The sequence below is a fragment of the Jaculus jaculus genome, chromosome 1, assembly GCF_020740685.1.
Source record: "Jaculus jaculus isolate mJacJac1 chromosome 1, mJacJac1.mat.Y.cur, whole genome shotgun sequence".
In the NCBI taxonomy this organism is placed as follows: Eukaryota; Metazoa; Chordata; class Mammalia; order Rodentia; family Dipodidae; genus Jaculus; species Jaculus jaculus.
In genome coordinates this window covers 261,267,142-261,410,428 of record NC_059102.1, presented here as the reverse complement: position 1 = coordinate 261,410,428, position 143,287 = coordinate 261,267,142, and the positions used below count along the sequence as shown (strand labels likewise).

The 143,287-nt window shown below is 49.1% G+C and overlaps 1 protein-coding gene across 1 annotated transcript; it reads right to left on the bottom strand.

Annotated features, from left to right (window-relative positions):
• Positions 1–57,287: 57,287 nt before the first annotated feature.
• Positions 57,288–128,974, bottom strand: Lrrn2 (leucine rich repeat neuronal 2). Its single transcript, XM_004663560.2, has 3 exons — positions 128,763–128,974; positions 83,429–83,518; positions 57,288–60,267 (listed from the first exon to the last, which is right to left on the bottom strand). The coding sequence occupies exon 3, from the start codon at positions 60,036–60,038 to the stop codon at positions 57,900–57,902; it is 2,139 nt and encodes a 712-aa protein (XP_004663617.2). The 5' UTR covers positions 60,039–60,267; positions 83,429–83,518; positions 128,763–128,974; the 3' UTR covers positions 57,288–57,899.
• Between the last annotated feature and the right edge of the window lie 14,313 nt (positions 128,975–143,287).

Here is a 143,287-nt window from a genome sequence, read left to right as displayed (position 1 = left end):
TTTGGCCTGGCTGGCCAAACTTGAGGCTTCCAGGGTCCACTGTTTTCATCACTGATGGCTTCTGTCTCCCATGGGGCTGCATGCAGTGCAGCTTTTCCCAGCTTTCAGTCAGCTGGGCTACAGGGAGGAGGTGTTCAGCTCAGCCCCAGCTTGATTTCTCAGTGACCTTGCTGCCCATCTAGGAGATTCTCACAGCACACCTCTGGGTGGGTCTGCCAGGGCATTTGCAGACAATATTAACTAAGGAGGGAAGACCGTCTTGAATGTGGAAAGCACACAGGCTGGGTGCCCGGATAGAAGAAAAGGGAAAAGAGGCTTCCTGGCCACCACGACGGGAACTGCTGTGGTTTGCCAAGCCTTCCCTGCCGTCATAGGCGAAACCCTCTGAAACCATGTGCAAAATAAGGAAAGCTCCCTTTAAGTTGCTTTTTATCAAGCGCTTGTCACAAGAAAACAGCTAATTAACAAAGACCATCAGTAGCAGAGAAGTGGAGTCATCGCTGTGACTTTCTTTGAAACTGCCTTATGGAAGGGGTCTGGGAAAGTTTGGAGAATTTTTTTGGGCAATGGGAAACCTGCAACGCCATGAGCAGAGCTTAATGGCCAATTATGGTCAGAGTTTAGAAGACCAATGTGCTGAAAGGAATGAAGACAGTAATGACTATTATACTCAGGAGCTCAGTGGTTAAAGGCACTTGGTGGCAAAGCCTGTTGGCCCAGGCTCACTTCCCCGGTACATACCCACATAAAGCCAGATGTACAAAGTGGAACGTGGAGTTTATTTACAGTGGCAAGAGGCCACATTTTGCAACTGGTTTTATGCGGGTACTGGGAAATTGAACCTGGGCTGGAAGGTTTTGCAAGAAAACACCCTTATTTATTTATTTATTTTTAGTTTTTTGAGGTAGGGTCTCATTCTAGCTCAGGCTGACCTGGAATTCACTATGAAGTCTCAGGATGGCCTCGAATTCACAGTGCTCCTCCTACCTCTGCCTCCAGAGTGCTGGGACTAAAGGCGTGTGCCACCATACCCAGTTACATTTACATTTTTAAAATATTTTTCTGTTTATTTATTTGAGAGTGATAGACAGAGAGAGAAAGAGGTAGATAGGTAGAGAGAGAATGGGCATGCCAGGTCTTCCAGCTACTGCAAACGAATTCCAGATGCATGTACCACCTTGTGCATCAGGCTTACGTGGGTCCTGGGGAATCGAGCCTCGAACCAGGGTCCTTAGGCTTCACAGGCAAGTGCTTAACTGCTAAGCTATCTCTCCAGCCCCTACATTTAATTTTTTTAAACATAGGTTGTAGTATGTCCTCTCCCCTGGTCCCCATTTTCCTGAGGGCCCTCCTCAGTAGGGTTATTGGTGTTCACTATGGGGTAATTAGGACTCTGTTTCTGGGGGCAGCTGTGCCTCAAGTTGTTTCTACCTGTCTGGTGGCTCTTACAATCTACCTGCACTCTCTTCCTCAACAGTTCCTGAGCCTTGGCAGGTGTCTTATCAGTTGGTATTGACTTCTCTGCAGCCTCTGTATTTCTGTTACGACGTGTTTCAGTTCACCACCGTGTTTCTTGATTTTTTTCTCGAGGTGGATGTCCAGCTGGCACCGGGGCCATATTGGGGTCACTGCCACCTCTGCAATTTCTCATGGACCCTGGTAAATGTGGTAGAGGTGGCATATCTCATTGGGAGAATTTAGCTGTCCTTTCTTGCATTGATGGATCTTGGATCTCCCCAGTATTGTCTGCCATCTGTAAGATCCAAACAAATTCTCTGACCAATGGTGAGAGCAGCTTTGATTCAAGGGGAAATGCCTAGGAGCTTGAGAGACATTTTGATGAGGCCACCCACTCACCCACTGGACTTGTACAGGGAATATTGGAGGCTTCTCTCTGGGAATTGTAATTTTCCTGACTATGGGGTGCTGACTTGGTTCCCAGTACCAGTTCTGAGTTCTCTCCTACTGAGCAGCCTCATGTCCAATCAGAGGCAGTTGGTCACCCACAACTGCACAAGTGTGTACTTCTTGTCTAGCTGATAGCTTGTGTGGCTTGCAGGGTCTCCTACTTATTCATGCTGTTGGTGACCATTTTCCAGTGCCACGAGGGTTTGTCAGGCAAGTGCTGGCTTTTCTCAGTCCCCACTTTGTCCCTTGATGTTCTGAGATGTTAGCCTGTGGTGTTTTCAGCAATAGGGCTCTGCCTTTTAGCTTTGTCTGGTAGCCAAGTGCTTGACAAACACTTGCATTTTGGGGGGTGGGGGCTGAGAATGACATAGCTCACCCTGGCCAACTACTCACTGGGGGGTTCGCCCAGATCTGACTCTAGTATCCATAAGCCAGAGCCATGGATTAAGGTTTAAGCTCTATCTTCTACTGAGCCTTACAGTCTGGTCTGCCCACTTCCCGTACTTGGAGGGTCTGTCTCGTGTACTGGTTCTCAGGAGGAAGGTTCCTATTGTGCTTTCTGCTTTAGCCTGTGCTTTTGTGTAGTTCCCCTCCCCATCTTCCCTTTCCCTCCCCACCCCAATATTCTTACCTCTATTGGTTTGTCTGATCACCCCTCCTCTGTTCCCTCCTTGTTTCCTCTTTCTCTTTGTCTTGTTCTAGTTATACACCCATAGTCCTAATGCTCACTGCGCTCTATATGCCTCTTCTGCTATTCCAGGTTAGGAGCCGCATGTCAGAGAAAACATGTGACGTTTGTCTCCCTTAGTCTGTGTGACCTCAGAATGATATTTTCCAAGGCCATCCAATTTTCTGCAAATGTCATTATTTTATTTTTCCTTACTGCTTACTAGAATTCCATGTGTAAATGTACCATATCTTCATTGTCCATTCATCAGTTTATGGGCATCTGGGTTGATTCCAGTTCCTACCTATTGTGACTAGGGCAGAGATAAGCATGGTTGAGCAAGTATCTCTGAAGTAGAGGGTGGAGACTGTAGGGTAGATATTGAGGAGCAGAATGGCTGGGTCAGATGGTGTTGTAGTCAGATTCGCATTACTGGTAGAAATCATCCAACTAAGAGAAGCTTGTGGGGAAAAATGGCTTATTTTGGCTTACAGGCTCGAGAGGAAGCTACACAATGGCAGGGGAAAATGATGGCATGAGCAGAGGGGTGGACATCACCCCCTGGCCAACATAAGGTGGACCACAGCAACAGGAGAGTGTGCCCAACACTGTCATGGGGAAACTGGTTATAACACCCATAAGCCTGCCCCCAACAATACACTGCCTGCAGGAGGTATTAATTTCCAAATCTCCATCATCTGGGAACCTAGCATTCAGAACACCTAAGTTTGTGGGGGATACCTGAATCAAACACCACATTCTGCCCCTGGCCCCCATAAACTGCTATCCATACATGTTATAAAATATAAAAACATTCAGTACAACTTTAAGAGGCCTCATAATTTTTATCAATTCCAATGATGTTCATACATCCCCATAGACCAAGATCTTTTAACTGAGCCATAATACCAAAAAAAAAAAAAAAAAAAAAAAAAAAAACCAAAAACCAAAAACCAAAAAAACAAAAACCCATAATGGCACAGAATAAACATTCACACTGCAAAAGGTTGTATTGGACATAGCAAAGAAATACTCAAGCAATACAAGATTTAAACAGGGCAAATAACAAACTCTATAGCTCCAAGTTCAATAGCTCTAGCCAGTGACAAGTCTCCAAGTCTGATAATTCTAACCAGCAACAAGTCTTTGGAGTTTCAATCCTGTCCCTCCAGCTAGGCTACTCACAGTCCTGGAAAACTTCATTGGGGCCAGCAGCTCCTTAGCAGCCATCTCGTGGTCCTGGCATCTCTACTGGGTCTCCACTGCAATCCACGGTTCATCCTCATGGCTCCCTCAGGTCTCCATGCAGGCATTCAGCAAACCTGCTTCATGATGCCCATGGCCATTTCCAAAACACAAAACCATGTTGCAAACTCAATGACCCTCTCTTTCCTGCATTTCTTATACTCCACAATACCAGGGAGGGTGCCACTTTGTTAATCCAGGTGGGAATAAAGCAGACTTTGAAGAACAGGACACTCCTTGAGCACTCAGGCCCCTTTAAAAGAGTCTACATTCTTCTTATAGCCCCAGTGCAGGTTAGCTGGCCCAGTCTCAAACAACTTGCAGGTGAGTGGGCAGCAGTTTAGGCCCAAAGATTTCCTTTTTTTCTGTTCCATATCCCTCTGCTCACATCAGTTCATTTTTACCCAACTTCTCAGGACATGGGCACAAGAGCAAGCTTTGCACACAAACTGCTAGCCCAGTCCAGGCAAAGCTCTTTCTCACCCTCATAAGCCAAACCTCACAGTCCATAGTTCTTACTGCATTCAGGTCTTTCAATTCTGACCAGAATAGTCCATCAGGCTGTACTTACAGCACTGCAAGGCATCTCTTAGCCAAGGTTTCAAATCCTTCCACATTCCTCTTGAAAATCAGCTCCAAAAGGCCAAAGCCACATACACAGCAGCAATCCCACTCCTCGGTACCACTTTACTGTTGCAGTCAGGTTCGCATGGCTGGTAGAAATCACCCAACCAAGAGCAGCTTCTGGGAAAAAGAGCTTTATTTTGGCTTACAGGCTCGAGGGGAAGCTCCATGATGGCAGGGGAAAATGATGGCATGAGCAGAGGGTGGACATCACCCCCTGGCCAACATAAGGTGGACAACAGGAACAGAAGAGTGTGCCCAACACTGGCAAGGGGAAACTGGCTATAACACCCATAAGCCCGCCCCCAACAATACACTGCTTCCAGGAGGCATTAATTCCCAAATCTCCATCAGCTGAGAACCTAGCATTCAGAACACCTAAGTTTATGGGGACACCTGAATCCAACCACCACAGATGGTAAATCAATTTTCATCTTTTTCAGGAGTTCTCCTTATTGCTTTCCATAGTGGTTGTTCCAGTTTGCATTCCCATCAGCAGTGAATAAGGGACCCTCTTTCCCCACAGCCTCGCCAACATTTGTTGACACAGAAACCTGGGAAAGATTCTTCCATGTACCTCTAAAGTTTAGTGGTCTGGGTTTTACTAATCCACATCATTTCTCTGGAACCCTAGCAAAGCTCTGAAGTCCAGGATGAGGGCCATGAACTGGCTGAGTAGCATACCCATCAGTCCAGAATGTATCTACCCATGGCTGCATGGTGCTGCAAGTCTATGGATCCTAGAGGCAAACAGAGTTTACATTAGGGAGAGCTTTACAAAAATTTACCAGCTACTGGGGAGATGGCTCAATGGATAAAGTGCTTGCCATGCCACTCTGAGTGCCTGAGTTCAAATCCCCAGACACCATGTAAAAAGCCAGAAGTCGTGGCAGCTTCCGTAATTCCAGTGAAGCTACAGCAAGAAGGGGGTGGAGACAGGAGAATTTCCCAGAAGCTTGCTAGCAAAGCACTGGATAACAAGAGATCCTGCCTCAAAGTGAGGGGGAAGGTAAAAACCAACCTGCACTTGTCCTGTGACCCCCACATGTGCACCATGGCCACACTCACACACATAACCACGTGTGTGCAAATACACAATAAATAAGTCAAACCAGAAAACTGTCCGGTTTTCTGTATCTACTACATGTATTCCCTAGTAATTTTCCTTGGTCTCTACTCTGGAAAATAAAATAAACATGTCAGGGCTGGAGGAATGGCTTAGCAGTTAAGGAGTTTGCCTGCAGAGCCGAAGGACCCAGGTTCTATTCCCCAGGACCCATGTTAGCCAGCTGCACAAGGAAGTGCACGCATCTGGAGTTCATTTGCAGGGGCTGGATGCCCTTACATGCCCATTCTCCTCGTCTGTCTCTCTGTCTCAAATAAATAAATAAAAAATAAAACAAAAAAGGTAACCTCGGACTGGAGAGATGCCTTAGTGGTTAAGGTACTTGCCTGCAATGCCAAAGGACCCAGGTTCGATTCCTCAGGACCCACGTAAACCAGATGCACAAGGTGGTGCATGCTTCTGGAATTCATTTGCAGTGGCTGAAGGTTCTGGTGTGTCCATTCTCTCTCTTCCTCTGCCTTGTTCACTCTCCCAAATAAATAAATAAAAATATATTTTTAAAAAAGGTATTATTAAAAAAAAGTAGGGTTGGCTATACTTCTGGCTCCCTTCCTTCTACTGCCAGCATGGCCTCTTGGTCTTCATGGTGGGGAGGAGCATCCCTGTCTGTGGTCTTCTCTGGAGGAAGGCAGGCTCAGGAGCCCATGGCCAGCTACAAGGCACTCTGACTTCCTTCTGTTCTATAAGCTCCAGGCTTGAACCTCCAGCCTCAACACAGTTCTCTTTACTTGCTCCTCACTTTCTGGAACCTTTAAGAGACCCACCTCTGGGGAAAGGATGCTGTCCTACCTGGCTATAGCTGCCAGTATGCCAAAATGAGTCAGAGAACCCTTCTTTCTAAAACCAAATGGTTTTTGCTTTCCTCTCCTTCCTATAGGATACTGAGAGTTTATCTGGGACAGTGACTGTCCCTCTGCCTTGACCCCTTTCCTGCTGTACATAACCTAACCCTTGGCCTGCCTACCAGATGCCCAGTCTGTGGCCCCCTTACCTCCAGCCTGTATCTTTCCAGCTCCCTCTCTTCTGAAATCTCCCTAGGCGATCTCTGCTCTTTTGCCTGTATACCTGTATACCTGCCTGCAATGCTCACAGAGTCCTCTGCCAACCACACAGGAAGAGGAGTAGACAGGCGATGGTTCTGGAAGCCAACAGATCTGGATTAAGCCCCAGACTCTGTGCTCCAGTGATGTGACCTTGGCCAGGACTTACCACAGGGCTTCATGTGTAGAGCTCCATTCCATATCTCTTCCCTGACATGTCTGTGCAGCTTAGGCACCACCCCTATTTCCTCTCCCCCATTTCTTTTTAATTTAAATTTTATCTGTTTATTTGCAAGCAGAGAAATACAGAGAGAGAGAGAGAGAGAGAGAGAGAGAGAGAGAGAGAGAGAATGAGTATGGGCACACCAGGGCCTCAATCTACTCCAAATGAACCCCAGATGCAGGTGGTACTTTGTACCTCTGGTTTTATGTGGGTACTGGGGAGTTGAACCCAGGTCATTAGGCTTTTCAGGCAAGCATCTTAACTGTTGAGCCATCTCTCTAGTTCTGTTTTTTTGTTCTTTTTTTAAATATTTATTTGAGAGGGAGAAAGGAGAAAGACACACACACAGAGAATAGGCACTCAGGTCCTCCTGCTGCTGCAAATGAACTTCAGACATATGCACCACTTTGTGCATCTGGCTTTACATGGGTACTAGAGAATCTAACCCAGGCTGCCAGGCTTTGAAAGCGAGTGCCTTTAACCACTGAGCAATCTGTCCAGTCTCTTCTCCCCAATTTGTTGCTCTTATATTTCCTTCCACTTATCCCAATACTCAGATGCTGTTTCTCTGTAGTTTGAAGATTTGTGTTCCTGGAGGGCATGTGGACTTTCTTTGTTGGTCACTGTCTTATCTCAGTTCCAACACTGTGCCTTGAATACAGTGATAACTATTCACTTAAGAGTACAAACCATTTATAGTACAATGTGCCAGAAACTCATTTGCTCTGTGCAGCAACTGTATGAGAGAGAATTTGATTATTGCCAATTTACAGACAAGATACAAAAGGTTTAATTTGCCCAAGATTACCGAACTAGCAAATGAGAGAGCTGAGACTCAGCCCCAGAGGAGCTGGTTCCAGAGCCAGTGCTCTTTATAGTACTGAGTTTCCTTTCAAGTGCAGTTCATCTTTGCTGAATGAACGGCAGAGAGAGGTGGGGGAGGGAAGGAGGGAGGGAGGCAGAGGTAGGAAATGGTAGGAGGAAGCAGACAGTGCGAGAGCAGATGTAATCTGTATTTGCCTTTGAAGGGACCATGGTTCTGACTGACTGATGCACTCTGGAGCAAGGACGTCTGTCCTGCTCCAGCCCTTGCCTCCTCCTGGGAAGAGTGGGGTGAGGCAGAGCCTGAGTCCTTTTCTTGGGATGTGTTAGATGAACACCACAGGGCACATTAGTATTGAGATGCCTGGGGAAGAGATGTCCTGAGCTTCAGTCAGTGACTCTGAGATGCCTAGAACATTAATTAAAACGATTCAGTCAGCCATCCCTAGCAGCTTCAGCTCAGCTGCAGCATTTTTCTTTCTTTCTTTCTTTCTTTCTTTTTTTTTTTAGTGGAAGACACTGGGCTGTTCAGAGGCCCTGAGTCCCTGGTCTTTTTGCATGTCACCCAGCCCTAAGTCGTATCAAAGGTACCAGTTGTCGCATGGACTTCGGGAACTCCTGATCCCATGATAAGAAAACTTGGGATACAGGTGTAATATATAAAAATTATTTTTCTGGAGCTGTTAAGGTGGGTTGGCAGTTAAAGACGCTTGCAAAGCCTGTCAGCTGGGTTCAATTTCCGAATTGAACAAAACTGTCCGGTGTTCATTTTTAATGGCAAGAGGCCCTGGTGCTCAACACACACACACACACACACACACACACACCAATATTTTTTTTAAGTTATTTTCTCAGATGGTGAAAATATAACTGAAGACTCTTGCAGAATGTTGTTCTCCCTAGAGAGAACACCAGATATACTCAGGGTGGGCAGGGCTGCTTCTCTGAGTGAAAGTGTTCGTTTGGTGAATCAAAGAATCTTGGCTGTGGTTGCCAAAATGTGGATCAGGGAGATAGATATTTTTTTATCCAGGAAATAGTGATGTAGTGGACCTTCAGAGGAATGCTGGACAGAGTTTGGGCAGCAGCAAGGTGCTGATTTATATGGAAGCTAAAGCAAGAAGATCCTGGAAAAAATGGCATCCACCTTTTTTTTTTTTTTTTTTTTTTTTTTTTTTTTTTTTTTTGAGCCAGGGTCTTGCTCTAGTCCAGGCTGACCTGGAATTAACTATATAGTCTCAGGGTGGCCTTGAACTCACGGCGATCCTCCTACCTCTGCCTCCTGAGTGCTGGGATTAAAGGCGTGCGCCATCACACCTGGCGATGGCATCCACCTTTGAGACAGCCAACTTTCTAGAAAGCCCAGAGCAAGATGGCACGCAAGGCCTCGAAGAAGAGGGTGGGCATCTCTGAGCCAGTCAGAAGGTAGGGAGAGGAAAGTCCACACTAGTCAGATGAGAGGATCTTGAGCCTTTGGAGGCCCAGCTCCATAGGAGAGCAGATGGCTAACACAAGCCAGGTGTTCCCCTTACACCTTGAGAAGAGGTAAGGAGACAGGCTCCCGAAAGATGAGAGGTCTCCCAGATTGGGAATGCTGAGGGCCTGATCCCCAAGCATCTCAGGTCAACAGAGGGTTGGGGTGAGAAAAAGCAGCTAGGGATGTAGGTGGCCTGGGCAATGCCAACCTACCATCAGAAGTGAGCCAGAACATAGTGATCTGCCACTTTAGATTTCTGGGGGACTGTCCTTAACTTCGTACAAAAGTTCCCTTTTGAAAGCTTACCCTAGTTGTATAAAGGAAACGATGACGTTTATATATTAGGTCTGTTTCTGTATGTTTAAGAGCTGGTCAAACGAATCCATGGTGATACAAGTAAGCATAGTATGGATTCTGGTGGGAGCTTCTGGGGGGTGACGAGAATATTCTATGTTCTGCTCTTCTGAGGATGCGCATTTGCCTGAGCATATTAAACTGTGCCCTTAAAATTTATGCATTTTGCTGAATCAAATTATATATCAAATAAACAGTAGCATTTTTGTCACACTGTCCCAAGTGTGGAAGAGATTTTCTCCCTCTTCTTCGCTGTACAGAGGAAGGTAGGTGGATGGCCACCTCGCCCTCGCCGTCGAGTGAAGTTGAAAGCACCTTGGCTTTGGACTCAGTCTCTGGGCCCAATCTTATTTGTTCTGTCATTACTACTGTGACCTTAGGTGACTTGATATCCTAATGGTTAAAATGGGCTTGGGGATTGTGATAACCAAGTGAGCAAATATAGGAAGTTGCTAGTGCCCAAGCATCTCCTCTTATAGGAATCCTTCCCTGACTTCTTCAGACTTCGTCAGGCACCGTCCTCATCTGCACACACCAGCCTTGGCACATGTGAAATTCAGCTCTGTGTCTAAGCAGCAGTGTCAATCTCTGATAGTTACAGAACCTCATGGTGCTTATGGAATAGCCAAGCCACAAGTATGGAGTATGCACATGCCAAGAGCTTGCTGTCTTGCAGCATTTTGTCTTTGGCCATCCGCATTCCCCAAGGCCTCCAGGAAGAAGCCTCCTTGAACCAGTTTAGATTAAATTCCTCTCTCTGGAGGCACAGGCCTCTGAGATCTTCAACTTTACCCCCTCCTTGGCTTTCAGAACTTGAGGGTAAGGCCTGGGTCTGGCTAAGCTCTACATCTCCCCAGTTATAAAAAGTGCTTAATAAGTGCTTGACTAGTGAGTAACTAACAAGTGAATCAGAACACTCATGAGAAATTAACCAAACACACGAAAGCTGCATAACCTCATGAGTGAGTGTAGGAATGAGAGAGTCAATTAGTACATAATAGGGGAGGGAATAGGAAAATGGGGAATTGATGAATGAGTATGAACTGAAGGAGTGGGGATGAAGAATGGAAGGATTCTGACTTCCATCTTCCCAAAGGATTGTGTGATGATGGACATTCAAAATGGGCCAGTTCCAGAGTCTAGGGAAGAGTTGAGGCTGGGGCAGCCTGACAGGTAACCTTGAAGCATGGTCTACCTGCTCCACAAACACTCATTCCTTCCTTCCAGGCTTCCCTTTCTCCCTGCCACCATCCACTTTTCCAAGGAGATAGTACTATAAGGACTATGAAGTGGGAAATGCTTCTAGGGGTCAGGGGACTAAGCCAGTGAGTCTGTCCTCTCCTCCAATCTCTCTTCCGCAGGCCTTGAAGATCGCTGCCTCCCCTGACTCCATGTCCCCAAGCAGATGTTTCTCCTGTCTTGTCAGCCACGGAGCCCAGCAACTGTCAAGAGTCTGCATTATTTATCTGTTCTGTCACGTTTACTGGGATTTAGTGTTTAATAACTGTCACTCCAATATATCTTTTCTTAATCCCTTCAGATCTGCTGCTGTAGCAATTTAAAATATTTATCAACCCTGTTTGTGTGTTTGCTAGTTGGGTTGCAATTTTTGTGTAATTAAAGATTTACAAGACTGCTTGAGATTTATATAGGATTGCTAGAGATCAAAGGGGGAGGGGAGGAGAGACCTGGTCTTGGAATCTGTTGCTTGGAAATCAAAGCTAGAGTTGGCTCTCCTGGGAAGGTCTGACACTCACTCTGATTCCCACAGGCTTTCTCCTTTCCTTCTCTTTCATAGAGGTGTTTAGCAAGTGGGCCCCTTAAGGTAAGATGCAGGCCACACCATGCTCTGATCTCCTTTGGTAGGTAGTGGGGGCAAGACAGAAAAATGTCCCTGCTGACATGTGGCCGAGATAGTAAATTTGAAAAAAAAAATTTTCACTGGTGTGTATGTGTGTGTACATTTATGTATAGCACAGGTTGACATCAGACATTTATTTATTTATTTATGAGCAAGAGAGAGAATGGGTGCACCAGGGCCTGTAGCCACTGCAAATGAACTCCAGACACATGTGCCTCCATGTGCAACTGGCTTATGTGGCTATTGAGGAGTTGAACCTGGGTCCTTAGGCTTCTCAGGCAAGAGCCTTAACTGCTAAGCCATCTCTCCAGCCCCTTTTTTGAGATAGGATCTCTTTCTGAACCTGGAGCTCACCAGTTTGGCTAGACTAGTTAGCCAGTAGGCACTAGGGATTTTCTGTTTCTGCCTCCCCAGCGCTAGGATTACAGTCGTGCGCTGCCGCACGTGGCTCTTACTAGGAATCTGAACTCAGGTGTTTTGCACCCCATGCGGGAATCCACCACACTCCTGTTGGTGATCTGGTAATATGATGGCCCGCTTGGCGGGTGTGTCTTCTTCACCCAGTGGCCCAGGCTTTGCTTGCTGTGCCTGGGAGCCGAGTGGCGCTGGCGGCCCAGCTGAGGGTGTGGCATATGCTTAACCCACAGACTCCCCCAGACCCCGTCATTTGTGCATGGTCAACATTCCAGAGCAGAAACCAATTCTGAGTCCCGGGCCTTGGGAGACCAGCCCCCTGGTGATTTCAGATGCCAGCCATGAAAGAGTTATGACTTGTCCTTTTGGAATAGACATTCCTAGTGGAGTGATGACCTCCACAAACCAGGCACTTGTGCAATGATGGGGGTCTACAGCTTTCTCATACCCACCACCCCCTCCCTGAGGGAGAGATTCCTGGTGAACTAGGCTGTGGCAGGGAGCTCTTTTTATTTATTTATTTATTTGAGAGTGAAAGACACAGAGAGAAAAACAGATAGAGGGAGAGAGAGAGAATGGGCGCGCCGGGGCTTCCCGCCTCTGCAAACGAACTCCAGACGCGTGCGCCCCCTTGTGCATCTGGCTAATGTGAGACCTGGGGAACCGAGCCTCGAACTGGGGTCCTTAGGCTTCACAGGCAAGCGCTTAACCGCTAAGCCATCTCTCCAGCCCGGGGAGCTCTTTTTTTTTTTTTAAATATATTTTATTTATTTGACAGAGAAAGAGGGAGAGAGAGAATGGGCGTGCCAGGACCTCCAGCCACTGCAAACGAACTCCCGATGCATGTGAACCCTTGTGCATCTGGCAAACGTGGGTTCTGGGGAATCAAACCTGGGTCCCTAGGCTTTGTAGGCAAACACCTTAACCATTAAGCCATCCCTCCAGCCCGGCAGGGAGCTCTTGCTGCCCTATGTAGAACAGAAGTCCAGAGGCAGCTTGTGAGACGCCACGTGAGCCAGAAGCAGCAGCAGGAATGCATGGCTGGCCGAGTCTTGCCACACTTGTGCTCTGCGCAGGGCTCACTGTTTGCCGTGCTGGTTTGGGTGGCCGGGTGGCAGTGTGTGCGTGCTGCATGCCAGCGTCTCGTCTTTCGGATCAGCTGAGGAGGGTCGGGAGGCAAGGGATCAGTATGGACTCCGAGGGGAGTGAAGGCAGTGTAGGGCAGTCTCTGTTTGCTAATCTGTTCATGGTCTAGCGTGGTTTCTGGCATAGTGGTCTGTATGCGGAAGGATGCAAAGTCAAAGGAGTCAATGCAGCTGAGTGTCCTTTGAACTGGAAGGGATTACAGAGCATTAGCGGCGGGCGGGGCTCTTGTTGGCATCACACAACTAGAAGTCCCCTCCCTTTTGCTTTATTATTAATTAATTAATTTATTTATTCTTGGTTCTTTCTTTCTTTCTTTCTTCTTCTTCTTCTTTTTTTTTTTTGGTAGGGTTTCACTCTAGCCCAGGCTGACCTGGAATTCACTATGCAGTCTCAGGATGACCTCAGACTCACGGTAATCCTCCTATCTCTGCTTCCCAAGTGCTGGGATTAAAGGTGTGCACCACCTCACCCGACTATTTATTTTTTTTAAATAGTAGCTCTAACTAAAATTAGTCAGAGGATCACTATTATGAGATGAGATAACCACCTTCCTGTGCACTGCCTTTGGAGAAGCCCAAATAGGGAGTAAGCATTGTCATGCATGTGTACCAATGAGAAAGTTGAGTTTCAAGTGACTTCTTCAAGGTCACACAATTAGTAAAAGATAGACAGAGCCAGAAATTGAAGCCAGAAGTGTTTGACGCTATAGCTTAAGCCCTTAAATACTGTGCTGTACAGCTTGAATATTTATTATAACCGAGCTCTCACCACCTCATAAAATCCTATGGGCTATTGTTAGCCAGTTCAGGCTCTTAGAAAATGTTGTTAAGTATAAGCCCACCACCTTGTAATTCATACATGAAGTTCTTTTCTTTTTTTTTAAAGTGTTATTTTAAATTTTTATTTATTTATGATAGAGAGAGAATGGGCTGTGCCAGCACCTTCAGCCACTGCAAACAAACTCCAGATGCATGTACCACCTTGAGCAACTGGCTGGCTTACATGGATCCTGGGGAATCGAACCTGGGTTCTTTGGCTTTGAAGGAAGCTCCTTAACCACTAAGCTATCTCTCCAGCACCCCCCTTTTTTTTTGAGGTAGGATCTTGCTCTAGCCCAGGATAACCTGGAATTTACTGTGTAATTTCAGGGTGGCCTCAAACTCAAGGCAATCCTCCTACCTCTGCCTCCCAAGTGCTGGGATTAAAGGCGTGAACCACCATACACAGCCCTCACCCCACCCCACATACTTTTTTTTTGAGGCAAGGTCTTATTCTAGCCAGGATGATCTGGAACTTACTGTAGCCTCAGGCTGGCCTCTTATTTACAGTGAGGTAAGACCTCAGCCTCCTGAGTGTTGGGATGAATGGTGTGCAGCCTGGCTCACACAGGGCTCTAAGTGTCCTGTGCAACATCTGAGAATTCTCTTCCCTCTTCCACATGACCATCCCACAGCTGTCTGGAGATTGCTGTTACAGGTCACAGCGCATCCAGAGCCCTTCTAGCTCCACCCCGTGTTGAATGATCTACTGCGGGAGCTCAGGTTCTCTACATCCTTACACTGTGGCTCTCGGGCTGAGCAAGGTGAAGTCTAGCCAGGGCTCCTGCAGGACCATTCATTTCGCTGTCTAGACCCTATAGTTCTTAATGCCACTTCACCTCACACTGGTGGTTTTTGGCAAGAGAAATACTTCCACTACCCTGGCCTTGGCTGAATTACTGTGGAGCTTAGCTCAAAACAGGACATCCCATGAGAGGGCAAGAGCTGCAAGGCCCCCTAGGGCTGGCCGGAGTCACATGGATTCCTAGACTCTTCAGGTAATACCGGAGCAGGAAGGAAGGTGCTACAGACAGCTGGAGGGCCCACAATGGTATGTGGATATTCTTTTCTTTTTTTTTTTAAATTTTTATTAACATTTTCCATGATTATAAAATATATCCCATGGTAATTCCCTCCCTCCCCACCCCCACACTTTCCCGTTTGAAATTCCATTCTCGATCATATTACCTCCCCATTACAATCATTGTAATTACATATATACAATATCAACCTATTAAGTATCCTCCTCCCTTCCTTTCTCCACCCTTTATGTCTCCTTTTCAACTTACTGGCTTCTGCTACTAAGTATTTTCATTCTCACACAGAAGCCCAGTCATCTGTAGCTAGGATCCCCATATGAGGGAGAACATGTGGCGCTTGGCTTTCTGGGCCTGGGTTACCTGACTTAGTATAATACTTTCCAGGTCCATCCATTTTTCTGCAAATTTCATAACTTCATTTTTCTTTACCGCTGAGTAGAACTCCATTGTATAAATGTACCACATCTTCATTATCCACTCATCTGTTGAGGGACATCTAGGCTGGTTCCATTTCCCAGCTATTATAAATTGAGCAGCAATAAACATGGTTGAGCATGTACTTCTAAGGAAATGAGATGAGTCCTTTGGATATATGCCTAGGAGTGCTATAGCTGGGTCATATGGTAGATCAATCTCTAGCTGCTTTAGGAACCTCCACACTGTTTTCCACAATGGCTGGACCAGATTGCATTCCCACCAGCAGTGCAGAAGGGTTCCTTTTTTTCCACATCCCCGCCAACATTTATGATCATTTGTTTTCATGATGGTGGCCAATCTGACAGGAGTGAGATGGAATCTCAATGTAGTTTTAATCTGCATTTCCCTGATGACTAGTGACGTAGAACATTTTTTTAGGTGCTTATATGCCATTCGTATTTCTTCCTTTGAGAACTCTCTATTTAGCTCCTTAGCCCATTTTTTGATTGGCTTGTTTGATTCCTTATTAGTTAACTTTTTGAGTTCTTTGTATATCCTAGATATTAATCCTCTATCAGATATATAGCTGGCGAAGATTTTTTCCCATTCTGTAGGTTGCCTCTTTGCTTTTTTCACTGTGTCCTTTGCGGTGCAAAATCTTTGTAATTTCATTAGGTCCCAGTGGTTAATCTGTGGTTTTATTGCCTGAGCAATTGGGGTTGTATTCAGAAAGTCTTTGCCAAGACCAATATGTTGAAGGGTTTCCCCTACTTTTTCCTCTAGCAGTTTCAAAGTTTCCGGTCTGATGTTAAGGTCTTTAATCCATTTGGACTTAATTCTTGTGCATGGCGAGAGAGAAGAATCTATTTTCATCCTTCTGCAGATATTTATCCAGTTTTCAAAACACCATTTGCTGAAGAGGCTGTCTCTTCTCCAATGAGTATTTTTGGCATTTTTATCGAATATCAGGTGGCTATAGCTACTTGGGGGATGTTCTTTTCTTTTTAAAAATTAAAAAAAAATTATTTACTTGATAAAGAAGGAGAGAGACAGACAGATACAGAGAGAATGGGTGTGCCAGGGCCTCCAGCTGCTGCAAAAAAACTCCAGATGCATGCACCACCTTATGCATCTGGCTTATATGGGTCCTAGGGAATTGAACCTGGGTCCTTTGGTTTTGCAGACAAGTGCCTTAACTGCTATGCCATTCCTCCAGCCCCATTTTCTTTCTTTCTTCCCTTCCTCTCTTTCTTTCTTTCTGTTTTTTGAGGTAGGGTCTTGCTCTAGCCTAGGCCTCTTTCTTTTCTTATTTTTTAAATTAAATTTAATTTTTTTAATGTATAACTTTTTATTGAAAGCTTCTATACTTGCAGACAATAAACCATATTTCCCTCCCCTCTCCCACTTCCTCTTCACAACTTTGCTCTCCATCATATCCCCTCCCTCTCTCTGTTAGTCTCTCTTTTATTTTATTTTGTTCATTTACTTTTGGTTTTTCGAGGTAGGGTCTCACTCTAGCACAGGCTGACCTGGAACTCTGTATGCTCAGGGTGGCCTTGAACTCATGGTGATCCTCTTACCTCTAACTTCCAAGTGCTGGGATTAAAGGTGTGCGCCACCGTGCCTGGCTGTTAATATATTTTTTAAAATTAATTTCTTATTGACAACTTCCATCATTATAAATAATATCACATGGTACTTCCCTCCCTCTCCCCACTTTCCCCTTTGCAACTCCACTGTCCATCATAGCCCCTCCCCCCTCTCAATCAGTCTCTATTTTAATGTCATCATCTTTTCCTCTATTATGATGGTCTTATGCAGGTAGTGTCAGGCACTGTGAGGTCATGGATGTCCAGGCCATTTTGTGTCTGGAGGAACATGCTTCCTTTGGCTCTTACATTCTTTCCACCACTTCTTCTGCAATGGACCTTGAGCATTGGAAGGTGTGATAGAGATATTTCAGTGCTGAGCACTCCTCTGTCATTTCTTCTCAACTCTATGGTGCCTTCTGAGTTGTCCCAAGGTCACTGCCATCTGAAAAGAGAAGCTTTTCTAACCAAAAGTGAGAGTAGCATTAATATATGGGTATGAACATTAAGAGAAGTGCTCACCATAGTATGTACATTTAGCCAGAAACCTGCAGATGTTACACCCCTAGGGCTCATGACTATCCCTCTTGTAGGCTTTCAGTATCAGATATATATTCCCTCCCATAGAGCAGGCCTCCAATCAAATTAGAGGGTGGTTAGTTTCCTCCATAACAGACATGCCACTATTGTACCCACCCGTTGGCTCATTTGGCCTGACTAGTCAAATATAACTGTCTACTGTTGAGTATCTTCATTGGTGATTTCTCTCTCTCCCATTGAACTGCACGCAGCATGGCTTTTTCCAGCTTTCTGTCAATTGGTCTACATGGAGGAGGTTTTCAGCTCAGCTCCAGCCAGGTTTCTCAGTGACCTTGCAGCCCAAGTATGTGGAGTCTTTAGCAATATGATCTTACCATCTATTCCTGGTGGGAAACCAAGGGTGTTGGCAATGGCCTGTAATGTTTTGGGGATATCAGGGACCTCCCTGGCCAACAATTCACTGGAAGGTATCCCATCACTGGCACTGAAAATTTTCTAGTAACAATCTATGGCTCCTGAGTGTTCCATTGTCCAAAAGAGTAAGTTTCCATATGGCTTATTTATATCCTTTTAGATTTTGATTGCCCTCCCTCCACCTTTCCTTTACTCAGTCTCTTTCCCTGGCTCCACTTAGGCCTTTTCACCCCCCATTAATCTGTTCTTTTACTTACATATGTACAATACCATCCTAATAAGTACCCCCTCCCTCCCTTTCAGTTTCCCTTTATATCTCCTTTCTATCTTACTGGCCTCTTTCTTTTTTTTTAAAAAAGTAATTTCTATTTTAGTTTTATTTATTTATGAGAGAGAGAGAGAGCAACAGAAAGAGGCAGATAGAGAGAGAAAGAGGGGGAGAGAGAGAAAGAAAGAATGGGCATGTGAGGGTCTCTAGCCACTGCAAAAAACTCCAGACACAAGCCGGGCGTGGTGGCGCACGCCTTTAATCCCAGCACTTGGGAGGCAGAGGTAGGAGGATTGCCGTGAGTTCAAGGCCACCCTGAGACTACAGAGTTAATTCCAGGTCAGCCTGGACCACAGTGAGACCCTACCTCGAACCCCGCCCCCCAAAAAAACCAAAAAAACTCCAGACACATGCACCACTTTGTGCATCTGACTAACGTGGATCCTGGGGAATGGAACCTGGGTCCTTTGGCTTTTTAGGCAATCGTCTTAACCGCTAAGCCATCCCTCCAGCCCTGCAGGTGTCTTCAGTAGCTCGTGTGTATCTGTGTACATGATGGAACAGGGGATTCTAAAACAGCGGCTGAGCGTCATCTACCTGGGCCTTTCCATTGTCACTCTTGGGAACATGACTGACTCTCCTTTCACCAGAAAGCCAACGTCCAGACCTAACTGAGCTCTGTGCCTGTATTGCTTTTTATCACCGCCATCCCTGAAGGCCCAGGATAGAGATATAAAAAAAAAAAAAGGTTCTGCAGGGGCTGGGGAGATGGCTTAGTGAGTACAGCGCTTGTCACTCAAGCCTGAGGACACAGATTCTTCCCTAGACACCACATACCAAGCCAGAAGCCCGTGGGCTTCTGTAATCCCAGTAGGCTGGTGGTGAGGTGGAGGCAGGAGAATTTCTCTGCAAGCCACTGTGAGCACAGCGAACAGCAATAGCCGAGCGAGATCCAGAGAGAAACTCAGCCTCAAAGGAGGTGGCAGGTGAGGACAGACCTGACCTCCACACCTGTGCTGTGGCGCACACACACACACACACACACACACACACACACACACACACACGAAAGTTCTGCACACCTGTGCAGAAATTCAGGCACTTCAGAGGACAACCTGCTGCGGGTCTTGGAGGAGTTGCCAAGCCCTGGGTCCGGGCACCCTTGAACAGGTCTTTCCCAGCCTCTAATTGCCAGCTGCTGGCGACTGCTCTCCTGTAGCATGCTTCTGTCAAGGATCCCATGCTAACTTCCTCCAATTGCCTCTTAATTAAGATAATGCAGCTCCTGACAGACAGCAGAGGGGTGAGGATGAGAGAGGGCCTGGGATCCTCCATCTGACCTTCTTAAGTCCCCAAATGGGGAAGAGTTGGGGAGCCCCAATGGTGCAGCAGCCAGAGGAAGAAAAGGCAGGGTTTACCAACTCCTTATCCCTACCTTGCTCAGCCTTCTGCCCGGGATGCTGTCCAGCTCCCAGAGCGGCCACTGAGACAGGGAGTCCAAGGGACCACAGTGCTCAGAGAACTCTGTAGTCATCTCTCACAAGAGCAGGCCTTCCTTCCCTGGAGGGAGGGAGGGAGGAAGAATTGGGTTCTCTGTCTTCAGGCGTATTTGTGTTCCTAAGCATTAGGCTCTGCGGCCTGGGGCTTTGCCTGTAAGCAGAGAAATGCCTGCTGCTTTACCAATAGCAAAGCAATCTTACACACGGTAGTAGAAAGAGGTCTAGATTTGAGGGCTCAGCTTTGAGCCCGAGTAAATCATTCAATTTCTCTGAGTCTCCAAAAGGGACCATGGTGCTGAGAAGAAGTGACAAGAGTGCTCAGCACTGCAGCATCTCCATCACACCTTCCAAGGCTCAGGGTCTATTGTGGAAGAGGTGGCAGAAAGAATGTAAGAGCCAAAGGAAGGGTAGGACTCCTTGCAACGTGCTCCTCCAGACACAAAAGGGCCTGGATATCCATGACCTCACAGTGCCTGCCACTACCTACACAAGACCATCATAAGAGGAGGAAAAGATCGTGACATCGATTTCTCTGAGTCTCATGTTTCCTATCTAGCTGCCATCTTGGGGGACAAATGCAGCCTTGCCCACCGGACAGGATATGGTGGGGGACAAAGGTCTGTGACTGTGAGGAATTGGGGTGAGGATGACCAGGGTGGGGGTATTAACAGCTCTGGGCTGGTTCTGCCAGGGGCGTGTGGGCTGGTAGTTTCACTTTCTCACCCCAGCTTGCATGTCTGAGATGTGAGTTTTAAGCACGTTGGGGGGAGGTGGGGGGCAGAGCTGCTAGGAGATGCCCGATGGTGAGCCCGGTGCCTGGCAGGGAAGGTCGTGAGCTTGCGCTTGGGTACCTTCCTTTACAAAGTGCTGTGCAGGGTTTCCTTGATGTCAGGCATACTAGAGTCTTTTGGGGAGTCAGGCTGGGCCAAACTTCAGCCCTGGCCAGGCCACACAGGCAGGGTTGTGAAGTCAAAGGCTTCAAGTTGAGTCCTGTAGCATCGGACACACAGCTATATTAAGGCCTGGGACTATCTCCCAGCCTTTCCCCTCAATAGCACCGCTGTGTTCTGCTGGGCTTGGACTCAGCCTTGGGGCCCTAGAATCAGGATAAGGATAGATTTGAATTTCCAAACCTGGTCCAGTCTATGGAGACATCTCCTCCCATGATCCCAGATGATCTCTCCACTGGTGGACCATTGGAGCCTGGGGATTACAGACATGCATGGCTACATGTAGCTTTATTTATTTATTTATATTTTTTAAAAAATATTTTGAGCCAGGTGTGGTGGCACATGCCTTTAATCACAGCACTTGGGAGGCAGAGGTAGGAGGATTGCTGTGAGTTTGAGGCCACCCTGAAACTCCACAGTGAATTCCAGGTCAGCCTGGGCTAGAGTGAGACCCTACCTCAAAAAACCAAAAAAAAAAAAAATTATTTATGTATTTACTTGAGAGAGAGACAGAGGAAGAGGCAGAGAGAAAGAGAGAGAATGGGCATTCCAGGGCTTCCAGCTACTGCAGACGAACTCCAGCTGTGTGCGCCCCCTTGTGCATCTGGCTAACATGGGTCCTGGGGAATCGAGCCTGGGTCCTTAGGCTTCACAGGCAAACACCTTAACCGCTAAGCCATCTCTCCACCCCTACATGTAGCTTTTCCGGTGGGTTCTGGGTTCTGAGACTGAATTGGGCAGTCTCCTGCTGAGAGGCCCTCATGCTTAGGAGGTGAGTGCTCTTAACCGTGGATCCGTCTTCCCAGCTCCAGTTGGTCTATAGAATGAGGTAAGAGCTCCTTACTGCAGCACAGTGGATATTGTGGGCAGTGCGACCACTCTGGGTGACGCTGTAATTGACACACATCATCAAACATTTGCCCAAATCCACAGAACACCCGGCAGCAACAAGAATGAAGCTGAATATGAATTGTGGGCATTGAGTGGCACTGATGTCACCATGTTTGTCCATCAGTTAAAACAATGGATCACCCTGGTGCTGAGTGGTGGTGGGGAGAATATGCATCAGGGGTGTGGCCAGGAGAGACCTCTGTACCTTCTGCTCAGTTTTGCTGGAAGCCTAGAACTATTCTGAAAATAAAATAAAATAAAATAAAATAAAATAGGGCTGGAGAGATGGCTTAGTGGTTAAGTGCTTGCCTGTGAAGCCTAAGGACCCTGGTTCGAGGCTCAGTTCCCCAGGACCCATGTTAGCCAGATGCACAAGGGGGCGCACGCGTCTGGAGTTCGTTTGCAGTGGCTGGAGGACCTGGCGCACCCATTCTCTCTCTCTCTCTGTCACTCTCAAATAAATTAATAAAAAATGAACAAAAAAATTAAAAAAAAAATAAAGTCAAGAAACCAACAACAACAACAACAACAACACAAACCCCAAATCAAAATGTCATGAACTTAATGTTGACTAATAGTAATTATTAACTGTTTGGCTTGGGTAGTGCCTTGGAGGAAAAACACAAATCAGTCCCCTCCTCTAGGGATTGTTGGGAGGACCAAAGATGACATGCACAGACCCCTCAGGGGACCTGTGACAAACACCGCTGAGCAGTCATGAAGACCCCAGCCCTCCCAGCCTCTCAGGAATGGCAGTACAGCAAAAGGACCAATAGATACAGAAGCCCTTTGGGGACTCTGCATGCTGCTTTTGAGTTAAAATGACAAGGACAACCGTATTCACCCTAAGTTCCATAATACTTTATGCTCCCAGAATGTGCGGCCCCTGGGTGAGCTGGGGCGAGCACTGTCACTTGTGGAGGGATCTGAGCCTCCCCTCCTCTGCTCTTCCCCTCTCGTGCTTCCCGGTCCAGGGTAGAAGTCAGGACGCGTCGGGGGAGACTTCTGTCTTGCTTTGTCTCCAGACTCTTTGGGGAATGGCTAACTAGAGCCAAGCTTGGAGAGATCTGTCACTGCCGCCCTTGGCTCCTTGGGCCTCAGTGCCAGGCTGGCTCCCAGGGAGGATCCAGAGATAATAAGTCTTTGCTTGGCAAGGGGAGGAGGAGGGTGAAGCCCAGGGGCCAGGACGTGCGCGTTGGTCAGAAGCTGGGGAAAACATGAGCTCGTTTCTGGAGGGGAGGGAGTGACAAATGCATCAAGTATTCCTAGAGCCCAGAGCTCTAGGACAGTTTCCCTAAGGTGAGCAAAGATCTGTGTTTACTTGTGTAACCCCTGCCCCACTTTAATTTTATTTATTTCGTTATTTGTTTGTTTATTTATGAGAGAAAGAGAATAGGCCTCTGGTCACTGCAAACAAACTCTAGGCATATATGCCATTTTGTGCATTTGTCTTATGTGGGAACTGGGGAATTAAACATGGGCTATCAGGTTTTGTGAGCAAGTGCTTTTAACTGCTGAGTCATTTCCCCAGCCCTCTCCTGCCCCTCTTTTGCCTACTCTTTTTTTTTGAGGTAGGGTCTCACTCTAGCCCAGGCTGACCTGGAATTCACTATGGAGTCTCAGGGTGGCCTCGAACTCACAGCGATCCTCCTACCTCTGCTTCCCGAGTGCTGGGATTAAAGGTGTGCGCCACCACGCCTGACATTTTGCCTATTCTTATTTCTACATAAGTGTGGAAAGACACTAAGGCCAAAAAGCAAGGAAGCCCAATGGTGTGTGCGTCCAATTTTTAATTTGGCAGGGTTGCATGTTAGAGCATTTTGTTCCTCGGAAGGTGGAAGTCTGAGAGGCCCTGCTTCTCCCAGTCTCCAGACATTCACCAGACTTCAGACATTCACTCGCGCCACCCATTTGCTCCTGAAAGGCTTTGAATAAACACCTACAGGGAGCCAGACATGTTCTAGGTGCCAGGGGTGAAAGTGGCAAGCCTCTGCCCTCCTCACAGAGCCTAGTACTGTAGGAAGTGTGCTACTCAGCATGGTAAACCCTTGATGAGCCCAGTGGTGGACCAGGAGGGTCCTGACTCAGCTAGGAAGGGTCACGAGAGGTTTCCCGGAGAAAGCCACATGTAGGTTAAGTCAAAGCTAAGGATGAGCAGAACTAGAAGAAGGTGGTGTGAGCAAGGCTGTTCCATGCTGAAGGAACAGATAGGGTGAGGTGTGACGGGGCACCTGAAACATGCTTGCTGTGGCTGGATCCCAGAGGAAAGGGACAGAACGCAGAAGCTTGAAGGGAGTTCAGATGTCATCTGAGGGCAGCAGGAAAGTGAAGATTTGAATTTTACTGAGAGCTTTGTGTCTGCTCATGGCCTACCACATCACAAGCAGAAAGGCTGACTGGGGCTGTCATGGTGGCTCAGTGGAGTGAGCCCACCTACTTCTCGGTGATTCTTTAAAAATTTTTTTAAATGATCTTTTTTTTTGTTTATTTTATTTATTTATTTATTTGAAAGTGACAGACAGAGAAAGAGGCAGATACAGAGGGAGAGAATGGGCACACCAGGGCCTCCAGCCCCTGCAAATGAACTCCAGACATGTGCACCCCCTTGTGCATCTGGCTAACGTGGGTCCTGGGGAATCGAGCCTCGAACTGGGGTCCTTAGGCTTCGCAGGCAAGCTCTTAACTGCTAAGCCATCTCTCCAGCCCTTAAATTTTTGCTTTCAAAGTTATTACACAGAAAGGGAAAAGAGAGAGTGAGAGCGAGCGAGCGCGCACGTGCCAGGGCCTCCAGCCCCTGCAAACAAACTCCAGACACAGGCACCACCATGTGCATCTGGCTTATGTGGGTCCTGGGGAATCAAACCTGGGTCCTTAGGCTTCACAGGCAAGTGCTTTAACTGCTAAGCCATCTCTCCAGCCCATCTCAGCGATTCTTTAGAAAGAAAAGTAGGATGGAGATGGAGGCCCTGGGCACTGCTGGTTAGGATGTAATGGTGCAGGCACTGTGGAAAACACCATGGCTGTTCTTGGAAAAATTAGTAAAACAGAATTATCGTATGATCTAGGAAGCCTCCTGGGTGTGTGCCCTAAAGAGCTGGCAACAAAGTCTTGCGGAGAAACTGGCACACTGGCATTCATAACAGCATCACACACGGGAGCCAAGGGGCGAAAGGGACCCAGGTGCACGTGGTCAGGTGAACAGATGAAGAGGACATTGTATAGCCACATAGTGGAATCTTGTTCTAACCTTAAGGAGGAAGGAAATTCTGAGCCTGTCACGAGAGGACGAGCACCATATGAGTCTGTCTACATGAGATAGCTGGAAGTCAAACGTACAGCGCTGAGAAGTAGAATAAAGTGAGGTCGGGGGGGGGGAGAGCTAATCAAAACTCAAGACATTATGAAAAAAAAAATCAATGGAAACCTACTTCTTTGTTCGATAATTTAAAAAAATATGATTAGGGCTGGAGAGATGGCTCAGCAGTTAAGTGCGCTTCCTGCACCAGCATGAGGGGGTCTGAGGGGCTTGTGACTGCAGAGCCCACATCAGCAGCACGGCATGTCCCCCCGCATCTGTAATCCCATCCTGCAGGACAGCAGATACCAACCCTGGAGCTCCTGAATCAGTGAGACAAGCCTAGGAAGAAGAGGGACAGACAGGGACAATGGAGTGGGCTGGGTGTTCTACTCCAAGCCACTGAGGCGAGTGACCCCCATGCAGATGAGCATATGAGGTACATACAGGTACCCCCATTTTATTACACATGGACGCTGTTGCAGTCAGGTACGCATTGCTGGCAGAAATCACCCAACCATGAGCAGCTTGTGTGTGTGGGGGGGAAGGTTTATTTTGGCTTACAGACTTGAGGGGAAGCTGTTCAGTGGCAGGGGAAAATGATGGCATGAGCAGAGGGGGGACATCACCCCCTGGCCAACATCAGATAGATAACAGCAACAGGAGAGTGTGCCAAAGACTGGCAAGGGGAATCTAAAATATCCACAAGCCCACCCCCAACAGTACACTGCCTCCGGGAGGCGTTCATTCCCAAATCTCCATCAGCTGGGAACCTAGCATTCAGGACACCTAAGTTTATGGGGAACACCTGAGTCAAACCACCACAGATACATACACAAGCAAAATATAAAAACAATAAATAAAATATGTAATTAAAAAAGAGAGTTTGGGCAAAAGTATCCTGCAGTGATGGGTAATGCTGCTCCCAATTTGTTACAGGAAAATTCCAGTGTCATGGCTGGGATACTTCCCAGTGAGTTGTTGGTCAGAAAAGCCCCGAGGCTTCCCCAAACAATACAGACTATTGACAATGCTCTGGAGTGCCCACCAGAACCAGATGGCAACCCTATTGCTGAAGACACTACATCCACATGTTTCAGTTGTAGGATACTGAGAAATCAAGCTGGAAATGACCTAGAAGCCTCCTCCCTGCTGGCTAGCTGTCATAGTACTGGAAAGTTCTATGCCAGCTGCTGGGGGAGAAAAGTCATCAACAGTTTTAATGGGCATCGAACCCTGTGAGCTACATAAGGGACCAGGCAAACAAGTTGTGTCTTGTGCAGTAGTGGCACAACTGCTGTGGAGTAACCAACTGCTCTCTGGATTCGAGGCGTGGTCCTGGTACTAGAAACTTAGTGACAAGCCTGTAACTGGAAAGCTCATAGGCCCTAGGGGGGAAGCTATTGCTGTTGTTTGACTAAATGAATATATTATGCCCATGAAATTGCTTTCTATGTATTTATGTTTATGCTGTTCTCATCTTTGGTCAAAGAAGCTTCCTTTTGTAGATTACAGTGACTACTGGGGAGACTCAAAACTCATTGAAGTGCTGAGAGTAAGTGACAGCTGAGTGCTTAGCACTTAATGAAACATCTCTATTACCCCTCAAAGGCTCAGGGGACATTGTGAAGAGGGCAGAAAGAATGGAAGAGCCAGAGGATGAGGAGGAGTGCTCTTTTGGACATGAAGTGACCATTGCATTCATAGCCTCACAGTGACTGTCATTACCTGCATAAGACCTGCCCAGTATAGGGGCCATCAACATTTTGTCATGGATGTTGGAGGTGGGAAATGAAACAAAACAAACATCAAAATAGAAGAGAAGGGGCTGGAGAGATGGCTTAGCAGTTAAGCGCTTGCCTGTGAAGCCTAAGGACCCCGGTTTGAGGCTCAATTCCCCAGGACCCACGTTATCCAGATGCATAAGAGGACGCACGTGTCTGGAGTTCGTTTGCAGTATCTGGAGGCCCTGGCGCACCCATTCTCTCTCTCTATATATCTGCCTCTTTCTCTGTCTGTCGCTCTCAAATAAATAAAACAATAAACAAGAAATTAGGGCTGGAGAGATGGCTTAGTGGTTAAGCGCTTGCCTGTGAAGCCTAAGGACCCTGGTTTGAGGCTCGATTCCCCAGGACCCACGTTAGCCAGATGCAGAAGGGGGCGCACATGTCTGGAGTTCATTTGCAGTGGCTGGAGGCACTGGTGCACCCATTCTCTCTATGTGCCTGTTTCTCTCTCTGTTGCTCTCAAATAAATAAATAAATTTTAAGAAATTAAAAAAAAAATAGAAGAGAAGCAGGGCGTGGTGGCACATGCCTTTAATCCCAGCACTTGGGTGGCAGAGGTGGCTAGGATCGCAGAGTTTCAAGGCCACCCTGAGACTACATAGTGAATTCCAGGTCAGCCTGGGCTAGAGTGAGACCCTACCTCAAAAAAACAAAACAAAACAAAACAAAACAAAACAACACAACACAACACAAAACAAAACAAAACAAAACAAAACAAAACAAAACAAAACAAAACAAAACAAAACAAAGCAAAACAGTAGAATGGAAGTTGCCCTGGCTAGGGGAGAGAGTGGGGAGTTATTTCATGCTGTAGAGTTTCAGTTTTGTAGGATGGAAGGCATTCTAGAGATTTATAACAACATGAATATAATTAACACAACTGTACACTTAGAAAATGTTCAGGGCCTGGAGAGATGGTGTAGTGGTTAAGGCACTTGCCTGTAAAGTCTAAGGACCCATGTTCGACTCTCCAGATTCCACATTAGCCAGAAGCTGAAGGGTGAGGCAAGCGCAAGGTTGCACATGTCCATTAGGTGGCGCAAGTGTCTGGAGTTCAATTTCAGTGGCTAAGGTCCTGGCATGCCAATTCTCTCTCTAAAATTAAAAAAAATATGAAAAAAGAACTGTTTAGATGATATATAAATTTTTTAAAAGTTTTATTTATTTACTTGAGAGACATAGAGTATTAGCACACCAGGACCTCTAACTGTTGCAAACAAACTCCAGACATATGTCCTACCTCATGAAATTGGCTTTGCATGGGTATTGGGAAATCACACTCAGGTTGGCATGCTTTGCAAGCAAGTGCCTTTAACCACTGAGCCATCTCCCCAGACTGTTATATCATTGTTTTTTGAAACAGGGTCTCACTATGTAGCTTAGGCTGGCCTTGAACTCCTGATCCTCCTGTTTCAGCTTACAGGATTCTGGGATTACAGATATGTACCATCACACCTAGCTAGTTGATAAACTTTGCTGGCTTAGAAAAGTTATTTATTTATGAGAGATGGAGAGAGAGAGAATGGGCTCTCCAGGGCCTCTAGCCACTGCAAAGCAACTCCAGGTGCCTGTGCCCCCTTGTGCATCTGGCTTACGTGGGTCCTGGGGAATCAAACGGGTCTTTTGGCTTTGTAGGCAAATGCCTTAACTGCTAAGCCATCTCTCCAGCCCTGTTTCCCCCTTCCCCTTCCCCTTTGGTTTTTTTTTTTTTTTTTTTTTTGGTTTTTCGAGGTAGGGTCTCACTCTGGTTCAGGCTGACCTGGAATTAACTCTGTAGTCTCAGGGTGGCCTCGAACTCACGGTGATCCTCCTACCTCTGCCTCCCGAGTGCTGGGATTAAAGGCGTGCGCCACCACGCCCGGCTTCCCCTTTGGTTTTTTGAGGTAGGGTTTTGTTCTAGCCACTATGTAGTCTCAGGGTGGCCTTGAACTCATGGCAATCCTCCTACCTCTGCCTCCTGAGTGCTAGGATTAAAGGCATGTGCCACCACACGAGACTTTTTTATTTTTACCACAATTAAAAACAAGTCATATATCCGGGCATGGTGGTGCACCCCCTTGATCCCAGCACTTGGGAGGCAGAGGTAGGGGGATCGTTGTGAGTTCGAAGCCAACCTAAGACTACAGAGTGAGTTCCAGGTCAGCCTGGCATGGAATGAGACCCTGCCTTGCAAAGTGCTCCTCAAAAAAGTCAGATAATTTTAATCACGATAATAATGGTAATAATAATAATGATAATGATATAAAAACATAGGCCAGGATGATGGTGGGATGTCCAAAGTTCTCCTTCCTAGGGCCAGCAAGAGAGGCCAATGGGGTTCAGACTCCCCACATTTGAGTTGCTCCCGTAAGGGCCCAAGATTTCTAGCATCTCCCCTTCACTGGGGATCAGCGAGGAGCAGAGTGAGTTGAAGGGAAGGGTGTTTATCTGGCACACAGATGGCCATGATCAGCTGCTGTGTCCCTAACTGTACCTCCGCCACATATGCACGCCACCTCTCCCCACCATGCAGATATTTATAATGTGCTTTCCCCTTGATATTGATCTTGACCTATTTCTTCCCTGTAAAAATAGTGGGAAGATAAGAGGCAGAAGAAATGAGGAAGCCAACTAGGAGATTTCTGCCTCATTCTTCTACCTGCTTTTGTCTCTAGGGTGCAGCTGGAGGCGGAGGATGGTGGGATGCTAGGTAGAGGCTCCTTCCCCTTCTAGAAGGGAAGGTTGCTACTTGCCACTAATTTCATTTTTCTAATGTCTGTGAATTATTTGTTCTATCTTTATTTTATTTTATTTTATTTTATTTTATTTTATTTTATTTTATTTTATTTTATTTTATTTTGTCTTTTTGAGGTAGGGTCTCACTTTAGCCCAGGCTGACCTGGAAATCACTATGTAGTCTCAGGGTGGCCTTGAACTCATGGCAATCCTGCTACCTCTGCCTCCCGAGTGCTGGGATTAAAGATGTGCACCCCCATGCCTGGTGAAGTTTTTTTGTTGTTGTTTGCTTTTGAAGGTAGGGTCTTGCTGTAGCCCAGGCTGACCTGAAATTCACTATGTGGTCTCAGGGTGGCCTCAAACTCACAGAGATCCTTCTATCTCTGCTTCCCAAGTGCTGGGATTAAAGGCATGTGCCACCAAACCTGGCTCTCTGTGAATTTTATCATCTTATTTATTTTTTCATCTGAAGAGAAGAGAAGAGGAGAGAGAGAGAGAGAAAGAGAGAGAAAGAGAAAGAATATGGATGCACCAGGGTCTCCTGCTACTGCAAACATATTCTAGACTCATGCTCCACTTTGTGCATCTGGCTTTACATATGAGTACTGGGGAGTTGAACCTGGGCTTTCAGGCTTTGCAAGCTAGAGCCTTTTACCACTGAGCCATCTCTCAAGCCCTGATTTCATTTTTGCTTCAGTGTGGTTTTTTAAAATTTAATTTTCATTTATTTATTTATTTGACAGAGAGAGAGCAAGAAGGAGAGAGAGAGAGAGAGAGAGAGGGAGGGAGAGAGAATGGGTGTGTCAGGGCCTTCAGCTGCTACAAACAAACTCCAGACATGTACACCCTCTTGTATGCATGTGCAATATTGCACACTTGTGTTACTGTGCGTCTGGCTTATGTGTGACCTGGAGATTCGAACATGAGTTCTTAGGCTTCACAGGCAAGTGCCTTAATGGCTAAGCCATCACTCCAACCGTACAAATAAAAAAAAATCATGGGCTGGAGAGATGGCTTAGCCTGCAAAGACAAAGGTCTCCAGTTCAATTCCCCAGGACCCATGTAAGCCAGATGTACAAGGGGGCATATGCATCTAGAGTTTGTTTGCAGTGGCTGGAGGCCCTGACACACCCATTCTCTCTCTGTCCCTTTTTCTCTCTCTCAGATAAATAAATTAATAATATATACATATATATTAAACATATTTATTGGGCCGGAGAGATGACTTAGTGGTTAAGGCATTTGCCTGTGAAACCTAAGGACCAAGGTTTGATTCCCTAGTACCCATGCCAGATGCACAAGGTGGTGCCTGCACCTGGAATTCATTTGCAGTGGCTAGAGGCCCTGGTGTGTCCATTCTCTTTCTCTTGCTCTCATAAATAAATAAAAATAATTTTTTAAAAAATGTTTATTTATTTGAGAGAGAAGGAGGGAGAGAGAGAGAGAACATGAGCATACCAGGGCCTCCAGCCACTACAAATGAAATACAGATAAATGCCACCTTGTGCATTTGGCTTATGTGGGTACTGGAGAATCAAACCTGGGTCCTTAGGCTTTGCAGGCAAGTGCCTTAACCATGCAGCCATTTCCCCAGCCCCCCTTCTTTTTGAGATAGGGGCTTGCTCTAGCCCAGGTTGACCTGGAATTCATTATGTAGTCTCAGGCTGGCCTCAGGGATCCCTGTTGGGATTAAAGGTGTGTGCCACCAAGCCCAGTTGTATTGTTACTCTTAACCTTGATTGTATGTGTAAGACACCTGAGGACTTTCAACAAGCAACATTAAAATTTTTTGAGCTGGGCATGTGTGATGCATGTCTTTAACCCCAGCACTCAGGGAGCAGAGGTAGGAGGATCACTGTGAGTTTCAGGTCATCCTGGGCTAGAGTGAGACCCTACCTCAAAAGACTAAAAAAAAAAAATTTTTTTTCCCTTGTATTTTTACTCTTTATTTACTTTTTTAATTTTTTTGTTCATTATTTATTTATTTATTTGAGAGTGACAGAGAGAGAAAGAAACAGAGAGAGAGAGAGATTGAGAATGGACGTGCCAGGGCTTCCAGCCACTGCAAACAAACTCTAGATGCGTGCGCCCCCTTGTGCATCTGGCTAACATGTGTCCTGGGGAATCGAGCCTCAAACAGGGGTCCCTAGGCTTCACAGGCAAATGCTTAACCACTAAGCCATCTCTCCAGCCCTATTTTTACTCTTTAAAAATTTTATTTTTATTTATTTATTTGACAGAGAAAGAGGAGAGAGGGAGGGAGGAATAGAGAGAGAGAGAGAGAAAGGGAGGAGAGAGAGAGAGTGGGTGCGCCAGGGCCTCCAACCACTGCTGACAAACTCCAGATGCGTGAACCCTTTGTGCATCTGGCTAATGTGGGTCCTGGGGAACCAAACCTGGGTCCTTTGGCTTTGCAGGCAAACGCCTTAACCACTAAGCCATCCCCCAGCCCCTATGTTTACTCTTATTTATATGTGTGTGTGTATGTAAGTGTGTGTATGATGTATATGGATGGGTATGCAAGTGCCACAGTGTGTGTGTGTGTGTGTGTGTGTGTAGGTCAGAAGACAACCTTGGGGTGTTTCTCTTCTCCTTTCACCATCTTCTATTCTTTTCATCTTCTATTTTAAAAAGTTTATATTTTTTTTTACTTTTTAATATTTTACTTATTTATTTGCAAACAGAGAGGCAGATAGACACACAGAGAATGGGTGCACCTGGGCCTCCAGCCACTGCAAAGGAACTCTAGATGCATGGGCCATTTCGTGCATTTGGCCTTATGTAGGTATTGGGAGTCAAACCTGGGTCATTAGGCTTTATAGGCAAGCGCCTTCACCCAGGCCATTAGGCTTTGAAAACAAGTGCCTGTAATTGCAGAGCCATTTCCCCAGCTTCATTTCTTTTTAAAAAAAAATATTTATTTGCAAACACAAAGAGAAAGAGAGGGAGAAAGACAGAGAAAGAATGGGCATGCCGGGGCTTCTTGCTGCTACAAACAAACTCCACATGCACGCACATGGTGCCAGGTATGCATGCGCCACTTTGTGCATCTGACTTTATGTGGGTGCTGGGGAATTGAACCTGGGCCATCAGGCACTGCAAGCAAGCACTTTAACTGCTGAGCCACATCTCTCCAGCCCTGACCCCATCCCCTCCTCCTTCTCCTCCTCCTTCTTTCCAAGGTAGGGTCTCGCTGTAGCCCAGGCTGGTCTGGAATTCACTATGTAGTCTCAGGGTGGTCTTGAACACTCGGCAATCCACCTACTTCTGCCTCCCCAGTGCTGGGATTAAAGGCATGTGCCACCATGCCAGGTTTCCATTTTCTTTTTTTTTTCTTTTTTTGGTTTTTCAAGGTAGGGTCTCACTCTGGTCCAGGCTGACCTGGAATTAACTATGTAGTCTCAGGGTGGCCTTGAACTCACGGTGATCCTCCTACCTCTGCCTCCCAAGTGCTGGGATTAAAGGTGTGCGCCACCACGCCCGGCTTCCATTTTCTTTTTGAGACAAGGTCTCTGTTGCTGTTCCTGCCTGTTAGCTTCCAGAGTCTCTGGCTCTACATCGCATTGGCAAGAATTACAGATGCATTTGTCACTTTGTGTCCAGCTTTAGGTGGACACTGTGGAGGATTAATCTTGGGTCAGCATGTTTGCAAGCACCTTTAACCACTGAGCCATCTTCCCTGCCCTCAGAAGATTTTTTTTTTTTGCCTTTTCAGAGGTTTATTTTCTGATGGTGAGTTTTCAAACCTTTTCTTCTAGATTTTTTTTAAATTAAAAAAATTTTTTTAATAACAACTTCCATGATTATAAAAAATACCCCATGGTGATCCCCTCCCTCCCCCCACTTACCCCTTTGAAACTCCACTCTCCATCATACCCCTCCCCATCTCAATCAGTCTCTCTTTTACTTTTGATGTCTTGATCTTTTCCTCCTCTTATGATGGTCTTATGCAGGTAGTATCAGGTACTGTGAAGCCATGGATATCCAGGCCATTTTGTGTCTGGAGGAGCACATTGTAAGGAGTCCTACCCTTCCTTTGGCTGTTTCATTCTTTCCGTCACCTCTTCTGCATTAGACCCTGAGCCTTGGAAGGTGTGATACAGATATTGCAGTACTGAGCACTGTGGCATTTCTTTCCATCACCATGATACCTTCCCTCAGAAGAATTTTTATCTGACTTCTAGAAACTTTGGTCTGTGGTACTAGGCATGGGGAGTTCATTAAACTCCTTTGCTTTCAATGCACAGCCAATCCGGGGGTGGTGGCATACACCTTTATTCCAAGTATTTGGAAGGCAGAGATAGGAGGATCACTGAGTTTGAAGGCACCCTGAGACTACACAGTGAATTCCAGGTCAGTCTGAGCTAGAGTGAGACCCTACCTCGAAAAACCAAAAACAAAAATAAAAACAAAGCAAAGCAAGCAAACAAACAAACAAAAAAACCAATGCACAGCCAAGGGTAAAAACCTCCACCTTACTGTCCCTGGTACTTTACCAACTTCCTCATTTCAGCCTCACCACAAGGCTCTGAAAGTAGGTTACTGGCTCTCGGAATGTGGTTCCTGAACCAGCTATATCCTGGGAACTTGTGTTAGAAACGCCAGTTTTCAGGCTGGAGAGATGGCCTAGCGGTTAAGCACTTGCCTGTGAAGCCTAAGAACCCCAGTTCGAGGCTCGAGTCCCCAGGACCCACGTTAGCCAGATGCACAAGGGGGCACAAGCGTCTGGAGTTCCTTTGCAAAGGCTGGCAGCCCTTGCGCACCTATTCTTTCTCTATATGCCTCTTTCTCTCTCTATGTCACTGTCAAATAAATAAATAAAAATGAACAAAAAAAATTAAAAACAGAAAAAGTAAAAAGAAATGCCAGTTTTCAAGCCCTGCCTCACACTTAGGAAACAGGGAACTCAGGTTTCTATATTTTAACATCCTCTAGGTGATTCTGATGAGTGGGCAGGTTTAAGACTCCTGGAGTGGGGTGTTTGTCATTGATGATGTGGGGAGACGTAGTTGTTAGTCCAAGGGAACCTGGACAGTGAGGATCTGAGCAGAGACTTCAGTACCTGCGCCCACACCTGGATGTCCTTCTTTCCCCATGGTCTTCGTCGTCAAAGGTGATGCATACATACTCCTGGCAGGGAGGTCACAGGGGTCTCCTCCTCCTCCTCCTTGCTGTGTAGCAAAGTCTAACTCCCTTGGGAGCATCATTGCCGTTGCCCTGGGGAAGCAAAGGACAGAGCACCCCAGGAATCGTTCTAAAATAATTTTCATTAGGTGCTTAAAATAGCTCCTGGCAGATGGAGTGTAGAGTGGGGGACTGGAGTAGAGCTGCCTGACATTTACAAAGTTGTGTGTTTGTTCAAGCACATGCACGTGTGTGCAGAGCTTATGCACCCCCCTCCCCGTGTGTGTGTGCATGCGCACGTGCGTGTGCATATGGGGAAGGAGCATCAAGGAGAAACACAATGGGTCCCTCTGACCTCCTTGACTAAGGAGGAGGATGTCTTACACACTAGGTTTTCTGTGACATTTGGGTGGCTCCTCTACCTTCCCTGGGGACATGTTGGTCAGTTGGTGATTGGTGGAGGGAGCCCTCATCTGGGTCTTAGGGTGGGTGACCCATGATGTAGAGCAGACCAGACTTCCAGGAAGCTTGTAGTTTTTTTTTAAAAAAAAAGTTTAAAAATATATTTTATTTATTTATGAAAGAGAGAGAGAGAGAAAGAGAGAGAGAGAGAAAGAGAGAGAGAGAGAGAGAGAGAGAATGGGTATGCCAGGGCCTCCAGATACTGGAAACCAACTCCAGACGCATGCACCCCCTTGTGCATCTGGCTTGCGTGGATCCTGGGGAATTGAACTGGGATTCCTTGACTTTGCAGGCAAACACCTTAACTGCTAAGCCATCTCTCCAGCCCCACTGTAGTTTTTATTGGGGGGGGGAGGGGGTTTCGAGGTCGGGTCTCGCTCTAGCCCAGGCTGACCTGGAATTCACTATGTAGTCTCAGAGTGGCCTTGTACTCATGGCGATCCTCCTACTTCTGCCTCCCGAGTGCTGGGATTAAAGGCGTGTGCCACCATGCCCGGCTACCATTGTGGGTTTTGATGGACTGAATGCTTGAACTTCTGATTGAAGGTTGAGCACTACATAGGAACCCCTGCTTTGCGAATGAAAACACTGGGATTTCACTCCATTTCTCTTATTTTAAAGAAACCATCTATGCATGAAAATGCAAATTCACATTGTGTTGCAGAGAAGGTAGATATTCATCAATCTAATAATCCTCCCTGACAGGCCCTCAAAATGTTGTGGGCGGCTCCGTTTCCCATGGCAGCTTTAACTGAACTTGGGTTTGCAGTGTTGATGCGACTCTTAAATTCTCTAGTGCAGTCGGTTGTTCTTGACCTTTCTAAAGTTTGGACCCATTTCAGAACCTTATTAAAACCTGAGTGAGCTGGGTGTGGTGGCACACACCTTTAATCCCAGCACTCGGGAGGCAGAGGTAAGAGGATTGTCATGAGTTCGAGGCCAGCCTGAGACTACATAGTGAATTCCAGGTCAGCCTGGGCTAGAGTGGAAGTGTACCACAAAAAAAGGGGGGACTGGAGAGATGGCTTAGTGGTTAAGTGCTTGCCTGTGAAGCCTAAGGACCCCAGTTCAAGGCTCATTTCCCCAGGACCCATGTTAGCCAGATGCACAAGGGGGCGCACACATCTGGAGTTCATTTGCAGTGGCTGGAGGCCCTGGCACACCCATTCTCTCTCGTTCTCTCTCTATCTGCCTCTTTCTCTTTCTGTCACTCTCAAATAAATAAATAAAAATGAATACAAATTTAAAAAACAAACAAACAAACAAAAACCTAAAAAATTGGGGCTGGAGAGATGGTTTAGTGGTTAAGGCATTTGCCTGCGAAGCCAGAGGATCCCAGTTCGACTCTCCAGTACCCATGTAAGCCAGATGCATAAGGGGGCGCATGTGTCTGGAGTTCGTTTACAGTGGCTGGAGGTCCTGGTAAGTCCTCTCTCTGCTTCTTTCTCCCTCTTAAATAAATAAATATTAAAAAAAAAAACCCAAAGTGAACCAGGCGTGGTGGCTCACGCTTTTAATCCCAGCAATTTGGGAGGCAGAGGTAGGAGGATCACCATGAGTTCGAGGCCACCTTAAGACTACATAGTGAATTCCAGGTCAGCCTGGGCTGGAGTGAGACCCTACCTTGAAAAAAACCAACAAAACAAAACAAAACAAAAACACCAAAGTGTCCTTTCTCTAGAACATTCTACATATTCATGTACGCAGAAAACTGTCTGCATTTCCTAGAGGCCCATGGACTCCCCATCTTTGAATCACTCAGTGTAGTGGAAGGTCCTGAGAGAATGGTCCTCTAGCTTCCGATAGCTCGGATTCTGCCTTGCTCTGAGCCCTGCTCACTGCAGGATGAAAGGAGATAATGATATCTGGACTTGGAAGGCAAGGCCTGACCCTGAAGGCTTGAGATTGGCTTTGGCTATGGACACTGGGCTTTACCCAGCAATGGCAGTGCCCTGGAAGGGTGCCACGCACATTCCTCAGCCATGGAGCCTCTGATTTGGTCAGTTTCACCTCTTTGTGCCACCTCCTGCATCACACCGGGGGCTGCTGCTCCTGCACCAGCTCAGAGCAACCCTCCTCTTTCTCCTCTGTAGTTATTGCCCATTTCCTGCCTAGCATTAGGAGTGTCCTCTCTCTATTCCCGCAAAGAGCTGCCCACAAGTGAGACGCACAGGGGAATGTGGACCTAGAAAATTTGGGTTTGAATTCCATTAAAAATTTGTTTTTAGTTTTTAAATTTTTATTTATTTGAGGGGGGGGGCAGAGAGAAGGAGAGAATGGGCACGCCAGGGCCTCTAGCCACTGCAAAGGAACTCCATATGTGTGCGCCCCCTTGTGCATCTGGCTTACGTGGGTCCTGGAGACTCAAACTGGGATCCTCTGGCTTTGCAGGCAAATGCCTTAACCACTAAGCCATCTCTCCAGCCCTGAATTCCATTTTTTAATTGTATTACTCTGGGTTATTCAAATTTTATAAGCCTTACTCTCTTTACTTGTAAGATGAAGATAATATTTGTTTGGCCAAACTCATTGAGAGCTTACAAGAGCAAAGGGGAAGGGAGGTGACGATGAGCCACGCCATGTCCCATGGTAGTCCACCCATTGTTCTTGACATACAGGCTGCGAGCTCGTTCTCCCCCTCACAGGCTGACAGCCCAGCCCTTTTGGATTCCTGAGAGTGCCAACAAAATGCAGAATAGGATTTTCCCTCTCCCCACAGTGTTCTCTGGTTGCCAAGGAAGCTGCTGTTTTCAAACAATGGCTCTTCCAGAGCTCCAAGGCACCCTGAAGCAAGACAAGCCAGGCTCCCTCTGCGCAGTGGCACTGAAGGTAGGCATGAGAGGGAGTCAGGCCTACCTGTCCTTGTTAGGCAGTGAGGGTGGCTCCTGCAGGTAAGAAGGGAGGAAGGTCTGTTCTTGCTTGAGATCAAAGGATGACCTGACTTCTTATACCTTCCCTAGATCTGTTTTTCCATAAAACAGATTTTCTGAGCCTCTCCTGGGAGGGGGGGGGGGGTCTTTCCTAGGATTTAAATATTGTGGCTGGAACTTGTGCCTGGCACTTGACATCATGGGTAGCCTCTTCCTGAGACAGCCCCTAGCCCAGACCAGTCACTGTCCCTCTGGCTCACCTGAGCTGGAAGGCAGGGCCCACCACCATAAGGTGATGAATACCTTTACAAGGGGAGGGTGAGGTCTCTGGGCTGCCTGACCACTCCTGAACCTCCAGGTTCTGGTGAGTTTCTCCTCAAGGGGAGAACCTCTTCACCTCTACTTCCCACATGGGCTCTTTACCACTCCTGCCCCCCACCCAGCAGCTCTGTGTACTTACTTTCCTTTTCTCTCCATGTTCCCCGCCCCCAGGCCCATCACATGGGCTCTCAAGCCACGTGGGTGTACTCATTTTCCTTCCTTTGGTTCTGAACTTCCCTAAATAAATATAATAATTTAATAATTATCCCTCATGGCTTTATTTTATTCAATTCTTTGATTAAAATTAGAATCTAGGGCTTGGGGTTCAAGGACTTTCCTGAATCCCTAGCATCCCGTTTCAGGCACAGACACTGTGATGCTTGGGAATGTCTTCAGCTGGGGCCATGAAAAAAGAATGTAGAGCAGTGCAGTGTAGTGGGAGGTGAGTGGGCGGTACCCACTCATGGCTATAATGGGGCAACCGAAGGTCAAGGCAAAGCAGCAGCAATAGCAGGCTTTGGATGACTGTTGGGCTCTGAAAGGCCCAGGCGTGAGGACTAGAGGAACCTCCTGAGCCTAGCTAAAGTTTGGCGACCTGTCTCTGGCCAGCTAGGACTCAGCAAGACGCCTAATGGCTTCTGGCCTGCCACCTCCACGTGGCAATTGTAATTACCATTTCAATAGTTACAGTTTACTATTGGGTTGATTCTAGCTTTTAGCCATTGGGTGATGTTTTCCTGATGGACCGGATACCAGCACAAGGGGGAAGGAGACCAACACAGAGAAAAATCAACTCCTACTGTAAGACCCCCAGAACGAGGACCCCACGCTCTGCCCGGAAATGGCGACACCCCAAATCACTCACGAGAAACGGTCTTGATGCAAACAGCAAGAGGATTTTATTCCAAGCGCACTGGGGCCCACAGTCGTACACCGCACAGGGGTAGAGGACTGCAGAGCCCCGAATGCAGGAACGGGACAGTTTTTATAGGGTTTCTAACAAAGCCTGTGCATTAGACCAATCATTTTTTTAACATCAGGAGCCCACGGGGTGCGAGCCAGTCAGTTTGTGCCACTCCATAGTTTCTAAGCCAATTAGTTTAATTTGTTCAAGACCCTCGTGGACCAATCAGTCTCCTATGACCTTGGTGGTCAGCACTTGCGCAGGTCCTTGGGTGGGAGTAGCAGAGTGTGGTATCAGTCTCCTATGACCTTGGTGGTCAGCATTTGCGCAGGTCCTTGGGTGGGGGTAGCAGAGTGTGGTACCAGTCTCCTGTGACCTTGGTGGTCTGAGGCAGGCTGCTATGGCTTATGGTGCGGGCTACTAAGGCTTACGTGTGGGCTATTAGGGCTTATGGTGCAGGCTATTTACAGAAACCAAATAAGTGGTTCACTTCATTACTCATTTCCCATCCTTGAGGGCTATCTCATGCCCTTTTACCTAGTTTTATATTAGGAGTGGGCTCTGATATAATGAGAAGAGGGATTCTTTACTTGCTTCCAACAGAGAGTAAAGCCTGGAGTTTGAGGTATGCAGGGGCCTGCTTAAGCTCCCTTTGGAGCATGATAGTATTTCTGGGCTTCTGAATTCTTGGGCCTTTCACTACCAAATCAGAGAGCCAGAGCCTCAGAGGCCCCCAACACCTCATCACTGAAGCAGACCAAAAATGAACCCAACATGGCTCAGGAAATTTTGCGGAAGAGGGGGCGGAGAGAGTATCAGAGTCACATGTTGGGTCATGATATGCAGAGACATTTATCGTGCCAATAACTGTGGGCTAACTCCACAATGCATGACCCATTTACATCAACAAGGAGGGGCCAGTGGGAGGGGGTAGATCATGGATGAGCCTAAACAATGGTACCAAACTCCCTGGATTTGCTGAAAAGAAAACTAATAAATTAAATTAAAAAAAAAATTTACTATTGGCCCTTATCTCCCCCCCCCCATACCTGTCCTAAAATCCCCGCCCTCATCCCCAACATGATATAGGCAACGGCTCATAGCAATAAAGGGAGTTTTTCCATGAGTTCCTGCTTCGAAAAGACTCCTGACTCAGTGTGGTTTTTCTCCGGTGGCTAGGAGAGGTTTCTGAGTCATTCGACGCTCATCTTCCTCCTCAACTCCTAGGGAGGAACCAGCAGGCCTGGTCCTTCCTTGGCCCTACCTTCCCCGGGGAGGAGCCCCGCATCTGGCGCCTAACGTGCGGCTCTGGGACCCCGGCAGACTAGTGCACCCCATGAGAGGCAGTCGTTTAGGAGGTAATCGGTGTACAAGTGCGGGTGAGCGTACCACTATGAGTTATAAGGCACTCTTCATATTCAATGCGCTAAACTTTTGCTTCTACAACCTATACTTACTTGTCGACATCTCTTCATTCTCTTTGTCTTTCCTTTCACTTTCAGTTCACAGACAAGCTGCATCTGCGGCTTTTGTACAACATGTTTACCTATCTTTTGGATCCTTGTGGTTGTATTGTACTTGTGTGTATGTGGGTTGCTATTGCCCTAATTTTATAGACATTTCTCTTTCAACTTTATAATATGGGACAATCTACCTCTAAATCCAGTCCTGCCTTAGAATCTCTCAGGGCACTCCTAAAGAGTAGAGGGCTTAATTTGACTGATAATCAGGCTTGACAGACCTGGGATTGCCTTCTTAAGCTGACGCCATGGCTGCTGGAAGGAAATCTCTTTGACTGGGACACGTGGGATGGGGTAGAGGTCCTTGTTTGTCGAGCACATGTGGAGAAGGGTCAAATACCCCCCTCATGGGCCCTCCCTATGATCTCGACCCTCAAGGACTGCTTCCCTCCAAGGCCAACCAAACATAAACAAAGGACAGAGGAAAAAGATAGTATACAGCCTGATCTGGCTACTCCTCCTGGAGATACAGCTTAAAGAACCCCAGAAAAGGGTACATCTTTATACTCCTCACTTGACCCCTTTGAGAGTGCTCCCTGGCCTTCCGGGGGACATCCTTCACCTCCTCCATAGATTAACCCTTTCTGGACCCCCTTGGCCCCTCCTTCATATTCGGCCACCAAGTCACCAGAAAATAAAGCTACTTTTTAATTTCCCATCAATCTAAATCCTAGGGGCAATCGCCCTGCTGCCTGGTGTCCGTGGGAAGCTCAGGACCTTAAGGAGCTTAAAAAGGTGGTCTCGGAGGATGGACCCAACTCTCCTTGGGCTGAGACCCTATTACAGGGACTTGCCCATCAACCTTGTACAACCCAAGATTGGAAAAATCTAGCCAGGGCTGTCTTGTCAGGTCCCCTATACATTAAGTGGTGTGCCTTTTTAAAAGATGAGTGCCACACACAGGCAGAATGAAACCAAAGGCAACAGCCCCCTGTGCCGATAACTTTTGGGATGCTCTCTGGTATCTCTGATCAATATGCAACAGGTGGCTATCCCTGACCTGTATAGGGACCAGGTCAGGGCACTGGGCTTGGCGGCATGGAAAAAGCTTGATGAGGGACCCTCTGAAACCCCCCTTATGGGTATTACTCCAAAACCATCTAAGAACTTGGCTACGTTTATAGATAGGGTGGAAAAACATCTCCAAAGAAAATTTCCCCCAGGGGCATTACGGGATCAGTTTACTGAAATGTTGGTCTGGGAAGGGATGATGGCCGATCACCGCCTCGCCTGTGCAGGTCTGAAGTAGCCATGAGTAGATGGATTGTAGCCACCAAGAACGTTGGCACTATCTCCCATCAGGATAGGGCCATGGCTGCCACCCTTCAGGAAAATAAACAGAGAGATTTGGCCACTATGATCTGCTCATTAGTTAAATCCTAAAAATGTCAACGTGTTTCGGGTGTGGGGAAAATGGCCACTTTAAAAAGGAGTGCCCCAACAAGACAAAGCCTCCCCTGCCCTCTGGGGGGATGACTAACGCCCCTTGCACCTGCTGCCCTAAATGTAATAAGGGGTTTCATTGGGCTAAAGAGTGTCAATCAAAATTTGACATACAGGGAAAGCCTTTAAACTGCTCCCAGGGCTCCCCCCAGCCCTGTTAAAGAAGGGGAAAGAGACCATCAAAGCCCATTGGCCTATCCCCCTGGTCCCCAGCCTCAGACCCAAAATTATTTTAAATATTGACAATAAAAAATTCAAACTTCTCATCAACACTGGAGCGAACCAAATGGTCCTGAGAAAGGAGGAAGTGCCCCCCTCCTGGCAGCTTGTGCCCGGCCTTCCCCTACTGGGAGTTGGCGGGCAGTCCACCTCCTGGGAGACTGCCACGTGGGTACAGGGGAAAAGTTCACCCTCTCGTGGTGACTGGGCTCACTGCTAACTTACTGGGGCAAGACATCCTTGGAGATGCTGAGGCTTTCATCACTACTGACCATAAGGCCTTTTATAATGATTTGTTAGATAAAAAAAAAAATATCAACAACAGTTTGAGGAAGGGATGGAATGTCATCCCAATTACTCCAATGAACACCCCAATTCTAAGGGCCACTGCCCAGCCCCCTCCCCGTTTAAAATCCAGTAGAGACCGGGGGATCCTATATGGGTTGAGCAGTGGCCTCTCCCTTCTTCTAAGTTACACCAACTCCACATACTTATTGATCAACAGTTGGAGGCCGGACATATCCGTCCCTCCACTAGTCCCTGGAACTCTCCTGTCTTTGTCATAAAAAAGCCTAATGAGTCCTGGAGATTTAAGGAAGATCAATGAATGCATGATCCCCCTCAGAATCCCCCAGAGGGGACTCCCATGGATCTCAGCTATTCCCAATATATACCATATTACTATCATTGACATTAAAGATTGCTTCTTCTCTATCCCTCTCCATCTGGGAGACATGGAAAAATTTATATTCTCTGTACCCACTGTTAATTTCTGTGGCCCAGATAGGATATTTGAATAGACTGTCTTACCTCAGGGCATGGCTAATAGTTCACCCATTTGTCAATATTACCTGTCATCCATTTTCCCTTCTCTTATCAATCTCCCCAATACCCTGTTTTATATCTACATGGATGTTATTATTCTTGGGTGCCTAGATTACTCCACACTCCAGGGCCTTACCCACCAATGTCTAACTGTCCTTCATACTCACAGCTTTAAAGTAGCTCCTGAAAAAGTTCAAACCATGCCTCCCTTTAAGATCTTGGGCTCGACCCTTACCCTAGATACAGTTTCACCTGTTAAACCACAACTTTATATTCAGGATTCTTACACCTTGCCTCAACTCCAGAAGCTCTTGGGAGAAATTAATTGGATGAGGCCCTGGATACCCATAACTACTGAAGAGCTGTCCCCTTTGTTTGACCTCCTAAAGGATCTTAACTTCTCCTCTCAGGTAATTTTGTCCCCATGTCATCAACAAATTTTTCATAAGGTACAAAAGGCTATAAATACCATGATCCTAAAGAGGTTCAATCCTGATTTGCCCATCTCCCTCTACATTTTCTCTGGGGAAACATTATGCACTACACTGTTGGCCCAGGAAGGTGAGCCCACCCAATGGGTCCACCTCTCAATTGGTGGGGTTTCCAGAGTTTATTCTATAACCAACCAGGTTGCTGATTGCATTATCAAGGGCATAGACACCTCTGTCCAGTTGTTTGGCACAGAACCTCACCTTATTGTCACTCCCTTTAAGATAACAGATTTCACCTGGCTTTAGAGAAATAATAACAGAATTTCTATGGCTCTCAAGGGGTTTCTAGGTAAAATTGATTGCCATTATGGCCCCCACAAATGGATGAATTCTTTTACCAGGTTAGAATGGAAGCCCCCTAGGCTCTTTCTGTCTCAACCTAACCCTGACTTTCTTACCGTGTTTACCGATGGAGGGTGCCTGGGGGCTTCCCTAGTCATTTACCCTCCCTTAAAACAGGAAAAAAGCCTATGCCATAAAGTCAGTCTCCCATGAGGTTGAAGGCTCAGCACAATTCAAAGAACTATTTGCTGTTCTAGCTTTGGACACTATTCAAGAGCCATTTAACTTATTTTCTGACAGCCTTTATGTTGTTAATTTATTACCCAACCTGGTTGAGGCCCATATTAGACTGGACTCCAACCCTATATCTCCTTTGATGATTCAAGCTCATTCCCTACTCAAACAAAAAATTAACCCCATTTTTCTTCAACATCTCAGGGGTCATCAAAACTTACTGGGATTTCTCTCTCGAGGAAACAATTTGGCTGATAAAATGGCTTCTACGCCTCAGTGTAATCCTATTACAGAAGCTACACGCTTCCTTATTGACCCATGTCAACTGGAGAGGTCTCAAGCACAGTTTTCCACAGGTACCAGTCAAGGACCTTAAAAAAATTGTTCAGAGCCGGGCGTGGTGGCACATGCCTTTAATCCCAGCACTCGGGAGGCAGAGGTAGGAGGATTGCCATGAGTTCAAGGTCACCCTGAGATGACAGAGTTAATTCCAGGTCAGCCTGGACCAGAGTGAGACCCTACCTCGAAAAACCAAGAAAAAAAAAAAATTCTCCAGATTTGTAAGTCCTGTTAGCCTTTCCTCCAAGTACCCCCACTTCAAACTACAGGAAGCAATCCTCGAGGGCTCCGCCCTAATCATCTTTGGCAAATTAATGTTACACACTATTCTCCATTTGGAAAGCTTAAATATGTTTTTCTTTCAGTCGATACCTTTTCCCGCACCTGCTGGGCATCGGCACATGCCGGGGAAAAATCTCAACATGCCATTAGTCATATGCTTCAATGTTTTGCCACTCTTGGGCTGCCTGATCAAATTAAAACAGATAATGGCCCCTGCTTCGTAAGCAAGGCCTTTATAAATTTTCTCCAGACCTGGAAAATCTCACATTTCACAGGCATCTCATACAACCTCTGGGGCCAGGTTATCATTGAAAGATATAATCAGACTCTCAAGTCTCAATTACAAAAACAAAAGGGGGAATCCTTACCCCCACATGACCAACTAAAGAAGGCATTATTTACCCTAAATATTCTAAACTCTTCTGAAGAAGACAAACAATTATCCCCTTTTCAAAAACACTGGTCCTCATCCATTACCTACAGTTCTATCTGGGTAAGATGGAGGGACCCATTGACTGGGGCCTGGAGAGGGCCTGATCCGCTCCTCACAGCAGGGAGAGGGTTCAGATGTGTCTTCTGTCAAGCTAAAAGAAGGCCCATTTGGGTACCAGCAAGAGACCTAAAATATTTGTCCCAACAAGGGGACACTGACAATCACTTCTCTAGGGAGTGTCCCGCCCCTGAGGACTGTTCCTAAAATGGTCCTTCACCCTGCTCAACTAAATAACTCCCTCCCTTGCGGAGGATTGCTGGCTTTGCCTCCGATCTGGACCTTTCTGGCTGCTTGCAGTACAATTGTCCATACGACCTTAAAAAACTGCTCAGCCACCTTCCCCATCCCCGTCCAGCTTTTCCCAAAGTTTCCTCTGGGCATTTGGGCCCCCCCTTCCCCTAATAATTCCAGTATAGATGTGGGATACATTCATCCTTCCTTCTGTACTTTTAACACAACTGAGCCCAGTTCTCAATGCTGCCCACCTTCTGGAATGGTTTATGTTTGTGGAGGCAGGAAGGCCTATGACTTTCTCCCACCATTTGGATGGGCTTTGTGCCCCAGCCACCTTAATCGCAGATGTAGATATCATTCCTGGAAGCTAGATTCCCTGGCTAAGGTAGTCCTACAAAACAGGAGAGGACTAGACCTACTAACAGCCAAAAAGGGAGGCGTATGTTTGTTTTTACAGGAAAAATGCCACTTTTAGGCCAATAAATTGGGAATCATCCAGGACAAGATTAAGAGGCTCCAGGAGGATTTGGAGAGGAGGCGACGGGACCCCCAGGACAACCCGCTGCGGACGGGCTCACATGACTTCTTACCCTACCTCCTCCCTCTACCTGGACCCCTCCCCCTCCTTCTCCTTCCCCTCCTCCTGATCCTCACTGTCGGGCCTTGTGTAATTAACAAAATTACACAATTAGTCACCAGCGGCTAGAGGCAATAAAACTTCATCAGATCGAGCTACACTATCACAGGCTGGCAACTCATGAATTAAGTTCCCCAGATGACCCACTGCCACCTCCTCTGCCCTCCATGTGACCAATGATGGGTAAGATCCCCAGAGGGGGACAACCTAAGACAGGCCATGGAGTGGCTTCTCAGCAAGCTAAACTCATGGTACCCAATGACGGGTAAGATCCCCAGAGGGGGACAACCTAAGACAGGGGCCATAGTGACTAATGCTCTTACAAAAACAAAAGGGGGAGATGTTGGGTGCTGAAAGGCCCATGCGTGAGGTCTAGTGGAACTTCCTGAGCCTAGCTAAAGTTTGGCAACTTGTCTCTGGCCAGCTAGGACTCAGCAAGTCGCCTAATGGCTTCTGGCCTGCTACCTCCACGTGGCAATTGTAATTACCATTTCAATAGTTACGTTGACTATTGGCCCTTACCTCTTCCCCCACCCCCACCCATCCTAAAATCCCCGCCTTCATCCCCAACATGATATAGGCAACTGCTCATAGCAATAAAGTGAGTTCCTGCTCCTAAAAGACTCCTGACTCGGTGTGGTTTTTCTCCGGTGGCTAGGAGAGGTTTCTGAGTCATTGTATGTTCATCTTCTTCCTCAACCCCAGGGAGGATCCAACAGGCCTGGTCCTTCCCTCAGCACTACCTGCCAGGGGAGGAGCCTGGCAGATGAGGGTGAAGGGGCTGGCTCAGGAGGGACTGTGTGGGGGACAATGACTCCGGCCTTGGCTGCAAGGAAACTGTAGAGATCACACTTTCTGTTTGTTTTTGTTTCGTTTGGAAGTAGGATCTCACTCTTGCCCAAGCTGACTTGGAAATCACTCTGTAGCCTAGGCTGGTCTCAAACTTATAGTGATCTTTCTTTCTTTCATTTGCTGTTGTTTTATATGTGTTATTACAGCCTATACTCTTTTATCCCCTCACCCCAGCTCCCATCACCTTTGGGGCCCTCCTCAGTGGGATTATAGTATTCACTATGGGGTCATGAAGGCCTCAGTTAGTCCTGTTGGGTAGCAGAGGACCATACTTCAGGGTATTCCTATCCACTCTGTGGCTATTACAATCTTTGTGGCCCCTCCTCTGAAATGTTCCCTGTTGGCATCTGATTTAGTACTGAGTTCTCTGTAGCATCTTGATTTCTGCTTTGATAGGCTTTATTGATCACTGTACCACTCACCATCACCTTGGAGCTGGTTGTCAGGCTAGCAGTAAGAGCAGTGTTCATGTCACTACTTCCTCTGCAACTTCTCCTGGGCCCTGGCAGATGTGGCATGTCTCATGGCGTGCAGTTGGCTATCTTCTTGTCTTATTGATGGATCTTGGCTCTCTCCCATTTTCTGTGCCACCTGTAAAATAAAGCAGATTCTCCAAACAAGAGCGAGAGCAGCTTGGGCAAAAGAGGGTATGCATATTTGTCTGAGCAGTGTTTTTTTGGTGTGCAAGCCCATTCTTCTTCTGCAGAGAGCAGTGGGGGCTTCTCTCTGAAGTCTGAGTTTCCAGACCATGGGATTCTAACTTGGTTTCCAGATACAAGTTCTCTCCCACTGAGCGGGCCTCATGTCCACTCAAGAGAACAGTTGGTTACCCGCAACGCCTGCACAGCACTATTTTACAAGTGAGTACTTCCACAATGATCTTTCTCTCTCAACCTTCTGAGTGCTGAGATTAAAGGCATGAGCCACCATGCCCAGTAAGAGTTCATATTTTCTTTTTTAAAAAATTTTAATTTAATATTTATTTATTTATTTTTGAGGTAATGTCTTGCTCTAGCCCAGACTGACCTGGAATTCACTGTGTGGTCTCAGGGTGGCCTTGAACTCAAGGCAATCCTCCTACCTCTGCCTCCTAAGTGCTGTGATTAAAGGAGTGCACCACCATGCCTGGCTAATATTTATTTATTTATTTGAGAGAGAAAGAGGGAGAGAGAGAGAGAATGGGCATGCCAGAGCCTCCAGCAGCTGCCTTGCCACCTTCTGCATCTGGCTCATGTGGGTGCTGGGGAACTGAACCTGAGTCCTTTGGTTTTGCAGGCAAATGCCTTAACTTCTAAGCCATCTCTCCAGCCCAAGAGATAGTATTTTCTAATTGATTCTGTCAGAGAGGCCCAGAGGCCAGATTAAGTGAGCAGTGACAGGGGACTCCCACCCTCTAGATTCATACTTTGTGTTTGGCTCAGTTCAGTGTCTAGCCTCTGATGAGCTCCTGGCTTGCCTAGCTCAGACACAAGGAAACCCATGGACAAGGTTAATCTGGATTTACTGGTGGGCAAGAGAGTGATCACATCAGATGCCCTAAGGAGCCACTGCAGATTCTTGGAGTTGGTAGAGCTCAGGGAGGAGAAGGTGAAGGAGCATGGTCAGACTCGTACAAAGCACAGTTCGGACCTTCGGGGGAAAGAATCATCATGGTCCTCATGATAATACTGTTGAAGAGGTTTAAAAACTGAGGCCCTGACGAAAGTTGCAAATCACCCTGGGATTAAAAAAAAAAAGAGGGCAGGATCTAAAAATAAACGTGTCTGTACAGGGAGCTCTCTGATGCACATAGCTCTTAGTACTCATGTTTGTGGAAAACTTTTGACATACTTTTAAAGTGTATGAATTTGAATTTGGGCATGGTGCTTCATGCCTTTAATCCCAGTACTCTAGAGGTAGAGGCAGGTGGATCAGAAGTTTAAGGTTATTTTTGGCTAACTAGTGAGTTTAAGGCCAAGCTGAGCTATGGAGTCCCTGTCTCAATAAATAAAAACAACAACAACAAAATAAAGTGTATGGAATTGCATACAGTAGAATAGTGTTGAGTGGGCCTTTGGGCTCAGGCAGCACAAGAATCTTGATCTGTCACCTAGTAGCTATGTGACCTTGGAGATGTCATTTAACCTTCCTAACTGCTAAATCTGAAAAATGGGAATCATAATATCCACTTTAGAAGGCATGAAAGAAGTGATGTGGCACATGTGAAATCCCTGATATAGTGACCAGCATGTAGGAAAAGTACCCAATGTTGGTTGTCACTGCCCTCTTCCCAGACAGGAGATGTTCCTAAACAAAGGGCAGCTGCAAAGGAATGGTGCCAAGGCACAAGAACCGAATGCTGTGGTCTGACATGCGTGACTCCCCTGAGGAGCACACAGGATTCCATGGGGAAAGCCATCAGGAAGGGAGGTGGACACCATGCTGGGCCAGATGAGGCACTGGTCATGTTTGTTGGAAGAGCAGGTTAGAAACTTACTTGGGTCAGTGCTGTCCTCCTGATGGCGCTGTGCTTTGACAGCAAACACAATTGAGGTAGATTTGAAGGCCAGCAAAGACTGTCCCCACCACTGAGAATTCACTTCCATCTGTCCTATGAAGTGGGCGCTGCAGAGCCTACAAATGCACTGGTGAATCATTGATTGACAGACCTTCTCAGAAGAGTGTGTGTGTGTGGGGAGATGGAAATGGATCAGAAGCCCGTAAGAGTACTAGTGGCTGCAATTTACAAACATGGAAACGCGTAAACTTAGAAAATACAGAGTGATTAAACTGAGAGTGTGATTGTGGTGACCTCTTCGCTGGCCTCTCCATTTCTGCCTTTGTGCACTCCAGATTCAATGCTCTGTTTTCAGTCTAGCCACAAGAGGATCTCCTGATGTTAAATCATTCCATGTTTGCACAGAACCCGAGTGGCTCTCCTGTTACATGAAGGAAGAAGGCCCAGGAAGGGTCAACATGAAGGCCCAATATAGTCACTAGTCTCTCACAGTTCTCCTTCCCCAGCCTCTTTTTGCATGTGCGTGTTCACATATGTATGTGCAGATGCATGGGCACGTGTATGTGTGGAGGCTAGAAGTTGATGTCGGGTGTCTTCCTGGACTGTTTTCATTTGTCGAGACAGTCTTTTATTTGAACCCAGAGCTTGCAGATTCAGTTAGTTCAGCAGGCTTGCAGCAGTGCTGGGGATCTGAACTCACCTTCACCCTTGCATGGCAAGCTTGCCCCAACCCTGCTGGCCTCCTTTCTTTTGGCCTGCAGCCTTGCTGTTCTCTTGGTCTTGAGGAGTCATCTGGATAACTGAATGGCTCTCTGCCCAAACATCAACTTCTCAATGAAACATTTCATGACCACCCCACTTAAGGTCCTCAACTTTTCCTCATTTTTGACTTCCTTTTTTTCTTTCTATTTTTTTTAGTTATTTATTTATTTACGAGAGACAGAGAGAGAGAGAGAGAGAGAGAGAGAGAGGGAGAGGGAGGGAGGGAGGGAGGGAGGGAGGGAGGGGGGGAAGGGAAGGAGAGAGAGAGAATATGTGCACTGCCAGGCTCTCTAGCCATTGCAAATTAACTCTAGATGTATGTGCCACCTTGTGCATCTGGCTTATGTGGGTCCTGGGGAATTGAACCTGTGTCCTTAGGTTTCACAGGCAAGTGCCTTAACTGCTAAGCTATCTCTCTAGCCCCTTTTCTCTTAATAGTACTCAGTATAACTCAACATTTTGCATGATTTTACTTTTTTCTTTACCAACTCTGCTATAACTAAAATGCAACATCTGGTCTGGAGAGATGGCTTAGTGGTTAAGCGCTTGCCTGTGAAGCCTAAGGACCCCGGTTTGAGGCTCGGTTCCCCAGGTCCCATGTTAGCCAGGTGCACAAGGGGGCGCATGCGTCTGGAGTTCGTTTGCAGTGGCTGGAAGCTCTGGCGCGCTCATTCTCTCTCTCTCCCTCTATCTGTCTTTCTCTCTGTGTCTGTTGCTCTCAAATAAATAAATAAAAAAAATAAAAAATAAATAAAACGCAACATCTGTGAACTCAAGGTTTTTTTCTTGTATCCCAGTTGTGGAGGTTTGAATCAGATGTCTCCCATAGACCTGTGTTCGGAACGCTTGCTCCTCAGCTGGCGGCAATTTGAGAGGTGGAGCCCTTGTGGAGGAGGTGCGTTGCTGGGTTGGACCTTGAGGTTACTCGCTCCTAGCTTGCCAGTGTTAGTTTGGCTCACTCTCCTGCTGCTGTATTTCACCTGCTGTGGCTGAGGTGATGTCCAGCCTCTGCTCATGCCATGCTGTCCCCTGCCTTCATACAGCTTCCCCTTCAGACTTTAAGCCAAATAGAAATCTTCCTCCCAGCAGCAGCTTTTGGTCAGGTGCTTTGTGCAACACTGGTTCTGAGAAAAGTACCCAGGTAGTCATGCTTATTAAGTATTGTAGCTTGGGAGGGAAGATGATGTCCTGGAACGATAGAATCCAGTGGTCTACACTGATCAACCACCCCTGTTTTCCAAGGACTAGGAGAGCTCCTGAAGCATGGGACTTTCATGCGAAGGCCTGGAAAGTCACAACAGGCCTTATTATTATTATTTTTTTTTTTGAGAGTGACAGAGAGAGAGAGAGAGAAAGAGGCAGAGAGAGACAGAGAGAATGGGTGCACCAGGACCTCTAGCCACTGCAAACGAACTCCAGATGCATATGCCACCTTGTGCATCTGGCTTAGGTGGGTCCCGGGGAATCGAGCCTCAAACCAGTCGTTAGGCTTCACAGGCAAGCGCTTAACTGCTAAGCCATCTCCCAGCTCCACAACAGGCCTTCTTAACTAGATCTAATCTCATCTTCTGACACAGTGATCCATCTGGGTATTCCCACAAATTCCTACCAAGCCTTCCTTGATAACTCTGCAGGCGAGCTGCAGAGATGTAGGCTTCAAGATGATGGATCTAGACATTGATGAATAGACCAGGAACAGGGTGGTGGAAAGCGGCAGTGGTGAGCCACAGAACTGCCTCTTGGCCCAGGATGGCACCAGTGTCATGTGAGCTGCAAAGGAGGACGACAAAAGCACTGGGCAGAATCTGTCGAGGGCAGGAAGTGGGAGAGCAACGTGCTCAGAAATGGAGCTGGCTTGGCATCTCCTGGATAGATGCACGTGACAGCCCTGAAGTAACAGCTTTAGAGTCAAGTAGAAATAAATACTGTCTTCTGTTTAGGGTTTAAGAGAAACAGCAACGTGAAGTTTTTGTTTGCATGTGTGTGTACATGCCAGAGCCTCTTGGCTGCTGCAAACACACACCTAACAATTGCTCCACTCTTTTTCATTATTTAAAATATTTATTTATGGGGGTGGGGGAAGAGAATGGGCATGCCAAGGCCCCCAGTCACGGCAAATGAACTGCAGATATATGTGCCGCCACGTGCATCTGGCTTTTGTGGGTTCTGGGCATTTGAATCTAGGTCCTTAGTCTTTGCAGGCAAGTGTCATAACCACTAAGCCATCTCTCCAGCTCTTGCTCCACTTTTAACATCTGGCCTATATAAATGGCTTAGGAGTTGAATTCCAGGATGGTTGACTTTTTTTGTGTGTGTGGGAAAAAGAGGTTTATTTTTGTTTTGCAGGCTCGAGAGGAAGCTCCACGATGGCAGGGGAAAACAATGGCATGAGCAGAGGGTGGACATCACCCCCTGGCCAACATCGGGTGGACAATAGCAACAGGGGAGTGTGCCAAACACTGGCAAGGGAAACTGGCTATAATACCCATAAGCCTGCCCCCAACAATACACTGCCTCCAGGAGGTGTTAATTCCCAAATCTCCATCAGCTGGGAACTTAGTATTCAGAATATCTAAATTTATGAGGGACACGTGAATCAAACCACCACATTAGGCTTTGCAGGCAAGTAAGTGTCTTAATTGCTAAACCATCTCTCCAAGGCTGGTTGACTTTGTAAGCACCTTTAGCCACCATCGTCCCAGTCTTTGAAAAAGGAATTTCAAATATCTAGAAGGGACCAGGCTTAGTTGACTACTCTTGGTCTAGTGTGAAAATTGTAGGGAGGGTGCCATTGTCCAACTTTCTGATGGCAACACCTCTGAGCTTGACACACGTGTCCAGCTCTGAATCAGGGCAGAGGTGGCTCATTCACATCTGTCCAGGGTCTAGATATTCCAGCTCACCACGTCCTGCTTAGCTTCTCCCTCCATGTTCCCAACTGCTGCGCCACTTCACTTTCCAGGAGGAAAGTGTCCCTTGCTATCTTCCTTCCTGCAGTTCACCCAACTTAGTTCTCTGGAGGTGGCCAACCAGTTCAGGGTCCAGGGATATGGCTGGCACAGCTAGTGAATCACTATCATGACCTTTCCCCCCAGAATAAGAAATTCATTTGTAAGGGCTGTGGTCACATGTCAACTGAGTGCTGTGCAGTGAGACCTGGGAGCGTCGGGTCCAGAGTCAGAGCTGCATGCTGTGGCTAAGGGGCTCAAGTTATCCTGGTTTTCTGTTTCTAATTGAAACTGAGGGAAACAGGTAGATTTGAAATGGTCCTGGAAACTGGGGACACTCCCCTCTCCACCATCAACCCAGACATATATATATATATATATTTTTTTTTTTTGAGAGAGAGAAGGGGGTGGGGAGAATTGGTGTGTGAGGACCTCAGCCACTGCTCTTGAACTCCAGATGTTTGCACCACCTAGTGGGCATGTGTGACCTTGTGCTTGCCTAGCCTTTGTGCATCTAGATTATATGGGATCTGGAGAGTCAACATGGGTCCTTAGGCTTCACAGGCAAACACCTTAACCATTAAACCATCTCTCCAGCCACCCACCACAGACACATTTTTTTTTTTAATTTTTTTGTTGTTCATTTTTTATTTATTTATTTGAGAGCAACAGACACAGAGAGAAAGACAGATAGAGGGAGAGAGAGAGAATGGGCGCGCCAGGGCTTCTAGCCACTGCAAACGATCTCCAGACGCATGTCCCCCCTTGTGCATCTGGCTAACGTGGGACCTGGGGAACCGAGCCTCGAACCGGGGTCCTTAGGCTTCACAGGCAAGCACCTTAACCGCTAAGCCATCTCTCCAGCCCCACAGACACATTTTTAAGTGTGATCACTTTTTAGGTTCCTATTACCCAGCTCTAGACTCTTCGGGAAGCTCTGGAATGGTGACAGGCCTGGTGATTTGGGAGCCTTTTAGGGCTCTGGGCATGAAAGAGAATAGCATCTTCATTCTCCATGTCATGTGGGATGGCCAACTGCTGATCCAAAGTTGGACGTCTGGGCCTACAGAGATTGCTCAGTGGTTAAAGGTGCTCGTTTGCAAAGCCTAAAGCCTGACAGTCCGGGTTTGATTCCCCAGTACCCACATAAAGTCAGATGCACAAAGTGGTGCATGCATCTCGAGTTTGTCTGCAGTGGCAGGAGGCCCTTGCATGCCCATACTCACTTTCTTTCTGTCTGCCTCTTTCTCTGTGTCTATCAAATAAGTTAAAATATACTTTTTTAAAAGATGAAGGTGACAGCCAGGTGTGATGGTGCACATCTTTAATCCAAGCACTTGAAAGGCAGAGGTAGGAGGATCACTGTGAGTTCAAGGCCAACCTGAGACTACACAGTGAATTCCAGGTCAGCTTGGGCTAGAGTGAAACCCTACCTCAAAAAACAAGAAACAAACAAAAATAAATAAAAGATGGTGAGGGCTGGAGAGATGGCTTAGTGGTTAAGGCACTTGTCTGTTAAGCCTAAGGACCCAGGTTTGATTCCCCAGTACCATGTAAGCCAGATGCACATGATGGCACATGGTCCTGGAGTTCATTTGCAATGGTTAGAGGCCCTGATGTGGCCATTCTCTCTCACTATCTGCATCTTCCTCCACCTCTCTCAAATAAGTAAATAAATAAAATATTTTTAAAATAATTCTTTAAAAAAGGTGGAGGTGCTAGTTAGTGGAAATAGTAACTTCCTGCACAGCTTTTGATGATGAGCAGAGGCCTTGCCCCGCCTCGTCCTTAGAGCTGGCAGATCATGGAGAACAGGGGTGAGGCTAAACCTCACAGGCAGGCCAGTTCCAGCCAATCAGCAGTGCTATCAAAGCAGATCAGAGAAAGAACCCTGGGAGGTTAAGAGGTTCCAGGAGTACAACAGGGAACATGAAGTATGGAAAAACTACATACCGCTGGGGAAAGACCATCTGTGAATGGGCTTCCAGGCCTCAGGATGTTGGGAGTTCACTGAGACCATCCTGTTATTCCTTCCTTCTCTTCAGCCGTCTATAAAATGCCAAAAGGGGGGTGGGCTGGAGAGAAGGCTTAGCGGTTAAGACGCTTGCCTGTGAAGCCTAAGGACCCATGACTCTCCAGATCCCAAGTAAGCCAGATGCACAAAGGTGAGGCAAGTGCAAGGTTGCATATGACCACTAGGTGGTGCGAGTGTCTGGAGTTCAATTACAGTGGCTGAGGTCCTGGCATGCCAATTCTCTCCCTCTCTCTCTGACTCTCTTTCTCTAAAAAATAAAAAAAGTCAAAGTGGCTAGGTGTGATGGTACACACCTTTGATCCCAGCACTTGGAGGAGGCAGAGGTAGGAGGATTGCCGTAAGTCTGAGGTGACCCTGAGGCTACAGGGTGAATTCTAGGTCAGCCTGGGCTAGAGTGTGTCCCTACCTTCAAAAAACAAAACAAACAAAAAGCACATGCCTGCAATTCCAGCACTTGGGATGCTGTAGAAGGAAGATTGTAAGTCTGAGCTAGCCAGAACAATAGACTGTCTTAAAACACAAACAAGGGGATAGGGTGATAGCTCAGCAGTTAAGGGTGTTTACTTGCAAGGCTGCCAGCCCAAGTTCAACAACCCAGCAACTCCATGAAAACCAGATACAAGGTTGAGCATGTGTCTGTGATCCCAACACAATGTGAGGTGGAGCCAGGAGCATCTGGAGGCCCGTGGGCCAGCTAGACTGACACATAAGTGATGAAAACAAAAATAAGGGAGACCCCCCTCTCAAGTGTGGTGGAGGGAGAGGACAAAGACCTCAAGGTTGTCCTCAGACCTCCACACATGCAGTATAGCACACGTGTGCCCATACACACATGCATCACACATACACACACACACACAAACATGTACCCACACAAAGGTGTGTGTGCAGCAGAGGCTTTGATCAGGTGTGAAAAAGCTGAGGTCCAGTGGTTCTCAAAGTGTCGTCCCCCAGGCTCACTAAGCTGTTAGCAACGCAGACTAGACACTCTTGGGGTGGGGCCAGCCATCTGTGCTTAACCAGCCTGTTACAAGCTGGTGTGACAGCCTCTGCCTAGGGGCAAGGTGGCTTCTGGGAGTCTTGCTTTGGGTGGCTAAAGGATGCTGCCCTCTGCTTTCAGTAACCATTCTCAGTCTGTGTTCCTGGCCTGGTGTCCACCTATACTTCTGCAGTCTTGAGGCAGCTTAGGATCTGCTTTTTGTTTGTTTGTTTTTGGTTTTTCGAGGTAGGGTCTCACTCTAGCCCAGGCTGACCTGGAATTCACTATGTAGTCCCAGGGTGGCCTCGAACTCATGGAGATCCTCCTACCTCTGCCTCCCAAGTGCTGACGTTAAAGGTGTGCGCCACCACACCCAGCTCAGAATCTGCTTCTAATAAGTCCGTCACCTGTGTTCTGTAACACAGGGCAACCCTCAGGCTAACGTGTGGCTTTTTACCAGTCCCAGGAAACTCATTCCTTTTACCAGCCTATCTCAGAGTTGAGGTGTTTTCCCAGTGGCTTCTGGCTCTGGTGTAGACTCTTGGTTGGCCCACAGCAGCCCCTTTGCCCATGGCTCCGATGGCTTCCCAATTGATGTTCCTCTGCACAGTTGGTCACCAGAAATCAGTTATAAGCAAGACCACAGGGCAGGTGACACACGCCTTTAATCCTAGCCCTCAGGATGCTGAGGTAGGAGGCCAGCCTGAGACCACATAGTGAATTCCAGGTCAGCCTGGACTAGAGGGAGACCCTGCCTTGTAAAAACAAAACAAAATAAGCAAAGCCACAAAAGCGAGCCAGGCCCATTGCAAATTACAGCAAAATGGAATGGAAAGATAAATGTGGCAATTTTCTCAACCCACCATCCTCGCCTCTTCAGACCCTCCACTGCCTGTGCCCCTCCCGAGCCGTGAGCCAAGCTCTTCTGTCATGATGATTTACAATGCCCTGCATGACTCTGTCTCTTGGGTGGGTTTAATTAGAAATAGGCCTGGAAGAGCTTCCTATGCACTGGCTTGTTAATTGCTTATCAGAGAACGGGGGCCCAGGTTTGGGGATAGAAATTTCCACTCTCTCCCCATCCATTGGTTTCTCTCCGTTTTCCTCTTACTCTGACTCTCCTTGCCTCCTCCCCATTCTTCCTTGCTGATCACTTTTCATACCATTTGTCCCTCTTCCTCTAGTTTCCTGCTCCTGGCTATGGGGACATCCTGGGGGTTGCAGCAGATTCAGATGCCAGAATTCAAACCGAAAAGGGAAAAACTGTCAGGTCTCTTTCTTCTCCAAGCTCTCATTACATCCCAGTCTCCACCACCTCTGCCACTTTCAAGCTCTGGAAGAACCCTCCCCTAGCACGGGGCTCTTTGCTTCTACTCAGCAACCAAAGATTATCTCCCCCCACCATTGTTGTTATTGTTTATTTTTATTTTTTACAAAACAGGAGAAAAGATTGAATCGGTTTGGGGACAGGTGACACATTTCTCCACGAAGGTACAAAACTGCCTATAGAAAGTCAATTTCTGAGCCCAGGCATCCCTGGACATCCCTCTGTCCAGATATCCTTCAGATCCAGCTGGAGGTCACTCCCGTTTTGGGAAGGAGATGGCCCAAGATGGGAAGGAGAGGCCTCCTTCAGCCCTTGCCCAGGAGGGGGACGAGCAAGCAACTGAGACTATACAAAGAAAGAGAAGAGGAAGGGGCATATCCTGTGGGCCAGGAGCCTGGGGACAAAGGCAGGCCACAGCCAGGCAGAGGCCCAGCAGCCCCTTGAGGTGGGAGGCTCTAGGCAGAGTCCTTCCTGTTTCTTGGAGATGTTTCTCAGAATGGCAGCCAAGGATTCCCAAAAGGTAACAGCAGCTCCCAGGTGCCACAGAGCCGTGTGCATCTTAGTCCAGTGGCCAGACCTCAAGCACATGGTCCGTGCCACTTTCTCGGCAGGGCATCTGGCCCAGATTGCTTCCCTTTTGGTAAAAAGTGGTCCTACTTATTTCTTTACTGCTGAGAACTGGCTGAAGTTCAGGAATGTTGAGATAATGGTGGTGACTGTGTCAACCCTTCTGAGCCTCTGGGTGGCTTCCTCCCTGGATTCCAAGGCTGGACAACGGGTGCCGACACCACCCGGACCGAGGGTGCACTCCAGCCCCAGAAAGCCCAGGCTGGAAGGAGAGGCCGCCCACCCACTCCTTGGTTGGACTGGCCTGTGCCAAGGTGGGCTGCTAGCCCAGCTGCCAGCAGGAGGACAGCAAGAGCCAGGATGGCTATGAGCCCAGGCCGGTCCCCTAGGGCTCTGTGGCAAAGAGAAGCTTCCTTAGTCCTGGCCCATACACAAGCCAACTGGGTGTGGGCATCCGCAAAGGCCACTCGCAGGCAGGCCCAGTACTCTGTGGCCGGAAGGAGGCGGGTGATGTTGTAGCGATGGGTGCCACGGGGCAGGCGAGCCAAAGCAGTGTTGCCCTGGCCCTGAAGGGAGGAGGTGCTGGACCAGGTGAGGTTGGTAGAGACTACATTGGGAGGGGGGACCCAAGATAGCAGGACGTGATACGGGTGGGTGTCTTGCACCCGGAGCTCCAGTCCCCGTCCCTTGTCCCTGCCCGACTGGAAGGGAGTATGGCCAACCACTACATTAACTGTCTTAGTGTCGGCCCCCACCAGGTTCTGGGCCACACAGGTATACAGTCCTGCCTCTTGTGCCGTCACCCTCCACAGCTCCAGGGTCCCCTCTGGGTACACCCGGTACCTCCCGCCTGCACCGGCAGGCGTCAGTCGAATGCCAGCTGGGGTGACCCAGTAGATCTCAGGCTCTGGTTCAGCCAGTGCCCGGCAGTGCAGTACCAGGCTCTCTCCACTGGCCACCTGAAGGCTGGGAGGAAAGCTTCGCGGGGAGATGAGGGGCAGGCAATGGTCTGTCATCTCCCGGAAGGGCACCTCGCGGACTGGCCGGCGCTGGAGGTCTGGAGGCTCAGAGCACAGGGTGGACTGTGGTTCTATGAAGCGAACACGGGTGCCCGTGGCATTGGCCCAACGGATGACACAGTCACAGCGGATGGGGTTGCCGTGGAGCCCCACCTCCTGCAGGTTGGGCAGAGACTCCACCGTCTGCTGGTGCAAGGCACTGAGAGCATTGTTGTTGAGCATGAGCGTCTCCATGTGGGGCAGGTGGTGGAAGGCGCGGGGATGGATGAAAGAGAGCCGAGGGTTGTTGGTGACGTCCAGCTTGGTGAGCTCAGGGAGGTTCACCAGAGCAAACTTGTCAATGGAGACCAGCTCGTCCATGTTATTCAGCCCCAGCTCTTTGAGGTGCAGCATGTTGGCAAAGTCCCCCGGCCCGACTCGCTGCAGTGGGTTTTTGTTTAGGTCTAGGAACTTGAGCCCAGGCACCTGCTCCAAGGCCCGCCTGGGTACCTGGGCCAACTGGTTATCATAGAAGGAGAGGCTCTCCAGGTTTTGCAGCCCCTCCAGGGCATAGTCGGAGATCTCCCGCAGGCTCATGCCCGCTAGCACCAGACTGCGCAGGTTGACCAGGGGCCGGAAATTCATGTCCAAGATGGCATCCACCTTGTTGCCACCGATCATGAGGATCTCCAAGTTGGGCAGCATTTCGAACCAACGGCTGTCGATGGCTCTCAGCAGGTTGGAGTTGAGGTGCAGCCGGAGCAGGTTGCTGAGGCCCGCGAAGGCCCTGGGGGCGATGCGGCCCAGCTGGTTGTGGTTGAGATAGAGTTCCTGCAGGCTGGCCAGCCCGGCAAAGCTGTGGTCCTCCAGCCGGCTCAGCTGGTTCTCCTCCAGGTGCAGGCTCAGCAGCTGGGGCAAGGCCCGCAGGTCACAGTCTCGGACATCTGAGAAGCTGTTCTGGGACAGGTCCAGCTCTGTGAGGTTGGCTAGGTAGGCAAGCTCCGTTTGGTCTACTTTGACGATGCTGTTGCTCTGTAGCAGGAGGGTCTGCGTCCCTGAGGGGAGGGCTGAGGGCACCGCTGTCAAGAACAGGTCATTACAGTCCACAGTGGTGGCCTCGCGGTAGGATGAACGGGGAGTGTACCAGGGTCGGATCTGGCAGGCACACTGAGGGGGGCAGGGCACACGCCAGGGTACCACAGGCACAGCGGCAGTGGCGCTAGCCACCCAAGCTAGCAAGAGGGGTGTCACAAGGAACCTCATCGTGGAGCTGCAGGGCGGCGGACCCTCCACTGGAAGAGTCCCGAGCCCTGCTTGTCACGTCTTGCCAACTGGGGGTCAGCGGCCCTGCCAGGGCCGGGGGAAGCACCTTCCCAGAGTGGTCATGCTACAGAGGTGGGTGAGCTTCACTCGAGCCCTCCTGGGTGTGGACCCTCATCCTTGTGTGCTGGGCTGGGTCTCCTCACTCATCTTCACAGCATGTTGGAAAGGCCTGGAAGGAGAGGACAGCATTAGGTAGAGGACAGAGGTAGCTGAGAAGTAGAATCTACTGCTGTTGTCAGGAGTCCCCTGGTTGATGGACTGGAGAAGCCAGAGGAACAGCAGGGTGCTGGTATGGGCAGAAGAGCCCTGCTGGACTCTTCCCTCAACTCCACAAGGCTCCAGGGTCCCCTCCTATCCCTTGCTCAGGCAGCAGAGACTGAGTCTTTGGGAAGAGTCCTGGGATAACTCAGAGGCGCGTGTGTGTACATGCATGCATGCGTTGGTGTGGTATGGTGTAGTGTGGTGCGTGTTGTATTTCTGTGGTGGTGGCGGTGTGTATGTGTTTGTGAGGGAAGAAGAATGTATGGGCTGGCATTATTGTCATCCCCAGAGCCTAGGTTAATGTGGAATAGATTTTCTGACCTTTCTTGCTCTTTCCTTCTTCCCTCCATGGCTCACTGGACAAGTGAGATAGATGATAGTTACTGGACATCCCTCTGGTGGTGATGTAGGTGGGGAGGAAGTAGTGAAAACAAGCACGCCCTCTAAAATATGGGGTTCTTCAGAACTTTGCAGTTGAAGGACAGCGTACCCCGACACCACGTCCACGTGGGGTCGTCTTGCCTAGGCTCTCCCGGGTAAGGGCTTTGCTTGGGGTTTTGACACCTCCTATTCTGGAGACACAGGCTCTCCCAACAGCCTGTCCAGCAGTGTGTGATGGGGTTTAGGGACCTCGGTCTAATCTCAGTCCTGCAGGTACAACCTCCTGCCACCTGTCTCGCCCACGCCTGGCTCCTGCCCTGCCACCCTACTGGCACGCTGCGCACAGACCGTTTGGGTTGGAGTCATCCTGACATGCCTTGCCTTTCTGTCTCACAGGCGTCTCCTACCTGCCCGTTAAGACACAGCTCAAGTGCAGTCTCCTCCTACAGAAAGTTTTCGCTGGGCTGCAAGACTTCTTGTGGGACAATAGGCTTGTTGCCCAGCGCAGTGCCCAGCCATGTGTACTGCGGGATGCAAGCTCTGTGTCCCCAGGGCTCCTGCCCCCAGGAGGTGTCCCCATCTGGAATTGCTGTTCCCTCCCTTCTGGGTGTGCATATCCAGCCCGACTTCCCTCTCAGACCCCAGGCCGAGGCTGTGCTATCCTGGACGTAGGTCTAGAACCAAAGATAGAAACAAAACTGGGCCAGATCCCAGGTTCCCTTCTCAGGCCTGGTCTGACTCTGGGGTGGAGGTCTGATTCCTGACCATGTTTTGGCTGCAGGTGTCTAGGAAATGCTTATCAAGTCTCTACCATCAGCTGGGACTCTAAGTTCTTTTTTTTTTTTTTTTTGAGGTAGGGTCTTGCTCTAGCCCAATCTGACCTGGAATCCACTATGCAGTCTCAGGCTGGTCTTGAACTCCTGGCGATCCTCCTACCCACACCAGTAATCAGAGCCCTTGGGAAGTGGAGGAAGGAGGTCCTGAATTGAAGAACTGCCTAGGCTACATAGCAAAACCCTACCTCCGAACCACTGAAGAAGAAAAGAAGGAAGGAAGGAAATATGGGAAGAAAGGAAGTTGGGAAGGAGGGACAAAAGGAGATGGAAGGAGGGAGGGAGGGAGGGAAAAAGGAAGAAAGGAAGGAAGGGAAGAAAGGAGGAAAAAAAAGAGAGGAGTTCTTTCATGTAACTATCCAACAGGCAAGCATTCATGCCTTCACCTTGCAGATGAGGTCCTGAAGATGTGAAAGAACTTGACTCGAGACTCAAAGCTGCTAAGCACTCACGGGCAGGAGCCAACCTCGGCCTGGGAATGTGACATCTGCGCTTCTCTGCTCTGCCCCAGGTCTGGCTGGGCCCAGGGCGTACTGGCTGCCCTGCAGCAGGCTGGTGCCATCCTTGTCCCCTGAGCAAGGACTCCTTGCCAGGGAGCTGCAGAAAGCTTGGAGCCATGGTTCCCAGCTCTCAGTCGGATGCATCTAGCTGGCCAAAGGGGCTCTTTGCCTCCTCATCCTGGCCTCCTGGAAGCGGTGGGGACAGGGCGCTCTTCCAGGATGCCAGTGGGGAGCGCTGGGGACAGGGCGCTCTTCAAGCAGCATGCTGTGTACATCTGATTACTTCCCACTTCCCTCGGCAGCTATTTCCGAAGGTGGGAAAAACAACCGTGGCTTGAAAGGCACAGAGGTTTGCGTAGGGGTGTGTGTGTGCACTGACACATAAAAGCCAGAGTAAACAAGCACGTGCACACACGCGTGCTCGCATGCATGTACGTGGGAAGCTGGGGGGAAACAGCTGGCAGTAACTGGGAGTCAGGAGAGGGAGGGAGGGAAGGAGGGAATTCTGTGGTGTACTTTGTGGGAGGGAAGGAAGTGGGGAGCAAGCAGAGTCTCTGACAAGTACCTGTTGTGAAAGGGATCCAGCAGCGGTGGTCCTGCCCCGCTTCTCCCGTGCCAGAGACCCGAGCCTACCCCCGGGTGTCAGAGAGAGCAGATCCAGCTGCGAGTAGACCAGGACCCAAAACTTGGCTCTACCTCTGGCCTAGGAGAAGTTACTTGACTTCTCCAAGCATCTGTGGCCTAATGTTTCCTTAAGACTGTCAGAATAAAATGAGTTTCCTCTGCTGCTCACAGAAAGTTCCCTTCATGTTGCACATTTCCTAGGGCTGGGAGGTGCTCTATAGCTAGACAGGACCCTGCCCTTCCTCCTTTCTTCCCTTCCTTCCTTTCTTCCTTTTTCCCTCCCTCCCTCCCTCCCTCCCTCCCTCCTTCCATCTCCTTTTGTCCCTCCTTCCCAACTTCCTTTCCTCCCGTATTTCCTTCCTTCCTTCTTTTCTTCTTCAGTGGTTCGGAGGTAGGGTTTTGCTATGTAGCCTAGGCAGTTCTTGAACTCAGGACCTCCTTCCTCCACTTCCCAAGGGCTCTGATTACTGGTGTGCAGCGCCACGCCCAGGATTAGCCACAAGACTTCCCGAGGACTCCCAGATGACATACAACAGGGGGGCACAACAAGCTTCCTCTCCACAAAGCTTGCTGGCTGGGGGCCCCCCGTGCTGCCCAAGGTGGGGTGGAGAGCTAGCAGTTGAAACGATTACCTTCCAAAGAGTGCCAGCTTGTCGTGGGCGGGGGGAGTGGTGGGTAGGAGGACCAAACTACAAACCAATGAAGAGAGCCCAGCCTCGATCCCAACTAGAGAGGAGTTAGCTGCAGGCTGAGCAGGTGGAGGGGGCTCTTCAGCAAGGACCCCAGCCTTGAATCTGACCAGAGTCCCAGGCTTCTCTCTCCTACGGTACCTTTGTTCTGAGCGCTGAGCCAGGATTTAACTATGCCCAAGCATCAGAAAGCCACCCAGACCTAAAAAGCTTCACGGCAGGCTGCTTCCCCCCAGGCCTCCTCTGGCTGGGAGCACGGAGCCTGTGTAGTCCTCCTGGGCCAGGAGCGAGGCTGAGCTTGAAAACGTGGCTCAGGAGTCAGGTTCATACTGTACTTGGGACTACAGGGCAGGGTGAAGGCCCAGACAAGTCCTCCCGCAAGGCTGAGCACACAGCCCCCTCCCGAAACGCAGTTCAGAGCTGCCCCCTCACCTGCTGACGCTGTTTGAGGTTGTCTTGCATACAACCCACTCATGCAGGCTGATTAGCAAGTCCTGTGGGGAGCTGCAGAAAAAGCTAATTGTCTTTTATCTACCATCTCCCGGGTGCTCCAGAGGAGCGCGGAGTGCACATGCACGCCTCCCCCAGCTGGATTGCAAGTTCCTTGTGACAAATGTCTTACATGCTTTCTGGGTCCCCAAGTGCAGGACTGAACATGTTGAGGGTGCTTGTGGGTGAATGCAGATAGTAAAAAACATGTACGTTAAGTACCGAATCTTCCCAGCAGCTCTGCGTGCTGCCAGCGAAGGGGATCTTCAGATTCATTTCGCCAGGCAGGCAATTGAGGGTCAGAAAAGTTATGTGAACTGTCAGAGGCTGCCCAGCTTGTCTGTGGCAAGGCGAGATCCAGGTTGTTTGTAATCTGCCTCACCAGTCCAGTCAGGGTTGGGGGGTGGGGATCAATGCCTGCTGGAAGGGAGCTGAGCGCTAAACTGGCTTAGAATGCTTGCTCCCTGTTGTAAATTCCTTCAGAGATGGACCTGGGTCAGTCGACACTGACTGTCACCTCCTGGGCCTGTCAGACCTCTTTCTTGACTCCTAGCTATACTGTACCCTCTTGAGGGTCAGTGAGGCCAGTCTCAGCCTGCCATCTGATGGAGGCCAGAAACCTGATCTATCTGGAACCACCGTCCAGGTCACAGGGGCTCATCCCTCATTCTCTTGGAAGGGTTTGCTCTGCAAATCCAACTGGACCCATGTCCTCCAGGAATTGTGTTTAGATTTAGCAGAGAGTGTCGAACTGACCTCCCATGTCCCCCTTGATAAAACTCTAAAGTAAAGAATTTGGGGGGACACTGTTGTCCCATCCCTCCTTCTCTGGCCTTGCCCACTGCAGTATTGAGACAGAATCTTTGCTGTATGCAAATTCCCTCCCTCCCCACCTCCGCCACTGCTCTCTCCTTATCGTCTTCCCCGCCTCTGGGAGCACAGCGTCCACAGGGAGATGGCACGCAGGTGGTAATCGATTGCCTGGCCTTGGCTGCTTTGCTACCAGGTCCCCCTGAGCTGCAGAGACAGACGGGTGGCAGAATTGAATGTAGCTTTGATAAACTCCGTCCTCCTCGGCAGCAGATAAGCACTGGGTGGGAGAGGCACGGGGAGCAAGACTGGCCTCCATGTGTACATGTGGCCTCTCAAGTTCCCCTGGGAGATGAGCAAGTCCCTCACTCCCACCTCTCATTTAATCACACACAGCCAGAGCTCTGGGCTGGCGACCTCAGCATTTATCTAGTCTCCCAGAATCTGAATTCCATAAATAGCCTACTGGAAGGAGGGCTGGCAGAAGGGAAGAGACTGGGCCTCAACATCAGAGTTTGAGCCTGGCTCTGCTACTTCCTATGTGACCTTGGGCAAAGCACCTGGCTTTCTGAGCCTTAAATGCTACAGATGGGAAAGAAGGACTTGCTGTGGGAACTGCAGGATGGAAGCTCTTAACATGCCTGTCAAATGTTCCCTTCAGTTCCCCCAACCTCCTGGCATCTTCATCCGTCACCTTTTGCTACACTTGCTTTTAATTACTGAAGCCGAAACTACAGCACAAGAGGCTATACAAAGGGCACTAGCCTCAGATCTGATCTAACTATCCCCAGCCCTCCAGAAGGTCCTACATGCCCCTGGCAGGTCAATAAGCAGGCCGCCCCCTGTTAAACACTGTCCTGACTTCCAGCCCCATCAGCCAGGTTCATCTTTAGACCCAGAATTCCCCTTCCTCTTTGATCGCGAGTTAAGACTAGGGTCTTTGGAAATGGCTGCCTCACTGAACTCCTAGTTCCAAGTGGGCTTCTCGGTGTCTCTCTCAGGAAGACGGGTGGGGTTTCTCTCCTGTTCTAGGTTCCCATATCTAAATGGCCCTGTGCCTGAGGGCCCGTCTCTGGCTATAGTCTTCAAGGCTTAGGCCCCGGTGTGCCATGTACCTAGGTTTTCGTATCCTGGAGTTCTGGGACAGTAGACAAAATGATCCTTTGGAGGTGTCCTCTACTCTTATCTGTCCCAGAGCTCTCCACCTGGCAGTTTCACAGCCCCTCATGTTCAACGTACCCCAAAGCCAAAACCTTCCACCAAACCTGCTCTTGTTTCTTTAGTCTCATCTCTGTCAGTGCCAACACCCACCAGTGCCTAAGCCTGAAAATGTCCACTTTGACCTCTCCCCATGCCTCCTGCAAACACACCTAACCTTCTCTCTTGATTCTTGAGCTTGACCTTTATAGTGGTCTCTTCTGCTCTTTCTGTTGTCACGGTACTCTTCCGTTCTTCCTGGAGCAGCTCTCACACGCTCACACACGCCACTCTGCCCTGCCACTTCCTCCCAGGCCACAGGCCTCTAACTCTGCCGTAATGCTCTGCTGCAGTTGCAGCTCTCAAACTCCTCTTTAGCCACACAACCCTGGCTGGTTATTCCTACAGCTGTTCTTCTGAGAGGACCTTCTATGTCATCAACTACTGTAAGTCTGCCTGCCCCGCCAGGCTGAGCTCCTGGGAAGGACACATTGGTGTCTGCTGGTTTCGGGACACTCAGAGCTCAGTGCAACGCACTCTTCCTGTAGACCTAGGAGGCCCTGCTCCGAACTGTGACAGCAACCCACTGGAGGACCAGGAAAGCAAGTTAGAGTGAGTTCATTCCAAGGCAGGGAATTGCTATGGAGCCCAGGCTAGCCTCATGCTCTTGATCTTCCCAACTCACTCCTCAGTGGTTGGATTGCAGGTGTGCACCCCCAGGGACAGCCTAGTCGACACTTTTAAAAAGATACGAAAGGGCTGGAGAGACGGTTTAGCGGTTGAGGCGCTTGCCTGCGAAGCCTAAGAACCCAGGTTTGACTCTCCAGATCCCGTGTTAGTCAGATGCATAAAGGTGAGGCAAGTGCAAGGTGGCACATGCCCACTAGGTGGTGCAAGCATCTGGAGTTCGATTTCAGTGGCTGAGGCCCTGGCATGCCAATTCTCTCTGTCTCTCTAATTTTTTTTTGTTTTTGTTTTTGTTTTTGTTTTTGTTTTTGAGGTAGGGTCTCACCCTGGTCCAGGCTGACCTGGAATTAACTCTGTAGTCTCAGGGTGGCCTTGAACTTACAGCGATCCTCCTACCTCTGCCTCCTGAATGCTGGGATTAAAGGTGTGCGCCACCACGCCCAGCTAATTTTTTTTTTAAAGAGAGTTAAAGATGTTAGGATGTGTTCTATGTAGCTAAACTGCCATTTTGAGGCTTTCCATCTATTACACACATACATGTGAACAGTGGCATCATGCATTGTCTTGGGCTCTAGCTAAAAATGTTTGAAAATCAGGAGCTGAGGAGATAGCTAAGTTGGTAAAGTGCTGTGCAAACATGAGGACTTGAGTTTGGTCCCCAAAACCATGTAAGAGAAGCCAGGTGTGACAGTGCAGTTTGTAATCTCAGCCCTGGCTGGGGAGAAAGAGACAAGTGGATCCCTGGGGCTCCATGGTTAGCTAGCTCAGCCTATTTGGGGAACTCCAGACATAGCTGGGTGGCACTCTTGAGGAACAACACCTGAAGTTGTCCTCTGGCTTCCATGCACGCATATGCACACACACAATTTTAAAAAAGGCTTATCTGGGGCTGGAGAGATGGCTTAGCAGCTAAACCACTTGCTTGTAAAGCCTAAGGACCCAGGTTTGATTCCCCAGCATGCATGTAAGCCAGATGCACAACGTGGCATACATGTCTCGAGTTCATTTGTAGTGGCTCACCTAGCTCACCCATTCTCTCTCTCTCCCTGTGTCTCAAATCTATCTTTCTTTCTTTCTTTCTTTCTTTCTTTCTTTCTTTCTTTCTTTCTTTCTTTCTTTCTTCCTATCTATCTATCTATCTATCTATCTATCTATCTATCTATCTATCTATGGAGTATCTGAGTATGGAACTCATGCCTTTAATTCCAGCACTTGGGAGGCTGAGGTAGGAGGATCATCATGAGTTCAAGGCCAGTCTGGGCTACAGAGTAAGTTTCAGGTCAGCCTGGACTAGAGTGAGACCCTCCCTCAAAACAAACAAACAAACAAACAAACAAAAAAAGCAAACCAAAATGAAACAAGCAGCTGGGTGTGGTGGTGTACACCTTTAAAATCCCAGCACTTGGGGAGGCAGAGGTAGGAGGACTGCTGTGAGTTCAAGACCACCCTGAGAGTACATAGTGAATTCCAGGTTAGCCTGGGCTAGAGCAAGACACCACCTCAAGTAAAATAACGATAAAATAAAATGGCTCAAAAACTGTTACTGTCCCGAGCATCTCTCTTAGTGAGGTGAGCATCTTTCACCTGTAGTTGATGGTCTGGGAAAAAGACATTAAGCAATCTTAGGGGAATGTGACACTCCTGAGGACTTCTGTGTACCAGCCACTTTCCCGACAACATGTGAGGGAGGCACTTAGCTCAGGGAAGCTGGGAACCTGACTGAGGGACCCAGTGGGTCTCATTCACAGCCCTGGCTATTTCTGGGTTCTTAGTGCCAGAGGTCACCTGACATGTAGGGTGTCATGGTGGGGAGGCTGGAGAGCTCTCTTGGGGGCAGAGGGTGTGGTTTTCTTTGTTCAGTCTTGCCCCCTCCAGAGGTCAAGATGCTAGTGAAAGTCCTTCCTGGGTAGGGAGAGAAAGGATTTGTTGCTAGGCAGGAGTTTCCATGTAGTCAGCAATCCTGGCTGGCCCAGGCAGAGGGTGTGAGAGCTCTATGCTTGGAAGGGAGCCTGCCTCATTATTTCTTAATTAGAATGGAGGGTGCCAGTAGGTAGCCCACAGTCATTTCTGTCCGATTGTGCTGCACCAAAACAGGCTGCAGGGGTCAGAGCCAGTGTGCCTGGGCACTGAGAGCAGCTCAGGTTAAACCCATCCCTTCTCATTGCCAGGGCTTTTGCCAACTCTCAGGGACACCTTCTCTGACCACAGCTGCCTCTCCTGAGCTCCTGTGGTCCCCATTATACCTCCATCAATTCTGGCTGTTCTCCCTGCAGACTGGGGGTTCTGCAAGGAGCCTGGCTCAAGTTTTCAGGGCTCCTAGCGGGCTGGCACACAGCAGGAACTCAGAATGCACCTGGAAAAGAGCCACACAAGGCAGGCCCAGGGGCTGTCTGTCTCAGGGGTAAGAGGGCAGGGGGATCAGTCTCCCAGAGGATGGGTCTTTGTGTGGGCTAACCCTTATGCCCCCTACCATTGAAAGGAAACCAACACCATCCCAGAGCCCATCCTCCTTAGCTCCCCTTCCCAAGTTCAGACCTCTTCATGACCACTTTGGCCTTTCTGGCTGCTGAAGAAAGCACTCGGCTCTGATTCAAGTTTTGGTCTGGTTTGTCATGACCCTAAGCTGACCTTCACCCTTCTGGAGCTCTCAGGCTCCTTCCAGAAATCCCACAGTCCACTGGCCTCTGTGCTCTGATACTGGTGGTGGTAGAGTGTGGGATTTACAGATTCTGCCCCGGTCCCATTGCCGGCTGGCCGTGTACTTGCGACACGCTCACCCCGTCTCATCTGTCAGATGGGGGACATCTGCCTCCTGGGAGGAGTTAGAGAAGATGTCTACAATGTGCCCGGGCTTCACTAGTGTTCTTTTCCCTTTTGTCTACCTCAGCTTGTCAGAGCCACACTGCCTTGCTACACCTCGGCTGCTAGTTGATAAGGACACTCGTTGGAGCCTTTCCACTAGTTTTCGATCCCCAGAGAATAAGTCCTATTCTAAATTGCCAAAAAAAGAAAAAAATAATCCTTGGGAGGGCTGGAGAGATGGCTTAGCAGTTAAGCATTTGCCTGTGAAGCCTAAGGACTGGGTTTGAGCTCGATTCCCCAGGACCCACGTTAACCAGATGCACCAGGGGGCACACGCGTCTGGAGTTCCTTTGCAGTGGCTGGAGGCGCTAGCGCGCCCATTCTCTCTCTCTCCCTCTATCTGTCTTTCTCTCTGTGTCTGTCTCTCAAATAAATAAATTAAAAAAAAATTAAAAAAAATAAAATAAAAAAAATACTCCTTGGGACCTCCCATGGGGGTCCTTGATTCTGGGTCTCAGGACAGCTCTAGTACTGAATTCATTGGTAGAGCACACAGACCTGACACCACACTTGCTAGGTAAATGGGACAGCTGCTCTGGCCAAAGAGAGCAGTGGCTGTGTCCCCAGATGTTCCCTGCCAGGACCCAGGGGGCTGCTCCCAGGATGGCTTTGATGGTATTCCACTGCTCCAGTCACAAGCAAGACGGGCAGCCGTGCCCAGCTGCTGACCCAGGTGGAGGTGCCAGCCAGATCCCTCAACATTCATTAAAGCTTCCCTTTCCAGCCAGGACCCCAGGATGCCCTTTAGCCAGAGTAGATCTCTGAGAACTAGGGACAGAGGCAAGGCAGAGAGGCGGGACAGCATTAGAGAGACAGTGGTCACTCATGTCCCCACGCCCTTGCTTGTTCAGATCTCTGCCCCTCCTCACTGCACATCTGGGGACTTCCTTTCTCTTTCTATTTTATTTTTATTTATTGAGAGAGAGGAAGGGCGGGCAGAGAGAGACTAAGAGAGACACTAGGGCCTCTAGCTACTGTGAATGAACTCCAGATGCCTGCGCCACCTTGTGCTCCTGGCTATGTGGATCGAACCTGGGTCCTTTGGCTTTGCAGGCAAGTGCCTTAACCGCTAAGCCATCAATCCAGCCCAGGAATACCTTTCTGTCTAAAGCCTCAGCCATACTCCCACCTCTTGAGGGCTGCTAGAGGGCAGGCACATTGCAGGCCCCAACTCTAACCAGGAAGCACAGAGCCGGTGGCTTTTGACTCTGTGGGGAGCTCTGGGTTTCTCTGCGCCATGTTGCTGTGCAAGGGAAGGTGAGTGCCGGGAGGTCAGGTGACGGGTGGCAGGCAGAGCAAGCGGGTAGCAGCTGGTTAAACACGGAGAAAGGCCTAACCTCCTCCTAGCAGAGAAGGAAAATGAAATCAGAATGAAAATTGGTGAGGCAGGGAGGAGGCTCGGTCCATCAGCAGGCTTGCCAGCTGAAGCTCAGAGCTCTATCCCGAGGCGGAAGGAGGCTCCAGCTCATGGGAGGATGCGAGCCTTCGCCTCTGTCAGCGGTGGCAGGCAGGCCTCCAGGCAAATGGCTACAGTGGAGACCCACTGTGGATTTTTTCCCCCTTCCTTTGCTTTTCCCATCACTGCAGTGAGATGGCCTGCCAGTCCCTGCCATTTTGTTCCTCCAGGGTCACTCTGGCCAGTCCCTCTCCCCTGACTCTCCCCACTCCACAGGCCTCTCCACAGGCCTCTCTTAGGACCTCTCCAACTCAGATCTCCCCTATCTTCTCCACTGTCAGCAGCCTTCTTTTTTTTTAAATTTTTTTTTGGTTTGTTTTTATTTATTTGAGAGTGACAGACAGAGAGAAAGAGGCAGATAGAGAGAGGGAATGGGCGCGCCAGGGCCTCCAGCCATTGCAAACGCACTCCAAACGCGTACGTCCCCTTGTGCATCTGGCTAATGTGGTCCTGGGGAATCGAGCCTCGAACTGGGGTCCTTAGGTTTCACAGGCAAGTGCTTAATTGCTAACTCATCTGTCCAGCCCAGTCAGCAGCTTTCTTGAAGCCAGAAGAGAAGCAGAGAAGGTCAGGGCACAGCTCAGGACAGGGCTGGGGACAGACTTTGGATCATGGGCTCATCCCTGCAGGCCATTAGCCTACAGTATTAGCAGTTCCAGGAAACTTGTCTAAATGCAGATGCTCAGGCCCACCCAGCTCTCCAGGATCAGAGACCGAGGGTGAGGCCTAGAAACCCATGTTTGAACAAGCCCTCCAGGTGGTTCTGATGGCTACTGGATAACCTCTGAGATCAAATCCATAAACCAAGAACATGTTCAATTAAAAGACATTGCTACCTTGGCAGAACCTCCTCCCCTCCTCTGTCCTGGCCATAAGGAAGCTTCCAGATAGCATTAGTAATGCCCTGATGGAACTATGGGCACTGTATACATGTGAACAGCAGGGACATGACATATGGAGATGGCAGGTGGGGATTAACAAGTTAAAAAAATAAAACAAAGGGGGCTGGAGAGATGGCTTAGCGGTTAAGCGCTTGCTTGTGAAGCCTAAGGACCCCGGTTCAAGGCTCGGTTCCCCAGGTCCCACGTTAGCCAGATGCACAAGGGGGCGCACGCGTCTGGAGTTCGTTTGCAGAGGCTGGAAGCCCCGGCGCACCCATTCTCTCTCTCTCCCTCTACCTGTCTTTCTCTCTGTGTCTGTCGCTCTCAAATAAATAAATAAATAATTAAAAAAATAAAAAAATAAAACAAAGGGCCTGAAAAGATGGCTCAGCAGTTAAGGCACTTGCCTTGCAAAGCCTAGCGACCAAGGTTCAATTCTCCAGTACCCACGTAAAGCCATATACACAGAAATGGCCCCTGCATCTGGCGTACGTTTGCAGCAGCTGCAGGACCTGGTGTGTCCATACTTTTGGTCTGTCCCTTCTATTTCCCTCTGCTTGCAAGTAAATAAAAATAGTTAAAAAATAACAATAAAGGAAAACACTCTATAAAGTGTAAAAGTTGTCCCACTAAGGGCAGTAGGGCTCAACCAGGGAAGGGCACACAATTCTGCCACACATAGGAATTTGGGCAAATATTCAGAGGAAATTTGCTAAGAAATGGACAAAACTGACGGTATGCAAATTAGGCTTTGATAAAGTTGTTTAAAGGAACTCCCTGGGGGAGCACGGCCCAGAATGAAGGCCACCAGATGCACAGTTGGTGGAAAAACCTTCGACATTTACAGGGGCTCCAGGAGCAGGTTTCCTGTGCTCTGTGCAGGAGTGGGGTGGCTAAGAGGTGGATGCTACAGGACAGAGCCATGTGGTCTGGACATGATCCTGCACACAGAGGCAGCCATAGGAGGCATAAGCTTATCACTACTCCAGCCATCAATCATTCTCCATCGGGCCAGCTGGATCTCGCAGTTGAAACTCTTCCAGACCCACCGCTCTATGTTGCTGTGGTCTGAATGCATGCATTAGAAACGTAATCTTCAGTGGCACAGTGGAGGGTAGAACTGTAGGGAATGTTAGGTCATGAGGGCTCAGCTTTCTGAATGGACAAATGCTGTTATGAAAGGGAGAATTTGGTCTTTTCTTTTGTTTATCAAGACACTGTGTTCCTCCCCAGCGTTCAACGGACCCTTTTGTTAGCAGACAGTAGGTCTCACCAGACATGGGTCCTTGATCTTGGACTCTTTGGCTTCCAGAACTGTGAGAAACATACTTTTATTCTTTATAGATGACCCAATCTTTGGTATTCTTTTCTAGCAGCGTGGGTGAGACATTTTGATTCTCACAGAAGCCGATACTCCCATTTTAAACCATTTATTTTGTTTTTATTTATACATGGGGAGGGGAGGGAATGGATGCACCAGGACCTCCAGCTGCTACAAACGAACTCCAGACACATGTGCCTCCTTGTGCATCTGGCTTATGTGGGCCTTGGGGAATGGAACTTGGGCCCTTTGGCTTTGCAAGCAAGCATCTTAACCACTAAGCCATCTCTCCTGCCCCAGCACTCCTATTTTAAGGCAAAGAATATTAAGTAACTTGCTCAAGATCACATAGCAAACAAGCAATGAGCCAAGGCTAGAAGGCACAGTACGTTTCTACGTCTAGTCCTGATTGTCCCTGTGACAGAGTAACAACAAGGGTTGCTACTGATAGTCTGATTGTGAGCCAGGCCTTAGCCTGGCAGGAACGGATGCCCATGTGTTCAGGGTACCACTGTGAGGGGGAATGATGAGTCCCATGTCACAGACACGGGAGAAGCTGGATGCCTTGCCAAGAACATACAGGTAGCTGGTAAAGCCAGGTCTTGGCTGGCTGGTACCAGAGCCTGCGCTCTAACAGCTGACCCCTCACGCTCTCCCAGCCCCACTGCCTGGCTCTCCTCCTCCTTCCTCAAGCCCAGGATGGACTCAGGTGCTTTCCACTCGGCTTCCTCTTAATCAAGCTCCCCAGGTTCTGGGACAATGCAAGCAAGAAAACCTGGCCTTGGGCCTAAGCTCACAGCCCTTCCTCAAGGGAAGTCCTTTCCTACTCTAGCATAGCTCCCTCTCCTTTACGCCTGTCCAGCTGTCTGGCCCAGAGTGCCTGTGGAGGACCAACAGCCCCTGAGCCCCAAGCCTGGCCAAGGCTTCTATCTGAGATCAATAGCAGGCATAATTCAGTGACTGCAGCAAGTACAAAGGAGTGTAGGTTAAATCAATATTTAGAAGCTTCAAAATTAAACTAATTAAGAACAAACCTTAATGATTTTTACTGTCTGAGAATAGAAAAGACAAAAAGCCCACCTATATTTCATGACTGTACTTTAGTAGCTTGTAATACTTTGGGGAGGGCAGACACGGATGCTGCTCCGGCAGCCCTGTGCTGAAATGCAGGAGAGGGGCATCTTGTCTGTGGATACAGAAGATGGAGAAGTCAGAGAGAGGGGCCATAGTACCCAGACAGTGCATGGTGCAAGGCCACTGGTTAGGAGTAAAGGACTACTTCCTACTCTGGGCTGAATGCATTCCCCTCCCAAAAGATATGTGGAAGGCCTATCCCTGGGTACTTGTGAATGTGACCTTATTTTTAAAAAATATTTTCTTTTTAGTTATTTATTTATGAGAGAAAGAAAGAGAGAATGGGCATGCCAGAGCCTCTAGCCACTGCAAACAAGCTCCAGACATATGCGCCACCATGTGCCTCTGGCTTACGTGAGTTGTGGAGAATTGAATCTGCGTCCTTAGGCTTTGCAGGCAAGTGCCTTAACTGCTAAGCCATCTCTCCAGCCTGAATGTGACCTTATTTAAACTGGGTCTTCATAGATGTAATCAAATGAAGATGCGGTTGTCAGGAAAGGTCTTACTCTAACATGACTGGGGTCCCGTAAGAGCAGGAAAGTAGGATGCAAAGAAAACACGCAAGGAGAATGGACTGAGATGTGGCGTGAGGAAGGCATGCCAGGGGAGCGGGCTCACAGGCACAGCTGTGCGTCTCCAGCAGTGGCGAGGATGCATCCCGCCACATCTTCTGCAGGGAGGCTGGTCCTGGTGACATCGAGTTTCTAGCCTCCAGAACTGCGAGACAGTATGTCCGCACTGCTTTAAGGCACCACGTTTCAGTGCTGTCCCAGTAGCTAATCCAGGGATTCTGCGCTGTCATTCCCAGGGGTTCTCATCCTGCCACTTACTTGACGCTGTCCCAACTCGGGCAAGATGTTTAGCATCTCTTTCATCACTTCACATTTTCTCCTTATGCACTGCCTCTCTTTTAGAGATTGAAAACATGGGAACATACTTCATGAGTGGTGTCAGATATAAAAATACCACCGGGTCCTGGGCTGCGCTGAATCCGGGAAGAGACTCAGGATCACCTGTCAGAAGAGCCTGTTCCCAGGACTGTTGTAAAGACATAATGATATCACAGGATCAAGTACACTTTGCACCTTTAGCAATATGATACACACGAAAGGGGTGGTGTGAATGTGAAACATCCCCTACAGCCTCACGTATTTGTGGTTAAGTCTGATACTTAATCCCCAGCTGGTGGAGACTTTAGGACGTCCAGCCTTGCTGGAGGAGGCGTGTCCCTGGAGGTGGGCCTTGGGTTTTACAGTCTAGCCCCAGCGTGAGTGAGCTCACGCCCTATGGCTTTCCTGTTGCTGGGAAGATGTGACGCCCAGCTGTCTGCTCCTGCCATGCCTTCCCCACCATGAAGCTTTCCCTTGAATCTGTAAGCCAGAAATAAACCCTTTCCTTCCACAAGCTGCTTCTAGTCAGGAGTTTTGTCTTAACAAGAAGGTAACTACTGGTCAGGCATGGCGGTGCACACCTTCAATCCCAGCACTTGGGAGTTAGAGGTCACCCTGAGAGCATATAGCGAATTCCAAGTCAGTCTGGAATAGAGACTTTTTTAAAGAAGTGCTTCAATTTTTTTTTTTTTTTTTTTTTTGCTTTTCCTCCCCTAGGCTGCTTTGGTGTGGTTCCTACATTGTCATCTTAACTGGAAGTCTTCAATTTTTTTTTTTTAAGTAGTTCTCACTGTAGCCCAGGATGACCTGGAATTCACGCTGAAGCCCCAGACTAGTTTTGAACTCATGTCGATCAATCCTCCCACTTCAGCCTCCCAAGTGCTGGGATTAAAGGCATGAGCCACCACACCTGGCATGAAAGATGTTTGTGTGTATGTGGGTGGGGGGAAGCTGGGGAAATGGCTCAGTCAATAAAGAGCCTGCCACACAACTCTGAGTAGCTGAGTTCAAATCTTCAGGTCCCATGTAGAAAGCAGGAAGTTGCTGTGGCAAGCTTCTATAACCCCAGCGCACCTGTGGTGAAAAGGGAGGCCAAGCCACGAGTATTTGAAGGACCAGTGGAAAATCATCCTCTGACCTCCACATGTACATACGTCATGTCCATAATACATAAGTGCAGCTAATAAGAAAAACGAGTTTTGTTGTTATTTTCTCTTTTCTTTTTCTTTTTTCTTTTGGCTTCTCAAGGTAGGGTCTCACTCTAGCCCAGGCTGAGCTGGAATTCCTATCTTAAAAAAAAAAAAAAAAGGAGAGGAGCTGGGGAGCTGGCTGGGTAGGTAAGAACACTTGCTGTACAAGCTTGGGGACCTGAGTTCAATCCCTAGCACCTACATTAAAAAAAGTGTGTGTGTAAATGTGGTATTAAAAAAAAAGTTTGTGGGCATGCATGCCTATAACCACAGCACTGAGGGGAGTGAGGATAGGGGAATGGCTGGGGTTCGCTGGTCAAACTAGAAAATAACATGAACTCCATGGCCAGTGAGATTCTGTCAAGGAAATAAAGGACACCTAACTTTCTCCTCTGGCTTCTGCACAAATGTGCATGAGGCACGCACATCTGCACACACATATACATGCATTATGCACATACAAAATAATTTAAGCCAGCGGTGGTGGCTCACACCTTTAATCTCAGTACTTGGGAGGCTGAAGTAGGAGGATCACCATGGGTTTGATGGCAGCTTGGGGCTACAGAGTGAGTTCCAGGTCAGCCTAAACTAGAATGGGACCCTACCTTAAGAAAATGAAATAAAATAAAAAATAACTAAAAAACAAAAACACACATACACACAAAACTAGTGTGGGGCTGGAAAGATGGCTCAGGGTTAAAGGCCTGGATTAAATTCCTTAGCACTCACATAAAGCCAGATGCATTCAGCAAGAGATCCTGACATGCCCACATACACATGCAAATAAATGCATGTTATTATTATTATTATTTTGTTTTTTTGAGGTAGGGTCTCACTCTAACTCAGGCTGACCTGGAATTCACTTTGCATTCTCAGGGTAGCCTCGAACTCATGGCAATCCTCCTACCTTTGCCTCCCAAGTGCTGGGATTAAAGGTCTGTGCCACCATGCCTAGCTTGAATATTAATATTTTATATTTTATTTATTTATCCGGGAGAAAGAGGCAAAGAAGTAGAGAGAGAAAGAAAGAGAGTGAGAAAGAGAGAATGGGCACGCCAGGGCCTCCAGCCACTGCAAAAGAACTCCAGATGCATGCGCCCCTTTGTGCATCTGGCTTACATGGGTCCTGGAGAGTTGAACCGGGATCCTTTAGCTTTGCAGGCAAATGCCTTAACCGCTAAGCCATCTCTCCAGCCCAGTGTTATTTTTTTTTTAAAGTAGCGTACTGTCAGGAGTGTACATGCCTGTCATTGAACACCTGGGAGGTGGAGGCAGGAGGCACAGGAAGGAGTTCAGACCCAGTCTCTCTGCTACATAATGAATTTGAGTTCAGCCTGGGTGACATAAGGCCCTATCTCAAAAACAAACAAACCAAAAAGTGTAGTGTGTGTGTGTGTATAGGTGCATTCTCTTTTTCATCATTAACCCTCTCTCTGTAGCTTAGAAAGATCAGTTCTGAGGGGTGTCAGGGAGCTTAGGGGTGTTCTGAGGGCTTTGGTCTCTGCCCTGGGCCGCCTGGGTTAAGGGAGGGGAATCTTGAACCACTTTTCCTTTATCCTCCCTGGAGCCTGTGAGCCCCAGAGGAGCCAGGAAGCCACACAGGCAGCACCTGAAGTCCGTACTGACCATGACATGGCGGCCACACGGAGCTTGGGAGCTCGTCTTAAACGTTCCGAATGCTCACCGTGTTTACCACGGAGCTGTCTGCAAGAGCTGCCGCTGCCGCTGCTCTGCAGGAGCCTCTCCAGGGCTCTGGGGGGACAGCGTTCTCAAGTGGTCTCCCGGAATTCAAAAGAAGCAGTGGCGGGGGTCCCAAATGCAGAACCAGGGAACCAGCCTTCCTGCCATGTGGTAACCGCCTTCTTTGCAGACAGGCATCACTGCAGCATCGTTGGCACGTGACTCTCACAGGGATAGTGATGCTAGTGGCTACACCGTGACAACCATCTCATATCACAGTGCCACCACCTGCGATTTACTGCCTCACCATCTCTGCACAGTCAGCCGCTCCCTGCGCCAATGCCACCAGCCCATCCCGTCACACACGTAAGTCCTCAGCTGTGGTTGGTAGCATCTTCTGTTTGCCATCACCACACATAACTGAACACCCTCCACTGGTATCTTCACCTCCATCTGCTGCCACCAACCTGGGCACCAGAAGAACCTGGATCATCATAAGAGCATATGCCTGCCTCTCTGCTGTCACATGTGTAGAATCCAGTACAGACCCAGGTTCTGCCCCTGGCAATGCCGAGGAGAACAAGTGTGACACACTTGCACACAGGGACACACTACAAACGTGTGCAAGTGAAGCTCCCATACGTGTTGGCGGAATAGGTGTGATGTGGAAGAGCAGGGCCAGGCCAGGCCATTCCTGCATGCTACCTGGGGAACAGAAAAACGACAGCCATCTGCTTCCTGTTATTTGTTTTTCTTTAAAAACTTTTTTGTTCATTTTTATTTATTTATTTGAGAGTGACAGACAGAGAGAAAGAGGTAGACAGAGAAAGAGAGAGAATGGGCGCGCCAGGGCCTCCAGCCATTGCAAACGAACTCCAGACGCGTGTGCCCCCTTGTGCATCTGGCTAACGTGGGACCTGGGGAACTGAGCCTCGAACTGGGGTCCTTCGGCTTCACAGGCAAGCGCTTAACCGCTAAGCCATCTCTCCAGCCCTGTTATCTGTTTTTCAAATGGCTAATACTACAGATTCATGAAGGGATCTTAGCAGGGTGTGGTGATGCGCAACTGTCATCTCCACCTTTGGAACTGAGGCAGGAGGATCTTGAGTTCCAGGCTAGCCTGGGCTATGTACTGATACTTTGCCTCAGCATGACAAAAACAAACGAAAATGAATCAAGAGGGCACCTTTTAAAATACACCAATGCCAGAAAGTAATAAAAATATTTTAAAATAAATAAACTGCACCAATGCCAACAGTCCACTCTAGACCAATTATATCAAGCTCTGAGGGGAAGGATCCAAGTATGGTGCGGAAGTAAAACTTTCCAAAACTTCTTTGTATATAAATTTTGTAACAGTTAAAAACAACCTGTAACTAAAACTTGTATTGCACAGTGTTGACTCTGAAGTATTCAGGGAGAAGTGGACACCTGTGGTGGTTTGGTTCAGGTGTCCCCCATAAACTTAGGTGTTCTGACTGCTAGGTTGCCAGCTGATGGTGATTGGAAATTAATGCCTCCTGGAGGCAGTGTATTGGTGGGGGCGGGCTTATGGGTGTTATAGCCAGTTTCCCCATGCCAGTGTGTGGCACACTTTCCTGTTCCTGTTGTCTACCTTATGTGGGCCAGGGGGTGACGTCCACCCTCTGCTCATGCCATTGTTTTCCCCTGCCATCATGGAGCTTCCCCTCGAGCCTGTAAGCCAAAATAAACCTCTTTTTCTCATAAGCTGCTCTTAGTTGGGTGATTTATACCAGCAATGCGAACCTGACTGCAACAATTCCTATGATTTACTCTGAAGTGTAGCAAAAAAAAAAAAAAAAAAAAAAATCAGATGGATGGGTGTTGGGTGGATGGAAAAAGGAGATGGAGGAAATATAATAAAACCCATCTGATGGGGTTGGAATAGGTGTGTGTGTGGGGGGGATAAGTGGCTCTCACTAAAACTGCCCCAGTCATTGCTGTGGTTGGGAAACCATTCAGTAAAAAACATTGAAGGGGAAGAAAATACCCAACCAGTTTTTTTTTTTAATTTAAATTCAAAGCTAGGTTGGCTTAGCAGTTACAGATACTTGCTTGCAAAGCCTAATGGCCCAGGTTCAGTTCCCCAGTACCCATGTAAAGGCAGATACACACAGGGGCAAATGTGTCTGGAGTTCACTTGCAGAGGCAGGGGCATGTCCATATTTACTCTCATAAATAGATAAATAAATAAATAAAGTGAAGCCAGATCAGACAACCACTGCTTCTGCTGGAAAACTCTATGAGCCAGTGAGTGTTCCTTTCCCCTCTCCACACAGTGACATAGCAAACACTGTTTCGCTTCAGACTTGCCCAGCCCTGCTGAGCTCGGGCCCTCACAGAATCTGCCCAGGGCACGGCAGGGAGAGGGCAGTGCCGTGGGGAAGATGCATGCCTCCCCAGGCCCTGCAGGGCTGCCCTGTGGGTCAAGGTTGGGCTGGCATCCACCATAGACAGGCCAGGTGCCAGCTCGATTCTTGGGCAGACACCCTCAAACCTCCCTATTCTAAAGCCCGGCTCAGCATCCCTAGCTAGGATTCACTGCCTTCCTAGAAAAGGCAGCCAGCAGCCTGGCCGGGGCGGTGTGCGGGGCAGCGGGGCGGGCTGGGGTGAGGAGACACAGGGCTCATCCGTATGCTCCTCCGCACGCTGCCCCGCACCCACCCGGGCGCGAGTGCTATGGCAACTCCGTGCTCTTTAAACACAGGAGTTGGTGCTGCCATCGAAAAGCAGCATTAGGCAATTTAATTAAGGAGCTGGCAGCAGACAAACTTTGTGAGTTAAAGGCATTTTATTAAATCCCATTGTATTATGCAGCTCGGTTCCCCCAGGAGCTATGGAGCTGGGAGAAGACAGGAGAATTTGCTAGAATTTCTTTCTCTTGCCTGCTGCTTCTGGTCTCCCAGCTTCAAGAAAGCATGAATGTAGGGAGATCCCAACTGCGGTGACCTGCTCTCCCCAGCCCAGGGCCCGAGACAACAGTATGGGGAACACGATGCTCGGAGCTGTGGGGTGTGTGATTTCCCGGCCAGGCCTGCTGAAGCAGAGCCCTGGGTCAGCACTGGGTTCAGGGCTCCCGGACATCACTTCACGGAGCTCACACCCTGGCAACAGGAACCCTTTGCACTCTCACTTCACAGATGAGGAAGCTGGCGTGCACAGAGGTGAAGCAACTTGCCCAAAGCCTTGCTGGCTGCATAAGCAGAGAAGCCAGGCCACATCTGCCTGAACAGCAAGCACACGGATGCTCTGAGGCACAGTGACTCCAAGGCACTAGGTGGAGTGGGGCCCTGGGGCCAGGTAGACCCAACTTGTCTCTGTGACACCTTCCTGTGAGAAAGCCCAGGGGTGTGTAGCCTGGGCTCTTGGGCCTTAAGGGCCTTCCGAGTTGGTCAGCCTGGCGTGACCTCAAATGGAGCCAGAGCTGTGTACCCCAGTGTCAGGAACTGGTTGAGCAAAGGGAAAGAACTGCCTTCCAGTCTGGATTCCTCTGAGCCCACGTGGGCATGGCACCGTGGAGAAGGGCCACACAGTCCCCTGCCCTCCGCATCTGTATCTTGGCGTGTCCTCCTGGGCTCCATTTCCTCAGTTCCAGAAAGGGGGTGCTAATCCATGCCTTGCACGGCTGAAATGGATGCATGGTTCATCACAGGCTGCTCTCTGCCAGGCACCTGCCACTAGCTGCTTATGCCAATCCCTGTAGATCTGTTGTGTTAACCCCACCAAGCAGGTAAGGCAACTGGGGATAAAAGAGGGTAGGTTTCTGCCCAAAGTCATGAAGCTAGTAAGGAGCAAAAGCCAGCTGTCACTCAAATGTGACTACGTACAGTCACATACATATATGTGACAGAATTATGCCAATAGCTTCTTTGAGATAGATTTCAACTAGGAGCTTACATATTTCATTTCATAGTCACTGTCTTACTGTATTACATAGTTGCTTGGATGTTATCACCAAGTATTATAAACTGAGGAGTTTTTATTTTATATATTTATGAGAGAGAGAGACAAATACAGAGGAAGAAGAAGCAGATATATAGAGAGAATGGGCCTCTAGCCACTGCAAATGTAATCCAGATGCATGCCCCACCCTATGCATCTGGATTATGTGGGTACTGGGGAATTGAACCTGGGTCCTTAGGCTTCATAGGCAAGTGCTGTAACTGCTAAGCTATGTCTCCAGGCCAGCTGAGGAGTTTATAAACAATAGATCTTCTTTCTCACACCTTTGAAACTAGGATCTACAAGATCGTCACCTGTAGATCAGGGGCCAGGAGGGCTTGCTTCTAGTTCACAGATGGAGGCCATCTTCCTGCTGCGCCCTCACATAGGTGGAGGGACCAGGCAGCTCTGGGGCCTCTTTTTTTTTTTTTTTCATTTTTTATTTGTTTATTTATTTGAGAGCAACAGACACAGAGAGAAAGACAGATAGAGGGAGAGAGAGAGAATGGGCGCACCAGGGCTTCCAGCCTCTGCAAACGAACTCCAGACGCGTGCGCCCCCTTGTGCATCTGGCTATCGTGGGACCTGGGGAACCGAGCCTCGAACTGGGGTCCTTAGGCTTCACAGGCAAGCACTTAACCGCTAAGCCATCTCTCCAGCCCGCTGGGGCCTCTTTTATGAGAGAACTAATTCTATTCCTGAAGGCCTGGCCTAAAATCCAATCATTTCCTAAAGTCCCCAACTCTGAATGCCATGCCTTGGTGATTTGGTTTCAGCATGTGAAGTGGAGGGCAGGGTTTACTGTCCAGATCACAGAAAGCACACCAGTGCTGTCATTACTTTCCAGAGAAGGTTCCCGTCTCCCTGGACCTCTCGGGAACTGCAGAAAGGGAGCTGGTGGGCTTCACCTCCTGGCTGCTGTGTGGCAGCGGGGAAGCCTACACCTCCACTCTTCCTCCTCCTCCACTCTGTCCCTGAGTCTTCTGTCCCCTTTTCTCACCAGTCACCATCTTCTTCTACTGGTGAGGCCCTGAGGCTTCTGCCTGGTACTTGGGTCATCTCTACCAACCCACATTCCCTTGCCCCCACCTGAAAGAGACAACCATAGCTTTGGCACCAAGTGACACCTGTGAGCCGTCTCTGAATGTGTAGACAGGGTGTGGGCAGGCCAGGGAGGAGAGAGGTGCTCCAGGGGGGAACCAAAAAGGAACTGCACAACCACGCAGACCTCCCAGGAAGACAGTGACATTCGGCACTAGGAAATCTGGTTTGGGTGGAAACTATGGAGCAATGTTACCATTCCCGATTTCTTCTCCTCTGGAAAATGGGGATGAAGAATATCTGCTCTACGTTGTAATAAGCATCATTTGTTAAATGCTTACGATAAAGCTTTGAAGAACATTTAACCCCCACACAAGCCTGGCAGTCATAGTGTCATCATGTGGGGAAGAAATGGAAGCTCAGAGAGGTTGGGTAACTTACCCAAGGCTGCACAGCTGGTGCACTTTGAGTGGGGCACTGTGATGGCAAGGATGTCACTTTTCATCACCTACTGTGTGGTCATGAGGACCCCTGAAGAGAAAGGTACATGAAAGTGTATAAGCAGAAAGCTCTAGAGCAAATAAAGCAGGGTCTTCCCTCCCCTCCGCATCTACTGTCGCTGTCACTATGGTGACAGCCCTCTCATGACGACGGTGCTGTGGGTCAGATGGCTTTCTTCTAATACGACAGGAGGAGAAACCAAACCCATCCTTCTCGGTTATGCATGCCACCATCCCTGCAGCTCTGGGGGCCCCTGTGCTCAGGAGAGCTGGCAGGTCAGAGGGAGGACAGGGGCGGCCCAACCTGCAACCAGCCTACCTCCCCACCCACCAATCTGTCCCCCTCTGAGCCCCTGCAAGGCCACTTCTGCTTATGCAGGATTGCCAGTGCTCCTGCACCAGTCGAGACTGCGTCCTAGCGTCCTACAGGGCTAGCCCCTGCAGGGAACTGCTGATGGCTTCTCTGGTCCCAGCAAGGAGTCATTACGTGCCAAATGCCTGGTTTAAACAAGTAATTATGTGACTCTAATAAGAAGCCAGGCTTCCCACCAGGGAGGTAGAGCAACTTCCCAAGGTAGCCACGTGTAGAGCACTGAGCATCAAGCACTGAGACCTCCCCAGGGTAGACATGTGGAGAGCACTGAGCATCAAGCACCTAGCACTGAGACCTCCCCAGGGTAGCCACGTTGAGAGCACTGAGCATCAAGCACCTAGCACTGAGACCTCCTCAGGGTAGACATGTGGAGAGCCCTGAGCATCAAGCACTGAGACCTCCCCAGGGTAGTCACGTGGAGAGCACTGAGCATAAGCACTGAGACCTCCCCAGGGTAGTCACGTGGAGAGCACTGAGCATCAAGCACTGAGACCTCCCCAGGGTAGTCACGTGGAGAGCCCTGAGCATCAAGCACTGAGACCTCCCCAGGGTAGTCACAAGGAGAGCCCTGAGCATCAAACACTGAGACCTCCCCAGGGTAGTCACGTGGAGAGCCCTGAGCATCAAGCACTGAGACCTCCCCAGGGTAGTCACATGGAGAGCACTGAGCATAAGCACTGAGACCTCCCCAGGGTAGTCACAAGGAGAGCCCTGAGCATCAAACACTGAGACCTCCCCAGGGTAGTCACATGGAGAGCACTGAGCATCAAGCACTGAGACCTCCCCAGGGTAGTCACGTGGAGAGCACTAAGCATCAAGCACTGAGACCTCCCCAGGGTCGTCACGTGGAGAGCACTGAGCATAAGCACTGAGACCTCCCCAGGGTCGTCACGTTGAGAGCACTGAGCATAAGCACTGAGACCTCCCCAGGGTAGTCACGTGGAGAGCACTGAGCACAAGCACTGAGACCTCCCCAGGGTCGTCACGTGGAGAGCACTGAGCACAAGCACTGAGACCTCCCCAGGGTAGACACGTGGAGAGCCCTGAGCATAAGCACTGTGCACTAAGTCTGCGGCATCATCCCACAACTTCTTTCCTCCTGCAATGCCTCTTCTGAGAGCCTTGCATATAGGGCTCCCCAGAGCCTGAATCCTGAGGGGCTCACAACATGACAGATCTTCAGACGTGGGCCCACTCCTGATGCCTGGCTGCCCACCCACACTGTGATGGACAGATCACCCAAAGTGCTCACGAGTGCAGCTTCACCCTTCCCACACAGGATGCTGGCCACATACTTGGTGGCGGTGGTGGCTTCTGTGACTGCTCTGGGAGTCTCAGGGCAGGGAGGGGTCGGAGGGAGAGACAGACTCTGTCACAAATATACCCTGTGAGCAGCTTCTGCTCTCCAGTGAAGGCTTCTGGAGCCACCTGAGTCCTCAGCTGGGCTTCAAGGCCTGGCGGGGATTGCTGCAAATGTGTCAGTGTGCAGCTGCAGCTGCAGCATTTTCCTTTTTCTTTTTTCCTTTCCTTTCCTTTTCTTTTATGGTTTTTCCTGGTAGCCCAGGCTGACCTGGAATTCACTATGTAGTCTCAGGGTGGCCTCGAACTCACGGCGATCCTCCTACCTCTGCCTCCCCAGTGCTGGGATTAGAGGTGTGCGCCACCACGCCCAACCACAACACAGCCTTGATTGTGCTTTCAGCTGCCTCTCCGCCCATGAGTTCGTCCCCGCTCCCTCGGCCAGCCTGGGCTGCCCGTGACTTCCTCTTTCTTGACTCAGGAGTGGACCTGGAGGCTGGGTGTCCCCTGCTGCCGAGGGCCAGAACCCAAGTGGGGCTACAGCTAAAGCGGAATTCTGAGGAGCCTGCGCCAGGGGGCACAGCAGCTCTGCTATAGGGGTGTTGATGGAGTGCCTTCCAGAGCGCCTCATTTTTCCCATTGTGACAACTCCATATCTACTGTTTCCTGTCACTGTGGTGACAGCCTTCTAATGATGAAAACAGCTTCCGTGTCATATAAATTCTTCCTAAGCCCCAAGGGGCTAGAAGACCAGGTTTGGGAAGAACCAAATGTTTTCCACATGGCCAAAAGAACAAAGCTGTCAACCGTAAAGTCTTGTGTTCAAATCATGCCCTGACCTTTTCCCTGCTGTGTGACCCTGTATGACAAGCTACTTAATCTCTCCGAGTGTCACTTTCTACATCAGAAAATGAGAACAGTACCTCATAAGGTTATCTTGAGTACTGAAGACAATGCAGAGGATCTGACATACACTGTGTTCAATAAATGAGTTTCCTTTTCCAGTAAACATGGGTATGTGACATGGGAATCCCTATCATTTTTTTGGCACCAACACAGTATGGGGGAAGGAGGGACCCCAGGGGACTGGCTGCTTGGTCAGATGGGAATGATGGGTTAGTCACTTTCCCTATGCTGCTGGCTGGAGTCCGCCAGTCCTCATGGCTTCTCCTGCATGAAGCTGCCCTTGGAGCCAGTCCCTCATATCCCACAGCTGCCATCCAGGCTGTCCTGCATCCCTGCATCTCTTGTCCCTTCTGTCTTTTTTTTTTTAAAATTATTCTTATTTATTTATTGTTAACTTCAATAATTGTAAACAATATCCCATAGTAATTCCCTCCCTCCCCCCACTTTCCCCTTTGAAACTCCGTTCTCCATCATATCCCCCCCCTCAATCAGTCTCTTTTTTATTCTGATCTCATCGTCTTTTCTTCCTATTATTCATTTACTACAGAGACAGAGAGGGGGGGAGGGAGGAAATGGGCCCACTAGGGTCTCTGGCCACTGCAAAGGAACTCCAGACGCATGTGCCTCCTTGTGCACCTGGCTTATGTGGGTCCTGGGGAACTGAACCTGGGTCCTCTGGCTTTGCAGGCAAGTGCCTTAACCACTAAGCAATCTCTCTCTTCTCTCTCTTTCTTTTTTTAAGATATTTATTTATTTGACAGAGAAAGAGGGAGAGAGAGTGAGCGAGAGAGAGAATGGGCGCTCCAGGGCCTCCAGCCACTACAAATGAACTCCAGATGCGTGCGCCCCCTTGTGCATCTGGCTTATGTGGGTCGTGGGGAATTGAACCTGGGTCCTTTGGCTATGCAGGCAAATGCTTTAATGAGAGTTGTTCCTCTTGTGACAAGGGCAGACCCTTCCCCAATCGGACCTGCCTTCCTCTTCTCCCCCTGCTGCCCCTGAACTCACAGGAACAGGCTGCTTTCTCTTTTGCACATCAAAGTCTTTGAATCGGTTGTTCTGGAATGTCCTTCCATTCTCTGCTCTGGGAATTCTCAATTATCCAGCCTTTGCCATCTTCGTGACACTTTCTACCCTTGGGGCACTAGCACTTAGCCTTGTGGCCTCGGCTGCCTCTCCAGGCCCGGCTTCTCAGGGCACAGGGCTGCGCATGGGCAGTGCTTGCCAATAAGGGCAGGGTGGGTGAACAGTGTGGAATATTATCCTTAATGGAAGCTTCCTCCTAAGGGGGCAGCGCTTGGTCCAGGGTGGCTAGCTAGGGTCCTACTGGAGCAGACCTGGCCATGGGTATAGACAGGGCTTGGGGGTGTACTGGTTCCAGGACAGAGGTGACCTTCCCTATGGACTCTGTACCTTTTTTCTCCAAGCCCTGGCACAGGTGCCTTCTGACCCTTCCCCAGGACAGAGAAAGGACAGGGAAGAGACAAGGGGAAGGTCTCAGAAGCATGAGCGCTGAAGAGTTAGGTCTACCTCTGGAAGACTGACATCCTTCAGTCATCTCCTATAGTTGGGGGAACTCAGGGAAGGTACTGGCTAGAAGGCGTCAAGAAGTTGCGTACAGCTAACTTAGGAGTCAGCCTGGGCCAGCCCCGGAGCAAGATGTTTTTCTTTTCTTTCTTTTTTTTTTTTTTCCATATAAATGCTGCCTTCTGTGGAAACTGCAACACAACCCCCAGAGGAGACAGGCGAAGCGTACTCTGAAGAACTGTATCAGTGTGGTGTTGGTTCTTGATACTTCTCCAGACAGCAGGATGGGCGGGTGGCTGAGTGGGCAGTTAGGAGAGCAGGTCATTGGACAGATGTAGGGATGGGTGGGGGGGCAGATGGATGAGAGATGGATAGAGGAATCTATGGGTGGGTAGGGAGATTATGTATGGGTGGGTGGTGGGGGGAAAGGTGGATGGATGCATGAGTGGGTGGGTGGATAAGGGAATGGATGGAGGATGAGTTGATCTTCTTGAGAAGGTCCTGGTCAGCCATTTCCTGTAGCAAGGCTGCATTTGGGCCACAATCTCAGAGCTTAAGCTTCCAAGGGACCTCCACTATGTGACTTCATGTGAGGGTGACCCTTGGAAATAGGGGTTACTCTCTCTCTCTCTCTCTCTCTCTCTTTTGGTTTTTCATGGTAGGGTCTCACCCCAGCCAAGGCTGACCTGGAATTCACGATGGAGTCTCAGGGTGGCCTTGAACTCACGGCGATCCTCCTACCTCTGTCTCTCGAGTGCTGGGGTTAAAGGTGTGCGCCACCACGCCCGGCAGGGGTTACTCTCTTACTGACAGGAAGCTTCAGAATGATTCCAAAACAGATACTCCTCTAATTCAGTGACAATGCTGGCCAGTCAGTGACCTGCCATCCCACTGGGCATGAGCAGGGTCTCCACTCTAACTGTGGGGAGGCAGGCTGGAGGAAGAAGTGAGGAGCCCTCCGTGTGAGAGAAGAGGGACAGCCCAGACATGGGGAAAGGTGAGGGAGCTTAGATGTAACCAGCATATTTCCTGAGGGACACAGTGTCTTGCTTTGGATCAGAAATATGTGACCCTGAAGAAACCTAGCACTTACTGCTGTGCTTTTTTTGGTATTTTTCTTTAGTTTTTAATGAATGTTCCTTTCAAAAACAACCTCTCTTGTTTCTGTTTAAGTTGAGAGGAAACAGAGATGGCTTAGTTTAGATGGGCCTCTCGGAGGTGGGAGGAAAGGGGGTGGCGGGGAGTTACAGGGCAGGCAGTCACAGCCGGGGAACTCGGGCTAGGAGGAGGCCGGACTCCCTTCCTGCGTGGCTGAGCTGTGACAGGAGCCCAGAGCCAGGCCATTCTCAGGCCACTCTGAGCCCCTGAGTCACCGCTTCAGCCCCGTGATGCTTATGCATTTCCCCGGTGTGTCGCAGGGTGGCCAAGAGGGTGGCTGGCTGGACTGCTGCTGCAGTGGCGGAGGAAGCACACCGAGCTGGCCCGCAGTGACCGGAAGAGCCAGACTCCAGCTACAAAATGAGTAAGGAGTCCACAGAAGCTGGAAAGGGGGCAAAAAGGCCTTGGGGAGCCTGGCCTAGCAAGGTTAATCGTTTCTTTCCTTCAGGAGATCTCATGCCACATTGAATAAGTAACATACTATGCCATCGCAAAAGATGCGTTCCACAGTGTATTAGATATACCACACTGTCACCGTGTCTGTCAGCCACCATCAGGGTGATGGATGACTTATCAAAAGCCACTCTGACATTTCCAAATGTGATGTTTTGATAGAGGTGCCATTCAACAGGCCAAAACCTCAGATGGAACCTGAATGTGAATGAGGAATAGTCACCACCTTTGTCTCACCTAGTTGAAGGTTTCTTGTCTAATAAAAACGCTTGCTTTAGGCCAGCTAAGAAGGGAGAGGAAGGGGGTGGACAAAAGAGATGGAAGGCGGGCAGGTAAGAAGAAAGGGAGGCCACCCAAAGGAGCACAGCAGAGGCCAGAACAACTGGACGTCCAAGGGAAGCAGGGCAGGTGAGCTGGCTTGGAGTTTTAAAAATTATTTTATTAAATTTTTTTGTTTATTTATTTATTTGACAGCGACAGACAAAGAGGCAGAGAGAGAGAGAGAGAATGGGCGCGACAGGGCTTCCAGCCACTGCAAACGAACTCCAGATGCGTGCGCCCCCTTGTGCATCTGGCTAATGTGGGTCCTGGGGAATTGAGCCTCGAACCGGGGTCCTCAGGCTTCACAGGCAAACGCTTAACCGCTAAGCCATCTCCCCAGCCCTGGCTTGGATTTTTACACTGAGTCGTGTGATGACTGAGCAGAAGGGGCAGCAGCAAGAATGAACAACGGCCTGAGCTGTCCTCACATGTGGCCACTGAGCAGCCGAGATGTACTGGGTTGGAACGGAGGTGGGCTATGCACGTAAAACGCACCAAATTTGTAATGTGAAAGCAGAATGTAATATAATCTCGCTAATAGGTAGGTTACTGATTACATTTTGAAACAATATTTTTATATATGGGCCTCATGGTATTAGCCTCACCTGTTTCTTTCACTTGTTTAATGTACCAACTCAATCACTAACATGCCACTTGTGGATTGCGTACTGCTTCTCCTGGAGCAGGGCTAGCATTCATTGTGTATTAGCGTTAGGTTCAAATCCCACCTCTAATTTGGGCACCTGGCTCAAGTGGAACCATTGAGAAGTGGCACAGGGCCGGAACTGGTTGGGCCGGGGGGTTGGCAGTAGGGACAAAGAGGAAGGGGCAATCGTAGGAGGCAAATGAAGGGGGGGTTCTCCCACAGGCTGCCCCCTGTGGTGTAAGTCTCATTGCAAACTCGTGGCATGTCAGAGTTGTCAGAGTTGGAAGAGGCCTGATGGCTGCTTCAATCCAAGGACCAAAGGAAAGCAAGTAGGAAGTCCCTTCCTTCCCAGCTTCTGAACCCCTATACTTTCCAGCCCCCAAGAATCTTCACTCAGTGCATCCGCCCCAAAGCAACCACAAAGTCCCCTCCTATGTGCGGTATGTTTTATACAAGGGGCATTGCTACCATGCAGTCAGACGCCACGTTCCCCACTATTCGGAAGCAAAGCCCGAGACTCAAGATCTCAAGGTCACCCTGGTGATGGCTCCTCTGACTGCAGCAAGGGCCCTGCATGAGCTGTGTCGCCTACCGAAGTCAAAGCCAGGGTTAACACTCGGATTCTGATTCCAAACACACGCTCACGTCAGCGACTGAGAGGGTGAGCGCCTTCCGCAGCAGGGGCAGAAGCTGGGTGGAAGAAAGAATCAACAAGCGAGCTGGAATATGAGGCTAAGTGGGGGTGAGGTGTGGGTGATGAGGTGATGGTAGAAGAACACAAGGACCCGCACCCTCAGACTGCTTCTCTCCCATTTCCTGTACCCACAAATATGTCAGGCACTGTGTTAGGTACAGGCCACGAACAAGAGCTGCGAGAGGCGCGTGGGGGAGGAGATGGACAATGACGCAAGCGCTGGCGGAAAACAGGGATGACTCTGGTGTCCTGCAGGGCTGTGCCATTGACCCAGGTCCTTCCCTCGTGTCGTAGATACCTTCATGTTGCTGGGACAAAGCACTTACCAAAAGCAGCTGGTGGGAGCCAAGTTGTTATTTTGGCTTATAGTCACCAGGGGAAGTTTATGTCAGGGGAATGCACAGCACGCGCAGAGGCCGGACGCCGCCTCTGCCACGGTAGTTGGAAAACAGCAGCAAGAGAGGGAGCTGAACTCTGGCAAGGGGGGGTGCTGGCCGTAATATTCTATTTTAATTTTAATTTTAATTTTTTATTTATTTTTATTTTTTTATTTTTTTTAAAATTTTTTATTTATGTATTTGAGAGCGACAGACACAGAGAGAAAGACAGATAGAGGGAGAGAGAGAGAATGGGCGCGCCAGGGCTTCCAGCCACTGCAAACGAACTCCAGACGCGTGCGCCCCCTTGTGCATCTGGCTAACGTGGGACCTGGGGAACCGAGCCTCGAACCGGGGTCCTTAGGCTTCACAGGCAAGCGCTTAACCGCTAAGCCATCTCTCCAGCCCTTAATTTTTATTTTATTTTTTTTGGTTTTTCGAGGTAGGGTCTCACTCTGGTCCAGGCTGACCTGGAATTAACTTTGTCATCTCAGGGTGCCCTTGAACTCATGGTGATCCTCCTACCTCTGCCTCCCGAGTGCTGGGATTAAAGGCGTGCGCCACCACGCCCGGCCCGTAATATTCTAAAGTCCACCCTCAACAGCACACCTCTGTCAGCAAGATCCCACTTCCCGAACTGCCACCAGCTGGGGCGGGGGGGGGGCAAAGTTTTCAAAACACATGAGTTTATAGGGGAACATCAGATTCAAACCATCACATCTCTCTTGGCTTAAATTTGCTTACTAGAAGGTGGGGTTAGACTTGCCGGGCCAAGGCCACTTCCCACGCTGACCCCTAGCAGCTAGCAGATGTGAAGGCGCGTGGCAGGGCAGGTGCGGGGAGCAAGACCAGGTGGAGACTCTCTGGTCAAAGGAAAGCCAACAGACGCTCCTGGAAGTAGGCCTCTGGAGACGGGACTGCTAGAGGTAACTGGCTGTGACAAGAAGTGAGCCGGTAGTCAATTCTGTTCAATAAAACTTTGATTGCCTATGAACCTTGTAAATAGGCAGCTCCCATGTGGGCTGGAGGCTCTCTTCCCTCTCCCCTGTTATTGCACCTGTCCTGGGCACCGTGCCAGCTCTAAAAGGTCCCTCAGCCCCAGCTGCAGGGCAGGCAGCGAAGGGTTAAATGCCCACCGGCAGGTGAGGACCCAGGCCTGGGGGCAGTGGGAGAGGGAGGAAGACGGAATCATTTAGCCCTCATTAGTCCAAATTAAAATCAGGAGTGAGATGACAATTACAATTTGCAGTGGGCTAATTGTTTTTCCTCAGAAGCTGATCGCTTTGCAGATTGGGGAAATTAATTGTGTAAGTCCCAGGTGGATTAGCTTTGAACCCAGTGGAGGGAGGCAGGCCCTGCCTGCACCTGGCCACCACTCGTGGGGCAGTGACAGTGGCTTTTGCTCTTCCTGGTTCTTACTCAGGGACAGACTGACGGTCTGGGTCCAAGTAATCTTCGCTTGTGTGGGAAGCTTTGGCAAGGAGTCAGAGTTGGGGGGAGCATTGGCTTGCTTGATCCTACCTGCCGTCAGCCTCCTTGGGTTTGCCAGATGTTCCTGTCTCCATGGCCCCAGGCATTTAATGGCCACCATAGTGTTCACTCACTCACTTGCCAAGCCCAATAGTCTACTGTGTGCCAAGCAGCGCCCAAGGGGACACAGTCACTGCTCTCATGGAGGTGGCATGGGGTGAGGGGTCATGTCAGTGAAAAGTGGTGAGGGAATGAGGGTCTGAAGGTACTCTGGTAGGCGGAAGAGCCTTCCAAAACCTCTCTGGAGCCCGGTGACTGTTAAATTACGTGGCAAAAGTCGCCTGGAAGATGCCATTAAAGTTACAGGCTTTAGATTTAGAATGGTTAGAGTTATCTGGGCGTGATCACCTGAACCTGTCAGAGAGGGGTCCTTTCTCCAGCTGGGAGCAGAACAGGGATGCCCACTGTGCCTTCTTACTGGTGCTAAGGCTTAGGAAGCTGTGCACAGCACAGCAGAGAGGCCTCTGGGAACTGAGGGTGGCCCTCAGCTGACAGCCAGCATGGAACAAGGGTGCTGGCCCCACAATAGGACCTGATGCCACCAACCACCCAAGTGAGCTCAGAAGCAGATTCCTCCACGGCCCCCACCGTGGTTTGTCCTTTTGAAACGTGGAGCAGAGAAAACAGCCAGTCATCCCAGTTGGACTTCTGAAGTACAGGACCACGTCCTAACACACATGGGTGACTCACTCTAAGCCACTACAGCTGTGGTGACACATCCCGGAAACAATCAAAATATTTTTATTTGTTTACAAGTGGGGGGGGGAGGGAAGGGGAGAGGGAGGAAGAGAGAGAATGGGCACACCAGGGTCTCCAGCCACTGCAAACAAACTCCAGACACATGCAACACCTTGTGCATCTGGCTTATGTGGGTCCTGGGAAATCAAACCAGGGTCCTCTGGCTTTGCAGGCAAATGTCTCAACTGCTAAGCCATCCCTCCAGCCCGACAATTAAAATCTTAACCAGGGTAATAGGGTGGTGACTTGGTGCTCTTCTCTCCTGAGTGTCCTCTTTGAGGAGGGGTTTGTGAATTGAGGCCAGAGAGATGATGAAGTCGAGAGAGGAGGTATTAGTTGCTTTCTCATTTCTATACACAAATGTCTGGCCAGCAGCTTAAGGAAGGAGAGGATTTATTTTGTGAAGGCACAGTGAGGAAGGCACGGGAGGGCCAGCTTGTCACATTCAGGCAGACAGGAAGCAGATGGCAAACACGAAGTGGGACTGAGCTATAAAACCTCGAGGCCTGTCCCCAGTGACCCATTTATTTCAGAAAGGTCCCACTTCATAAAGGTTTCACAACCTCCCCAAACTGCCACTAGCTGGGGACCAAGAGTTCAAACACATGAACCTATGGGGGACATCTTACCACAGTAGGGGAAAACCAACTTGTTTCTATTTCCTATTTTTTTTTAAAATTTTTATTTATTTATTTATTTGACAGCGACAGACACAGAGAGAAAGACAGATAGAGGGAGAGAGAGAATGGGCGCGCCAGGGCTTCCAGCCTCTGCAAACGAACTCCAGACGCGTGCGCCCCCTTGTGCATCTGGCTAACATGGGACCTGGGGAACCGAGCCTCGAACCGGGGTCCTTAGGCTTCACAGGCAAGCGCTTAACCACCAAGCCACCTCTCCAGCCCCCTATTTATTTATTTATTTATTTATTTTTATTGATGACTTCCATAATTGTAGACAATGATCCATGGTGATTCCCTCCCTCCCCCCACTTCCCTTTGAAGCTCCACTCTCCATCATATTCCCCCTTTAATTTAATTCATTTGAGAGACAGAGTCAGACAGAGGGGGAGAGGAGAGAGAGAATGGGCAAGCCAGGGCCTCCAGCCACTGCAAATGAGCTCCAGAGGCATGCGCCATCTTGTGCATCTGGCTTACATGGGTCCTGGAGAATCGAACCTAGGTCCTTTGGACTTGCAGGCAAGCACCTTAATGGCTAAACCATCTCTCCAGCCCATATCCCCCCACTTTTTTAAGGTAGGGTTTCACTCTAGTCCAGGTTGACCTGGAATTCACTCCGTATTCTCAGGGTGGCCTCGAACTCATGGCAATCTTCCTACCTCTGTCTCCCGAGTGCTGGGATTAAAGGCGTGTGCCACCACGCCCGGTTCTCCCATTTCCTAATTTTTAGCACTGAAGTCCTGCATCCTCTGAAACCTCTCCACCCCAGGGCAAACCCATGGTCGCAGAAGGGACAGCAGGGCAAATACTCTGAGGCGGGAGCATCCTGAGGGCAGCTCTGTCAGACACAGGAGCAAGATACACGGGCTGCTGGAGACTTGCCAGGAGAACATGGCATGGAGACTGAGCACTTAGAGCCAAAGGAGGAGGGCCTCACCCCCTTCTCTCAGCTGTGCAGCCAGAGAGGTTCCACTGCTTGTCCTGCCCTGCGCTGCCTCCTTTCTCCTCATTGCCTTTCTTCCCCAGCTTGCCCCCACCGGTGCCCAGGTGTCTCCAAGTACCGAGGTACCAGGTGCCTGCCCCAGCTGGGGTGCTGGTCTGCGGCTGCCAAACGGCGCACAGCAGGGGGAGTTTTTCAAGATGACTTTAATTAGGGAGACAATAGGAGGCTGGGAAGAGGGGAAGACAAAGGCCCTGGACAGCTTCATGCGGGTCCAAACAGTAGCTCTTTGCACCTGAAGTGTGTCAGGGTGGGGGAGGAGAAGGAAGTGGGCAGAGGGACCTGCCGCAGCAGCTGCTACCCCATCTTTGTGGTTCCCACCTCCTCCTGGGGCAGCTGCTGGGGTTGGGGCAGTGGATCTGTTTGGGCCTTGGGTGAGCGGGCAGAGAGGTGCATGGAAGACCGACGTAGGACCAAGTCTGTCTCCTTATCTGCTTGCTGTCTGGCAACTTAATTGTTCTGGGCCTCAGTTTCCTCTTCCATACAATCAAGAGTATTAATACCTACTTTGCAGGGAGGCTATAAGGATCAGAGATGTCAAAATGCGCTTCATATGGTTCAGTGGGTGAGAAGACTTCCTAAGTGTTCCGGTCCTAAGTGTTCCGGTTTGACTATGGAACGTCCCCTATAGGCTTATGTGTCCCCAGCTGATGGCACAATTTGAGATCATTGGGGAACTTGGGAAGTGGAGCCTTGCTGGAGGAAGTGGGGGTTCGCTGAGGATGAGCCTTGAGGTTTAGTAAATCAGCCCAACTTCCTGTTCATCTGCTTCCTGACCACTGATGTGACAACTGACTCCCTGTTCCCGCCATGTCTTTCCTGACATGACTGGACTCTACCCTCTGGAACTGAAAGCCAAAATAAACTCTTTCCACCAAGCATGGTGGCACATGCCTTTAATCCCAGCACTCGGGAGGCAGAGGCAGGAGGATTACCTTGAGTTTGTGGCCACCCTGAGACTACACAGTGAATTCCAAGTCAGCTTGGGCTATAGTGAGATCCTACCTCGGGAAAAAAACAATTCTTTCCTTCTCTAAGTTGCTTCTGTTCAGGAATTTGTTCATAGCAATAAGATAGTAACTGATAGACTTAGCAAGCATGAGGACCCGAGTTCAATACCTAATGCCCACATAAAAAGCCAGGTGTGGCCATACCCATCTGCCAACCCAGCACTGAGGTGGGCAGAGACAAGAGGACTGTTGGTAGTGATTGGTCAGCCAGTCTAACTGCAAAATGGTGCAAGCTCCAGGCCGTAGCTGAATCTACATCTAAATCTAAACCCTAAGCCTTGTTGAGGGCTTCTCTTCTTTCTTACATTTCTTCCTTCTTTCTCCTCTTTCTCACAGTGCGTTCATTCAGGCACTGATTCATGCCAGCACTCTGCTGGAACGCAGGCTGTGAGGCTTTGCAAGCGAGTGCCTTAACCACTGAGCAGTCTCTCCAGCCTACCACTGTTATATATATTTTTAAAATATTTTATTAAAAAAATTTTTTTGTTTATTTTTTATTTATTTGAGAACAACAGACAGAGAGAAAGAGACAGATATATATATAGAGAGAATAGGCGCACCAGGGCCTCCAGCCACTGCAGATGAACTCCAGACGTGTGCACCCCCTTGTGCATCTGGCTAACATGGGTCCTGGGGAATTGAGCCTCGAACAGGGGTCCTTAGGCTTCACAGGCAAGCGCTTAACCGCTAAGCCATCTCTCCAGCCCTAAAATATTTTATTTTTATTTATTTATTTGATGGAGAAAGAGGGAGGGAGGAAGAGAGAGAGAATGGGCATGCCAGGGCCTCCAGCCACTGCAAACGAACTCCAGACACACGCACCCCCTCGTGCATCTGGCTTATGTGGGTCCTTTGGCTTTGCAGGCAAATGCCTTAACCACTAAGCAATCCCTCCAGTCCCCCACGGTTATATTTTGATGTCTGTCCTTTCAGGCTTTTTATTTTTTTTAATCTGGAATGGTAAATATTCTATTTGTCTTTCTACGTGGAGCCTCATGTCATCTTTGTATCTTTGTTTCCCACCTTGGTTTGGCATAGTATATCCTCAAACTGCTCTTGTAAAAAGAAGCAGAAGCAGGTTTCTTTTTCTTTTCTTTTTTTTTTTTTTTTCAAGGTTGGGTCTCACTCTGGCCCAGGCTGACCTGGAATTCACTATGGAGTCTCAGGGTGGCCTCGCACTCATGGTGATCCTCCTGCCTCTGCCTCCTGAGTTCTGGGATTAAAGGCGTGTGCTACCATACCTGATGGCTTATGCTTTTTAAAAAATATTTTATTTATTTATTTCCAAGATGGGAGAGAGGGAGGGATGGAAGTAGGGAGGAAGAGAGAACATGAGACAGGGAGAGAGAATGGGAGTGTCAGGGCTTCTAGCTGCTACAATTGAATTATATACAGATGCATATGCCAGTTTGTGCATCTGGCTTTACACGGGTACTGGGAATCAGACCCTGGTTGTTAGGCTTTGCAGGCAAGTGCCTTAACCACTGAGCAATCTCTCCAGTCTGGCTTATGCTTTCAAACATATATATTAGATGCTTTCCTTTAAAATTTAGTACTTCTTAGCCATGGTCTATATTTATGAGGGAGGAATTGAAAGCCTGATTAAAGGGATCCATGTGCTTGGGCAGAGCTTGTGAATTGCGGGAGGTTTCAATGCCAGCACTCCAGCATCACCATGTATCCTGTTACCACCATTTCTAGAGCAACCGGGAGGAAACAGCAAAGAGGCTCCTCAATTCACTTGAAAATGTTCAACAAGGCTCCATTTTTCAGTATCTTATCCACACTCACATTTGTGCCTATGCCCCCAAGGCATCACTTCTTGAAGTCAGCCTCTTTGGGAAGCCAAGTTTTGTCTGGGACACTGTGTGGCGAAACTGGGACAGCCATGGGGTAAGATATGGTAAGGAAGCGACCTGGGGTACCACTGGTCTATGCCCCACTTTCAGACCATGAAGTTCTGGGCTTTTCTGTGGCCCATTCGTCATGTGCTGACTTCCTTGCAGGCCTTTAACAGGTTCTCTACCAAGCCAGTGAACTTCCTAAACTGGCTGGATGTTGCTTATTGGCTTGGCCTGGCCCTGTGGTCTGACATCTTTTTCACGCCCCTATTCCTGTTTTTTTTCATGTGGATTGGGAGGCACAGAGACCTCTGGATGTGTGTAGTCCATCATGCTGAACCAGAATGCACTCCTAGCTACTGTTGCTTGAAAGGGGCAGCAGATACTAGCATTCTCAGGTTTATTTCAGATTTATTACAGGTTTATCTCAGGTGTTTTCCGCTGTCATGACCCTGATCTATGTGAAACAGCTTGTACTTCTGACGTGCAAAGCTGTGAGATTGGTATCGGGAGGGCTCCTGGCCAGCTGTGAGTTAGGGGACTATGCCCTTGCTAATCATCTTTGTTACATTTCTTCAGTCACACTTTACTGCATTTTATGGGGGAAATGATGTGGTTGTACCTAAGCCATGGATTCCTGGAGAGCTATGAAGTATCCCTTGAGAATGTCAAGGGTCTCCTGTACCTCTGTTGCTATGGTAACTAGTTCCCTGGTGGCAATATGGCTTAACAACATCCACAGTGATGTGATACACATGATTCTAGCAGAGAGCAGTCCCCAGAGAGCTGGCCACCCTCCCCCTAACCACCATGTCTCCAGTGTCTCCTCCCAGCCCAACACCTTGCCCAGGGCCTGGCCTGGAGGGCTTTGGCTCAGAGGAAGTGGGGAGGGGAGGGAAGAGGGGAACATGAGCCTGTTTGCCTGCTGAGGTCTGGAAAATGCTTCCAAACTACTTTCCAAGACTTCTGCATCAGGGTCACCTGAGAGGGAGGAGGTTGATGTAGAGAGAGCTCTTACAGGGGTCAACTGTCAGGATAGGTGTATGTATGTGGTAGATAGTTCAAAAGTCACTTGCGGGGCTGGAGAAATGGTTTAGTGGTTAAGGCACTAGCCTGCGAAGCCTAAGGACCCAGGTTCGATTCTTCAGGTCCCATATAAACAAGATGCACAAGATGGTGCAGGCGTCTGGAGTTCATTTGCAGTGGCTGGAGGCCCTGGCACATGTATTCTCCCCCTCTCTTTCTCTTCCTCTGTGTGTCTCTAATAAATAAATAAAAAATAATTTAAAAAATCATTTGTGGGGCTGGAGAGATGGCTTAGCGGTTAAGCGCTTGCCTGTGAAGCCTAAGGACCCCGATTCGAGGCTCGGTTCCCCAGGTCTCACGTTAGCCAGATGCACAAGGGGGCGCATGCGTCTGGAGTTCGTTTGCAGAGGCTGGAAGCCCTGGCACGCCCATTCTCTCTCTTTCCCTCTATCTGTCTTTCTCTCTGTGTCTGTCACTCTCAAATAAATAATTAAAAAAATCATTTGTGTATGGTTTTGAAATGCATAGGATGTTTATGCCTCAAAATAGTTACTGTGCAAATTAGTTAATATGTGTGAAATGCTCAGAATAGCTTGGCTCATGGTGAGTGCTTTGTGTTTGCTATTATTATTACTCAAATTGTATTTAGCTTGGGTTCATATAACAATAAGTTTTCAGGGTGGAGAGATTTCTCAGTGGTTAAGGCACTTGCCTACAAAACTTAGTGACTGGGGTTGATTCCCCAGTACCCACATAAAGCCAGATGCACAGTGGCACATGTGTCTGGAATTTGTCTGCAGTGGTTAAGAGGCACTGGTGTACTCATTCTCTCTGTTTGTAAATAAATTTAAATAATAATAAATAGGGGCTGGAGAGATGGCTCAGTGGTTAAGGCACTTGCTTGCAAAGCCTAAGGATCCAGGTTCAGTTCCCCAGCACCCATGTAAAGCCAGATGCACAAGGTAGTGCATGCATCTAGAATTTGTTTGTAGTGGCTGGAGGCCCTGGTGGGTCATTCTGTCTGCCTACCTCTATTCTCTCTGTCTCTCTCTGCTTACAAATAAATAAGTAAATGAATAAATAAATCATACTTAAAAACATAGAAATAAAAACAAATTTGTATTCTTTGCCTCTTATAAAATCCATCCCTTAGGGTCCCAGCAACTGAGAACCCCTGGGTCTTTGGTGGCTCTTTACACGAGATGCTAAGCCACCACTGACAAGGCTTCTTGGCTCTCTTCTTCACTGGGTTGACATTTTACCAAGAACCAATCTCCACCTCCCCAAGTGATGCTTGGATTTCTCACTGACTTGAACCTAGATTTTCTGTACCATCTTCACTGGGTTGACATTTTACCAGAGAACAGACACTGGTGACTGCAAAGGCATTCGTGGCCTCTTTCCCCAGGGCATCCTCCTGCTACCTTTCTTGGGCCAGGAAGGCCCTGCTTCTCTTCTCCCGCTTGCTGTTTACTGTTCCAGCACAGCCTCATCTCGCAATGGCCTCAGCGTGCTCAACTCTCCAGTGCCCCCTCCTCCCGCATCTCCTTGCCCTCGCTGTCAGCACCCCCATCGCCTCACCTCTCTCTCCCCCGGGCTCGCAGCTCCTGTGCAAAGGTCTTGCTCATTTCTACAGTCAATAGTTAAAATATTTGTTTCTCTTTTGGAAATGACAGAACCATTTTTTCTGTGCCGTCTTGTTTCTCTGGTGCTTGCCTGGTGTCCTCTGCCTGCCCTGTCCCCTGTCCCTTACATGCACACGTGCACACAAACACCCACATGTACACACACTCATCCTTTCCAGCTTCCCCGGGAGCCTCTCGGACTGCTCCTCTGTCTACCTGGGTGGGGGAAGGAGATGGTGTTTCCCAGTGCTAGGAAAGCCCTTCTGACCCTAGCTGCGGAGAGGGCGGAAATTGGTTCTGCAGCTCAGCATGTCAGCACTGATACCTAGACGAGGACGAGGCTTGTTCTGTGCAATTTCCATCTCATTTGTCTCTTCATTTGTAGCTGAAATTGGCCAATTTCATCTGGAGTGTGCCTGGACTTTGTAGCAACACACACCCAACAAATGAGCAGCCTTAGTGGCTGTCTGGAGGGTGACTGGCAGGGGGGCTGGTCCAAGGGCTCCCCAGCTGCTGAGCCCCCCATGTGCTAAAGCTTGAAGGATGGCGCTCAGATGTGGTCTCCACAAGGCTAGGTGAGAAGAGGCAGGAAATTGCGGTGGCTGGAGTTTAGGGTTTGGGCTTGGTAAAACCGATATCTTTCAGTATCTTGGGAAAGGCCAAAGCACATGGGATGGGAAAGAGATTGCTTTTAAGAGTACGTGGCAGGGCTGGAGAGATGGCTTAGCGGTTAAGCGCTTGCCTGTGAAGCCTAAGGACCCCGATTCGAGGCTCGGTTCCCCAGGTCCCACGTTAGCCAGATGCACAAGGGGGCGCACGCGTCTGGAGTTCGTTTGCAGAGGCTGGAAACCCTGGCGCGCCCATTCTCTCTCTCTCCCTCTATCTGTCTTTCTCTCTGTGTCTGTCACTCTCAAACAAATAAATAAAATAATAATAATAAATTTAAAAAAAAAGAGTACGTGGCACTGAAATAACGTTGAGTGAAAGAAGTCAGGCGCTCCATTTGTGTGAAGTTAGAAACAGGTAAAGCAAATTCACACTGCTAGACTCCTAACGGTGGTCACCTCCTTCCGCTACAGTCTGTGGAGGAGAAAGAGGTCTGTGGTCTCTTGTTACATAACAGGTCTGTGGTCTGTGCTTTGATCTGGAAATGGTAACATAGAGACACGGGAGGCCCACGTGCAAGTTCAGCCAGTTGCCCGTGGGGATCTGTTTGCTTCACTACATGAGTTCTCCCTCAGTGAAAACAGAGGGACGTCATGCCAATATTTTTCAAACTTTATTGTGCATAACAATTTTATGGAAACTTACTTAAAATTCAGATTTCTGGACCCCCAATCTGAAGTGCTGTCTGAAAATAAGCATTTTTAAAATTTTAATTTATACAATTACAATTTTACAATTTTTATACATACGTGAAGCTAGATTTAGATGAATCAATGTTGACTTCTGGCCTCCACATGCACACACCCATACACAATGTAGATTCCATATACAATAACACACACACACACATACCTAGTCACATATTTGGTCAATGTTGGGAATCTTTCTTAATTTCACTCCACATTTTTTTTTTAGATAAGATCTCTTGCTGAACCTGAAACTCAGCTAGACCAGCTAGTCAGCAAGTTGCAGGGATACTCTTGCCCCTGCCTCCCAGCTCTGGGATTACAGGTACGAGCCATGTGCTCCGTTCTTTATGCGGGTGCTGGGGATCTGAACTGAAGTCCTCACGCAGGCATGACAAGCACTTTCCTGACTGAGCCTTCTCCCCAGCCCTGAACCTGCACTCCCCACGTCCATCCACTGCCACGCGTTATTTTGAGGCAGAGGGTACCAAGACCAAATCAGATCACAGTGGGTCTTGGACAGCTACCTAGATGTAGGGCATCCCGTCAGATGCCATGAGGGGCTGATGGTATTATAAGGCTCCCAGATGCCCTTGACAGAGAGCATCAGAGGTTGGCCAGAGTGTGGCATAGAGGAGGCACCATCAGAATGGCTAAAGAGGCAACTGGAAGCAAAAGGCCATTTTCTGGGCCATGAAGGGTTAGAAGAGAAGCAGAGGTGCTCTCCAGAACATCTGTTCCAAGGACCTTCTACAGGACGGCTAAGCACACCTCAGAGAGTCAGGGAAAGCGTGCCCTTCGGCCTAAGGCTGCTGGGGCTGCAGAATGGATTTGATCAGTCAGGCATCCTGCAGCAAAGGACCTGTGTGTTTAACAACAAGAAGAAACTTGATACCAAAGACATGTGGCTAAAGATGAGACCCTGGGGAGAGTCCAGACAAGGTGGCATTTCCATAGATAAATGCCAGGATAGGCTGGGTGTCTGCAAATGTGTGCCAATGATGTCTTCTGAGCTTCTCTTGGCTTAAAGGTCTGGGAGGGCAAAAGTAGAAGGAGCTGAACCACACGTAGGGAACAGGGAAGACAGCAGCATGTCCCATGCCAGGCCCCACACAAGTGCATCCAGCAGCTCTCTGGCACACGTTCACAGATGATGAAACCAAGAAGAGGAGTTCAACAACTTGTCTAAAGCCACACACTCAAACTGGGAACTGGAAATCAGGTCTATATTTCAACTCTTTTTTTAAAAGATTTTTTTTAAATTTATTTGAGAGAGACAGACACAGAGAGAAAGACAGATAGAGGGAGAGAGAGAGAATGGGCGCGCCAGGGCTTCCAGCCTCTGCAAACGAACTCCAGACGCGTGCGCCCCCTTGTGCATCTGGCTAACGTGGGACCTGGGGAACCGAGCCTCAAACCGGGGTCCTTAGGCTTCACAGGCAAGCACTTAACCGCTAAGCCATCTCTCCAGCCCTGGAAATCAGGTCTATAAAGCTTGGAACAGGACTTTTCTACCATTCTTACCACCCCACCAGCCAGTGACAGGACATTTCCATGCCTGCAAAACACTCTCTCACACCTTACCCTATTTGACTTTTATAAGCACTTTGTGTGAGGCAGGTACTGAGTTCTATTCTGTGGAAGAGAAATTGTTCTACAGTTAAAGATTAACCAGCCCAGGCTGAATAGCTGGTCGGTAGCTAGGACTTAAACACGAGCTGGGTTCTTCTAAGCACACTGCAATCCCCTTCCTGGGGAATGGGCCATATCCCCAGCCCTTATTATCAGTCCAGGAGCACTGGTGATGGCCCTTCTCAGGAAATAGCCTATTTCTCTATGAGTAAAAACTGGCTGTCAGAGCTCCTTTCTCCTCTTGGAGTGATTGGCGGGACTGGGCTGAAGAAAAGGCCTTGGTGGGGAAATGGAGGTCTGGAGGGCTTTGGTGAGCAGCTAATGGTTGGTTACACAGGATGCTGGGCCAGAGGTGAGACCTGAGTCCCCATTTTTTTACTGCTTTACTTCCACAGCCTCTGAGGGGGTTCCCTTAGCCTAAAGTTCTCTGCCTCAGGCACTCTTCCCTGTTACCCATTTTAACTATAGTCCATGGAGGCCCAGGGTGCAAAGAGAGCATCGGACAGTGTTGGGATAGCAGCAGAGCCGCGCTTCACGGACATCAGCTCACAGACATGGGGCACATCAATACGGGGACAGGTAAGGGCAGATCATGCCATGGCATCCTGGATCATAGTCCTGATGCTACTAATAGGAACTTTCCCAGTTTTCTTCTTGGTTAACCTGGTCAGTAAAGAAGCAACACACAGGGCTGGAGAGATTGCTCAGTGGTTAAGGCACTTGCCAGCAAAGCCAAAGAACCTAGGTTCAATTCCCCAGTATCTACATAAAGCCAGATGTACAGGGTGGCACATGCATCTAGAGTTTGTCTGCAGTGGCTGGAGACCTTGGCGCCCCTATACTCTCTCTGACTCTGTCTCTATCTCCCTCTCTCTGTCAAATAAATAAAAAAAAATCAGCAGGGCTGGAGAGGTGGCTCAGTGGTTAAGGCACTTACATGCAAAGCCAAAGGACCCAGGTTCAAATCCCCAGGACCCACATAGAGCCAGATGCACAAGGTGGTGCATGCATCTGGAATTTGCAGTGGCAGAAGGTCCTGGTGTGCCCATTCTCTCTCTCTTTGCTTGCAAATAAATAAATAAATATTTAAAAAAAGAATCAACACACAACATGAGGCATATCAAAAAGGAGTTGTGTTCTGGGGTATCCTACAGTATCTGCATTCATTGATTATGCCAAGTCTTCAAATAATGGCAGGCATCATAGGCCCTCCAAGTTTATATGGTGATTATTATATTCAGTTGCCTCTCCACAGCAAACATTTTGAGTATATCTCAATATCTCCTGGCTGCCTGTTCTACTCTGGTAAATGCATCCTGCCTTCTCAAAGTCAGCCCTAATTAGACCAGCAATCAGGGGCTCTTGAGTCTTCACAGCACACTCCAGCACAGATGGAGATGCTGTGAGTTACCCTGCGAGCTGTCGGATAGGTCTGTTTGTGTTTCTCTGGATTATCCATTCTTTGCGCTCTGCCTTCCATCACCTCCCTAATGGAGAGGCAGGACACCGCACCTACAGGCCACCATTCATCTTCCCAACCCGACTCTTGGAGAGGCTATTAAGCTGCTGTTGCCAGATAGAAGAGGGAGGAAAAAAGTGGAAGTGCATGGGGAGTGGTGGAGGGCAGAGACGCTCTGAGAACGGGAGCCACCCATAAGTCAGGCCGAGAAGAAACGATGCAACCTTTTCCCCCTTCCCCAGACAGCAAGGCTGAGGCCAGTGTTAATGGGCTTCTGAGATGGCCTGTCCACAGGAAGAGGCCAGGCTCTGTAGCATGCTGAGGTCATCACTGCCCCTGTCTCAACTAAAACATGAGAAAGCGTCCTCTCCAAAAGCATCGCAGTGGAAAATATGGAAGCTGGCAGACCAGCCCTGTTACAGAGGCATAATTCCAGCTCATCCAGTCCTCTTCCGGCTGCTGCCCCAGTGTTCCTTGCATAGGTACACCCATTTGCACCATCCTCTGAGCAGGTTACCCTGCCCAGCCTCCCAACTCCTGGTCCTCTTCTCGGTACCTCCCACATCTGCCCAGTCCACCTGCCTTCCATCTAGCTTGCAAGGGTGCGGTTTCCCCCTCTTAAAACCAGCTTCATCCCACTGCCTCAGGAAACTCAGTCACTTCCTTACCTCCCTCTCTCCACCTTTAAGAACAGCTATCAGAAGTCTCCTTGGTCTGTCACTCATTGTACACACAGATTCCCCCCTACAAGCCTCTAGAGTTGTCTCTGATCTCACAGCTTCAACCACCTTCATTTCTTTAGCTTTCAGTCCCTGGGAGCTCCTGGGATCATCAGCACAGCCAAGACCTCTGCTTCCCAGCTCCGAGCTCCGTGTCTTCCTTGCTGTCCTATCCGTGGGAGCACCCTCTGACTTCCAGCAGGGCCAGCCTTTGCAGGTTCTAGGTAGATCAGGTAGTTTCTTATGTTGTCAGTGTTAACCCAGGATCACCTCTTACTCTGATTTTTTCTCCCCACTTCAGTCCCCTCAAGAATCAACTTCCTAGTGTCCTTGGAACTGATCCTAAATCAGAAGTGGCACCCTTGTGTTTGGTAGTAGCTTCACTTCCTAACAGTCCCTTCTATTTCCCCAACTACCATTTCATTTGTGTTAACTTTCTGTTACTGGAACCAAGTGCCTGGGATAATCAACTTACAGTGAGGAAAAATTTATTGAGCCCATAGTTTTAGAGAGTTAAGTCCATTGTCTGATTTGGCCCTATTGCCTTGGGTCTGTGGTAAGGCAGTACATCATCATGGGAGCATGTGGTAGAACAACCTGATCACTGACAACCTAGAACCTTCTAGTAGGCTCCACCTCTTAAAAATTTTTCAACCTCAGAGTCGGGCGTGGTGGTGCATGCCTTTAATCCCAGCACTTGGGAGGCAGAGGTAGGAGGATTGCTGTGAGTTCAAGGCCACCCTGAGACTTCATAGTGAGTTCCAGGTCAGCCTGGACTAGAGTAAGACCCAACCTCGAAAAACTAAAAAAAAAAAAAAACTTTTTTACAACCTCGGGCTGGAGAGATGGTGTAGTGGTTAAGCACTTGCCTGTGAAGCCTAAGGACCCCAGTTCGAGGCTTGGTTCCCCAGGACCCACATAAGCCAGATGCAAAGGGGGTGCATGCATCTGGAGCTCGTTTGCAGTGGCTGGAGGCCCTGGCGCGCCTCTCTGTCTGCCCATCTGTCTCTACTCAAATAAATAAAGAAAAATAAACGAAAAAATTTTGAAAAAAGTTTCACAAGCAGTGTCACTCTGGAGAACAAACCTATAACACCAGGGCTTCTGGGGGACACTTACTCAAACAACAGTTCTGTCTCTCTGGGAGGATGATTGTTCAGCTGTCCCTCTGAGCTGCCCCACTGGCCGAGTGCTCTGCATCCCAGGGGCTGAAGACACAGTCCAAAACAGCCCCCTAAAGGCCCAAATCACTGTGAAGTCTCAGGGCCTCCAGCCACTACAAACAAACTCTAGATGCATGCACCACTTAGTTCATCTGGCTTTACGTGGATACTGGGGAATCAGACCTGGGTCGTCAGTCATTGCAGGCAAGCACCTTAACCACTGAACCATCTCTCCAGACCGGAAGTCTCATCTGAGCATCATACTTGGCCCATACTTGCTTTCCCGGAAGGTTTTCTCCCATTTCAGCCACTGGGAAGTATGTTCCTAGGCCTATAATCTTCAATGCCTGGCATGAGCCCTGCTCAGTCAACAAACCCATTCTGCCCAGGGTTCTGGTCAACACAGTCTGTCCTTCCCAAGTGTTATTACTGGTGCTCAGGCCTGCGTGATGGGGTTGGCACCTGATGATTTGGAATTGCTTTGAGGAGGAGTCAAATTCATTGCTAACTCCTTGAGGCAGGGCCTGGTCTTATCATCTTGATCCATCCCTCTCACCTGTGGCCCTTGGTAAAACCTTTAGAGGCCAAACCCACAGGTTCCCTTTAAGACCACAGGATGTATTTTCAAATATTTTCTGTGGGCTGGAGAGATGGCTTAACAGTTAAGCACTTTCCTGTGAAGCCTAAGGACCCCTGTTCAAGGCTTGATTCCCTAGGACCCACGTTAGCCAGATGCACAAGGGGGTGCATGCATCTGGAGTTCGTTTGCAGTGGCTGGAGACCCTGGCATGCCCATTCTCTCTCTCTCTCTCTGCCTCTTTCTCTGTTGCTCTCTAAAAGTAAACAAAAAAAATTAAAAAAAAATCTTCTGTGAGAGCTCTACCTTGGGGACCCCACTCATTCCCAGTGTGCCTCTACTGGCGGGGGATGACTGGTTTGTCACCTCACCTCTTCAAAGACAGAAGTGGCAGAAGGTACTCAAGCAAGCCTGTCTCCTGGCGCTGTGCCCAGGGTGAGACTGGTCCAACCTGCGGCTGCTTTCCAGTCACTTAATCACATTTGCCTCTCCTCACCAACAGCTCCACAAATCCTCCTTAATTAAACCTCCCGAGGCTCCTGCTGAATGGCTACAACTTGTCACCTCTTCCATAAGAAAGAACACCCCAAAAGAGTTTTTAGTTCAGGGTGGGCACTCTCAGGACCCAGCCAATCATTTCTATAGACTGCCCTTGCACAGCCTGACCTGGGACCAGAACAGCCTGACCCAGCTCAGCACAGCCTGACCCTGAGGCACCCACAGGGCAGGAGTCACAAAAGGCGAGATGAAAGGTCGCTCTGCATTTTGACTAAACTATATGCAAAATACCATGCAAATATGGTACTTAGAATGGAGCCAATAGTTTGGGGCATTTTAGAGAATAAAATGCCATACCTGTCTGTGATCAATATTTACTGCCCGATTTTTCTTTCCTGAGATTCCAAGTAAAGCTGGGCATGGTGGCACACGTCTTTAATCCTCAGCACTGTGAATTCGAGGCCAGCCTGAAACTGCATAATGAATTCTGGGTCAGCCTGGGCTAGAGAGCGAAACCCTGCCTTGGGGAAAAAAGAAAAGAAAAAAAGATTCCAAGTAAAACTCATAGTGTAGTTATAGAGTAAGATATCAAAAGAAGCATGGTCTCCTCTTGAAAATGTCTAGTGCACAGCAAATTGGACATGACTCCTACCTACATAAATTTAGATGCACATCATCACTGGCAAAGCATTTAGCAAGTACCCGAGATGTGTCAAACAACTTGCTGGGTGGTAAGCAAAGAACGTAAAGTGCCCTTGTACAGATGAGTGTAACACAATACACATCTATTAGCTTCCTATTAGTCAAAAGCTATTAAATATGCCACTTACTAGCCATGTGACCCTGGGCAAGTTAGGTTTTTTCACCTGTTAAATGAAGTAAGGAAAATGGCCCACAGTGGCCAGTTAAACCAAGTGCAGCATGTTCCTATGTAGGAGTACCAGTCAGCAACAAAGAGAAACAAATGAAGCCAGGTGTGGTGGCGCACACCTTTAATCCCATCACTCAGGAGGCAGAGGTAGGAGGATCACTGTGAGTTCGAGGCCACCCTGAGAATACAGAGTATATTTTAGGTCAGCCTGGCCTAGAGTGAGACCCTACCTTGAACTAAAAAAAAAAAAAAAAAAGAGGAACAAATGATTGATACCAGGAACAATTTGGAATTTGGACAACCCTGAAGGAAATTATGCTAAATGTATAAAAAAAAAAAAAAGAAAAAGAAAAAAAGCTAATAGTGAAAGATTATAGCCTGTATGATTCCTCTTTTATAACATCTGGAAATCACATAATTATAGAGATGGAGAACAGATTGGTAGGTGGCAGATACTATGGCTGGGAAGATGCAGTTCTAAAGAGGTAACAGAAGGCAATTTTGTGATGCTACAGTTAAGTATCTTATCATATTATTATTTTTTATTATCTTGGGGAAAATGTCTTGCTATGTACTATAGGCTAGCCTGGAACTCTGGGTAGCCGAGGCTGGCCTTGAACCCACAATCCTCCTACCTCAGCCTCTGAGGTGCTGGGATTACAGGTAGGTACATTTGCACAATGCCTGTGTTCAGTTCAGTGTTTTTTGGGGTAGGGTCTCACTCTAGCCCAGGCTGACCTGGAATTAACTACGTAGTCTCTGGGTGGTCTCAAACTCATGCAATCTTTGTACCTGTGCCTCCAGAGTGCTGGGATTAAAGGTGTGCACCACCATGCCACCACACCTGGCTAAGTTCAGTGTTTTGATTTTGGTTGTAGTTACACAAAGCTATATACACACAAATGAGCATGAAATGTGTATAAGGTTTATGGGTTACAACAGTATCAGCTTCCTGCTTTTTCATTATTTTACTTTTGAGAGACAGAGAGAGGGAGAGAATGGGTGCACCAGGGCCTTTCAGCCACTGTGAATGAACTCCAGATGTGTGCGCCCCCTTGTGTGCATGTGTGGCATTGCATGCTTGCATTGCTGTGTATCTATGTGGGACCTGGAGATTTGAACATGAGTTCTTAGGCTTTGCAGGCAAGTGCCTTAACTGTTGAGCCATCTCTCCAGCCTAGTTTCCTGTGTTTAATCTTGCACTAAGTCAGGCAAGATGTTGACATTAGGGGGAGACTGGTTGAGGGGAACTTGGGACTTCCCTGTACATTTTTTTTGCACCTTCGGTGAACCTATACTTAGTTTAAAATAAAAAGTTGCTCTGAAATTCAGTGTAGCATCTAGCACGCAGCAAACCTTCAGCATGTGTTGTTACTGTTCTACCCCAGCATGCCAGCGGATGGAATCTCATGTGAGTAGCACACACTCTGTCTTTGAGGAGCTTCCCAAGCAGCAGAAGAGAAAGAGCAGCAAAGGGGCCTTTCCTGGAGCAAACAGTGTGCTCAGCGAGGGGGGAAACATGTTACTGATGTACAGAGAGGAGACTAGAAAGGGCCCTGGGGTCAGAGGTGTGAAGTAGCATGGGATAGCTGAGGAACCAGGGCAGCTGGGTTTTACTTGGGCCAGCTGGGAGGCAGTGAGGAGTCAGCAAGAGGCTGGCAAGGGAGGAAGAAGCCAAGCCAATGAGGGCATGCATGTCTGCAGAGATGGACTTTGTCCTTCAGGAGTCAGGGTGAGGAGCCATGGTCCTCCATCAACTTCTACTGTCTTTATTCACTATGGATTCTCTGGGCACTCCTGCTCCTGGAATTCAGTGTACGTACTCTGTCCCCAGTACTGAATGAAGGACTATGAGGATCTGTGAGAAAAAGGAGAGGCCCAGCTGGCAGCTCGACTCTGGAGAAAATCATTCTACTGCAATCAAACTGCAGGCTATCCCCAAGGCCCTGCTTTCTGTTCATCAAGGTTTGTCTTGGGTGTGACTCCATGTTTTGTGAGGGATCATCTCTTTTATTATTTTTTGTTTAAATTAATTAATCTGTTTATTTAAGAGAGGGATAGAATGGGCATGGCAAGCCACTAGCCACTGCAAACAAACTCCAGATGCACACGCCACCTTGTGCATCTGGATTACATGGGTACTGGTACTCGAACTTGGGTCCTTAGGTTTCAAGGCAAGTGCCTTAACCACGAAGCCATCTTAAGCATGCAGCACAAGCATCGATGTGCAGCAGAAGAGAAAGCTTTGTCATGGGACCCCAAGCACCAGGCAAGTGTATAACTCTGCACTTAGCAGACATGTAACTGCAAGTGAACCACCAAACCCCTCTAAGCTATGGCTTCTCCCATTGTGTGACAAGTGATTGTACACATTCCAGCTTTCTCACAGGGGTGGCACAAAGGACAAATGCAATCAAACACTGTACCATACATAAAAGTTCTGTAGATGCAAAGAGCGGCTCAACTGTCAAATGTGAAAGATTACTGCAGAACTCTTGGTGAGGAGGAGGAGCCTGTACTAGAAACTCAAAGATTCTTCCTAGAATCTGGGCTGGAGCTGTACATGGAGGACAGGGAAGTAAGTGGAGGGGAGGGGAGGGAGAGTGGAGCAGCAGCCCAGCTTCCTTACATAATGGCCCACTGACAAGGTGTGGCCATCTGGTCTACCAACAATCAGATAGATTGGCTTTCCCCCCTGCTTTTTGCCATGAGTTTTGTATGTATGTGTGTTTAAAGGCATTTTGTTAATGAATTCACTTCTAAATCCATTTATTTATCTGACATTTTTGTGTCTTCCTTCCTCCCTCCTTCTCTTTCTTTCTTTCATCCTGTCTTTCTTTTGTCCTGTCTTTCTTTCTGAGACAGAATCTTACATTGTAGTAGGGTGGCCTTGAACTTGTGATTTTCCTGTCCCTGCCTTCTGATTGCTAAAATTACAAGTGTATAATATCCCATCCCAGCCCTTATTTATTTTTGAAACAGGTTTTCCCTGTGTAGCCCAGGCTAGCCTTGGACTTGATATCCTCTTGCTGATGCCTCCTTAGTGCTGGTATCAGAGGTGTGTGCCACCATGCCTGGCCTGAATTTTTTTTTGGTTTTTCGAGGTAGGGTCTCACTCTAGCTCAGGCTGACCTGGAATTCACTATGGAGTCTCAGGGTGACCTCAAACTCATGGTGATCCTCCAACCTCTGCCTCCTGAGTGCTGGGATTAAAGGCGTGCGCCACCACGCTCGGCTTGGCCTGAATATTTTTGAATACTGAATTTGTGCCAGATGCCAGTGACACAGGGTCACCAAAGAGATGAACACCACGCTTATGGGGTCACAGCTTTGTGGCAGAGACAGAAGATACCCACAAAGCTCTCGTTGATATTATTAGCTATCAAGATTTGTGCTGCAAAAGCAGCAGACGGGACACTGTGAGAGTGTTCAACAGGGTTCTGGGGTATCCTGGGGCTTTGGGAGAGGCTTTGCTAAGGAAGAACAACTTAAGTTTAGATTTGAACTTTATGAGAAGTATGGGACAGGAAAAGTAATGCAGCAAGCATGAAGGTCACAGGGAAAAAAGGACCTAAAAGTGCATGCTCAGAGTGCAGAGCCTAAAGAGGGAGCAGGGTGGAGTTTTCCCCCAGCCATCTTGAGAGCACCAGAAGGGCTGGAGGGATGGCTTAGAGGTTAAGGCGTTTGCCTGCAAGGCCAAAGGACCTGGGTTCAATTCCCCAGGACCCACATTAGCCAGATGCACAAGGGGGTGCAAGCATCTAGAGTCTGCAATGGCTGGAGGCCCTGGCACACCCATACTCTCTCTCCTCCTTTTTCTCTGTTCCATACACACACACACACACACACACACACACACGTACCAGCAGTGCCTAAAGAGTGGCAGAATGTGACTGGGTCAGATGTGTGTCCAAAAACATCCCCCAAGCAAAGATTTGGTACTCAGGTTGGAGGTGCAAGGGGGGATATGGCCAGCAAGGGGGTGATCCCAGTGGTTGGGAGCCAGAGGTAAGGTAGCCTGCACTTAGATCTGGTTTCAGAGATCAGACCTGGTAGCTGGAGTGCAAGGGGTATAAAACAAAGGACTCCCAGTCTCTGGCTTACTGCACTGGTTTGCGGTGGTACCTGTCATAGTCAGGCCACACTGCACAAGGGCGAGGTAGACGTGGGAAGGCAACAGAGACTTCATAGAAGACATCTAGAGTCTTTGGCTCTAGATGTGCCCAATCTTTCTTAGCATATCCATCTTAGTTACCTAGGTGGGCGGATATGAAGTTCCAGAGCTGAGATGAAAAGATGCAGACTAGAGATGTGGACGTTTATCTACATGTGGTGTGGTGGCCTGGAGACAGACAGGGTCCCCAGGCAGCAGACAGCACCTCCCAAACACACATGAGAAGGAATGCTAGCATTTAAAGATGAAGGCCGGGAGAGTGAGTCAGCAAAGATGATTTTGGAGTAGCCAGAGAATATGGGGTTAGAGAAGCCGAAGGAAAGAAGTGTCAAAAACGTGGGGAAGGTGCTTGTGCAAACTGGAACCTGCTCCCTGGCTTGAGTGGTGTGGAGAGCTGCTTTGGAGGAGGAAGCCAGACCGCAGTGGGGCTGAGGAAGGCGTGGGCAGTGCGAAATGGAGCACACTGATGGAGCCAAGTCTCTCAAGACACTGGGCTTGAGAGGATGGAGATAGGGTGGGGGCAGAAACTGGGCTGGAGGAAGGATTTCATTGTTTTGTTTTCTGAAGCCAGGAGAAACTTGAGCACAATGGGAGGGCTGTTCCCCAGATGGGCTCTAGAACCCATGGGGAAGCACAGATGTGCATGGGACCTTGCTGCTTTGGCTGAAGCAGAGGATGGATGCAGAGGAAGGAGTGCCTGAAGGTTTGGTGGGGACAAGCTGGAGAAGTCTGTCTGGAGACTGCTATTTCTCTATGAAGTGGGAGGTGAGGTCCTCAGCTGAGAGCACGGGCAGAGGCGGAGGTTTGGGGAGGAAGGTGTGAAACAGTCATCAGAGAGTTAAGGGATGTGGTAGGAACACCAGATACTTTTGAAGAACAAGTTAGGTTGGCGATGGTGAGTATGTAGATAGATGTACCCATCTGCCTCTCTCTCTTTCTCTCTCTCTCTCTCTCTCTGTGTGTGTGTGTGTGTGTGTGTGTGTACACTCACGCCTGTGTTTTTCCAGCAGCTTCACTGCCTGGATGCAGGCAAATGCAGATTAAGCTGCCAGGTGTGATGGCACATGCCTTTAATTGCAGCACTTGAGAGTCAGAGGAAGGAAGATCACCATGAGTTTGAGGCAAGGCTGGGCTACAGAGTGGTTCCAGGTCAGCCTTGGCCTAGTGTGAGACCCTGCTTTAAAATAAGAAGAAGGGGGCTGGAGAGATGTCCTAGCGGTTAAGCGCTTGCCTGTGAAGCCTAAAGACCCTGGTTCGAGGCTCGGTTCCCCAGGTCCCACGTTAGCCAGATGCACAAGGGGGCGCACACGTCTGGAGTTCGTTTGAAGAGGCTGGAAGCCCTGGCGTGCCCATTCTCTCTCCCTCTATCTGTCTTTCTCTCTGTGTCTGTCGCTCTCAAATAAATAAATTTTTAAAAAAGTTAAAAAGATAATTTAAAAATAAGAAGAAGGAAGAAGAGTAATTGATCTACAGGGACTTTGCCAAACAGGAAGTGAAAAAGGGAGGGGGCTGGAGAGATGGCTTGCAGTTAAGGCACTTGCCTGAAAAGCCTGAGGACCCATGTTCTACTCACCAGATCCACATGAGCCAGATGCACAAAGGTGAGGCAAGGTCACACATGCCCACTAGGTGGTGCAAGCGCCTGGAGTTCGATTGCAGTGGCTGAGGCCCTGGTGTGCCAATTGTTTATCTCTCCTCTCTCTTTCTCTCTCTTTCCCAAGCGCGAGAGAGATATGGAAATATGGCTTAGCAGTTAAGGCACTTGCCTGCAAAGCCAAAGGACCTCCCCAGGACCCATGTAAGCCAGACGCACAAGGTGGCACATGCCTCTGGAGTTCATTTGTGGTTGAAGCCCTGGCATGCCCATTTTCTCTCTCTCACACACTCTCAGTCTTTCTCTGTCTGTGCCTCTTTCCCTCTCTCTCTTAAAAAAAAAAAAAAAAGACAGAGGGTCCAGAGAATTTAGGATACTGGCAGGCAGAACCTTAATGTGGACCACAGAATCTGTTAAGAATCAGAAAAAAGGGAGGTAAGAGGGGCCAATGGACCCACACTCCCAAAGTTCAGGAATAGTAGTGTGGGAGCGCTTGGCCAAGCCAGTTTGGAGACCAGGTGGAGACAATCAGAAAGCAGGGTGCTCCAGTAGGTGATTTCCAGGTGGAGGAAAGATCAAGGCCCTAGGGCGTGGCCTTTGGAGTATCTGAGGTGGAGGAGCCAGTGAGGGTACTGAGGGATGGGAGCAGGCAGGGCCTGTTCATCTCACCAGGATGATGGATGACTTGGAGAGGGGAAGGGGAGTATGCGCAGATGCCAAAGGTCTCACTGAATGAGGTGAGGAATAGGGAGGGGCAGGGGAGATTCGGCCTGACTAGAGGATTTAGAGAAATGACCTTCCCAGGTATCTGAAGAGCTCTCTAGAGTGACTCACCAGCAAAGACAGTGAAAGGAGATTTGAGAAAAGGCAACACATAGCACAAAGCCAGAAGTTGGAAGCGTTGCGCTAGCTCCCACTGACACTAACGCAATGTGTGACCCCAGGCAGGTCATTTCCCTTTCCTGAAGCCTAAGTTTCTCATGGACAAAACTAGGTCTGGGAACCGACTCAAGCATGGCTTCCCGCTGAGGCTGGGAGCGACGAATGTGTCACAGGTGTGCTGAGGTAGGGGTCCCACAGCTCCTGGGCCAGCAGGAGCCCCTGACCCACTAGTACTGTGTATTTGAGCTATAATGTGGCGTGATGGCTGTGGGGCCACAGCCATCACTGCCATTTTGTTGGCACATGTCTGGTGAGGCTTCTCAGAGAAGGCTGCAAGGGGATCAGAGAGGAACAGACTCCTGGCATAGGCAGAAGTCCATCTGCTGGCAGAGAGGGAAGCCAAGCATCCTACCTCCCCTTGTTCTTGGACCCTCTGTTCCTGTGCCACACGAGGAAGCTGTGGTGGGCTCAGTTGCCCAGGAGACAGCAGAGGCACCCTGCTCCTCTCCTAGCTGCTGGCTGGCTGCTTGGTGGCGGCCCTGTCTAGCCTCAGCAGCAGTTTCTGAAGTAGAGGGGCAACACCTGTCAGCGCCTTTAGCCAGCTCTGAAAAGGCTCACCCCTGCTGAGAAGCTGGGCATGGTTCTCCTTGTACACGCTAGACAGAGCCTTCACAAGGCAGAGGTTTGGGGTCCAGCCTCTTCTCAGAAAGCCACACAAGACCTTCTTACATGGGGCCTCCTGAGAGGTGCTTTGTGTTTAAAGAATGCATCAGTAAGATAAGCACACCCTGGGGTCCTTTGTATTGGACGGTCCCCGTAAACACGTGTCCTAAGTGCTTGGTCCCCTGCTGGTGGAAGTTTGGGAGGTGGAGCCTTGCTAGAGGGGTATGTTGTCAACTTAGGGGTGTTACAGTCAGCCACCCCCCGCTTGCCAGAGATCAGCTCACTCTTGCTGCTGTTTTCCACTGCAGTGGCAGAAGTGATGCCCCTCTGTGCACGCCATTCCTTTCCCTTGCCGTCACGAAGCTCCCCCTTGAGACTGTAAGCCAAAATGAACCCTTTCCTCCCATCCGCTGCTTTTGGTCAGGTGTTTTGTCCTAGCAACATGAAAATAACTACAACACACCTTGAACATGACACGCCAGGAAAGACCCAGCGCATGGTTCAGTACCTGTAACTCTGTAGACGCTCAATAAAACACTTACTGAATAAGTGAAGATGATTTTCAAATATTTAGAAAAGGGGGCTTTACCCCCTCTCTCCTTTCTCATGGCAGGAGCTTCCTGTATTTCCTCCTCTTAATCTAATAAGTCTCTGTAAACATGAAAAAATATTTAGAAAAGAAAACCTTGGGCTGAAGAGATGGCTTAGTGGTTAAGCACTTGCCTGTGAAGCCTAAGGATCCCAGTTCGAGGCTCGATTCCCCAGGACCCATGTTAGCCAGATGCACTAGGGGGCGCATGCGTTTGGAGTTTGTTTGCAGTGGCTGGAGGCCCTGGCATGCCCATTCTCTTTATCTACCTCTTTCTCTCTCTGTCTGTCACTCTCAAATAAATAAATAAAAATACCTAAAAAATAACTGTTAAAAAAAAAAAAAAGAAAACCTCACCAATTCAAGAACCAGAGTTCTCTGTTTTCTATTTTTCTTTTTTCCGAGGCAAGTTCTCACTCTAGCCTCAGCTGACCTGAAACTCACTGTGCAGTTCCAGGCTTTCCTCAAACTCACAGCGATCCCCCCATCTCTGCCTCCTGAGTGCCAGGTTTGAAGGCGTGCACCTCCACACCCTGCTCCACCAGAATTATTGATTACGTTGCTCCTTTATCCATGTCGGGTAGATAATTAAGGTCCAGTAACAAGCGTTTTACAAGTGCAAACTGATTTCGTGTCCACAAACCCATGAGCTGGGTATGGTAATTCCATTTTAAAGACAAGCAAACTGAGGCTCAGGAGAGGTCGTAAAGCTGATAAGCTGGCCACAGGATTCGACCTCTATGGACCCAGCTTTAAAGGCGGAGCTCTGTTCATCACATCTGCTGCTTCCCACCACTGCACACAGGGCGGCATTGAGAGTGACGGGGGGCAAGAGGCGGGCTGAGAAGTTGTGCCTGGAAGAACTGCAGCAGCTCAGGCAGGGGCTCCCCACTGCTTAGCCCCGGGGAAAATCGTCCTGAGGCGGGGCAAGCTCTGTCGCAGCACGGCAGAGGATGCTCAGGCTCCGGCGCTCTTCCTCCGCCGTGCTCTGTGGCTGCCCCGCACTTACATTACCTGGCGTTTCATTCAGGGTTTCCCTGCTTAGTTCTCAGAGTGCTCGAAGTACCTTGAATCTTCAAGGACTTGTCCAGTGGACATGGTGTCCCAACCCCTCTCCCCATGAGACCAAGTGACTCAGGCCTAGAAGGGACCCCTTGTTCCAGAGCCCAAAAAGCAGGCAGGAGAGTGGTGGAAGACATGCGTGGTCTGACCTGCTACGGCTGAACGCGGCTATCAGCTCCCCTACACCTGCCCTAACCTGCTTGCCAGGCGAGCAGCTGTGCTTCACGTCTGTCTGTCCATCTGGAGAGAGCTGATGCTCCTCCGAGGGGTGGCCCTGGCCCCGAGGCAGCTCCCTCGCTTGAGCTTTTAATCAGTAGGAACTGGGAACGGTAGGGCAGAAAGAAGTGTGCCTCAGTCTCCATCCAGCACCCCAGCCCCTCCCTGCTCCTCCAGGCCCCCTCACTGTCTTCAGCCCCGCCTCCCCAGCTCCCAGAGCTCTGTCTGCCAAGCTCTGCAAATTACCACACTTGCCAGTAAGTCATTAGAAACCAGAACAGAAAATGTGGGGTTGCCATGGAGACCAAACACCAGGAGCTGGCAGCCCCGGAGGCTGGCCGGTGGCTCAGGTGTTGTGAGGGGAGACCGAAATGCCTGGCAGAGGGTAGAGAAGGCACGATTGGGGTGCTCACTGCAGGTGGGACACTGGCTCTGCTACCTCCTTCCCTTCTCTTCCCCAACCCCAAGTGCTGCCCACCTGCAGCTGGCTAGGGTGAGGAGCACTTCCCAGGCTGCCAGTGTGAGAGAGAGGGCAGGGGTAGAGGAGGGGGCTGTGGTAATGCCCAGCTGGGCAAGGAACACTGTAGCCCTGAACAGCCTGGGTTGGTTGCTTGTATTTGGTGGGGGGGACTGAGGGCCCAGTGAAGGGCTATTGGCATGGCAGAACCCAGGCAGTACTGTCCCCCCTGGGCTCTTTTTGCCTCTGCCCAGTGCTTAGCATGGCACACAGGCCTTTGTAGGTAAACATTTGCCACACGTGGGTGAGTGGAGAAGGGAATTCGTAGTGTCATCCGGGATTTCTGACATGATGGGAGCAAGCCCTGACCAGAGGCCTGGCTTGTTCACTAACTCTGTGGCTTCCAACAAACCCCTTCTCTCCCAGCTTTGGTTTTACTGTTTAGAAAACTGGCACTTCCGACTCAGGGCTGCCTCGTGATGAGGTGGTTCTCCAGGGTCACTGGGAGGTCAGGAGGCCAAGTGGGACTTGCCTCTGCTTTTGCCTTTACTTTCGTGTGATTGGGAGTAAGACAAATGTATTACAGACCTACAGGTCAGACTGACGTGGGTTTAGGTTAAAGTCAAGGTGTTTACAGATTCGATCCTTTCTGGAGGCTTCAGGGGGAGAATCTGTTTCCTGCCTTTCCCAGGCCCTATAGGTCGCCTGCATTCCTTGGCTCGTGGCCCTTCCTTCTTTCAGAGCCAGCGATGGCCAGTCATATCTTTCTCATATGGCCGCATTCTAACACTGACTAGTGCCTTCTCTTTCCATGATACACTGGGGCCACCAGGATAACCCAGGTCCCTTTCTTGTTTGAAGGTCAACCAGCACCTATCATCCCACAGACAGCATCTGCTCCCCTCTGCGTTGTAACAGAGCATCCTCACGGGTTCCAAGGATTAGCATACTAGAGAAGGGCTGCTATTTGGCTGCCCACACAGCCACAGTTTTGTTTTGAAAAACTGCATCAATTTCTAGAAGCACTGGAAAGCCACCTGGCTAGATGACTTTCCGTTCTAAAGCGCCACGACCTGGAGCTCATCGTCCTTGTTTCTCTTGGGTGAGCCTTACGGAGAAACAGGAACTTTGGGGTCTGCCCCTCAGGCGTGAATGTTGCCAGGCTGTCTTGGAGGGTTGCGCAGAGATGAGTCTCGATGTCCAGCAGGAAACGGGTCTCCAGGGAGAAACCTCTCTGTCGCCACTCCTTTCTCTCTACTCTGTATGCACCTCAGTATCCAGACTAACCTGCAATATCTGCTCTTGTTTTACTTCTAGGTTAGGCGCTCGAGCTGCGTGTGTGGTGCAGAAGGCACATCGCTTGAGCGGCCATGAAGTCCGATACCGTTGTCCCTTCCCCACACTTTAATCCCTGGCACTGACCTCTGCCCTCCAGCATCTGTGGGTGAAACAGCTTGGTCTTTGCCCTAGGGGAGATGGTGGCCTCCCCTCTCCTTCCACCTATTTCACCTTGGCCGAAACCTCAGCAGGCACCTTCTGCCAAGGGCTTGGGACCCAGTGGGCCTGCAGAACAACTCTCTCCAGAGAAAGGTGCCCTGGGAGTTCATCACAGCCCTGCCGTCTTCCGATTTCAGGCAAACAGCTCACCCTCTCTCAGCCCTGCTTTCCCTCTGGGGTAAAACGGAAAGTCATTCCCGTTCCTACCGCTCACATCCCGAGGGACTCTGGAAGAGCTATGTGTTGCAGTAGGGAAAAGCTATTCTCTAGAAGAGTGGCCCTGGGGACAAGGAGAAGAAAAGGAACTAACATTTATTGAGCTTCCACTTTGTAGCAGGCACTTTACACAGATTAGATGGTTTGATGTGGTGGCTGGGAACCAGGGCTCTGGAGCCACAGCAATGTGGGGCTGAAGTCTGGCTCTGTCACTTGTGACTGTGCGTGTGGCCTCAGGCAAGTGACTTAATGCTTTCCAGCTTTAGTCCCGTCAGCCGCAAAATGGGGGAAAATAATGTCAGCTTCCCAGTGTTCTGTGGATTAAATGAGATAAATGCACATAAGCACTCAAAAACGCTAGCTGTTATTATTAACAACCCCTGGGAGTGGGTGTTATTAACCCACACTTACACGTGCCCAAGCTGAGGCTCAGGAGCTTGCTAAAACGCCCAAGGGCAAGTGCTAGACAATGTGGACTCCAACCCATATCCAGCACAACCCACTTGCTCTGGACTTGAGCCACAAGGACAGCAGCCTCAGACTTGACCCTGCAGCTCCCAGGAGCAGAATCTGGGATACAGCCCTCCTTTCTCAGCTCCGAACCCAGAGCAGAAAAGAAGCCTATTGAGTGAGAGGTGGCATTTTACTCCCATGACTCTTGACTTCTGCTCACTGGCTAGGGTCCGGGGAGGAGTGCATCCCCACCTGTGTCTCAGGTGGGTGAGGGCACACAGGTGGATCTTCTTACTCTACTCCGCACTCCTCCTCCTTACTGTAGAAGTGAGCCACCACCCACTCTTGCCAGGACACTTGGCACTCAGGGGAAGATCTTCCTTTGGTGAGATCTCACTTCCAGTTCACTAACAGAAATGATACAGAGTAACTTGCTGGGCAGGAGGTCAGGCCCTAAGAGGAAGTAAGAAGAGAAGCTGGCTGCAGACTGAAGAGGGAAATGGGGCTCAGGGGCATTACAGAGCAGTGGGGACCCCTGACATCAGTGGGTCCGAAAGCATCCGTGGAAGAGCGGCCGATTAAAAGGTCTGCGGATGTGGAACAGGGAGAATGCTGTTGCAGGCAAATGGCTTCCAAGAACAGAGAGCAGCGGGCCCTGGCCACCCCAAAGTGCTGCTGTCCTTGGAAGGGAGGCAAGAGAGGGCACGAGAATCCTAGATGGCTGGGAAGGGGCTGATCCAGGGACCAAGCCAGGTCTTGGGGGCACTGAGCCCTAGCTGACTTCCTCCCATAGGTGGAAGAGTCCAGGACCGTCCCCCTCCCAGCCCTCAGCCACAAGCTCTTCTTGTTCAAATCCTCCCCTCTGCACAGTGGAGCCCTACTCGGCTCTCTAGACCTAATCTGCCACACCTCCCGAGGAAGCGTTCCCTATATAACTCCCACACGGAGCTCACAGTTCTGATAACATTTATAGTCTAAATCACACAGTTTAGCACTTGGTTTTAAATACTGTCTGGTATTATTCCCTCATTATTTCAGAGTATGAGTTCTGCCTCCCCAACTCATCTCTGTGTCTCCTCTCCAACAGAGACTAGGGCTTGATGATTCTTATATTCTCCCGACCCCTACCGTACTCCCCTCCCCGGCCCCCGCCTACCCCCAGACCAAGCTCCCCAAACACACAGACACACACTGGATGACCAAGAGACCGTCCATGGCAGTAGTCACAACTTCCTGACTAGGCTCTTAGTGCAATGGATGGCCCAAGGCCCAGCGCTTCAAAATCCCAAACCTGACCAAGCCTCCCATCTCACTCAGATAAGCTCAACTCGTCACCAGACCCCACGGCTCGAGGGTGACCTCTCGGTCATTGCTCAACCTTGGCTCCTGCCTTTCTCCTCAAGCGCATGCTCTCAGCAGCCCAGCCCCATTCTGCATCCCTCCGCCCAGCCCTCATGGTTGCCCTCTCCGCCAGCCTCTGTGGTGACCCTGAACAAAGGGCAGCCTCTGTTTCACCTCCTTGCTCTGTTTTTCCTCACAGCACTTAACACTTTCTAATATGCCATTTGCTTTCTAAGTTTATTTTGCTGTTTCCCCAGACAATAAAGTCAAAGGTCCTGAAGGGCCCAGCTCTCTGGTTGCTTCCTGCTGTCTGTACCCTCGGGGCTAGGCTCAGTAAATACTGGCTGATGAAGAGACTACGGTCCCCCCTCTCCCCAGGTGGGGTGGCAGAAGCATTGCCTATGGCAAAGATGGGCAGAGAGCAAGACAATTCTGCAGGTCCCCTTGGGTTGTGGAAGTCCACCCTTCCTCCTTTACCTGCTCTGGGGAACACCTTCTGACGTCCAGGGCAAAACACCAGGCTGTCTCCCTGCACTTCCTTCCACGAAGTTTTCACATCTCCAGTGGCCCTGTGGTGATCATTCCACCTTCCTGGCACCACCACTTCTGCCCTGCCAGGCCGAAGCCAAACACTTGATGGAACACTTTACAGACACATAACCTCCATGGCCTTTCTTCTCTCTGCCTCCCTTCTTTTTCCCTAGAAGGATCTGGTAAGACAGACCTGCTTCACCTGGAAGACCTAAGCTGCTGCTTCGTAATGACTGTCCCTTTGACCACACACTTTCTCCGAATGCTACAGGGCAGACCAGACTAGCTCTTCCCACGACACATGAGCCTGTCTTGTCAGTAACATCCAGCTGTCAGCAGACCCTCAGCCCACCGGGTCTCCACCCACTGTAACCAGGTGTGTCTCACTTCTCATGACTTCCAGCGAGCCACATTTGCTGGATGCTATCCTACGTCTATGGGCACCAACTCTTAGGTTAGCTTCTCTGTGGGCTCAGAGGCTGTAAGCAGATGCAGAAGGAAATAAAGATGGATCTTAAACATTTGGTCCTTGGGGCTGGGGATGTGACTCACTGGTGAGCATTTGCCTGGCATGCTAAAGACCCTAGTTTCAATCCTTAGCACTTCCACAAAAACAAACAATAAAAGAACCCCAGTGGTATTAATATCATGTCCTTTTTTTTTTTCTTTTATTCCTTGAGGTAGGGTCTCACTCCAGCCCAGGCTGACCTGGAATTCACTATGGAGTCTCAGGCTGGCCTCAAACTCATGGCGATCCCCCTACCTCTGCCTCCAAGGGGCTGGGGTTAAAAGTGTGCACCATCATGCCTGACCCTTTTTTTTTTTTTCCTTTTATCCTTCACAGTTTTTTTTTCTCCCTTATCCAAATGAGGTTTTTTTGGGTTTTTTTTTCCTTCCCTCTTCCTTTTCCTACTTCAAATAACATGTCCTTTAAGAGCAGATGGAAGAAAGTGGTCAGGAAGACCTTCTCTAATGATCCTCAAAGGGGGAAAGGTAGCCACTGGCTTGGATAGGGCTGGCATAGGAGACTTTATCCTATAGGGAGAAGCTAGCTAGGAGAATGGGCTATATCACCCTAGGGCACCTCTAAGTCCAAGGAGTGATGGATTCTGGGGGCAGTGAAGAGGCCAGGGCCCTGGTGACAGAAGGATTAAATCCCTCCATTTTTTTTCACATGTCCTCAATTTTGAGCAAATTTGAGCCCCAGTTTCTTCATGTTTGAATTAGAGATAAGAATACCTACCTAGCTAATGGGGGTGTTCAGAGATCTTATTGGGTAAAGGGGTGAAGCATGTGACCCGGCGCCTGGTGCACACGAGTGTGTAAATGCTAGGCGCTGACGTGTACGTCATTACAAATTGAGAGGTGGACGCTGAGAAACTGTTTCTGCCCCAGGAACCCTCTGCTGTGCTTCATGCTGGAATTCACGTCAAGCCCATCAAACACTGAGCAGCAGGGAAGATGTGGGTGGGAGAAGCTCACAGGGACAAACTGAATTTGAAAGCAGACCTGGTTAAACTCACTTCCTACAAGGCAGCCCTCTCAGGCCAAAGCATCTCCCAGATTCCTGGGAAGTGCCAGAAGGCCACGGCAGCTCTGGTTTGGAATGGAATCTAAGGCCTTGATGACTTCAACTGCTCAGGAGGCCAAGGTCATGCCACCAAATCTAGCAGGACCGTACCAGGTCTCCTGGCTGGAGGCTCACCCTTTAAGACCAAAGCGTGTGGGGTTGATCTGGGCAGGTGGTCACCCCCACTGGAAGCCCAGCTCCTAGCACTGGGGACAAAGAGGCTGAGGCGGATGGCTCAGCAGCATGAGTGATGACCTTGAAGGACATCACATATACACCAGAGCACTTTTTCATATTTGATTCCTGTGCCCAGACACCCTCAGCACCAGTGTCCCAGGCCCACTCCTTCTCCTGGCTGACTCCTTTTCAAGCCTTGACCCAAACACCACATGCTTCCGCAGATAGGTGACCTCTTCTGCTCAGCCCTGAACTACACCACAGTAAAAGCACTTCTGTCGCACTGACTATATGCCACACACTGTTCTGAGCTCCTCAGCGCATTACTTCATTGGATCCTCATAACAGCCCTATAGCCACCACCCCCCATCCCCGTTACAAGTGGGGAAACGGAGGCATGGAGAGGTTAGATGACTTTGCCAATGTCTCCTAGCTCCGTGTGGAGCAGTGGTTGGGACTCCAGCTGGATGGCTCCAGGATCTATACCTTTACTGTGAACAACCTGAGGTGTAGAGAAAACAGCCCATCTCCCTCTGTTTCTGCATACAGCCCAGGATAGGCAAGGTTCTTAGGAAAGATGGGCTAAATAGACCTGAGTGAGACCAACTCAGTGCATTTTCAACATGCACACTGTGAGGCCAGGATAAAAGCATCCTTGAGTTCTGACCTCTCTTAGAGACCCAACCACAGAACACTGCACAGGGTCTAGTCCAGCTTTTGCTGTTTTTGTCATGTTTCTCATCTTCTGGGTTTTTTTTTTTTTTTTTCCTTTGGTTTTGTTTTGTTTTACTAGGTAGAGTCTCATTGTAGTCCAGGCTGACCTGGCACTCACTCTGTAGTCCCAAGTTGGCTTTGAACTTACAGTGATGTTCCTATCTCTGATCCACCCCTGGCCCCCCAAGTGTGATGGGATTAAAGGTGCACTTGTCAATTATCTTCTGCCTTTGTTTCCTCCCTTCTGTGCCTTGGTCATGCTCCACACTTCCTGTCCTCATTTAGCCTTGACCATTGACCTTGTCCTTGCCTGTAGTCCTTGCAGGCTCCCAAGCTTCCCATTCCCATATTCAGCCTTGGGACTTTCATAAAGAGTCCAGGCTTGTCCAAGAGGCTGAGAACAGGAGTAAGACTGACTCATTAGACTGACCATGGACAGAGCTCCTATGCTAATCCTGAATGAAAACAGCAATTTTCTGCCCACTCTATCCAGATGCAGGTGGGGGCTTGGGGAGGGGAGCTGCCAGCTGCCGCTTGTCCCACACTATAAGAAGTCAGAAAGATTCTCTGCCCTCCCTGTGTTCTCTCCAGGGTCCAAACTTCTCCAAGAAGGCTTCCTTCATCATGTGAGAAGTCTTTTTTTTTTTTAAATAAAAAACATTAAAAATTTTTGTTTGTTTGTTTATTTGAGAGTGATAGAGAGAGAGAGAGAGAGAATGGGCGCACCAGGGCCTCCAGCCACTGCAAACGAACTCCAGATGCATGCACCAACTTGTGCATCTGGCTTACGCGGATTGAGCCTCAAACCAGGGTCTTTAGGTGTCACAGACAAGCGCTTCATCTCTCCAGCCCACGTGAGAAGTCTTATTCATGCAAATCGTGTAATCATTCCAGTAATATATTCTAGTGCTTTTTTTTTTCAGTGCTAAGAATCGAACCTAGTGTGAACCTAGGATCTCATGCTTGCTAGGCAAGTGCTCTACCTTTATGCTATCTTTCTAGCCTTTATAGTCTAATAACTCTAATATTTCAAGCGGAGGAACAAGACACACTCAAGAAAAACTATGGTAAAATCGGAGCGTCATCATAACAGTAGAACTTTTCCGATGTCACTGACATCACAGGAGCCAAGTGAACTGCAGATAATCAGTGATTTCAAACCTGAGTGACCTAGAACAAGTGGTCCATTCCCTATAGTCCTCCATCTCGTCAGCTAGAAAACAGGGACAGTGATGCAACCACAAAGCGATCCAGAGAATTGAGCATAATGGTTTTGGTGAAGCTCCTCACACAGCCTCACACAGAGCAGCTTTCTCAATAAACAGTCCTCATTGCTTCCCTTCTTGTGCAAGCACTACTTTCCACCCAGCCTGGCCTCCTAGAGAGATGGTGAGACATGAACTGCTCCAGTCTTTTGGGTCAGAAACGTAGACAAGTGGTACCTGGCGCATGGGAAGGGAAGGTCCTGCTATGTTAAGGGCCATTCTGTGATGATTTTGATAATCTTCGAGGATTGTTCATACTCCCCCACCTTGGAAAGAAGCTGGTGAACACAGAACTGTTAAGTCCAAATACAAGTTTGGTTCAGTCCAAGACGCATAGGTGTGTCTATTGCTATACACTCAGCTCTTAAAATAGTGCTAATCACATAGTAGGTGCTCAATAAATAGTTGTTGAATGAGCAAGTTTCAAAAGTAATGGATTTTTAAAAAAAGCAAATGACTTTTCACTTTCCCTTCAAAAAAGAAAAGAAAAAAGAAACAAGAGGGCATGGAGTAGGAGGAGCAAGTGAGTGTAGGGACACCAGGGTCAAAGACATGCAGGTACCAGGACAACCAGCCTGCAAAGGGGATGCAAGAGAAGCAATAGTGAATGTGCCCCCACTGTCAGGAGGTGGGGGGCTGTGCAGCTAGCAAGGAACCTGCTGGCCTAGCCTGCCTGGAATGCAGCTCAGCTCTCTGACCTCTCACTGCCCTGGGTATCTCCCGCAGGGTAGGTTTTGTCAGGGAAGATGTGAATTTAGGGGTGCTCCTAAGGTGCTAGATCGTGGGTGGCTTTCAGTCTCTGAAGCACCAAGGCTTTTCCTTCTACTCTTTCCAAATATTAGGTCTTACCCCAGGCTCAAGTTACCCCTTAAAGGAAGGGGAAGGTGTTCGAGGCATCCCTGGGAATACACCACCTCCACAGTACCTGGCAGGAAAGGGAGTGAAGCCACCCACATGTGACTTTTTCTGGCAGAAAGAGGATCCACAGACAAGGGGACCTTGGTGCCCTGTACGCAGTCCTTTCCACCCCATGCTCTTTTGGAGGGGCATTTAGGAGCAATGGACATCAGCCTAAGCGTCATCCAGGGCTGGTGCAGCTGGGGACACGGAGCCTACCATCATTCTGGACAAGTAAAGAAACCTAGATCTGCTTTCCCTATCCTCCCAGTGATGGTGAGCAAGCTGGCAGGGAGCCACCTCTGCCGTCCTGATCTGGGAAGGCTGTCCTCTCTACTGCTCCTCTCCTGGGGTCTTCAAGCAGAAGGCCTTCCAGTCTGTCCCTGGCAACCATCGCTGTGCCCAGCCCACCCCCTCCAGCCCTGCCAGCCGCCCAATTAGAAGCTGCGTTGGCTCCAACAGATGGGAGCTGCGGCAGCTTGAGGAACAGAGCACAAAGCCCAGCTGACATTTTCCTTCCTGTTCCTTTGGTGGAGGGGTGGGGTGGGGGGGAGGACAGGGGTCGGGGGAAGCACGGACAACACCCCTGGGACTAACTCCCTGCGTCCAGCTCTCTCCGCCACCTCTCCAGCGTCTCAGCTCAGTCCCCTGCATCCCACCACTCCCGGTTCTTGGCCGGCTGGGCAGCCTGCGCCGGCACAGCCCTGCCAATTGCCAGCAGGACAGACGGCCCACCTGTGGCTGGTCAGCCCTGTCGGTCTCCCCGACTCCGGGTGCCGTAGCGGGCTCAGAGCTGCCCTTCCATTTCCGCCTCGCCCCACCCCCACAGCGCCCAGGCTGATTCTAGCCCGCCCCTCCCCCACCCCAAATGTCCCATCCTAGGCTGCAGTGAGATGCCAGCCACTGGCCAGGGACGAGTCTGGCTTCTGGTGCCCGTTACTTTGGGCAGAGCCTAGGCCACCTTGTCCCTCCAGCACGCAGGGACGAGCTCCAAGGAAGGAAAAGTCCCCGAGGCTCGGAAGCATTTCCATCCTGCGAGGGTGCCCCCGTCACGCCCTCCCTTAACCCCGGTGCCACCTCTCGGGCTCCTCCACCTCTCCGGGGCTCCGTTCTGCCCAGCAACAGTTTTCTTTGCGAGGGGGGAGGGAAGGCGGGGATGGGAATGTGGGGGTCTCTCCTGGTAGATTAAGGCCCAGTCCCCCTCCCCCTCCGCTCCGGTCCGGCGGGTGCAGCCGGCCACCTCCTGGGCATTCTGAGGTCTCCTTCCCTCTCCCCTCCACCGAGTCACCAGGTCCCCTGCAGGCACGTCGGCGACGGCCGCAGTCGCCCCTCCCCCGGCCCTCCCCAGGTCATCCGAGCTGCGGGCCGCGGTCGCGAGGGGGGGAAGGGGGGACAGGAGCGCGGCGCCCCGAGGCGGCGGCTCCCGCCGGGTCCCTCGCAGCCAACGCCAGCGGCCTCGGCGTCCGCGACACCGGGCCGCGGCCATCCGGGAGCCGCACACTCACCCCGCGGGTGCCGGTCCGCTGTCCGTCCGTCCGCTGTCCGTTCGTCTGTCCGCCCGCCGCCGGGCTGGCCTGGGGCTGGGTGGAAGGGTGTCTGTGTGTGTGTGTGTGTTGGGGGGGGGGGGGAGGACGCCGCTCCGTGCCCTCCCGCCGCGAGCGCTGCCCGCACCGGCCCGGAAAGCTCGCCAGGCGCCTGCCCCAACGTGCAACTCGTCCCGGGAGCGGTGGCGGGGCCGAGCCGGCGACGGCCCGATCGCAGTCGGTCCCCGCCCTGCCCCCTCCCCCCGGCGGGAGAGCGCCCGTCCGCCCGTGCACTGAGCAGGCAGGCCCTCGGGCGCCGGGCGCCCCTCTGCGCGCCCCGCTCCCGCCCGGTTTCTCGCTGGTTCGCGCTCCTCGCTCGCTGCTCCGCGGCTCTCCCAACCTCCCCAGCCCACTCCGGTCGCCTCCTCCCCGTCTGCTCGCCGCGCCAACCCCCTCCAGTCCCGCTGCCGTTTTAACTCCTGAGTGGCCAGAGGGCCCCTCCGCCTAACACACACACATCCCAGAGGAAGGAGTTGGGTGGGGCCCGAGGTTCGGGTTAGCTGTCCTCCAACGTTGCGCATGGGTCAGGAGCGATTGCAATTTCAGCTTGGAGGACAGGTTGCAAGCTCATAGGCTCAACGCATGCACCTGTGACATTTTTTTTTGTGTGTGCCTTGCATGGTGCCTCCCCAAGTTAACAGTGGGCTAAGGAGAATAGTGGGTTAGAATTTCTTCGTGGACACAGACATCTCTCATGTTTAAGGAGGGAGTGGAATATCCCTGAGTTCTCAGCGGTTTTTTCCAGCCACTGTCTCCCGAACAGGTAGCTTAGCGTCCTGGCATTTAGTAAAGGAGGTTAGTCTCAGGAGGACTAAGGTAGGAAGGGCTAGACAACGGGTTCTCCACCCTGTACGTTGGCCATCACCAAGCCAAAAAGGCAAGCACGCGCCCATCCATGCAGAAATGGGATCTGGGGGTTGGAGAGATGGCTTGGCGGTTAAGGCGCTTGCCTGCGAAGCCAAAGACCCAAGTTTGATTCCCCAGGACCCACGTAAGCCAGATGCACAAGGTGGCCCATGCGTCTGGAGTTCTTTACAGCCACTGAAGGCCCTGACACACCCATTCTCTCTCTCTGTCTCTCAAATGAGTAAGTAATTTTAAAAAAACTTTTAAAATAAGGGTGGGATCTGGGCTGCTGCCTGGTGACAGGAAATTTGTGTCAGTGCCAGACATAGGGGCATTGGAAAGTGGATCTCTTGCCCAGGACTTTGAAGGGTCTGGACCACTCAAAACAGAGATGAAAGCTTAGTTCTGTGGCAGGCCACATCCCACCAGAACCCAAGCCCCCACAGGCAAGGGGACTTCTGTAAGGCAGGGCCTCCCTAGGCTCCCATCTTCCATCCAGGTCTTGAGCTGAGTGTCCCCTGGTCAGACACAGACCAAGTACCCCAGTCTTACCTTTTCCAAGAGCACAGCCGGCAGTGACAGTCAAACCTGGAGGCTCTGTGCTGGAAACTTGAAGGTTTGTGTTCACTATGCACCTCCATCCACCCACACACCCATCCACCCACCCATCCAGTAAGCATAAACGAGGTCCTGCTGAACCTCTCCTGTGCCTCCACCTTCCACCCCTGCTGTGGGGTATAATGGTCTTGAGGAGCCGAGAGGGACAAGTTGGAAGTACATGAAACAAATTTTAACATTTCAAGGCAATAGAAAGTGCCATGGAAATAGAGAAAGAAAAATGCCATTATGGGCTCGGGTTATTCACGGAAGGTTTTATGGAGGAGCAGAGCTTCCAGCTGAGCCCAGCTGGAGGGATGGGATTTAAACTGGCAGAGGAAATGGGGACCAGCAAGGCTGGAAAGTGGAGGCTAGCAGGATGGAATAGGTTGTCTGTAAGGGCAAAAATTTGCATCCCTACTATTAGGTGCCAAGGCTTTTTACGTATTTCCCTCGTCCTATCCTGAGTTGACTTATGTTCCCATTTAACAGACTAGGGACCAGAGGCTGGGAGAGTTTAAGGACGTAGCCCCATCTAGAGGCAGAATGGTAGTTCTCATTCTAGTCTGGCAGCTCTTGCAGGGCTAGAGTGTGTGTGGGGGGAGGAGGGGAACGACACTGATCAGGGACCTGAAGTGCTGAGCTCAGCAATGCAGCCCTGGCCACGATGATTTGGGGTCAAGGAAGCTGGGGAGATGGATACTGCAGACATGGGGTTGGGGTGGGGGCAGTAAGAAAGGAGAGCAAATTCCAAGGCCCTTGTAAGGAAGACCTGGTACTTGGGTCCAAGGTTTGATTCTAAGCTTTTGCATCTGAGCATTTGGGCCCCTGGTCAAGTCAGTGGAGTCGTCTTTCCAGCCCCAGGGCCAAGGTCAACGTGTGCAAACTGCTGATGAAAGGAGATTTTTGTCAATCCTCCCCAGCTCCAGAGCTGGGTTAGCGCTTACAGTGCTCTGCAGCCCAGTGCCCACACCGCTGAGTACAGTTGTCTTACCTCAGCCACAGGGCAAACCCTAAGTCCTGGGCAACCCCAAGTGTTGTAGTGGATGCCCAACAATTGGTTGTGGTTGTGATCTGGGGGATAAAGTCACTCTGTGTCACCCAGGCTGGCCTCTGACTTTCAGTCTTCCTGACTCGGCATTCTGAGAGCTGGGATCGCAGGCACATGCCACCATACCTGGTGATAGCTGAGTCGTGGAAGAATACATGGGGTAAATGCAAACATTTGCCGCTGGCGGACCTCTGAGTGGCAGATCCTGAAGCATGCTGGGGGTGGGGTGGGGGGGTGGGCAGGGATGGTCTCAGGGGACTTGTGTCAGCCATGGGGCTGGAATGGGACAGGCTGTTCTGGAACTGACTCCAAGTTTCTTATAACCCAATGGGGAAGGTGTTAGAGTCAGAGAGCTCTGGATTTGAAACTTGCTTCTCTACTTACTCTTTGTGGCTTCATGGAAAGTACTGAACGTCTCTGAAATCCCTTTCCTGTATAAAAAAAAAAACAACTTTTAAATTAAATAATAGCTATACGTGTGCTAATAAAATAGTAGCCATTACTTTATTAATAGTAATTGGTTTGTAAACAGCAACTGGCTTATGAATGAAGAGGTACCAATGGGCACTTACTGAGCACATACTGCACGCAAGGGAGTGATTTCACTTCTGAGTCATCTAGCCAAAAACTCCAGATGGACATGGTGGTACATGTCTGGAATTCTAGTTGCTTTGGAAGCTAAGGCAAGAGGATCATGGGTTCAAGGCCAGCCTGTGTAACTAAATAAGATCCTGTCTCAAAAATAAACAAGGGCTGAGAATGTGGCTCAGAGGTAGACAACTTCACTATCATGCATAAAGCCCAACAATGCAAAAAGACAAGAGAAAATTCTGGAGGCATGGTGGTGTGTTCCTTGAAGCCCGGCACTTGGGAGGCAGAGGTAGGAGGCTCACTGTGAATTTGAGGCCAGCCTGAGATTACATGGTGAATTTCAGATTAGCTTGGGCTAGAACGAGACCCTGCCTTAAAGAAAAAAAAAAAAAAAGAAAGAAAGAAAGGAAAGAAAGAAAAAGAAAATTCCACCAAGTCTAGGACTCTAGAAATAGAACAGCTCACCCAACATTCAGGTAAGTTGCACATGAAAGGATGGGTTGAGATCTGAACTCACAGCTGAGCGCAGAGTCCAAGTGTGGAGCCAATTGCCCATTGTTCTTTTAGAGGAGAGTACCAGTCCGGGCACTGATGCGTACTCAGGACTGTTCTGAGATGTCACAGAGGCTATCATGTGTGGGGTGGGCACTGGGTCTGGCCCACGCAGCCTCTCAGTGAATGACAGGCGTCGCTCTCCTGTGTTGTCGTTCTGACTGAGGTGGACACTTCCCTAGGAAAAGCTGAGAACTCAATCCAGTGTCTCTCTCTCTCACACCCTCTTTCTCTCTGTCTCTTTCAGAAGCTGCTAGCTAATTACTCAGAGGATTTAATGGCCCTGTTATTCACCTTTGCCCTCCAAGTTTAATCTCTAAGCTTAGCCAAGAACAATGTCCTGCCAGGAACCCTGGGACTCTAGAACATCAGAGTGTCTCTAGAGAGGGACGCTGACATGACACACCCTTGGAAGTGAGCCTCAGCTCAACCTCTCTTGACTCTTTAGTGAAAGGATCAGGACCTTGAAGCCATAGGCATACTCTGAGTAGGTGTAGGCTGTAAGGAGGGAAGGCTCCTCCTCGAGTCTGGCAGCTAAATTAAGACAGAGCAGGGAGGCTGACCAAAGCGTGAACCCTACTGCCCGTAACTTCAGCTCAGGAGATGCAAATGAAAACTTTGGGAGTCAGTGAGGACATTTGTCCTGCCAGTGGCCCAAGTTACCGTGAGTATGACTCCAGAGCAGTGGTCCTCAGACGTGAGAGTCACCCAGGAAGCATGCAGACGTACTCACTATGCCTTGTCCACACTCAGGTTCTGCAGCACGTGAAGTCTGTATTTTGGAAGAACTATCCAGGGGCTTCTGAGTCAGGTGATGGGAAGAACCTTGCTTTGGTGGCTGGGAGTGCCCCTGGCTCTCTGAACTTGCCCTGTCTGAGCTCCCCAGGAGAGAGCCCTGTCCTCTGTGCTTTTGGGGATTAACTCATAGGCAGATATATAGTGAAACTAATGAAGCTCAAGTTTTGGGGTTTTCACCCATCGGGCACCAGGAGAGGGGTCGCTATGAAAGATGGGAGTTGTAGAGTGTTCTTGGTGGGGGAGGAATGCCAGTTTGCAAACAGGAAGCATTTGCTTTTTAATGAGGGGGGGGGGTCTCAGTCACTGCAATCGAACTCCAGATGTTTGCGCCACCTTGTGGGCATGTGCGACTTTGTGTTTGCCGCACCTTTGTGCATCTGGCTTATGTGGGATCTGGAGAGTTAATGAGGGTCCTTAGGCTTTGCAGGCAAGTACCTTAACTGCTAAGCCATGTCTTCAGCCCAGGAAGCATTTTTATGGAAGCATTTCTGAGAAGTTTAATGAAGAGATATCAAGAGAAAGGTATCTGAATTTCCAAAGCTAAGGCTCATGTAAATTGTGTTTCTAATCCTAGAGAAATATCTACATTGGATTTGAACTAATTCTGTTTTTCTTTCTTTTCTTTCTTTTTTCCTTCTTTCTTGGATCTAACTGGGGGCCTCATACATGCTAGACAAACACTACCAACTGAATTACATTCCCAGCTACAGAACTAATTCTGTATTTGCATTTTTTGGTTCTTTTTCTAACAAGGGCCCCCAAGGATCTTCTCTGGCCCCTTCCCTGGATCCACAGACACCATGGGAGCTCAGAGAACCAGACAGGTAATGCACTACAGATGGAAAAGCTGTGTGGAACCACAGGGAATCCTTAAATTTTCCCTAGGTTATATTCCTGGAAAAGGCACTGCAGGTAAAAATGGTGTACAATGAAATCTGTTTCCACCCAGATACAATTTGATAATGGAAATTACATTCCTCACTGAGGTACTGGTGCCCAACTTTTTATAGACATGAGCATAAGCACTGAGAACACCATATTTAATCAACTGTAAATGACACACCTGTACTTTGTATCTCCCAAACGGAATCTGAGTGTCTAAAACAGCTAAACTGGGCAATATGGTAACCAAATCCCATTCTGTTTAATTTAACATATTCAAAAACTTCCTGGGGGAAATGCTATTTTCAGGAGAGGGAGCATGGAATAGACTGGAGACTCCTTTTCTTCCATACAGACCCCACACAGGCAAGAGGGTGGCTCTCTGAAGTCTGAAGCTGGGAGTAAGGGCTCTGTGTCCCCAAAACAGACCAACCAGGCAGCCTCATTAGTGATGCAGCAAGCACACTCCATCATGCATGTCTGTTATGTCAATGGCAGCTAGCATGTAAAGCAAGAACTGGGGACATCGGAGGGGATCTGGAGGGCCTGAATCAAAGTGTTCCTTACCCTGGAGTACTGAGGTGCTCCCTGGAGGAGGGGACTCTTCTGAGAAAGCTCAAAAGCAGCAGAGAATGGTGAGGCTCCCAAATAGGTCAGTTCCAGGGAGTTGACTTTGGTTCTTCTCGCCATAGCCCACAGGCTGTCCGAAAGAGCACCCCCTCTACTTGATGGTTTGAAAACTGCAAGTAGGTGAAAACCACCAGTGGGGTGCAGCAAGAACTTTAAGGAAGATAGTATCCTGACATATTTCGTTAGTGCTTTTGTTAGTTTCACATAAATGTATACATGAGTATCGGGTCATGGAAATTCCCATGGAAATCTTTCCACAAGTCACCACCAAACCTTGGTCATTTATTCCCACAGACTGTGAAGAAGATAGACATGGAATATCCCCATGATTGGAACAAAACATTTACTCTAATCCAGCATCATATTGTGTGTGCCTTCCATTTATTTCTGAACATGTCATTTCAGAAGTGGCTCACAGGACAAAGACATTGGGTTCGTGTCTCCTAATCCCATTCTTTTTTTCTTTTCTTTTACTGTCTCTGACCTCTATATCTTCCTTCTTATTTTCTTTTCAGAGAAGGAAGTCTTCATGGTTTTACTTCCAGTATTTGAATTAATTCCAACATACATCTTAGTACTCTCCAAAGATCATTCCTACAATCTATGCCAACAGCTACCACCTGAGTCTTATGTTATTTTCTAAACTAGAGATTTGTCTTTTTCTTTTACATTAGCCTTTACTCTTTTATCCTACTACAATAATTTTTTTTCCAGTTTTTCGAGGTAGGGATTCACTTTAGCCCAAGCCGACCTGGAATTCACTATGTAGTCTTAGGGTGTCCTTGAACTCACAGCAATCCTCCCACCTCTGTCTCCCAAGGGCTGGGATTAAAGGCATGGGCCACCATACTGGCTTAATATAAATTTATACTTACCATTTATTATGTTATACTTTTTCCATAGATAAGTGATACAGGGGAAAGAAAATATAATTTGATAACAAAATATTTTTGCAGAGCTAGAGACTGAACCCAGGGTACCTCACATGTTAGGCCAGCATCCTTCCACTGAACTAAATCCCAGCCCACTAATGAGACTTTCTGAAGCAGTGTGTGCAGATGAGTCACTGAGGGGGCAGTAGAGTAAGGTGTGGATTCCCGGGTCCCACCGAGTGACTCTCAAATGGGGCTCACAGGCTTAATTCTCACTTGCTCCCAGGGTGGGGGATTTGATGCAGGTGGCCTGAGGACTGCCCTTTGGGGTGCTTAGCTCATCAGCTCCTTCTTGAAAGCTCTCTCCCAGCGGCTAACTAATTCCTCTATCCATGGTCCTGAAGAGATAGTGTTGGTTTATGCTTATTGCAATCTTTTGTGGTTTTTTTTTTTTCTTTTTCTTAAGGTTTTATTTTCTCCAGGCATCATGATTCTCAGTTAAATGATAAGCTCTCCCTAGGAAGTGTGCCATTCATTGCTGTATCTTCAAAGTGCTCAGTAAAAGGCCTTGCTCATGGAAGACTTCCCATAAGTCCTCTCTGCACAGGGCAGAATCCTCCTGGGCCTCCCATACCTCGCCTGAGGGTCAGAGTCCAAGAGTGCATAGGGCAGGGTTGGCAAAGCTCTGAGTTCTTTTCTCCCAGGTCAGTGTTGTCTAGTGAGTGACTTGGGACTGTCCAATTTTGTCTGTTCATCTCACCTAGAAATATTTAGGGAAAAGTGAATGAGTGAAAAAATAAACATAAAAGAATCTAGGTGCCCTACCCCCGGGACTATAGCTTCATAAAGGGTTGCTCCTTTCTTCCTATTTAGAAACTCATCAATCAGCGAAGCCGAGGAGGCTGGCAGAGGACTGGAGCTCTATGAAGCCAGCAAGGTGCCCAGGCACATAGTGAAGGGGACGTTGAAGAGCCATACTACATCTGCAGGACCCCAAGGGGGAAAGCCTGCTGAGCTGGTCCCAGATGCCATTCTTGCCTCACCCCAGTCTCAGCCCTGTGGGGAGCCCTGGAACAAGATCCTAACTTGTGTACCTTATAGTGGGCAGAGAGGAGGAAACTGGGGAGGAGGCCACCTGGCATAGTCCTATTCCTAGATAGAGTGAGTCTTCAGGCAGAGATCAGATGGGCCCATTCTCCTGTCCCAGGAGCCAGCCTGCATGATAAGCAACCTGATTAACCTTGATCTTAGCCCCTGATTCTGAGCTAGAGTATTTGGTGTATTGTCTCAGTTAGCCCTAGTGAGGTTCAGAATGGCTAGGCTCCCAGCTGGGAAGAGGCCAAAAGTAGGGTCAGCCCCATGTCACCTGACTTCAAGTCCACTGTTGGTGAGTCTTTTAAAAATCATTTATTTATTTATTTACTTAGGGGGGGAGAGAGAATGGGCATGCCAGGGCCTCTAGTCACTGCAAATGAACTCCAGATGCATGCGCCAACTTATACACTTGGCTTTATGCAGGTACTGGGGAATTGAACCTGGGTTCTTTGGCTTTGCTGGCAAGTACCTTAATGAATAAACTATCTCTCCATCCCTGTTTGTGGGTGATTTTTTTTTGTTTTTGTTTTTGTTTTTGTTTTCAGGGTAGGGTTCACTCTAGCTCAGGCTGACCTGGAATTCACCATGTAATCTCAGGGTGGCCTTGAACTCATGGCAATCCTCCTACCTCTGCCTCCTGAGTGCTAGGATTAAAGGCATACACCACCATGCTCTGCTGTTTATGGATTTTTCAAAAAATATTTTATTTATTTATTTGAGAAAGAGTGTGTTTCAGAGAGAAAGAGACAGATAGAATGGGCCCATCAGGCTTCTAGACACTGCAAGAGAACTCCAGACGCATGCACCACCTTCTGCATCTGACTTTACATGGGTACTGGGGAATTGAACTCAGGTCCTTAGGCTTTGCAGGAATGTACCTTAATGGCTGAGCCATCTCTCCATTCCTGTTTGTTGTTTTTGTTGTTTTTCTCGTATAAATACTCCTGCCTCTAATGTCAGAGATCCCACAATCCTCCAAAGCTGCCTGTCAGAGGGATTAAGTGATGACTCCAAAAGCTCATCTATTTGATCTTCCTTATTCCTCCCACCATGTCCCATTGCATCCTCATTCACCCTGGGAGGGATGAGGAACAGGAAGGCTCCTGGTTGCTTGGCCCTACACAAGGGTTCCTTTACTTCCTGTAGTTGTTTCTGCCATTTTTCTTCAGGCACATTAACCTATCTTCTATTCTGGAGAGTTCCCTTTTATCTTTTCTTTTGTCTATTCTTTTCTAGAACAATAAACATTGGAAGAGGAAGAAGAAAGAAGGGGAAAGACTTCCATAGCCCTGGGTAAGGAAAACGACAGCCTGGTGGAAGGAGATAAGGGGTGACCGGAGAAATACTAAGTGAGCAGCCTCCTGGCAGGCAGAGACCTGGGACAAAGAATCCAGGGCTCTCGCCATTGTTGCTCCCTTCTGCATGAGTGGCGGAAGGTCCCCAGGCTCCTGCCTCTATCTGAGAAGGTCCCACTTGAAAGGGAAGATGATTTTCCCACTGGGTTCACCTGAGCCCCTCAGCCTCCGAATGGCGGGATCTCAGACTCCCACTGGGAGAACGAAAAGCCAAGGGTCAGGGCCAGGAGCCAGGACTTCTCCTTCCCTGGCGTCCCTGCACGGTGTCAGGTGGTTGGAGTGAGTGACTAACACGTGTCATTTTTCAGGCTGCTCTCTGTGCAGGAAGGCACATTCAGATCCAGGTTTTAATTGTGTGTGATTTTAGCTGAGATGGCCTTAATTTATTTCCTTTGCTACTTCAGCATTTCCTCTTCTTCCATCATGGTGAAATTATCTGGAATGTTTCTTTTTCCCTTCAGGACAAAGAGAAGATGCTGATCTGGCTCCTTTCCCTCTGAATGAGGCTCAGAATGCTTCAGGGGCTGCCAGATGGCTGTAGGTAGATGGACTCCTGCTACCTGACCTCTTACTGCTGCGTGTGTCCAAGGAAAGGCTTCTTGCCCTCCTATGGCCTGGGTGGACCCAAGCATGTTCCCCAGCTGAGGGAACATTCACCCAGGACCACCGCTATTTCCAAAATGACAGTGCTTTTATGTTTTTACACTCAGAGAAAAAGGAGCAGCCTGCCATCTTCAAAGGACTTCTGGGACGAAGGGGACACTGTGAATCATAGGAAATGGAGGCAGAGGCAAGGAAGGTCTTGGAGAGGTGCCGCCAAAGCGGTGCTTTCTCTTTTTATTATTATTTGTTTATTTGAGAGAAAGAGAGCAAGAGAGAGCATGGGCATGCCAGGGCCTCTTACCATTCAAACAAACTCTAGACGGATGTGCCACCTTGTGCCTCTGGCTTTATGTGAATCCCGGGGAATGAATGCAAGTCAGCAGGCTTTGCAAGCGAGCAGAAGCCTGGTACATCATGGGGTTTTACCCAGTGTCTGCTGAGGAAGTGAGGGCGTGGTCCAGGCCTCTCTACTTGGCAGCCCCTCCAGGGCGGGGAGCCTCAGGCTGCGGGAAGCTGGGGCCAGTAAGCTCTGTAGTGCGTGACTGAGCCTCTCACTGCCCTCTGTGCACAGGGCTCTGTCTTACCACGGCTGGAAAAGCGTCCTGGGCATCCCATCTTTCCAGCATGGTTAAGGGCTTATTGGAGGCTAGTATCACCCCTTTTGATTAAAATTTCTTCCTGAGTTCTCCCCAGGTTGCTCCAAACAGCTCTGGAGTTCAGACAGCTCTTCTTTCTGATTGCCATGGTCATGCCCCAGCTGTGAGAGCAGCAGTCTCCGCCTCTGAAGGGAAATAAGTCTTTGTTCCTTTCCCAGTGGGGACCCATTCAGGACATGGTAGACACCAATGAATGTGCAGTGGTCCCCAGATGTGCCTCTCTGCTCAGCTTCGGAAAAAGTAAATATATACTCACTGCACACTATACAGTTGTCCCATAGTCCCAAGAACCCTGCACAAGATTGTTCACAGCAGTTTTATTTGTAATAGCCCCCAAATGGAAACAACCCAAATGGCATTTAATGGCTAAATGATTATATAAGCTGTGGTACATCCCTGTCACCAAGTACTACTCAGAGGCAAAAAGGAATATGCTACTAATATGTGTGACAACCTCAGTGGCTATCAAGGGCATTGTGTTGAGTGAAAGAAAACAAAACAGATTTCAAAGGCTCTATACTGCATGCTTCCATGACTAGGACATCCTCAACTTTTCAGAATTATATAGACGGAGAAAAAGGAGTGGTTGCCAGAGCTTGCAGAGGAGGGCCATGGTGTGACTTCTTGTAAGGGACAGTGTGAGAGATCATTGTCAATGGGATGGTTCCGTGTCGCAGTCATGGTGGTAATGGCATGCTGAAATGACATAGGCCTGGGCACATACATGCACACTCACAGGTGAATGCTTACACACACATGCTCACAAACACCCAGGCAGGTGCTCATACATTTATAAGCTCACATACGCACATGTGCTTACACGCTCACCATCATACATATACTCACACATACAAACTGACACATAGGCATGCTCTGTCACACACACACACTCACAGGTGCATGTAAACCCAGCAAGTTCTGAATAAAGGCCTGTGGATTGTACCAGCCTCCGTTTCCTGGTTCTGATGTTTATTTGACTTAGTTATGCAATATGGTTGACCACTTGGAAAAATTAGATGAAGAGTCTATGGGCTCTTTCTCTACTATTCTATAACTTCCTATGAATATACAATCATTTCAAAATAAAGTATTTATTATTATTTTATGTTTATTAAGAACATACTTTGTATGGATACATCCGGTGTTGGCACCAATATTTTATTTGCTCATTTATTGGAGAGAGAGAGAGAGAATGAGTGCACCAGAGCCCTCCACCACTGCAAATGAACTCCAGACACATGTGCAGGTAGAGGCCCTGGTATGATTTTGGAAGGACAAAGTCCCCGGGCAATCTCAAATATTAGGAACAGAGCTAAACACTTTCCATTTTTCCTGACTCATCATAACTGTATTTGGGAGGTCTGTGTATCTCCAGCCTGGGCCTGCTCTTAGGACATTGTATTCTAAGTATATTGCCTTTCCTATGAAGTAGGGCAGTAAACTAGCTTCGGTTTTTGTTTATCACAAGCCTAATCATCTTCACTCTCCAGCTGGAGAAAGACCCTGAATTCAATTACTGGAGGACAGCATCTGGAAACTGCTTTTTTCTGGAGCCCAGTCTGTGCCCACTGGCCCTGCATCATGTGTCACTCCTGCTGATCCTGGGCTTCACCCTGTCCTGGCATAGAATTCTTGGTGTTCCTGGCCAGGAGAGGCAACTGGGGAGCCTGATAGAGCTATTCTAAGTCTTTTGTTCTTGTTGTTGTTGTTGTTTTGAGGTAGGGTCTCAGTCTAGCTTAGGCTGACCTGGAATTCACTATGTAGTCTCAGGGTGGCCTCAAACTCACAGCAATCCTCCTACCTCTGCCTCCCAAGTGCTGGGATTAAAGGTGTGCACCACCACCCCTGGTGCTTTTTTTTTTTTTAAATTCTTTTATTTATTTGAGAGAGTGAGAGAGGGAAAGAGGCAGACATGCATACACACACACACACACACACACACACACACACACACACACACACACACGGGGGGGTGGAGAGAATGGGTGTGCCAGGGCCTCCAGCCACTGAAAATGAACTCCAGATGCATGCACCACCATGTGCATCTGGCTTACGTGGCTACTGGGGAATCAACCAAGGTCCTTTGGCTTTGCAGGCAAACACCTTAACTGCTAAGCCATCTCTCTAGCCCCCTACGTCTTGCTTTTTTTAAAGAGCTCCTCACCTCCTTCAGGACCCCACTCGCTGTGCTCTGAACGCATCTCTGGAAAGAAAGACAGTGCTTTCTCCTGCTTCCTGCCCCGTCACTGTTGACTGGGCCGCTCACCTAGGCCCACCCTATCTTCTTGCATCCTGATCTTGCAAGGACTCCCAGAAAGGTAGTCAATCAGACAGAAGTGTGTCTCACCTTTCTTCCTGCCTCCTCACGGGCAGATGGGATTCGTCTAGACAGAGCCCCTTGTGTTATGGGCAGGACAATGAGTCCCTACAGTGGCTAAGGGCAGTCTGGGTCTGCAGCCCAGTGAGTATTCATGCCGACTCTCTGGCAAATGGCATTTTTGTCATAGGGGGTGTTTGGCAACAGTGGATCATAGCACATCCATCACCTGAATCATCTGATGCAGACTTACCAGTGCCCTCAATCTCTGCTTCCCTGGGGCCATTCTTCTGGAATTGGAGGGAAGAGGGTAGGAAACACTCAAGAAAGAAGGAGACGTCTAGACACATTTGGCTTTGTCCCAGTGCTCCAGCATTTTGGAGCACCAGGTTCCCACTCTGAAGGATTAGCCAAGTCTCTGAGGGTGAGGGCAGTTGACCGGGAAGTATTGTGGGAGCCTGGAAAAGATGCTCACTGTGTTAAAGAAACCCTCCTTGCCTGGGTGCGCGCGCGCACACACACACACACACACGCACACGCACACACACACACTTCCTCCTGCCCTATTCTATTGTTACAATAGGGACTTGTAGGCTGTTTGCATTTGGTTTCTGGGACAAGTATCAGGGCCCAATTTGTTGGGGCTCTCAGATGTCTTGCCCCCTGTGGCATAGGAGTCTGGTCAAATGCTTAGTGGCTAAGTCCTGTGTACTGCCTCATGACTTTGGACAACGTTTACAAACACTGCTTCCGTTTCTGCAAGTCTAAATAGTGGTAATGAGCAGCGTCTGACTCCCAGGGCTGTCGTGAATATTAGAAGAGAATATATGTAAAGTGACTAATCTAGTCCCTGGCATTTATCGAGGACTGAAACAATGTAGGTTATTTTGACAATGCTGGTCATGATGACAGTAACTATGAATGTTTCTAAATTATTCTGTATGTATGTCCCTTGTATTTCAGCTTAGACACCGCTTCTCCTTGAAAACCTTGCCTGACTCCATGAGGACGGATGAGGGCCACTTCTCTGAGTTCCCTAGAACCCTGGAGAGATATTCCTTGGTATCTGAGGGGGCTTGGTTCTGGCCTTTTCCCAACTCTCTTCCCATACCAAAATCTACAGATCTTCAAGTCTCTTGTAGAAATTGCACATAACCTATGTATGTCCTCCTATAGACTTAAGATCATCTCTAGATGATTATAAATTCCCAGTACAATATAAATGCTATGTAAATGCTTGTTCTACTATATTGTTTAGGGAATGATGATGAGGAAAAAACTATACATGTTCAGTGCAGACACAATCTTTGCGTGGCTGCATGTGTATATGTGGAATGGTATGGTGTATGCACGTGTGTGCAGATGCATGCTCTGTATGCACATGCAGAGGCTGGAGAACATGTCAGGTGCTTTCCTCTAGTGCCCATCTGCATATTTCCTTGAGACAGTTTCTCTCTGAACAGGGTGCTGCTGTTTTTGCAAGTATCAATGATTCTCTGGTTTCTGCTCTCCATGGACTAGGGTTACAGGCATGTGGGGCCGTACCCCACTATTTATGTGGGTGACGAGGTGAGTCAGGCCCTGTCAGGCTCTCATGCTTGT

Coding starts and splice junctions, on each gene's coding strand:
- Lrrn2 (XM_004663560.2), bottom strand. CDS start 60,038: ATGAGGTTCCTTGTGACACCCCTCTTGCTAGCTTGGGTGGCTAGCGCC.